The 121896-nt window shown below is 42.3% G+C and overlaps 2 protein-coding genes and 3 long non-coding RNA genes across 10 annotated transcripts; 2 read left to right on the forward strand and 3 right to left on the reverse strand.

The window, feature by feature from the left end:
- Positions 1–3163: 3163 nt before the first annotated feature.
- PPP1R3C (protein phosphatase 1 regulatory subunit 3C) lies at positions 3164–8046 on the reverse strand. 3 transcript variants are annotated; one of them, XM_061635475.1, is made up of 2 exons: positions 8022–8046; positions 3164–5826 (listed from the first exon to the last, which is right to left on the reverse strand). In XM_061635475.1, exon 2 carries the CDS (start codon positions 5823–5825, stop codon positions 4878–4880), a length of 948 nt encoding a protein of 315 aa, XP_061491459.1. In that variant the 5' UTR covers position 5826; positions 8022–8046; the 3' UTR covers positions 3164–4877. The 3 variants fall into 3 exon arrangements, with proteins under 3 accessions (XP_061491459.1, XP_061491458.1, XP_061491460.1); XM_061635474.1 differs by lacking the exon at positions 8022–8046 and adding an exon at positions 7799–8014; XM_061635476.1 differs by lacking the exon at positions 8022–8046 and adding an exon at positions 6145–6168.
- Positions 8047–8086: 40 nt separating this feature from the next.
- LOC133388918 (uncharacterized) lies at positions 8087–48267 on the forward strand. The gene is made up of 6 exons (XR_009763980.1): positions 8087–8257; positions 32389–32545; positions 38457–38640; positions 38784–39012; positions 44337–44439; positions 47890–48267. It is a non-coding gene; the product is annotated as an uncharacterized LOC133388918 (long non-coding RNA).
- LOC133388917 (uncharacterized) lies at positions 31898–43609 on the reverse strand. The gene is made up of 3 exons (XR_009763979.1): positions 43538–43609; positions 39207–39337; positions 31898–32419 (listed from the first exon to the last, which is right to left on the reverse strand). It is a non-coding gene; the product is annotated as an uncharacterized LOC133388917 (long non-coding RNA).
- A 7095-nt stretch (positions 48268–55362) lies between the features above and the next one.
- Positions 55363–69126, reverse strand: LOC133388920 (uncharacterized). Its single transcript, XR_009763981.1, has 3 exons — positions 68707–69126; positions 58219–58307; positions 55363–55820 (listed from the first exon to the last, which is right to left on the reverse strand). It is a non-coding gene; the product is annotated as an uncharacterized LOC133388920 (long non-coding RNA).
- Positions 68697–121552, forward strand: TNKS2 (tankyrase 2). Of its 4 annotated transcripts, none has more exons than XM_061635477.1 (28): positions 68697–69140; positions 71884–72108; positions 73842–73937; positions 75993–76029; positions 77650–77725; positions 81499–81593; positions 83053–83119; positions 84299–84485; positions 85243–85364; positions 88852–88986; positions 92829–92920; positions 93679–93757; positions 94133–94304; positions 95184–95263; positions 97007–97152; positions 98207–98372; positions 99930–100149; positions 101076–101185; positions 106040–106228; positions 107660–107909; positions 109988–110070; positions 111767–111887; positions 113120–113217; positions 113908–113982; positions 115643–115748; positions 118092–118278; positions 119256–119412; positions 119696–121552. In XM_061635477.1, the coding sequence occupies exons 1-28, from the start codon at positions 68900–68902 to the stop codon at positions 119756–119758; spliced, it is 3675 nt and encodes a 1224-aa protein (XP_061491461.1). In that variant the 5' UTR covers positions 68697–68899; the 3' UTR covers positions 119759–121552. The 4 variants fall into 4 exon arrangements, with proteins under 4 accessions (XP_061491461.1, XP_061491462.1, XP_061491464.1 ...); XM_061635478.1 differs by having other exon boundaries at positions 94253–94304; XM_061635480.1 differs by lacking the exon at positions 106040–106228 and having other exon boundaries at positions 68698–69140.
- Positions 121553–121896: the final 344 nt, after the last annotated feature.

Raw genomic sequence — 121896 nt, forward strand, 5'->3', positions numbered from 1 at the left:
CAGGCTTCGGACCACTTGGAACAGCCTCCTGGGACAGCACTCTGCGGACGCAATAGAGGCAGCAAAAAAGCCCTTATTGCCACATGGTAGGCTGCTGCAGCTGCTCTCACCCGTGTCCGATCATCCTCAGAGCGAGATTTCCACCATCGGCGTTCTAGCCGGCTCACCTCCCGCCTCAGAGTTCGCAACCGTGGAGTATACCACGGTGCCGTCTGAGTCCTATTTAGGGGGAGAGCCACCCGGTCCAATGCCCCGGTGATCCCCTCATTCAACTCCTTCACCAGGGATTCGGCCGAGTGCCCGTCTGCAGGCTCCATGAAATCCCCAAGCGCATTCAGGAATCCATCTGGATCCATCAAACGCCTGGGGCGGACCATCCTAATGGGTCCTTTGCCCCCACGGAGGGTGTGTGGCATCGAAAGGTCTACTCTCACCTGACAGTGATCTGACCATGACAAGGGGGTAAGAGATGTAGCCCCCATTTTCAGATCACTTCCCTCCTCTCCCAAGGCAAATACAAGGTCAAGTGCATGACCAGCTAGATGGGTGGGCCCTATGGAAACAAGGCGCAGCTCCCAGGAAGCCATGGTTTCCATGAAATCCCAAGGTGCCCCTGTGAGGGCGGTCCCAGCATGTACGTTGAAATCCCCCAGCACCAGCAAATTCGGGGATTGCGCCCGCACATCTGAGACCACCTCCAGCACCTCGGCCAGGGAGTCCGTCGTGCAGCGGGGTGGACGGTACACGAGCAGAATCCCTAAACTGCCCTTTGGGTCCAACCTCCAGTACATACAATCCACAACCTTGGTCTCATGGAGAGGTCTGGTGAGAACCAGGGACCCCCGATAGATGACCGCCACTCCCACTCCCCGTCTCCCGACCCTCAGTTGCTGTGCATATAGGAACCCAGCTGGACACATGGCCTCAAGGATGGGAGCTGCGGCCTCATCCAGCCAGGTTTCCGTAATACATGCCAGATCCGCGCCCTCATCCAATATCATATCATGGATGAGGGATGTTTTGTGGGCGACGGACCTGGCATTGCACAGCAACAACCGAAGGTCAGAGCATGGAGTCCCGCATCCCCCAGCTATCTTCCGGTATTGGGCAGCCCGGAACAAGGGACAGATATTACGTATTTCTCCCTAGTTCCTCTTATCTGACATGGCCTGCCGCTAGCACCCCACCAGCATCTGCCATCCAGCCTCATTATATCTTGGCCTCCCCCCCTCCCTCCATCACTCTCCCCTAATATACGCATGCCCCAACACTGGAGCCCACAAAAGAACTCAGGCAGGCCACCCACCCTTAAAACCACCCCAAATCTGCCCTTAAAACCACCCAAAATACTCTAAAAACGAATCAAGTATTGAGCTCTCTAGTTTTCAGTGTTTCTCTGCCCCTTGTACCTAGAGGCAGCAGCCAATCGCCTTCATCGGGGTCCAAAGGCCCTCCACCAGTTCTCCAGTTGTTACAGCCGAGGATGACAGCACTTGCTAATGGGAGCTAGGATTGGACAAAGGTAGAATTCTTAACAGAATTCTCATGAGAGTCTCATAAGAAGATAATGTAGTTGTTTAACGACGACTCTTCTGTAGCGATGTTCCCGGAGAAATCCTCTCCATGACTGATGTATTAGGATACCTTAATCCTTGCCCAACTCCTAATCCTTGCCCAACTCCTGGATCTTTCTGACCTAGCTCCCCACTAGGATTATCACTATTCTTGGAAATATATAACTGATATACCCCCATACAGCAGAACCTTTTTCCAGTTCTGCAATTAGAGGTTTAACATTTTAACTTAAATCACAACACTAGCTTTGTGTACTTTATAAAGTTGTTTGTGTGATTCATCGTTTGCTTGGCTCTTACAAACTTCTGGAGGGAATTTATAAGCAAAGTATCTGGTGAAAGGAAAAGTTTCTAATATCACTGGCTCTGTCCAAGAAAGTACTCTGCTTTTTCTGTTATGGTGCCCTTACTAATTTCCCTGTTGTATATTAGAGTATGCAGCTTTGCAGTACAATGTTTAGCCACCCCCAGAGTCCTGAACAATGGGGGCAGGATAGGACTATTTTAATAAAATGTTTAGGGCAGTATATTAGATCTGTGACTCAGGTCCTTTGGGGGAAGTTTCCGGTTTCTGAGACGCCCCAAAAGACCTAACCAGGTTCTTTGCAGCGATGCCCTATCAACAGACAATACTACATTATTACCTGGAAAACAGGCTTGGGAGCCAAACGTATCAAGGCAAACCTGTTTAAGATACATATTTTTTCAGATATCAATAGCTGCAAACTGACTGAAGAATGTTCTTATCAAATGACATGTATTAGTATTTAATGTTACATATGCTTGCTCATATAAGCAGAGAGGAAGAAAAAATGCCAATGTAGTATGGGCTAATCTGTATTTTAAAAAATGATCCAGTCTTTGCATTTGTGGATGGCAGGGTGCAGAGCCATCCACATGCACAACCATGACGGTTCATGTACAACCCACATTCAACTACCAAGGCCTACTCAGAAAACATGCCATTTCATTGATGCACCAATGTGCTATTGCACACCAGACTATGAAACACACACACTCTCACCCCAGGGCATCTAGCTGTGGAAGCATTGGCTATAAGAGCCCACAGCTTGCTTACATGAGAGAGCAAGGGTGTGGGGATAATGGAGGGTGAACGTGTCCTCATTATACCTCCTACTCACCCACCCTCTTCATTTACAGCATCACCCTCCTGTCTAAATATCTTCACCCGGGGATTTATTTTTCAATATAAGATGCTGGAGTGTGACAGGATCTTGGGACTTTTAAGAGCATGATGAAGATAGAATGATGGGAACTGGCTAAGAGATCATGCTGCAGGCACAGACAGGAATGGAAACAAATGGGAAGCTTTACTGCAGTATCAGGTAAAGAGTAGCTTTTAACTATTCCCTGCTGGTCAGCAGGACAGACAGACATTAGCAGACCACAGGAGTTCAGGAAGAGTTAGATTTGGCCAACAGCCGTGGTAAGATATCCCCTGGTGGGGGGTTTATTTTTGGCCGCCTGATCCTGCCAGTGACTGAACAATCCAGTGAATCCCTGCTCTTCTCCTTGCCCCAGCCAAAGCCATGTTATGCTGTTCAATTTGTTCCCGAAAAAAGACCAAATTTATCAAAACACAATTTATTTTGAAAGTGAATTGTTTACACAGCAGTGCCATACAGTAGGGACGGGGGAAAAGGTGGAAGAGGCTTTTCCCTTTTTTACAATGAAAATTCCATGTCCATACTGGTGGGATAAACATAATGATGTGATCGTATTTTCCATAGACAACACCACCACCGCTACAGAACAGGTTAAGTGAACACAGAGGTGGGCACGCACTTCTATTCCAATTGGCTTTGTCCTATATAAACTGTGCCAAAATTACAGTCACACACTGTTATTTACAAAATGTGATATATCTGAGGAAGAATACACGCTACAATTAGAAAGTAACAAAGCATGGCTTTCTGTATCTGCAAAAGCTACAGAAGAAAAATGAGGTATGAGAAAGTGAATAGAAAACTATGTCTATTTATGTGCACGATGCATACTGTTACTTTAGACCGCTCAGCTTGAGAAGTGCAGCTACGTATCACCCCTTCAATATGAAGGACTTTAAATTGCTTAGGTTTATTTCACTGCCGTGAAGAGCTATTTTGGGGAGGTTACTACTAAATTCTGCAATAATAAGCAAGATAATAATAAGGAGAGTATGTCTCTACATTTTAAGGCAAGTTCAGCAAACCAACAGCCAACTTCTACAGGATTAAGGCATTTCAAAAGACAAAAATCATGCAATCTTGGGAAAGCTTACTGGATTTTGTTTAAGGCATAGCCTTCGTGTACGAAGGATGGAGATCTACCTGTGAAGTGCGATTGCAAAATTAGCTAGTGTATATCAAGTTGAAAGACTAATTCCTGAAACAGCTATGTAGGCGCCTATTTATACATACAGTTCCCCAACCACTTATTCTTTTCACACTTCTTCTCACCCCTCCATACATATCCAGCCTGACAGTCAAGACATTTTAACAGTTGCAGCTTTCCCACTGCCATACAGCAGTTCACTGATGGCAAAAAACTGCATCTGTTAAGAAGTGTTGCCTGTTACACAGCTCTTTAAGGCACATTGTTTCCTGTGGAATATAAAAGGTGGCAATCCAGTTCTGCAGAAGTCAAGTATCTTTGTATATTATTGCTCTTTGCAAATCCCTGAAGAATCTGTTTTGAATTTTTAGATGTCAGATGCCCCCATACTTTACTTCCCCCCTATAATACAGCACATTCTACATCTTCCTTTTCTCTCCACTTCATTCCTGCCGAGACATTGTTGTACCACAATCCTAAATATTGAATTGTATTATGATCAAGACCTACTTAGCCTTGATTCCCACATAAAGTTTGGCAGTTCAGCATTTCTCACAGTCTCCACTAACATAAAGTAGGCACAAGCTTTTTTGTGGCTATCTATTCAACTTGTCGTCCCCCCCATCACAGCTTCTCAAAACACAATCACAGCTTCCCAAAATGCCACCACATACAATTACTTCTTAACGAGCCTCTCTCTTACCCCCTAGTTAAGGCAAGTAAACAGCAAATACACATATAATCACACATTTCTACTTTAGGCGACATTCTCATTGAAATTAATATTCTCTCCCAAGTCAAAGTTGTGGCTGATAGTTTTGTTTTTAAGTATAAATGTATGAAGTTAGTCATCTTTTTCTAAGTAGTTGGCAAACCCTTTTTAGGGGGTTTGCTTATACTGCTTATTGAGAAGCTGATGGTTAGTGATGTTCAGCTGCTAACAGCAGATGCCTCTGTGATTTCTTCCATTCACCAATATGGAGACGAGTTTTCAATCCTGCCCCAGCTCTGCCATTCAGGAAAGAGGCCATTGGATATCCGAGGGCTGCCGACTTGTTCACTGCTTGTTTCGTGCACTTTCCTTGAAGGTTTGCGAGTCATGCAGCCTTTCCTGGGAGATGCTGGTGCTTGGACTCCATCAGACTTCCATTCTGCATGAACTATCTTGTAGTTCTGCCCATCATTATTGTCCCAGAATGTGTGCTCATCAGTTTGGTAATACACACAAAACTCTATCTTCTGTTCAGTGGGAATGGCTGGAGGCAAGTCAACAGCAAAGGAAAAGGTATCATTGTCCGAGTCTCCATAGACATTGTTCATGTAGATGCAATCAATGTCGGAGTAGTTTTTCCATGAGTCATAGGTGATCCGAACCCGCACCTTCTTCTCAAAACTCACATTTTTTACTTTCACAGTCCCCGACACTGCCCTTTCTTGGAGGGTGCAGTTCTCAAGACAGACAAAGTTCTTCTGTAAGTGATTCCGGAAGTCCAAATAGTCAGCTGAAGGCTGAGTGAAACCGAGAATCAAGTTCTTTTCCTCATGGAGTTTTAAGCCAGCTGTTATGTCTTCAAGGTCTAACAAGTGAAACTGAAGATCGCATGCTGGATTCTCCTGAAATTCAGAGAAGACATGAACGGCAGTGAGAGAGAGACCTTTTGAGTCTGCAAAGACTACTCTCTTCTTGGCTTGGCTGGCAGAGCGTTTCCAGTCACTGTTTTGGGACTCAGTTTCACGTTTCACATTGAGACATGGTCTGAGAGGCTTAAATCGATGTACAAAGTTTCTTCTTTGATATTCATCAAGTGGGCTGAGAAAACTCTTCACAGGTGGCGAACGAGCCAAGCATATTCTCATGGCCACATCTACAGGCATGATAGAACTGGAGAGAGGCCTTGGGTCCAGGACTTGTATCATTCTGCAATGCAAACACAGACAAGTTAGGCTGTACTGGCAGAAAGCCTCTGCCAAGGCTCCCTGCTTGCACTCACCCTCTTTCATAATTCATGGAGTGCTGGTAGGAAGGCTTTAAATAATTCAGTCACAAGCAAGATTAGCCAGAGCTGTGACTGACAGCCAGAAACAGCACTGATAAAATAGTAACACACTATTCAAAACACTAGAATGAACTCCACATATCATTTTGAGTCAGCCATGTTTTTGACTCGTGTTTGCTTTACAACTTCTTCTGTTTGTTTTATCAATAAATAAAGAGGGGAGAAAGGATTTTAGATACCTATATTCCTATTCGTATCTGGAAGGTAATCACTGCTCCTAATACACAAGAACAAAAAAGCTTATCCTGTATTAGAAATAAAAGACATTTAAACAACATTCACGAGCAAGAACTCTTTGTATTCTATGAAATCTCTTATGGACCATACAGACAATATTTTATTATATTTTCTACAACCCAACTTTAAATATTATGGGTTATATCCATTTGATAATGCAACCCTATCCATGTCTACTCAGAATTAAGTTCTAATAAATTAAGTGGGGCTTATTCCCAGGTAAGTGGGGTTGTAATTGCAGCTTTAGTTATACTCAGAGTAGACCCAGTAAGAGGAGCTGTTTTAAATGGGTCTACTCTGAGTATGACTTAATCAGCTACAACCCTATTAATCCATGTCTGAAGCAAGTCTGACATATGCAATAGTTAAATTCATTAGTTATCCCGATAACTTATCTGTGTACTACATAGATACATATTACATAGAGGAAGCCAGCAGTAACTATTCCTGAAGCACACTTGCTTGTTGCCAACTATGGTTTCCTATGACAGTCTTAACAGTAATGCAGAGGTTATAATAGGAGCCACTTAAGACTACAATAGCTGGCATGTCTGGAGCAAGAGAGATGCTTTATTACTACAGCTTTCCCACAAGTTCAGAAGAGACAGTTTCAGCCAGAGTACAAATTGACTTTATGATGGGCCCAGTGATGCAGATAGAATTTTTGAGAATCCTGGGAAGGAGGTTTCCAAACAGCCATTTAAATGGATCTTTAAGAACACACTCCCTATTTGGTCCTGGAGGAAAACTACCAGGATGCTGGACACTTCAATTTTGACAAGGTTACAAAAAGCAACAGAGAAAACAAGGAGACAGAATAAGCAAGCAGCCAAATCCTTTCCTTCATCCTTCCTTCACACCCCTCGTTTTTTCACTGCCCTCTGAATTTCCAAGATTAAGAACTCAAGAACAGCCATGCCTATCTTACAGAAACAATTTGTTGTAAGAACTACCTCATAGTGAGAATAATTATGCTGAACAAGTCATTTTACAAGAAAATATTAAGCCAAATCTACAAAGCTGGTAAAAGCAAGTCGTTTTAGAATTACCAATAAAAAACACACCAACACCTTTTTAAGTAGGAGTTAGTTATATAATTTGAGACTCCTCCTCTAAAATTCAGGACCCTCCGTGGCGCAGAGAGGTAAGCAGCGGTAACGCAGCTGAAGGCCAGGGAAGAAACTGGCAATCCCACCCCATATAAAAAAAACGGTCTGCCTAGTAAATGTTGTAAGACATCACCCTAAGAGTCGGAAAAGACTCGCACTACAAGTGCGGGGACGCCTTTACCTTTACCTCTAAAATTCGGTCTTCCAAAAACTCTTAGTCAAAGAATAGGCTCGTGCAGATAGGCTACAGCCTCGAGTTAGGTGCGCTGATGTTTCAGCCACCACGCAACTTATGCCAGAGCGAAAGAAAGGCACCGATCCCATACACGCTTGCTCCGGAAAAGTCCTGCCGAGTGCAGCTCCGTAGCAAGTGGGTACAGGATTGCAACTTCGTTGCAATAATCCAGTTTATTACTAGGTATCGCCTTTTCACCCGCAAAGCGTTATCAACAACATTCCTCTTTTTTATTTCCCTCATTAAGCTTACCTGGTATAATTGCGTTAAACAGAGCAAACTAACCCCGAGAAGAAGACCATAAAGATACAGGGAAGATCATTAACACATGAAATGCAAATCAATGTTTCTGATTTGTTTAGCAGAGAAGTAACTCCGCATAAGACTTTTTGACTTCCCCCCTCCCCCGCTCAATTTCTCCCGCAAATCCACCCTCTTCCCTTCACTGCAACTCCTCGCACGCAGACTAACTAACCACGCCAGCTCGCTCCAGCTGCTTATCAAACCCTGCTCGTCCCTTTTCACGTGAAAGCGCCGGAACAGCCAATCCCGTCGCACGCGAGACGCCTGGCAAGCAATCACCGCCGGGCTGCCCGGCGCTTGGTGAACGTGATAGCTCGTTGGCAGGAGGTGGTCTGTCTGCGCTGTGGGACCGAGAGAAGCATGCCGCTGTGTTGACACAGTTTCAAGCGAGCAGACCCTCGGCTCAAGGTCAGCCCCTGCCGGAGAGCCAGGAGTTAATATAGCTTTTATAAATAGAGAGGCTCATAATGGAGATACTGTAAAAGTATCGTTAGCACTTATCGCTTTCCAAATCAGTCCAAATAACTTTGCGTGCTTTTCAACCTGCTTAAATTAGGTTGCGTAATCCTCGAGTCGCTTACTTCAGAGGAGACGTACTGAGTCACCCAAGACTGTTTCGGACAACTAAAGGGGAGGGATGGAGGATCTCTGCACATTCTTCCTGCTCTAGAACAGTGTAAGGCATGTTGCAGATGTTTCCTTTAGGTTCCTAGTCAGACATTTTAGATCCTCGAAAATTTAAGAGGTTGGAATTGTTTCATTGAACAATTTCTTTTTTGTTATTGAAGAAGAAGCAGTAAGCTTTCAGAACGGCCATGTTTTGTAGGAGGGCTGTGTGACATGGAAAATCAATAGAAAGAAGACCTTCTTGCACCTTTATGCAAGGAAATGCTCCTGCTTAGAATGGAGGCCTCACCTTTTGAGGCCCCTGCAAGAAGGCAATCTATGCAGGTTTGCCATGGTGCTCAGTGGGCCTTATCCCATAGAAGTGAGCATAGGATTGCAGCTTTAAGAAAGTAAATTGACCAATTGCGGGCATAGAGAGGAGCTTTCTTAAGACATTTAATCCATAAATAGAGAACCTGTGGCCTCCAGGTATTGCTGGACTCCAATTCCCATCATTCCTGACTACTGGCTATGCTGGCTGTGGTTAGTCGCAGCCTTTCCCAACAAGTGTGCCTCCAGATGTTGTTGGACCACAACTCCCATCAGCCTCAACCAGCATTGCCAATGGTCAGGAAAGATGGGAATTGTGGTCCGACAACATCTGGAGGCACACTGGTTGGGAAAGGCTGGGTTAGTGGGAATTGGAGTCCAGCAACATCTGGCTGGCCACAAGCTCCCCCCAGCATTTAAACTAAAACATCTACATGGGCAGTATGAAACTGACCTTTCAAGTGGGCCATCACAGCTGCTCCCACACTGCTGAGAACACCCCCACCCAGGCTGCTGGTGGGAGCAGAATTCTGAATGGGAGAAAGACACAAGGGGGAGGGGTTGAAGGTCTGTAGTAGAGCCTCTGTTTGGCGTACAGAAGGTCCCACATCTCCAGGCTGGACTGGGAATGTCCCCTGTCTGAAATCCCAGGGAGCTGCTGCCAGTCAAAGTAGGCATTGCTGAGCTAGGTGGATGAATGGTGTGACTCACATGTGCCTTCAAATCTCATTTCTTTCAGCCACCAAACAGCTGCTTGGTAGACTGAAGGGAGCGTGATTGCAACGGGGAAGGAAGATGTACAGGATGAGTTATGCCCATGCACCTTCTTTCCCCATCTAAATTACTCTCCCCCCAGCTGACAGCTGTTTGGCAGACTGGGAGAAACAGGATCTCTCTCTGCTGGGGTAGAAGGAGGTCTGCCCTTCTCTGTTCCAGCATTGATATCCTTTGAAAGCTGGTGTCGTGAGAGCTGAGACCAGTGCAACCCCCACTTTCAAAGTGTTGGAGTGGGGAAGGGTCTGCCTTTCTCCACCCTAGCAGGGAAGCAATGAGTGTCTGTGTGCAAGAGGGAAGAAGAATGAGTGAGTGTGCCCAGGCCACTGCTATGCAATCCCAAGCACCTGTCCACCCACCACTGCAAAAGGTCACCCACCTTGAGCTAAAAAAAAAGTCCAGATGATTTTGTATAGGCTTGCCCCTTTTTTCTGATGAATGTCCTGTGCATATTTTTATGGGCTACCTACCTACTTTATGGGCTATCCTACTTTGTAGGATAGGTCCCCCCACCCCGAAGTACTTGGCTTTATTTACAAATGTACAAGTAGAACATCAGTGAAGGGGAAAAAGCGCTCTTGAGAGGCGAACTGTTACCTGCACCAGATGTCCTGAAAAAGAGGCACTACACCCACAATGTGATTCACCATCAGCCGCTTAGAGCACCCTCTAACTCCAAATCCAGAACTGTTCAGCTCTTGTTTTCCATTAACTAATCTGCCAAGCACTTGACTCAGGCATCACCCCTGCAGGTGAATTGCCTATTCAGAGGACCATGAATAGTTATTAACATTCTGTTGTGAAATCCCCATCCTAATCAGGCAACATTTTCAGGCAAATGCAAACTAGAATGATAGACTCATTCATGGTAATTTGACAGCAGACGCACAACACTGTCAAAATTGCCTTGTACTAAATCCAGTTCTATTAGTCCATCTAGCCCAGTGCTGTCTGCTAGCAATAGCTCTCCAAGGTCTTTGGCAGAGGTCATTCGTTTTATTCCTACCAAATTGCGTTTTTGCCTGGAGATGCCTTCAACATTTGCATGAGGCAGAAATTCAACAAATGCAGTGACAGAGGCAAAGCAGCTCCTCTTGAATTTCTGTGTATCGTGCAATCAGTGGTGGCTGGTGGCTCCATGTCAGCGGGGCAGTAGAATCTGCTCCATGTATTAGTTTGAACATTAAAGGAGCTGCCCAAGGTGCTGAGCCTATTTTGGGAATATGTTTTAGCACCTTGGATGGCTACTTGAAAGTCTGGAATAAAACTTTCCACTGACCCACTGACATGAAGCCGCCAGCTGCCACTGTGTGCACCTGTTAAAGCAGAGATGGGGATCCTGAGGCCCTCCAGGTGGTGGACTACAGTTCCCATCCCTGTTCATGGAACTGATGGAAGATGGAGTCTAACAACAGGCCCCCATTCTGCCATGCTGCTGGGAGGAAGGGCGGGATATAAATCAAATAATAAATAAATATGCTAAAGGCATGGGACATGTTGCCAACCAAATCAAGGCACTCTTAGATAAACCTGATTTTCTATGCCCATTTCAATTTGATTTAGATCTTGTTTGGGTACTGAAACTTCCTTGTCAGTCTGGTGAATGACCTGCACTGACAGATGGACAAGGGGAGCACAGTCCTGTTGATTCTGCTGGATGTCAGTGACTTTTCATACCATTGATCTTGCTCTTCCTTTAGAGATGGTGTCCAAGTTGGATATTGGTGGCAACGCGCTTCATTGGTTTCACTCAATATCTGGATAGCTGTTTTCGGAAAGTAGGGTTGAGAAATTTCTGACAGACTGATGCATTAGAATGCAACTCTCAGGGAAGGGGGTACCAGGAACAGGCAGCTACCACACACACAAAAAGCCCTATCACATGTCCCCTCCAGTCTAATTATGTCCACTGGGTGATCCACAAACAAGACCTTTGAGGCTTATCATAAGACCCAAGCAGATTTCTACGGGTCCGAAACAGATAAAGGCTTTAAAGATCATAACAAGCACTTCAAATTGGGCCCAGAGGCAAACTGGCAGCCAGTGTGGCTGATGTAATATTGAAAGTGCTCTGAGCAAGCTTGTCCCAACTAACATCCAAGTAGCCACATTTTGCACTGACTGAAGATTCTGAACTGTATTCAATGGCAGTTTCACACAAAGTGCATTCCAGTCTGATTGTAACTGGGGCATGTGTAACTGAGGCAAGATCCATCACATCTAGATAGGGCTACAGCTGACATACCGTCCAGTAACTAGCTGGTATAAAGCACTCCTAGCCACTACTGCCACTTGTGCTTTCACAGAGAGTGTCAAGTCCAGAAGAACCCCCCCCCAAGCTGTGAACTTGGTCCTGTAGAGGGAGTGCAACCCCATCCAGAACTAGTTGTGCCCAATCACCTCCTGCCAGGTCAACTGGCTTTTCTACCCACTGCAACTCCATATTCACTGGATTAAGTTTCGATTTGTTTGTCCTCATCTACCCTGGAACTATGTCTAGACACCTGTTCAGAGGTTCCACGATCCCCCCTGGGATTACTAGATGGAAATAAGAGATAGAGCTGAATGTCATCAGCATATTGTTGTGTATGTTGTATGGGGTGGATATTTTATGGTTTAAATGACAACAAAAAAGATGAGCACGGTAGTATAGTCATATTGTATTGTTTTATTGAATATTTATTGCATTTTTTGTTCTGTTTTTGTTCTGTAAATTGCTTTGGGGGTTCCATTGGTTGTGGGAAGCAATTAACAAATTGAGTAAACTAAAATATTGATGATAGTGCAGCCCAGACCTCTGGATAACTTCCCCCTGTGGTTTCACATAACTATTAAAAAAGCTTGTGGGACAGATAGAACTTTAAAAAAGGTAAAGGTGTCCCCGCACTTATAGTGCGAGTCGTTCCGACTCTTAGGGTGACGTCTTGCGACGTTTACTAGGCAGACCGTATATATGGGGTGGGATTGCCAGTTCCTTCCCCGGCCTTTCTTTACCCCCCAGCGTATGCCGGGCACTCATTTTACCGACCACGGATGGATGGAAGGCTGAGTGGACCTCAACCCCTTTTACCGGAGAGTCGACTTCCTCCTTCCGTTGGAATCGAGCTCTGGCCGTGAGCAGAGCTTCAGCTGCATTACCGCCGCACACCACTCTGCGCCACGGAGGGTCATGATAGAACTTTATGGCACCCCAAAAGTCAAAGAGCATAACAGAAGTCCCCAAGGTCTACTGGTTTGGTTCCCCCTACCAGAAGGGACTAGAGACACTGTGAATTTATGTCACCAAGATCCAGTCCTGCAAGGCAACCCAGAAGGATACAGCAGTCAATGGTACTGAAATCCACTGAGAGGTCCACGAGAACCAACAGGGTTACAATCCTCCTGTCCATTCCTCAGCATAAATCATCCACCAGGGTGAACAAAACTTTTTCTGTCCTATAACTAGGCCAAAAGGCAGAATGAAATGTATCCAGATAATTGGTTTAATCCAAGACTGCTTTTACTAGTGATACTATCACCTGCTCCAGAACCTTGCTTAAGATTGAAACATTAGACACCAGGTGATAATTGTCGAGGATTGTTGGGTCCAGATTGGATTTCGTTAGCAAAGGATGCACCACCATCTTTTTCAGTGCAGCAGGCACAATCTCTTCCCTCAAAGAAGCATTAATCATTTCTGAGGTCCAAATAACATCCCTGGTCCTAGCAGAATATAATAGCCAAGAAGGGCAAGGGTTCAAGATACGTGTAGCAGGCCTCAAAGCTCCAAGCAGCTTGTCCACAACCTTCAGTTGCACAAGCTGAAACAATCTGACCAGACATTGTCCTGGCTGCATCTATGACTCAGCCAACAATATGACAGACAAGTAATTATGAATGCATGCTATTTTATCTGCAAAGTGCAATGCAAATCCATCACAGCAGGCTTTTGAAGATTCTATTAGCTGATTTCCTGAGCCTGTATTTAACAGTCACTTCACTTTGAAGTTACATAAATCTTCTGTTAATTCTTTAGTCTTTTTGACTTTCAGCTGTAGTCCTGCTTTTGTGCTTTCCTCTTTAACTTTAATCAACATTCGTTTCAAATCATTACTGGTTTCTGCTAGTAGTATGGTATTGTCTGCATATCTTAAATTATTGATATTTCTCCCACCAATTTTTACACCTCCTTCATCTTGGTCCAATCCTGCTTTCCGTATACTATGTTCTGCATATAGATTAAACAAATAGGGTGATAAAGTACACCCCTATCTCACACCCTTTCTGATTGGGAACCAGTCGGTTTCTCCATATTCTGTCCTTAGGAGAGAGGGTGAAAAACTGCTCTCTGTGCATTTTCTCTACTCCATGCATCATTTTTATACCTTTGTCATGTTATCCCCCTTAATTATCTTTTTTCAAAATTAAAAAGCCCTAAATGTTGTAACCTTTCCTCATAAAGAAGCCTTCATAACTTTTTGTCTTCTCCATAAGAAAAACCTGTTGGAGCAGGCCAATGGCCCACCTAGTCCAACATCCTGTTCTCACGGTGGCCAACCAGATGCCTAAGGGAAGCCCACAAGCAGGATCTGAGCGCAACAGCCCTTTCCCCTCCTGCGGTTTCCAGCAATTGGTATTCAGAGGCATGCTGCCTCCAGCCACGGAGGCAGAGCATAGCCATCATGGCTAATAGCCACTCATAGCCTTATCCTCCATATTTTTGTCTAATCCTCTTTTAAAGCCATTTCTCTGCCCGTTCCCCTGGACTGCAGCGGTGATTAGCTCCCATTAATGAAACACCAGTTGTCCATTGTGAATGACTAACCAGCAATCTGTCTCACACAGTAGCGGTCAACCCTGGTCAGCAGCTGTAATACCATTGTACACTTGGGGAAGTGTTTGTTTCTGCAATAACACTGGATTGCTGTGGGAGGAATGTTATGCATTCCTACTGGCTATTGTTTGTGGGGTTATCAGTAAGGTGACCAGATGCAAACAAAGTCCCTGTAACTTTATGACTTGTGTAAAAGGAAGGCATCCCTGTTCTTTCATGCACCTGCTAAAATTCCCTCTTCTATCCAAGTCAAATGTGCAGGACCCTCCTTAGCATCTGATCACTCTGGTGATTAGTCATGAGTGATACATTCCCCCCCTTCCCAGCTTTGTGAATGTGTGTGTGTGTTTTAACATTATACAGCTGTATACTATAGTCAGCATGGATTTTTCGCATTCCGCAATGTTAAATTGAAAATACCCCTCATGCCATTCTGACACTTCCCATACACTCATTACAAAACAAAACCTTACAAAACTTATAGTGCTGAACTCAGAAGTGCTTGCTTAACAACCCTCTAAATTTTCATGGCAATACACAAAACAGTCAGAGAGAATTGAGAGTTCAAAGTGTAAAAAGAGAGAAAAACCCCAGAGCCCTTTTGGACTTTTTTCTGTCAGAGTTCTCATAATCTGTTGAAATTCATTAAAAATCAGCCATGTTCACAGAGTACCTGTAATCCTGTTACTGACCTTGCCCCATATTCTGACCATCTTCTGCTGTTTAAAGTTTTAAAAAATGCCTGGCTGATTTTTAATTAATTTAAGAAATTTAGCATTAAACTCCATTATAAGGCCAGGCATACTCAGTAAGAACCAACTGTCAGTGTTCTAAAAGCCAGACTCACAGCTGCTGGGCTTGCCTAATCAGGGGGCCACACTAGACCTTTATTTCACTTGAGAAAGTCATGGCTTCCCCTAAAGAATCATGGGAAGTGTAGTTTGTGAAGGATGCTAGGAGGGGACTCCTATTCCCTTGACAGAGCTGGCCAAAGTGGTTTAACAGTCAGCCACTCTGATTGAAGTTCTGTAAGGGGAACAGGGCATCTCCTAGAACTCTCAACACCCTTCACTAACTACGCTTCCCAGGATTCTTTGGGAGAAGCCATGACTGTCTAAAGTGAAATAAAGATCTGGTGTGGATGTGGCCAGGGACAGCTTTGCTTTAAATTTGGGTGGGAGGCTACATGTGCCTGCTGTAAAATAAAAAGGTGGGGGAAACCCTGAAAAAGAATGATACTGTTCACAATGTTTTCCTTTTGGAAAGGAAAGGATCTTCCCTTCTGCCCAGTGCCCACCCACCCAATCCCTTCCCTCCCCTTCCCTCCCCCTCCCCAGGTCAGTTTCACATGTCCTAAGCATGATTGCATGGGAGTAAATCCCACTGAACTCAATGATCAAGCATGCAAATGATCAAACCTGCCCTCCCCTCTTCCTCCCATCACCTCCCTTTTGCCCCTTCCCTCCCCCTTCTTTTGCCCCTCTCCTTGCAATCCCCCCTTCTCCCTTTCCATCTTTCTGCTCCCCTCTTCCTCCTTCCCTCTACTCTCCCCTCCCCCATGGTCAATTTTATCTATCCTACCCATGACTGCACAGGAATAAATCCCACTGAACTCAATGGGCATGCAAATGATCAGACCTGCCTTTCCCCTCCTCCCCTCTTCCTTCTCCTCTGCCCAATCCAGGCCTCCCTCCCCATGGTCAGTTTTACCTATTCTAAGCATGATTGCATGGGAGTAAATCCCACTGAACTCAATAAGCATGCAAATGATCAAACCTGTCCCCCTCCCCCTGCCTGCTCCCCTCCCCCTTCTCCCCTCCCCATCCCATGTGATCAGTTTTACCTATCCTAAGCATGATTGCAGGGGTGTAAATCCTACTGAACTCAGTAAGCATGCAAATGATCAATCCATTCTCAGCAAACTCGCACAGGATCCCATTTCTTACCTCCCGGATTAAGAAGCAGAGGAATTCACAAATAGGCAAAAACCTTACAGTTTAAGAACGTACCTATATCCAACAGATATTTCTATCAAACTTTTAAAAGCAGGGAAATTGGGCAGCTATAGCGAATGCACCAGGGGAGCAGGAGACCTGACTTCATCTCTGAGATATTGGACTGCCCTACAAATTTGTCAAAATGCAAACACAATTTGAGTTGGTCTTTCACAGTGCAATCCACTTCCTATGTAGCTTGGAAGAATTTGGTTACATGTGCCTCTGAGCATATGGTGAATGGTGGCAACACCTGCCATCTCAAGATGGAGAATTACTTTTTTGTATGTTTGTTGGTGGTGCTCTTACTTTGCCTCTTTCCTGTGTTACTCCTGTTTCTATTTATTTATTTATTTATTTTGTATATTTGTACGCCGCTTTTCATCACCAGGTGACCTCAAAGCGGCTTCCATAGCAAGAACAAAATAATATGATAAAAACAATTCAGAAATAATAAAAATTACAACAGTATCAATAAATAATACCACAAAATATCATAAAACAGGCTGAAATATCAAATCAATCTAGTCTGCAAACTCTAGAGATATGGAGAGAGAGAGAGAGAACAAATATGCAATAGAGTCCCATCATTGCACAACAGTCCATCTCCTTCAAAGAAGGCTGTAACAGATTCCTTGGTAGCAGTGTCTTCTCCTGGTGTCTAGATAGGCTTGCTTCCATCTCCACGTCCTGTTCCTGTGCAACCAGAACATCACAGGGAAATACAGCTGGTGTGTGGCTACTGTAGGTGCAGGGAGGGTTAAGCTCACACACATTCCACTTCTTCTCTCAAAGCTGAGTGTATTGGCACCATGCTGACTTCCCTGTCACTCTGCTCCTCTCTCCTGATCAGCAGCAGAGACTCAGCTGCTGGGAGGTCAGGTAAGCACTGGGTTCAGCTGCTCTTGACAAAGACAAAGAGACTACACTTCTCCCAAGTTTCTGTTGAGTTGTTGTTTTGCCTCCTCTCGTTTGACTGCTTTGGTTTTTCCAGGTTTGGAGTGCGGCTGATTATAAAATAACCTGTAGAGATCTCTAATAACAAAAATACTTAAGTTTTTAACGGCAACTACTAAGTTGCCATTAAATACCAACTACCAAGTTGCCATTAAATACCAACTACAGAGAATCTAACCTAGAAAATTATATTTCTCTCATTATTCATCCTAGAAATCTGTGTCAAATTTATTTTTATTAATTTCAAAGCTTTTGTATTGGCCAATGTCATATGATGGTGAAGACAGCCTTCTGATACATTGTAAACCTCACAGTTTTCTTGCCTATTAGTGAATATTCTCTAGAGTTAATATATCTGTTGCATAGCTCACCTGTTGTACAGCTACATGAGAGGAGAACTAATCTACATAATAATAAGGCTAAGACTAAGAAGCATCAGCATTAGCATCAGTAGCCTGCCTTTACTTCTCCCCACCTGGGGTTACCAATTTTTCAGCTGTCCTCTGTAGCTGTGCCTTTAACAATGGTTTCATGTGCAGACATTAGCAGTTGCTCTTGTTTCTCTTCCTGCAGCTATAAAAACCTTAACCAGTTGATTTCCAATTCAAAACACAAGAACAGGCAACATAGCAATCCATCCAGCAATAGCCTGCCATTTTGTAACACTTTCACTTTATTATCAGTTTATTAATTATTTTTATTTGCAGATTGTACATACTCCCTACCTTGAGCCAGCTGTTTTAATGGGCAAATGATAGCAAGGCTATCCCTTCACCTCCACTCTGTGCCTGTATGTATTCTGCTCCGCTGCCTACATCTTGTGCTATTGTCACTGAAAGAGTATTGTGTAAAGGCTTCAGTGTCCTAGAGCAGCCTTTCCCAACCAGTGTGCCTCCAGTTGTTGTTGGACCACAACTCCCATCAGCCTCAGCCAGCATTGCTAATGGTCAGGAAAGATGGGGATTGTAGTCCAGCAACATCTGGAGGCACACTGGTTGGGAAAGGCTGTCCTAGAGGCACACTTTGTGTTTCCACAAAGGCCTCTACACTATGGGCAGAGATACACTCACTGCTGTGCCAGTTCCAGTGTGTCTCCACCTGTCTCTTCTGAAAACGGGCACGCAATGCTAGTCAAACCTCACCGCTTTTTATTCTAAAACCTGGTGGAATCAGCTTGTTTGGGGTTTTTTTAAATCAGCTTCAAACAGATTTCACAGCTGATCGTCAGATCCACCCGTTGTCCCCCCAGGTGTGGCCAAAGGAAACACTTTGCTGTAGGCGACTAGTATGCTCACAGCCTTTTTTGCTTGGGAAAAGTATGTGGCTACCTCTTCAAGCCTCCTGCAGACCATAAGACCATCTCAAACTGTATCCTTACTGTCCTGTTTCCTTCTTGCATTCACACCTCTCTTATTTCATCCATGTGCAATCCAGAACAGGGAATGTATAAAAAGTTCTGAACACTGGTTGTGACCCACCTATCTGCAGTAGTTTTCAGCCAACTCCAATGCAGTCTTTGAGCTGAGCATTGACCCACATCATTAATCCAGGGAAACATCTGCTGTCTCTCTGCTCCAGGGGAGCATAACTGTAAATGGCTTTTGATATGAAGGCAGCTTCAGAACGTGATCCAGCTTCTTCGTCAGTGCTTTACATCACAAGTTACTGGTTTAATTTTGTTATTTACTAGATGTATGTCCCATCTTTCCTCCAAGGGCTTCAAGGTGGCATATATAGTCTCCCCTCTCTATTTTATCTTCAAAACAGCCCTGTGAGGTAGTTTAGGCTGAGAGAAAGGGACTGGCCCAAGGTCACTCAGTGAAGTTCATTGATGGGTGGAGAGTTGAACCCTTCTCTGTCCAGTCTTTGTTCAGCACTGTACCATACTTAACTGAAACAATGGGGATTGAATTAGAAATACTAGAGGTCTACCTTTGGGCAGACTGGGCAATCGACAGATTACTTAAATTGTGCAACCCAATGGGGCTTGGCTCTTCTGTAATAAGTGGTTTTTGCCTCTTCAGAGTTCCAATTTAATATTCCGAGTTTCTTTGTAAAATAAGAACAGTTTCACTGGGTCAAAGTGGTGTAGTCTGTCAGGCCCAGTACTATGCCAGGAACAGTTGCCACATAACCACGTGACAAATTTTAGAAGAAGCACAGGGTCAAAGCTGCTCTAGTGTGGAGAAAGAGTGTTGGACTTTGGCCAATGAGATTTGGGTTCAGAACCACTGCCACCATGAAACTCACCGGTTGACCTTGACCTATTCACTCTCTTACTGCATTGTTGTGAGGATAAATGGGGAAAAACATTGCACACTGACTGCCCTTTGTTTCTTAGAGAAAGGAGACTGTGAGTAGAAGGAATGAAACAGCAGAAATAGAATGAGAAACTCAGACTGGTTGCTGCGTATGAAGGCAACTCTCCCCCATTTTCTGCTGAACAGAGCCAGCCCTGCCATTAGGCAGAGTGAGGCAGCCAGTTCAGGCAGTATGGGGGAGGGGAGGAGAGGAAGTTGTGGCAGGATTTTGGAAGACAGAGCTATGTGTGCCCAGTGGCCTGCCCTGTTCTTCCCTCAGCTACCCTGCAGTGCAGTGGAAGACATTGTCTCATCACCAGTGCTGAAGTTAGATTCAGCTGCTAGTCCAGTCAGCTTCCATGCATGGGATGTGGGGCATCTTGTCCTTCACCTTAGGCTGCAAAATGTCTTAGGCCAGCTCTGAGGATAGAAAATTGCTTTTCCCCCAACAGGAAGCCTGGATTCCCTCTTGTTTCTTTCCCCACTTGATTTGCAGGTGTGCAGCAATTCTTGTAGCTGAGCTAAGACCACAGAAGCTGGACCCAGGGAATCTATCCTGACTCATCACAGATTATTGAGTTAACCTGCCATCTAGTCTTAACGAACTGCAAATCTAAGCTCTCTTTTCTGTTCCACTCTCTCTTTTGAAAGCAAGTTTCTAGCTCTTTGATTGTCCTGAAGAAAAAAATATATAAATATTTTAGTGTCTGTGGAAACTGAAAGATGTCTTGGTCAGGTTTTTACCTGCCTAAACAGCTTCCTATCTTGTCATCCCTCCAAGATGGCAGTCTGTTCCTCTGCCCCTCTATTGCACTTTGCCACTATGACAAACGTATTAATACTAGGGTTGCCAGGCTCAGGGCCTGAGAATGATTCTGTATTTTTAAGAGAAGAGAAAATTCAGCCAAGTGCAGGTTTTCTTGCAACACTGTAATGGGAAAAATCACAAGGTGAAATTCTCCCTTCCTCCTGCACAACTTTTAAAGGTACAGAAAACCTCTTGGTTGCCAGGCCCAGCCTCCAAAGTGATTTAAGATCTCTGGCAGTTCTGTTCAGATGCTCATGCTGGTATAAATTCAATATTTAAATAGTTAAAAATCAAGCATTTTTTGATTCATTGATTCATTTGTTGTGGTTATTTATTAATACTTCATAATTACCACAGCATTTTTTTTTCATTTTGAGCAACATGGATTTGAAATCCCCACTCAGATATGAAGCTCATTTAAGAACATAAGAACATAAGAAGAGCCTGCTGGATCAGGCCAGTGGCCCATCTAGTCCAGCATCCTGTTCTCACAGTGGCCAACCAGGTGCCCGGGGGAAGCCCGCAAGCAGGACCCAAGTGCAAGAACACTCTCCCCTCCTGAGGCTTCTGGCAACTGGTTTTCAGAAGCATGCTGCCTCTGACTAGGGTGGCACAGCACAGCCATCACAGCTAGTAGCCATTGATAGCCCTGTCCTCCATGAATTTGTCTAATCTTCTTTTAAAGCCGTCCAAGCTGGTGGCCATTACTGCATCTTGTGGGAGCAAATTCCATAGTTTAACTATGCGCTGAGTAAAGAAGTACTTCCTTTTGTCTGTCCTGAATCTTCCAACATTCAGCTTCTTTGAATGTCCACGAGTTCTAGTATTATGAGAGAGGGAGAAGAACTTTTCGCTATCGACTTTCTCAATGCCATGCATAATTTTATACACTTCTATCATGTCTCCTCTGACCCGCCTTTTCTCTAAACTAAAAAGCCCCAAATGCTGCAACCTTTCCTCGTAAGGGAGTCGCTCCATCCCCTTGATCATTCTGGTTGCCCTCTTCTGAACGTTTTCCAACTCTGGAATATCCTTTTTGAGATGAGGCGACCAGAACTGTACACAGTATTCCAAATGCGGCCGCACCATAGATTTATACAACGGCATTATGATATCGGCTGTTTTATTTTCAATACCTTTCCTAATTATTGCTAGCATTGAATTTGCCTTTTTCACAGCTGCCGCACACTGGGTCGACATTTTCATCGTGCTGTCCACTACAACCCCGAGGTCTCTCTCCTGGTCGGTCACCGCCAGTTCAGACCCCATGAGCGTATATGTGAAATTAAGATTGTTTGCTCCAATATGCATAATTTTACACTTGTTTATATTGAATTGCATTTGCCATTTTTCCGCCCATTCACTCAGTTTGGAGAGGTCTTTTTGGAGCTCTTCGCAATCCCTTTTTGTTTTAACAACCCTGAACAATTTAGTGTCGTCAGCAAACTTGGCCACTTCACTGCTCACTCCTAATTCTAGGTCATTAATGAACAAGTTGAAAAGTACAGGTCCCAATACCGATCCTTGAGGGACTCCACTTTCTACAGCCCTCCATTGGGAGAACTGTCCGTTTATTCCTACTCTCTGCTTTCTGCTTCTTAACCAATTCCTTATCCACAAGAGGACCTCTCCTCTTATTCCATGACTGCTAAGCTTCCTCAGAAGCCTTTGGTGAGGTACCTTGTCAAACGCTTTTTGAAAGTCTAAGTACACTATGTCCACTGGATCACCTCTATCTATATGCTTGTTGACACTCTCAAAGAATTCTAATAGGTTACTGAGACAGGACTTTCCCTTGCAGAAGCCATGCTGGCTCTGCTTCAACAAGGCTTGTTCTTCTATGTGCTTAGTTAATCTAGCTTTAATAATACTTTCTACCAGTTTTCCAGGGACAGAAGTTAAGCTAACTGGCCTGTAATTTCCAGGATCCCCTCTGGATCCCTTTTTGAAGATTGGCATTACATTTGCCACTTTCCAGTCCTCAGGCACGGAGGAGGACCCGAGGGACAAGTTACATATTTTAGTTAGCAGATCAGCAATTTCACCTTTGAGTTCTTTGAGAACTCTCGGGTGGATGCCATCCGGGCCCGGTGATTTGTCAGTTTTTATATTGTCCATTAAGCTTAGAACTTCCTCTCTCGTTACCACTATTTGTCTTAGTTCCTCAGAATCCCTTCCTGCAAATGTTAGTTCAGGTTCAGGGATCTGCCCTATATCTTCCACTGTGAAGACAGATGCAAAGAATTTATTTAGCTTCTCTGCAATCTCCTTATCGTTCTTTAGTACACCTTTGACTCCCTTATCATCCAAGGGTCCAATTGTCTCCCTAGATGGACTCCTGCTTTGAATGTATTTATAGAATTTTTTGTTGTTGGTTTTTATGTTCTTAGCAATGTGCTCCTCAAATTCTTTTTTAGCATCCCTTATTGTCTTCTTGCATTTCTTTTGCCAGAGTTTGTGTTCTTTTTTATTTTCTTCATTCGGACAAGACTTCCATTTTCTGAAGGAAGACTTTTTGCCTCTAAGAGCTTCCTTGACTTTGCTCGTTAACCATGCTGGCATCTTCTTGGCCCTGGCGGTACCTTTTCTGATCTGCGGTATGCACTCCAGTTGAGCTTCTAATATAGTGTTTTTAAACAACTTCCAAGCATTTTCGAGTGATGTGACGCTCTGGACTTTGTTTTTCAGCTTTCTTTTTACCAATCCCCTCATTTTTGTGAAGTTTCCTCTTTTGAAGTCAAATGTGACCGTGTTGGATATTCTTGGCAATTGGCCAGTTACATGTATGTTTAATTTAATAGCACTGTGGTCACTGCTCCCAATCGGTTCAACAACACTTACATCTCGCACCAGGTCCCGGTCCTCACTGAGGATTAAGTCCAGGGTTGCCATCCCTCTGGTCGGTTCCATGACCAACTGGTCTAGGGAATAGTCATTTAGAATATCTAGAAACTTTGCTTCTTTGTCATGACTGGAACACATATGCAGCCAGTCTATGTCCGGGTAGTTGAAGTCACCCATTACTACCACATTTCCTAGTGTGGATGCTTCCTCAATTTCATATCTCATCTCAAGGTCTCCCTGAGCATTTTGATCAGGGGGACGATAGATCGTTCCCAGTATTAAGTCCCTCCTGGGGCACGGTATCACCACCCACAACGATTCTGTGGAGGAGTCTGCCTCTTTTGGGGTTTCGAGCTTGCTGGATTCAATGCCTTCTTTCACATATAGAGCGACTCCGCCACCAATACGTCCTTCCCTGTCCTTCCGATATAGTTTATATCCAGGGATAACCGTATCCCACTGGTTTTCTCCATTCCACCAGGTCTCGGTTATGCTCACTATATCAATGCTCTTCTCTAAGACCAAGCACTCCAGTTCTCCCATCTTGGTTCGGAGGCTCCTAGCATTAGCGTACAGGCACTTGTAAGCAGTGTCTCTCTTCAAGTGTCTTTGGCACTTGTGGTTAGGCCTGTGGTAATTTTGCTCTTCTGAATTTATATCCTGTGCCCCTGCTCTCACAATGCCTACTTCTAGGCCTACCCCTTTTAAAATTTCATCATTTCTTTGGTTTTTATCCCAGGGGGGAGGTTTATTCTGAACCGGACCTTTCTCAGCTCCTGTTGGGTTTCCCCCCTCAGTCAGTTTAAAAGCTGCTCTGCTACCTTTTTAATTTTAAGTGCCAGCAGTCTGGTTCCATTCTGGTTCAAGTGGAGCCCGTCCCTTTTGTACAGGCCCGGCTTGTCCCAGAATGTTCCCCACCATCGTCTCATCCACGCATTGAGACTGCGAAGCTGGTCCTGTCTGGCTGGTCCTGCGCGTGGAACTGGTAGCATTTCAGAGAAAGCCACCTTGGAGGTCCTGGCTTTCAGCATCCTACCTAGCAACCTAAATTTTGCTTCCAGGACCTCACGGCTGCATTTCCCCATGTCGTTGGTGCCAACGTGCACCACGACCACTGACTCCTTCCCAGCACTGTCTACCAAACTATCTAAACGACGGGCAATATCCGCAACCTTCGCACCAGGCAGGCAAAACACCTTGCGGTCTACACGCCCATCACACACCCCACTGTCTATGTTCCTAATGATCGAATCACCCACTACAAGGATCCCTCCACCCCCTGGAGATATATCCTCGGCACGAGAGGATAGCTGCTCATCCCCCAAGGAATGGGTCCCTTCTAAGGGATCGTTTCCCTCTTCCTCAGCTGGATGCTCTCCTTCCCCGAAACCATCGTTCTCCATGATAGCAGGAGAGCTATCATCGCTGGAGTGGGACACAGCTAAAACGTCCCTTGAGGCCTCCTCCACACACCTCTCTGCCTCTCTCAGCTTTTCCAGGTCTGCGACCTTGGCCTCAAGGAAATGAAGTCGTTCCCGGAGAGCCAGGAGCTCATTGCACCGAGAGCACACCCACGACTGCTGTCCAACAGGCAGATAGTCGTACATGCTGCAGGCGGTGCAAAACACTGGAAAGCCCCCACACCCCTGCTGGCTTCTTACCTGCATAGTTTTGTTTAAGGTTTATTACGTCAATGGGTTGGAGACTGCGGTTTAGTTGAGGTCAGGGAACAGACGGGCAGAGTGGGGGGCCCTGGCCTCCTCCCCCTGCTGCCGAACTCGCTCTGCTGCTTAACTCGCCTTGACGCTTTGTCAGCTGGGGCTCCCTCTAGCTCGTGGAGCAGGCTGATGCCCTTGGGCCCAACCTACCTCACCAACTTGTTGTAAAGATATATAAGGAGATGTAAAATGGCTGCAAAGTGGGACTTAGGCTGCAATCCAATGCATATTACCTGGGAGTAAGTACCATTGAACGCAATGGAGCTTACTTCTGAGTAGACATGCATTGGAGTGCAGCCTTAGTGCTTGCCTCATAGGCATCAAACTTTACTTCCTTTAACCAAAATGACAGAGGAAGGGACATTTTTTTTCTCTACCTCCTACTCCCCTTGGTACACCTCCAGGCTTCAACCAATCTGGCATGATTAGGGTTGTCAGGTTCAGGGCCTGAGACTGATCCTGTATCTTTAGGAGAAGAGAAAGTCAGCCAAGTGCAGGTGTTCTTGCAACCCTGTAATGGGAAAAACCACAAGGCAGAATTCTCCCTTCCTCCTGTACAACTTTTAAAGATACAGAAGATAAAGATACAGGATCGGACTCAGGCCCTGAACCTAGCAACCCTAGCCATGATTATTGTGTGTTTAGATGAATGCATAAGTTCCAGTTTTATTCAAGTGTGCTTCTGCACAGGTTGGTGTGTACAAGGGGCCCTTTCACCATGAACTCTCCTCTACTCCTTCCTCACAAGAAATCCTAGGTGTCCTGCCCAGAGTGCGAATCATGAGACGGAGGCGAGACTGGAATTAATTCCTGTTTTATTAGAGTAACATCAAAGGCAATGCGTTTCATAGACTTAGCTATGCTAACTCACTACAGTCCTTAACTAAGCTACCTAGGCATACTCTGCAGCATGTGAAGAAAGTTGACTCAGCAACCGAGTCAGGGAAGGTCTTTGCCCGCAATCTCTGACTCCTTCGAAGTCCCACCTTCTCACAGCATCTCGTGCAGGGCGAAGGGGGGGGCGAGCTTCTACCAGCTCAACTGACAGTACAGGCTTGATAGGTGCCTCAGGAGGTGGGAAGGCGTTTGAAGTGCCAGGAGGGGAATCCTGGGGGGGTGGAGCTGGTGCGCTAGCCCGGTCATCCCCCAACGGCTCTGTTGGGGCGTCTGTAGGTGGAGCATGGTCTGCTTCGACGGGAGAGCTGTCCGTGGGAACTGGCAGCCTGTCAACTACACCCCCTCCCTCATGGCCCTCAAAAGCCTCATCTATCTCTGATTCCTCCCCCTGCTCTATCTGGGGAAGCTGGGGCTCAACTGGCTCCCCTCCCTGATTCTCCTGGAAGAGCTGGGGCTCAACAGCATCCCCTCCTCCATGCACCATTCCCCTCCACCCCTGAGGTCTGGGCTTGCTCAGGTAGGCTTCATGGAATTCTCTCACCAAGTCCAGTGCATGGACGTCCTCAGCTGTTTCCCAAGAATGTTTTGACCGATCATACCCCTTCCAGTGTATTAAGTACTGGAGGCGGCTCCGGCACTTCCTCGAGTCTAGGATCTGCTCAACTTTGTACTCCTCCTGCCCATTCACAATGAGAGGGGGAGTCAGCTCCATGGGTGCTCTGTGAGGGTTGAGGGAATGTTCCAATGTCAGCAGGGAGCGATGAAACACAGGGTGTATTCTGAAAGTGGGGGGCAGCTTCAGACGGAAAGCCACTGGATTGATTTGCGCTTCTACTTCAAAGGGACCCACCCTCCGATCCTGCAGCTTGTGGCAGTGACTCTCCGTAGGCAAGTAGTGTGTATACAGCCACACTCTGTCCCCCACTTGGATGGTGGGACCCTCCTGGCGATGCTGGTCAGCTGCCCTTTTATAATCCTCCTTGGCCTGATCCAACTGCTCTTTCAACAACTGTTGCATTGCTTGAAGCTCTTGTACGAACTCCTCCTCCACTTGGACGGATGGGTTTACCCGAGGGGCGGCAAAAGCTTGAGGGTGATATCCGAGGTTGGCGAAGAATGAGTCTGTTGTGTGTGGGTGTGCACAGCATTGTTGTAAGCAAACTCCACCAATGGTAAAAAGGAGACCCAATTATCCTGCTGGTAGTTGACATAACAGTGCAAGTATTGCTCTAAGATAGTGTTCACCCTCTCCGTTTGTCCATCAGTCTGCGGGTGATGAGCCGACGACAGTCGCAGTTCACTCTGTAGTAGTTGCCACAACGTGCGGCGTAAATTGTGTCCCTCGGTCTGAGACCAGACTGTCCGGCAGACCATGCAACCGATACACATATGTTTCTTCTGCATTGGGGAATCCTGTACATGGAATGAGGTGAGCCATTTTCGTGCAAGCATCCACCACTACCAACACTGTTGTCTTCCCTTGTGAAGTAGGGAGATCAGTGACAAAGTCCATGGAGACCATCTGCCAGGGCCCTGCAGAGGGGGAAGTGGTTCCAGAGGCCCTGCTGGCTGCCCCGTGGCGTGTTTAGCCCTTGTGCAAGTGGGGCAAGACTGAACATAGTGCTCTACTTCCTTCTTCATCTGAGGCCACCAAAACTCTCTAGTTACTGCTTTTAAAGTCTTAAAGATCCCAAAATGCCCTGCGGTGGGAGAATCATGGCACTGACGCAACACCCTGGCTCACGTCTCTTCAGGAGGCACATAGATGGCATCCTTATAATACAATACCCCTTCATTCCACTTAAAGTCCTCCTGATCCTCATCAGGCTGCGTGGCTATTTCAGAGAGCTTTTCTTTGACAAATGGGTCCTGCTCTTGAGCCGCCCGCAGATCAGACACCCAGGAATCCTGACAGGCACTGGCCACTATCTCCTCAGAGGGAATAATGAACTGGGGCAACCTTGGGGTGGGATTTTTCAGATACTCCGGCTTGCAGGACAAGGCATCTGCCCTCTTGTTCTGGGCTTGAGGAATGTAATGGATTTTGAAGTGAAAGCAGGCGAAGAACTGAGCCCAGCACACCTGTCTCTGGTTGAGTTTGCGGGCAGTGTGGAGACTCTCTAAGTTCTGGTGGTCTGTGCACACCTCAATCTCATGCTGCGTCCCCTCTAGATGATGTCACCAAGTTTCGAAGGCATCTCAGATGGCCAGCAGTTCTTTTTCCCATACAGTGTAATTTTGCTCCGAATCAGTCAATTTCTGTGAGAAGTAGGCGCAGGGTCTCAAACCTCCCCCTCTCTGTACTGGTTGTAAAAGCACCCCACCGATGGCCACGTCCGATGCATCCGTCTTCACCACAAAAGGATGTGTGGAGTCAGCATGCTGTAGGATGGGCTCCGAAGTGAAACACTGTTTCAATTGTTCAAAGGTTCCAATGGAAGGAACCCGAGCCCTTCAGGCAATCCGTGAGAGGCGCTGTCAGGTTGGAGTAATTGGCTTTGAAGCGATGGTAGTAATTGGCAAATCCCAGGAAATGCTGTAGGTCCTTCTTGGTTTTGGGGGGCTGTCACATGAGGACACAGCGAACCTTCTCCGGATCCATCTCTACACCTGCTGATGAAATGTGATAACCCAAAAAGTCCAACATGGTCAAATCAAAACCACACTTTTCCAACTTGGCATAGAGACGGTGCTCCCACAGCCTTTGCAACACGGCTCGCACGTGAGCCTCGTTCCTCTGGGGAATCTGAATAAGCCAGAATATATTCTAAATACACGACCATAAAACGATCCACATAGTCTCTGAAGATGTCGTTCATGAAATTTTGGAAGACTCCTGGGGCTCCAGACAACCCGAAAGACATCACTAGATGCTCAAACTGTCCATAGCGTGTCTTAAACTTGGTTTCCCACTTACCTCCTTCCTTCATCCGCACCAAGTTATAAGCCCCCCTCAAATCCAGCTTGGTGTATATCTTGGCGGATCGCAGTCGCTCCAACATCTCCTTGATGAGCGGCAAGGGATAGCTGTTAGGGATAGTGATTTGATTCATTGCTCTGTAATCATTACATGGGCGTAACTCCTCATTTTTCTTTTTGACGAACAGCAAAGGCGCCCCGTCAGGGACTGGGAGGGGCTAATGAAGCCTCTCCTCAGGTTGGTATCCAAAAATTCCCTCAGCGCTGCTAACTCCAGTTCTGACAAGGAGTAGATCCATCCAGCGGGGATGCACGCACCGGGCATCAAATTAATGCCGCAGTTGTAAGGGTAGTGAGGCGGCAGTTGATCCGCTTCCCTCTTGTCAAACACATCTCGAAACTTTTCATACTTTACAGGTAAAGACATTTCCTCCTGAGGAAGTACTCCAGCCACCACCTCCGGTCCAAGCCTCTTTGAGGGCTGGCAGTTCTGATGACAATACTTTGAGGTGAACACCAACACCGCCTCATCCCAGAAAATGGTCAGGTTGTGTTGAACCAACCAAGGCATTCCCAACACCACAGGGAAACGGGACAACGACACCACATAGAATGACAGTTCTTCCCGGTGCCCGGGGATCTCCATCTCTAATTTCCCTGTTGCTCGGGTCACATTCCCCGACTTTAAAGGTCTCCCATCTATGGTTTCAACAGTCAGAGGCTGTGCCAGCTCTCAGATTGGGATGTCGTGCTCTCGAGCAAAGTCACTGTCCATGAAATTCGATGAGGCTCCACTGTCAATCATAGCATTGGCTTGAAATCTCTGCCCTGAGGACAGAGATAGTCGGACAGGCAGAAGCAGAGCGCCTTGGAGCAGAAGGGGTTGCTGTGGAGGCTGAATTGTCACATTGCCTCCCAACTCTTTGGCCTCTATGAGAGCTGGGATTTGGAGTTTTCTGGCACCTGGGGCTTTCCCGCCTTGGCGGGGCAGCCTCAGGCCAAATGCCCCCCCTTTCCGCAATATAGATAGAGTCCCTCCTTCCCGCGCTTCTCTCCTCCTCTGACAGATGTGGTCTGGCCCCACCAATTTGCATAGGCTCCTCCCCTGGCAGAGTCGAGGTTCCCACACTAGGCGGGTAGTGTACACAGGGGAGAGGTTACTGTGACTGGGATCAGGAGGTCTACGCTCCAACCAGCGACCTTCGAGCCGACTGTCTATTTGCAAACACAACTGAATCAGGTCCTTCAGGGTGGCCAGAGGGGTGGTGCACGCCATCTCATCCAGTACTTCCGAACTAAGTCCAGTCCTGTAAAAATACATCAGGGCCAAGTTGTAATCCGTTTCTTGGGACAAAACATGGAATGCGTTGGTGTATGCCCCCACGGAACTCTTTCGTTGCTTCAAGGTTCCCAGTTGACGGGCTACTGTCTCCTTTCGTTGAGAATCACGGAACATTTCTGACATGATATTCGTGAAAGCTGTGTACTGCTGCAAAACAGGGTCATATCTAATTGGATGCTGGGTGGCCCATTTGCTCGCCTCTCCTTCTAGGAGACTAATGATGAATGCCACCTTCGCATCATCAGTTGGAAACTCAGCTTGGCGTACACGAATGTACAATTCGCACTCGGCTAGGAATGTGGCAAACTGGTTGCTCTGGCCACCATAACGGGAAGATAGCTCCACAGGAGACTTGACTGGAACTGGCACTGCGACTGGCTGCACTGCCGTTCTTTGAGTGATCAAGGTTCAGAGATTCTGGTTCTCAAATTGCAGATTCTGGGTGATGACTCGGAGATTCTGGATTTCAGCATACAAGGTCTCAGTGGTGACTGGGATTCCCCCTGCTGCGCTGCCGTTCGCCTCCATGTCGTCAGCCATGGGAACAGAGGTGAAGTGGGATGGTGGCTGAGTCAAGCTGTCCTGCCCAGAGTGCGAATCACGAGACGGAGGTGAGACTGGAATTAATTCCTGTTTATTAGAGTAACATCAAAGGCAACGCGTTTCATAGACTTAGCTATGCTAACTCACTACAGTCCTTAACTAAGCTACCTAGGCATACTCTGCAGCGTGTGAAGAAAGTTGACTCAGCAACCAAGTCAAGGGGGCGTCGCTTTAAGTAGGGAAGGTCTTTGCCCGCTATCTCTGACTCCTTTGAAGACCTACCTTCTCACGGCATCTCGTGCAGGGCAAAGGGGGGCGAGCCTCCACCAGCTCATCTGACAGTACAGGCTCGATAGGTGCCTCAGGAGGCGGGAAGGGGTTTGAAGTGCCAGGAGGGGAATCCTGGGGGGGTGAAGCTGGTGCGCCCGCCTGGTCATCCCCCAACAGCTCTGTTGGGGCGTCTGCAGGTGAAGCGTGGTCTGCTTCGGCGGGAGAGCTGTCCGTGGGAACTGGCAGCCTGTCAACTACACCCCCTCCCTCATGGCCCTTGAAAGCCTCATCTGTCTCTGATTCCTCCCCCTGCTCTATCTGGGGAAGCTGGGGCTCAACTGGCTCCCCTCCCTGATTCTCCTGGAAGAGCTGGGGCTCAACACTAGGCTCCCTTGCTTGGGAGTAAATCCCATTAAACACAGAGAGACTTGCTTCTCTGTGTAGATATGTATACCATGGGATTTTTTTAATGTCCACCCACAGTTACAGTATAGTAGAATCTACAGAAAATAACTTATAAGGTGTACCTGATCTCAAATGGAAATTACAAAGAGAGAGAAGCCACTCACTAAGTGCAAGGGAGGGGAAATAGCAGCTCTGTTGGACCAGAGAGATTCTTGGTATCCCAACAACTCTCATCGATTGCAAGCTTATTTTTACTGAATAAAATACAATTTTATTGTATTGCTGGGCTTCTTCGGGAAGAAGGGCAGGATATAAATTCAATAAATAAAATAATCTTAGAAGGTTGCATAATCTTAGAAAGGGACAAGGGTGTGAGGGAGCGTGGTGTGACTATTATGAAGGGACCTGCACTTCTAAATTTGCCACTACACTACTGGCTTCAGGTAACTGTCAAAAGGTGAACATTATGCAAAATGTAACTATTTTTAAATATCCATAATATATTTTTTGTTTTTTTTTATTTCCACATCACATCTTTGATTCTCCATTAACTATTGAATAGCTTATCAGTACACATGCAGTTTTTGCATTTTGGAATCTGATCACTGAAAAACAGCATACAAATGTTCAAAACAAATGGAATTGTATATCTGGTACAGAATTCAACATTTTAAAAGACAGTTCAATTTTTATTTTTGAAACATATTATTATTATTAATATTATTATTATTATTACACTTACATGCCAAAATGGCTTCTAAGTGGTTTACAAGAATAAAATCAATTATAAAATTCATGATTAAAATACAGAATAAAACAATTCCATCAACCATTAAAACATCTTGTAAGTAAAATTTACAATAAAACAATGCTGTTAAAAAGCATAACAATTAAAGCAGTTAAAAGAGCAATGAAAATGAGTAGATCAGGAAGTTCAAGTTCAGGAGAATCCTTTCCTAAATAGATGTGTCTTCAAGAGCTGCAGAACGCCAATACAGATGTATCCTCTTGTATTTCAGCAGGGAGGGCCTTCCACAACACTGGTGCCACCTATGAAAAAGCCCACCTTCGTGTTACTACAAGCTGATAATCATCAGGCTGTGGCAAAACTAACTGGATTCTATTTACTGATCTTAATGCCCTTATCGGGCAGTAGAGAGGAAGATGGTTTTTCAGGTAACCTATAATACAATTTTCAGGTGATATAAATAGTAACAATCAGAATATTCATGTTTTGTGCATTAGAAAAAGATTTTTTTACAGGTCGAATCTTAAACCAATGTTACAGAATTCCACATTTTGTGAATCCAGTGTTTCTTTTCTATTTTTAAAGTGTACTTGTAGCCCTTATTGGCTTTACTAAGTGATGCCCTCATATGTTCCAAGTACCAATAGGGTGTGGGGGCAAAGCACAACTTCTGTGTGCAGAAGTGTCTGTGTGCAGTTTCTGTCCTCTGCATAGCTCCTTGCTTCTGGTTAGCAGATCAAAAATAACCTATGTTCAAACAGGAATAGCGTTATGATCTGTGATCCTCCTCTGACTTTTCTGATTGCAGGACTGATCTTACATGAAGTGTTACTTTAGGTAGAAAATTCCTACAGGGGGAGCACCATATTCCTGCTTCCAATCTCCATTTCTGTCTCTAAATATACTTTAAATTCAGACCAGCAAATAAGGCTTCAATCCAATACCCCACTTACCTGGGAGTAAGCCCAATTCAGTTTAATGGGATTTTACTTCTGATGAGGCATGCATAGAATTGTCCTGTAAAGATGTCATTGGGACCATTTGCTTCTGGGGCAAAAATATCTTATGTTTTCTTCAGTGCAGAATTTAATTCTCTCTCTCTTTTTTTTAATGGTGTAGACACACCCCATCAATCATTCAGCTTGAGTACTCTGTTTTCCAATTCCAAATGAGTTATGTAGGATGGCATTGCACTTATTCCATCAGGAGCAAGAAGCATGGAACACGCTTGGTTATCTAGAGGCAAGGGTAGCTTGACACTGGCAGACATCAGAAATGGCTTTTGGAATTTAGAGGTGCCATAGATCACACTGCACAGTAAAAGCATCACTCATAAAAGGTCCAAGGCAGAAATGCCAGAGGCCAAGGATGTTATAAGAATGACAATCTGGCCCAGGTTCATTTTTCACTCATGCCGGTGGGTTAAGTAAGGACGGAGACATTGAAACCTGGGTTCTTTTCAAAACGAGACAGGAGGACTGTAAAAAAAATGGTCCTCAAACTCTACAAAGTAGGAAAACATCAACTGGAGGAAAAACTTTCTTAATTGATCCAGGATCTTTTGCCTTTTTGCCTGATAAATATGCAACAGTCTGTACTTTTTTTCTTAAATAATTACTACAGGTAGCAGCAAAACTTATTTGGGCATCTTCTTTTTTAATGGTCTTTGGTGATTGAAGATAGCTGCCCCATGAAGGCTGATACCCTTTAAAACATGACTCAGTTGCAGACATGAGATTCCTCTGAATGGTAACTGTGTTTTTACCAGAGCTGTTCAAGGCCACCTTTCTCTGGACTGTTTCTTACCTGTTCCTTTCCAAAGTTTTTTAAGTTTCAGTGTTTTTATGTTTGTAATTTTGTTTCTTTTGTATAAATAAACTTCATTTAAACATTGCCACTCTATCGCTACTCTTTAAGTTCAAACCTAAAAATGCCCTTCTATCTCTAGTGTTTGAGATGAGATCATCAAAGAACCCTTTCCTGTCCAGGTGATGTATTTTTAATGTCATGATTACACAGCTGTTACTCAGTTCTTTCACAGTAACCTGGTGTTTTTCTCCAAGGCAGCATTTCTGTCATAGGTATGTTTTCCCAACATTAAAAATATAATAGCTTATTATGGCAAAAGTGATTTGTCAGTACCCAGCTAAGTGCATCTATTGTGTTATGAGTACTTTGTGAAATGTGGCACATGCAATAATCGCATATTGGCTCATGTCCATGACATCTCATAATGATAAACACGTATCTGTGCCATTTTGTGTACCCACTCTCCCTTCACAAATGTCACACTTCTTAGATTTCCATCCCATTTATATTATTTTTACCTGATTTGATCATGGATGAAGGTGCCGATTTGGTGTGCATTACCGAGACCTGGGTGGGTGAGCTGGGAGGTGTTGATCTGACCCAGCTTTACCCACCTAGATACTTGGTGAGACACCAGCACAGGCTGCAGGGATGAGGGGGAGGGATTGCTGTGGTCTACAGAACTTTCATCTCTGTCACCAAGAAACCACTCTGTCTTGGAGTTGACTGTGAGGGCCTGCACCTTGTGTTGGGCCAAGGAGACAGTAAACAGGAGAGGGGGGAAACGGGCTCACAGCAATACACTCCCCTCCCTGCTCAGCAAGACCTTCAACTTTTGTTATGTATATTCTGACCAATACTTTGCAAGATATGCAGAGGGATCATTCAAAGACAAAAAGTATAATAGAGGTGCACTTTAGGGACCTCATGGGTAACACTTTTGCCCTATTTAGACATTCTGAATCTATCCAGTTACGATCCTCTCTACAACCAGAGTCCCTGATCATGCAGGGTTCCCAATCATGTTGAGGACCATAAGTGTGTTCAGTTGAGTGTGCTTATAACATCCGTTCTGACCTTCCCACTCAGTGCAGGAAAGCTGGGGATGGAAAGGCCAAGGCTGCCATACATTTTCCTCCACTAATACAATTTTAAAAGGTCAGAATAGGGCTTTTTTGTTCAATTGATTTGTGAAAAGCATTTCTTGTTCCTATGTATTTTCTATGAATTTGAAATAGTCTTGTTAGTTTCAGTCGGATTGCTGTACATCAATAATTCCCATGCAATAAAATGCATAAATCTACCCAGTTGTCTGATATTAAAACTATAAACAAGACCCACACTGTGGAAAGTTCAGGGTTCCAAAGTTATCTGTGTAGTAAATATATTAAAAAGCTATCATGTTGTTGATCACAATCTAGTAACCTGACTGTACTACCATATAAAGAACCTTTCAAAGTGATTCATAGAGGGATTGGATGGTAATGAAAAGCTGTTGAGCCAACCATCAAAATTAAGCCCATGATGGAACCTTTATAGCTTGGCATCTGCTTGGAAAAATGCCTCAGGCACATGATTTGTTTCTGTTACCTTGCTAACAGGTGTCTGTCACATTCCTGTTGGCAGATTCCCAGCATAGGGAAAACTGCTCTCCCCTCAGAAGTTACCCTGGGTTGAGTTAAGGCAAACCAACAGGGTGATACAAGGTCATGAGCCTGTCAAGGCACTGTTGCTGCCAGTGATGTATTAGTTCTGTTTATAAATAGAGGACACCCGTTCCATTGCTGTGGTGTTGGCATCTTTTGATTTAAAGGCAAAATGGCAACTTCAAATTAAAGAAGCACTGCTATTTTGTTTTCTTTTAAGCTAAGTTTAAAAGAATTAGAAAAGTGAATAGTTGTATTTTTAGAAAAGATATATTTGATAGCACTTAAATCAGTATAGACGAACAACAGTCCCTTGCATTGATGATGTTGTTTTTGGTCAACTGTCTAAATACATTTTTAGTGAAGATATATGCCTCACTAAATGTTGAGCTTTGATGGTTGATCTCAGATTTCAGCTTCAAAATCTGAATGTCACATTTGAAAAATCACAATGTATAAACCAATCCTGGTAGTACAGCACAGATGAACATTGTTTCAAGTTTGGACTCTTTCCAGCGCAATATTTTCTTACATCAGGTTGCTTTCGGATTGATTCCCTTGGAGGCTATACACACACACAAGTAGCTGAAAGAATCCTGCATGTAGACCTTTCTTTCCTGAAATGGTGCCATTTCATTTACACAGGTAGACATCCATAATTACAAAAGCTGTCAAATGGAGGAAATTGTCTTCCATCTATTTATTATTCATAATAGTAGTAGAATAATTTATGAAGCACCCAACATCTTCTAAGTGCTGTATATAGATTGAAAGCAAGACGTTTGCTGCCCACACGTTTCAAATCTAAAAGACATAGCAGAAAAATTAAAATGGGCAGAGAAGGAAAACAGCAAACTCAGGTACCAGTTCCTGAGGCTACATAGTTGTTCATTGAATAGAAACAGTTCAGAGACGCAGGGGCAAAATGGCAACTGATCTCTCTATTAGGGACAGAAGGATCAGTCAGTATGGGTCCTCTTAGTACCTCATTCTTCAACTGTTAAATTCAGTTCCCCACATTTCTGCAGCAATTTGCAATTAAAAAAAAAATCCTCATGAAAATTCATCAGCGTATCAGTAAATTTCTTACACATTTTGTATGCAATTTTGAGTAGTGTACACATTTTTTGCAAGCAATTCCTCCTAATATAATGCATTTTGTATGTTTTCATGAATATGTTCATATTCATGAATATATTCATATTCATTTTCATGAATATATTAATGTTTATGCACATTTCCCCCTAATACATGCATTTTTGTAAATATTGTTTGGGTGGAGAACTGCATCACAAAATTTGGATAGGTGCAAAATTTCAAAGAATGACTGCGCTCTCATTCTCAGATTGTTTTGCAACGTGTAAATTTTACAGATTTTACTGCAAACTGAGTGTAGAAACTCACTCACTATTCTGCCAGTTCCAGAGCGTCTCTACCTCTCTCTTCTGAAAATGGGGACACACAAGGCTAGTCAAACCCCACTCCTTTTTACTGTAAAACCTGGTGGGAGCAGCAGTTTCAAAGAGATGTTGAAACTGATCAGCAGATCAACCCGTTCGCCTTCTAGTGTAGCAAATAGAAACACTTGGATCTGGCAACTGGTGTGTTTGCTGCTGAATCAAATTTCTCCCCCATCCCTGCTCTCAATGGACCTGATGGGGTAGGCCCCACTGTTCCATCTCTCCTGCTGCTTCAGTCTATGTCCCTACAGCAGCCTTTCCCAACCAGTGTGCCTCCAGATGTTGTTGGACCACAACTCCCATCAGCCTCAGGCAGCATTGCCAATGGTCAGGAAAGATGGGAATTGTGGTCCAAAAACATCTGGAGGCACACTGGTTGGGAAAAGCTGCCCTGCAGTAAAAGGAAGCATTTAGATATTGAAAATATTCTGCATTCTATGATAATTTCTGTTGGCCATGTCTACAATGGACATAGTCCATTCACTCTGTAAGTGCAATGCCCACTTGTGGAGGATCCCAATAAGGGGCCACTTTTCCTCACCTACTGCCTATACACATGCCCAGGCCTTTCTCTGTGTCTTCAGGCATAAGCTGAGAAATGAGGAAAACAACCTTATTTAAGAACCTGTGCACACCAGTGCTGTGTGTGCAATGAAAGAGAACTGTGCCCTGCATGTTTTTGAATTTAATTGTTTATATGTTAAATATTTTTAAAGGTTATCCTACAAAAAAGCATCATTCTTGAAGACTGGAGTGCAGTTTCCAGTCTTGAATCACTCTCGACATGAAGCACACAGAGTTGCAAAATATACTCTGTGGCATATACCCACATTAGCGATGAGTTTTTTTCTGGTCAAAGACAAAACGTTGTTGTTAAAACTCCACAAAGAATCATTTTATAGGCCTGTAACCCCAACCTCTTTCTGTCATCAACCCACATAACTTTACCACCACCTTTTTCTTTTATGCTGTTTTTTTGAAATGGATTAAAATGTTTGTATGTTCATGTCAGCTACCGGATACCTAATAGTGTGTTTATTTATTCATTTCCTGCAAGCCAAGTTTGCTCTACAGGGAAAATAAAAAGAGCTTCAGTCTGTAACCTGTATCCAAGCTTGTAAGTGAATTAGGCTTTAATGGTTCTTTAGTTGGCTTAGGACTCAATCCTATACTTCCACTGGCTGAGGGACCATAAGATCTGGTGGAAGCTCTCCCATGCCAACAAACCTGGGATATGCTGCTGGAACAAAAATAAAACACTGGTGGGACACGCCAGATAGGCCACCAGAGTGGCCAAAACAGAGCAGAAGCTGTATCGTATACTCCTCCCTCTTCTTTCTCATGACCTCCTAAATAACTATTGTGTCCAGAGAGTCAGGGACTGCATGCTCCAGGTGCTGACTACAGTTCATTCCTCTTTACAGGCTGCTTTCCCAAAGGTACAGGACACCCTCTGTACCATCTCACACCCTGTTCCATGCAGGCCAGAAGGAAGATCCATCCCATGGCTTGTAGGAGTGACCAGGATGCTCCCAGCTGTTCCTCTGTGAGGTTGTTAATCTACATTTTCCAGGCAGATGCCTTCAGGACAAGACAGTTGTGCAACAGGTGACTGCGTTCCTAAAATGCAGCCGATGCCACAAGGAATATTGCACCAGCTAGGCTACTGCCTGTCAAGCCACTTTCTAAAATACAGGAGCCTTTCTGGAGTGACCGGCTGACAACCCCACCTATGTGTCTTTTCTTTCCAGGATCTCATCAGCCCTCCATTCTGTTTAATAAAGGTGATGACATTTCAGAAGGGGTGGGGAACCTCAGGTACAGGACCAAATACGGCCCTCTGAACTCTCCCCACCAGGCCATATCCCTCACCGGCCCTGCTCTGCACTCCAAGAGTTTTTGCCAGGCTGGAATGTGTCCTTGTTTGTCTGGACGGAGGACAGAGAGCAGCATGTGTAGTAACTAGCTTACTGTATAAAGGTAAATTTTACATTTTTTTCTCCACCCACTGTTACCTCTGGCTCCACCCACCACTGGCATGTCATCCTCAGAAGGTTGCCTAGAAGGGAAAGTGACCTCCAGGTTGAAAAAGGTTCCCCAACCTTGCTTTATATACATTTGTTGTTTTTTACAGTGTGTGTTGTGAGTGATAGATCAGAATTAGTTTCCCTCACCCTACTAGTAGGATCTGGCTTCAGCTGTCCAGATTGGATTCAGATGGGAGAAGGGCAAGGAATCTGATGTGGTTGGGGGTTGGGGTCTCTCCTCACTGAAGTTTCCTGGACTGTCGGTGATGAGGCAGAACCTGGGGAGGGGGGTTAAGAAAATGAAGTAAACTACTGAGAAAACAGGAGCCCTGGACCATAAGATTTCAAGCTGAGTGAAGTCCTGAAGCCACAGCCCTGTACCCACTTTCTTCAGAGTAAGCCCTATTGAACAGAGTAAGCCCTATTGAACAGCCGGGCCTGTACAAAAGGGACGGGCTCCACTTGAACCAGAATGGAACCAGACTGCTGGCACTTAAAATTAAAAAGGTAGCAGAGCAGCTTTTAAACTGACTGAGGGGGGAAACCCAACAGGAGCTGAGAAAGGTCCGGTTCGGAATAAACCTCCCCCCTGGGATAAAAACCAAAGAAATGATGAAATTTTAAAAGGGGTAGGCCTAGAAGTAGGCATTGTGAGAGCAGGGGCACAGGATATAAATTCAGAAGAGCAAAATTACCACAGGCCTAACCACAAGTGCCAAAGACACTTGAAGAGAGACACTGCTTACAAGTGCCTGTACGCTAATGCTAGGAGCCTGCGAACCAAGATGGGAGAACTGGAGTGCTTGGTCTTAGAGGAGAGCATTGATATAGTGAGCATAACAGAGACCTGGTGGAATGGAGAAAACCAGTGGGATACGGTTATCCCTGGATATAAACTATATCGGAAGGACAGGGAAGGACGTATTGGTGGCGGAGTCGCTCTATACGTGAAAGAAGGCATTGAATCCAGCAAGCTCGAAACCCCAAAAGAGGCAGACTCCTCCACAGAATCGTTGTGAGTGGTGATACCGTGCCCCAGGAGGGACTTAATACTGGGAACGATCTATCGTCCCCCTGATCAAAATGCTCAGGGAGACCTTGAGATGAGATGTGAAATTGAGGAAGCATCCAAACTAGGAAATGTGGTAGTAATGGGTGACTTCAACTACCCGGACATAGACTGGCTGCATATGTGTTCCAGTCATGACAAAGAAGCAAAGTTTCTAGATATTCTAAATGACTATTCCCTAGATCAGTTGGTCATGGAACCGACCAGAGGGACGGCAACCCTGGACTTAATCCTCAGTGGGGACCGGGACCTGGTGCGAGATGTAAGTGTTGTTGAACCGATTGGGAGCAGTGACCATAGTGCTATTAAATTAAACATACATGTAACTGGCCAATTGCCAAGAAAATCCAACACGGTCACATTTGACTTCAAAAGAGGAAACTTCACAAAAATGAGGGGATTGGTAAAAAGAAAGCTGAAAAACAAAGTCCAGAGGGTCACATCACTCGAAAATGCTTGGAAGTTGTTTAAAAACACTATATTAGAAGCTCAACTGGAGTGCATACCGCAGATCAGAAAAGGTACCGCCAGGGCCAAGAAGATGCCAGCATGGTTAACGAGCAAAGTCAAGGAAGCTCTTAGAGGCAAAAAGTCTTCCTTCAGAAAATGGAAGTCTTGTCCGAATGAAGAAAATAAAAAAGAACACAAACTCTGGCAAAAGAAATGCAAGAAGACAATAAGGGATGCTAAAAAAGAATTTGAGGAGCACATTGCTAAGAACATAAAAACCAACAACAAAAAATTCTATAAATACATTCAAAGCAGGAGACCATCTAGGGAGACAATTGGACCCTTGGATGATAAGGGAGTCAAAGGTGTACTAAAGAACGATAAGGAGATTGCAGAGAAGCTAAATGAATTCTTTGCATCTGTCTTCACAGTGGAAGATATAGGGCAGATCCCTGAACCTGAACTAACATTTGCAGGAAGGGATTCTGAGGAACTAAGACAAATAGTGGTAACGAGAGAGGAAGTTCTAAGCTTAATGGATAATATAAAAACTGACGAATCACCGGGCCCGGATGGCATCCACCCGAGAGTTCTCAAAGAACTCAAAGGTGAAATTGCTGATCTGCTAACTAAAATATGTAACTTGTCCCTCGGGTCCTCCTCCGTGCCTGAGGACTGGAAAGTGGCAAATGTAACGCCAATCTTCAAAAAGGGATCCAGAGGGGATCCCGGAAATTACAGGCCAGTTAGCTTAACTTCTGTCCCTGGAAAACTGGTAGAAAGTATTATTAAAGCTAGATTAACTAAGCACATAGAAGAACAAGCCTTGCTGAAGCAGAGCCAGCATGGCTTCTGCAAGGGAAAGTCCTGTCTCAGTAACCTATTAGAATTCTTTGAGAGTGTCAACAAGCATATAGATAGAGGTGATCCAGTGGACATAGTGTACTTAGACTTTCAAAAAGCGTTTGACAAGGTACCTCACCAAAGGCTTCTGAGGAAGCTTAGCAGTCATGGAATAAGAGGAGAGGTCCTCTTGTGGATAAGGAATTGGTTAAGAAGCAGAAAGCAGAGAGTAGGAATAAACGGACAGTTCTCCCAATGGAGGGCTGTAGAAAGTGGAGTCCCTCAAGGATCGGTATTGGGACCTGTACTTTTCAACTTGTTCATTAATGACCTAGAATTAGGAGTGAGCAGTGAAGTGGCCAAGTTTGCTGACGACACTAAATTGTTCAGGGTTGTTAAAACAAAAAGGGATTGCGAAGAGCTCCAAAAAGACCTCTCCAAACTGAGTGAATGGGCGGAAAAATGGCAAATGCAATTCAATATAAACAAGTGTAAAATTATGCATATTGGAGCAAAAAATCTTAATTTCACATATACGCTCATGGGGTCTGAACTGGCGGTGACCGACCAGGAGAGAGACCTCGGGGTTGTGGTGGACAGCACGATGAAAATGTCGACCCAGTGTGTGGCAGCTGTGAAAAAGGCAAATTCCATGCTAGCAATAATTAGGAGAGGTATTGAAAATAAAACAGCCGATATCATAATGCCGTTGTATAAATCTATGGTGCGACCGCATTTGGAATACTGTGTACAGTTCTGGTCGCCTCATCTCAGAAAGGATATTATAGAGTTGGAAAAGGTTCAGAAGAGGGCAACCAGAATGATCAAGGGGATGGAGCGACTCCCTTACGAGGAAAGGTTGCAGCATTTGGGGCTTTTTAGTTTAGAGAAAAGGCGGGTCAGAGGAGACATGATAGAAGTATATAAAATTATGCATGGCATTGAGAAAGTGGATAGAGGAAAGTTCTTCTCCCTCTCTCATAATACTAGAACTCATGGACATTCAAAGAAGCTGAATGTTGGAAGATTCAGGACAGACAAAAGGAAGTACTTCTTTACTCAGCGCATAGTTAAACTATGGAATTTGCTCCCACAAGATGCAGTAATGGCCACCAGCTTGGATGGCTTTAAAAGAAGATTAGACAAATTCATGGAGGACAGGGCTATCAATGGCTACTAGCCGTGATGGCTGTGCTCTGCCACCCTAGTCAGAGGCAGCATGCTTCTGAAAACCAGTCGCCGGAAGCCTCAGGAGGGGAGAGTGTTCTTGCACTCGGGTCCTGCTTGCGGGCTTCCCCCAGGCACCTGGTTGGCCACTGTGAGAACAGGATGCTGGACTAGATGGGCCACTGGCCTGATCCAGCAGGCTCTTCTTATGTTCTTATGTTGTTAACTCAGTGGGACTTTTGAGTAGGCATATATTGCACCATAAATTATTTTGTCTTTCAAATAGTTTTTTTTTAAAGAACTGCAATATACAAATGATTATAAACTGTGTTTTAATAATTTATTACATGTTCTTGCTCACCTTGATCAGAGTTTGATTTACTAAGGACTTGGGTATATATGTTTATTTTAAATCATGTTTTAAAATGTTATCTGTGATTTAGGGAAGAAAAAACTTTGGTACAAGTACTTTTCCATGCAGTGGTACTCTACATCCAAGTCTCTGAAATGCTGTCAGACTATACAAATCAACATAAAATATACAGACATAAACAAATAAATGTAGACCTATCAAATAAAACACAGAACATGCAGAACACAATGGCAGACACATTTGCTCCAAATAATAATTTATGAAAGGAAACAATAATTGAACACTCATGAGACAGAGCAAAATGGTTTTTTTTAAACAAGGTGTTCCATGTTCATTCAGATACTTGCAGTAAAAAAACTTGTCTGACTGGTGGTTACACATCCTGCACCCCTCATCAGATATAGCCTAGTTTTAATAGTAGCTGGCAAATGTGTCCACATAGACTCAGTAACTTTGGGATCCTTTTCTCGCAATAGGAAATAGATTATCAGAGTTAAAGAGTGAAAAAGAAGTTTTAACAACTTAGAACACAACATAGCCAAGGGCAAGCACTTCTAAGGGTAGAAACACACTCACTATTCTGCTGGTTCCAGTGCATCTCCACCTCACTCTTCAGAAAACTGGGGCACACAACACTAGTCAAACCTGCTCCTTTTTACTGTAAAACCTAATTGGAACAGCTGGAGTTTTTTTTTTTTTTTTAAAATCAGCTTCAAAGAGATTTTGCAATTGATTTGCAGATCAACCGTTCCCCCTTCAGGTGTGGCTAATGGAAATGCTTTGTTCTGGAGACTACAGTGTTCATAGCCTAAATCCTGCGTATTTCAATTAAAGAGTTACACTCTAATGAGCAACTGAAATATAATAGGTTGTTCCTTTCCTGTCTTCTGTGTTTTGTCTGAACCTTGATTACCGATTCAGGTCTCCACAGGGATTGGGACTGTAATGAAGAAGGGCTGTGGCTCTGTGGCTGGTTTGTATGTAGAAGGTCCCTGTCATCTTCAAGCTGGGTTGGAAGAGGCAATACTGAGCTAGATGAACCAGTGGTCTGACTCTGTGTTAGCCAGATTCCTGGGTTATATAGTTCCCAGGCAGGGCTCTAAAACACAGTCCTCCAGCAGATTTCTTCTTATCTAAGCGTGAGGGCTGAGCTGAACTGAACTTAATGAGAAAAATAATAATTTTACCATGAAAGAAAGGCAGAGTCTAAATGTTATAAATAATTCAATACAACACAGTCTGATAAGCGTATCTTTAGCTAACTGGAACTTGGCGAATGGCTAACCCATGTGTGGACAGGGACTTTTTATCAAGGGAATCTTTACTGTACTTAAATACCTGGAATGTTTTCCTAATAGCTGTTTTTCCTCTCTAGCCTTTGGAATGCAAGATCCATCAGAGTTTGAGAAGGTGACCCCCTTAAAAGGCGGCCAGTGTTGCAAAGAGCAGTTTCTGACAGAAGGAGAGAATCTGGAGTTGTAAGTGGACTAAAAATTAGGTGCCTTGGGTCTCTCTATGACTTTATTGTAGGGTTAGTAGATTTGCTGCCACCTGTAAAAGCATATATTGGCTTCCATTACATTGCTTGCATATTTATAAACAAAATAAATATTACAAAGGCACCATAACTCTCCAGTGCTGTCTCTCATCCAGAGGAAACTAGATCCTTTCACGTTGTCCCCTTCAGTGCATTGTGTGCATTTAGTGCACAATGATATGCTATGTTTTTTTCTTGTCACTATGCACTAAACATTTGCATGACCCAAATATGTTGGCATGTACCAAAAATTTTGTAATCCATCACCACAGAATATTGTAATCAAGTACTGAATATCACGCGACCTTAATGGTGGAACAATGCTGCTCAATACCCAGCACAAAAGTTTTTCAGCTGTTCCTCTGCCTGGTCGGTTGCCATATTTACACAGTCCATTCAAATGCAGATAATGCTGCAACCATATTTTCGCTGCTTAGCTACTGAGTTTTTTTTATCTACTGAAGTTTCCTATCGTATCTAAGGGATTTGTACACAATGTGTGTTATCTTCTTCACACAATGCATAATTATGGACTTGATTGCCACAAGATTTGCTGGTAGCCACCAGCACAGCCGGCTTTCAAAGGGGATTAGACAAATGCATGGAGAAGAAGGCTATCAATGGCTATTAGTCACGATGGTTATAGGCTACCTCCAGGATCAGAGGCAGCATGCCTCTGCATACCAGTTGCTGAGGAACATCAGTGGGAAAAGGGTATTGTGCTTATGTCCTTTTTTTGAGCTTTTCCTGGGCGTCTGATTGGCAGTGTGGGAACAGGATTCTGGATTAGCGGAACCTTTGCTATGATCCAGCAGGGCTCTTGTTCCTTTCTTATTTCTAAGACACTGTACTTCTGCTTCTGTTTTTATCACCCAGTAGCTAAAAGGCTACGCTAGGCACTGATCAGAATATATCAGAGGTAAGTAATGTTGGTGAAATGCCATCATTCTGGAGATGGTATGATGAAGGCACCTTTTCCCATAGAGTAGCTGCCTATGATTTATTTATTTATTTGTCCCATTGTTCAACTGAAGCATGTTTTGCAGGTTCTTTAAACAGTGCCAAAAATACCTGCAGAATCTCTATTTTTTGTGACCCATCCTCTTTTTTTGTGATGTGGTTTTAGGCTGTTTGTGTTTTTAAATGATGTATTTTTAAATTGTTGTGACCTTTGGGTGAAGGGCAGGTAATACATTTAAATATCACAACAGATTATAGTGGCCTAGGATGTGTGAGTCCACCATAGGCAATAATGCCTTTATCATACCACCTTCAAACACCTAAGAAACTTCAAACAAATCTGCCTACTTCCACTCCTAACTGCTAACTGGAGAGTAATTGCAATCCATCTCTGGCAAAATGTGGAGTCATGTTACATCTACTCCGTGGCAAATATTGCTGCATGATGTGTGCAGAAGCAGTCAAGTTTCCTGCATTTGGGGAAATCCCAGGGGTCAGTGTACCTGGAATGCAATGGATGAGCCTCATCCTGGGAAGCCACCTTCATTATCATGGTATCTCTCATGCCAGGTAAGTATCCAATGAAGTCATCCTGTTTGCACAAGAGCCTCTGCTTGCACAGTGGAACTTTCCCCTCCTCCTCTTCCTATGTTCCCTCAGATCTGCTCCAGAGGACTGGGAAAAATGCCAGGACAGATTTGGACAGGAGAGGGAGGGGAAATTCTGTTGCACAAGTTGAAGTCCTTTTGCAGATGGGACAACTTCACTGGAGACAGCCCCAACTGTGGGGATTCCTTTTATTATTGCTTAATAAAGGCATTTTTAAAGCTATCACTTGCAGTGCTAAACCAGCTGCACAGAAAATGTACTAAACTACTTCCTCAGTCAACAAAGTACTTTTTGCAGACTGTAGTGTAATACTATGACATCCACGCATTTGCTGCAGATTTGTTTCAGGCATGTATCAAATACACTTTACTTTTCAGAGCATTCATATGTGGATTTGCCTTAAGTATAAATATGTGTTTTTCCCAGATAAGAAATACTGATTGAATAGTTGTTCTGTGAAGCAGTTGCCAACTTATTTGTAAAGGTATCATTTTTGATAGGATGTTGGCCAGTTCTCAAATGCCCAGATGCATGGCTTCTCCATGAATGCATTTTTTTTTAAAAAAACAGGATGTCTTAATTATATAACCAGAAGGGAAACAAGAGTGAGCCTCCTAGCAAAAAATAACAATAGAGTATATACTAAAGGATCTTGTACATTTATACAATAACAATAGCAGATTACTATTAAACAGAGAAAGTCCAAAAATATGCTCCATAGTTAATAAATCCTCAGAGAAAACTATATCAGGCTGTTAATTAAATCTATTTTGTATGCTGTGTCTCTTTCCAGAATTCATTAATTGAAACCAAGTCAAGCTATCCATGAGTTGGTCTTCAGATATGCTTTCCCTGTGCTGCACTTCTACTACCTGTGGTTCTACTGTTATGAGATACTGGTCTTTAGTCCATTTTGGCATAACTCTTAATTGAGAAATCTGAGTAGTGGTCCTTAGCAGTCCAAAAACATGAATCCTCTGAGCACAATCATCTCCTTTTTCCTAGAGTTTCAGTCACCTGCTGACACTGCCGTAACTCCATATTTGTAAGACAGAAATCCTGTTAGGATTTTTGTCTGCTCCCAAATGCACCCACGGTTCCTCCAGGAACACAATAGGAGCCTAGGAAGAGGCCTTACACTGAGTCAGATAATTGGTCCATCTAGTTCAGTATTGTCTACACAGACCGACAGAGGCTCTCCAGGATTTCAGACTGGGGTCTCTTCCAGCTGTACCTGCAGATACCAAGGATTGAAGCTGGGACCTGCTGCATGCAAAGCAGATGCTCTATGACTGAGCTATGGCCTTTCCCCTATAGAAGTCAGTGGATAAAGCATCATTTGATTAATCTATGTCTTAGCACATGTCAATGCTTGGTTCTGAGATCTGTGCAATATGGCAGCCCATGCTATACCTTGGTGGCCCTTGCTGAGAAAGATTTGGGTCCTTTCTATATTGCAAGTGATAGCCTTTTTCTTATACCAACTTTTCCCCTTTTTCTTAAACAGGCCCAGTTAATTCCTATATTTGGGGTGAGGTAGGGGTGTCTCTCACAAGGTTCTACTTGTTTTGTGTATCACAGAGGAGAAGTCTTTGCTCAGATATTAGCAGAGTTAGAATTCTTTTTCCAAGTTTTTCTTGGATGTGCTACACAAGGAAGGTCCTCTGTAAAATAGACCCAAGATGAATGGAGCCTTTCTCCTCCAGATTTAGTCTGGATTCTGACTTGCGTGAACCTTAAAATAGGGGTTTATTAGGGGCCTGATCTATTTACTTCAATTTACTTTTGTATGTTTTCTTTTTCCCCTCTTCAATTTCTCTAGGGTCATGGCTGGTATGGCATACAACTTAGCTCTGAGCTTTGCTGGTAAGAATGACACTTCTCTTGAGTCTAGGATTGACAAAAAGGCCATTCTTGTTGGACAAACTGACAAGGAGCTTGGAATGCTTATTGGGGCTGCAAAGGAGCTGCTACTCAGATCGTGTTTTGCACAACATGTTTGCAGTGTTTTGGCTTCTTGGTTACTTGGGGGGTATAATTAGTCTTAATGTGAATTTCTCAATTTTAAAACCCCTGCCAGGAACCATTTGATTCCCTGCTAAGCATTACACTGCCTTTTGTTTTCTCTGTGTTAATTCTTTGGGTGGCTATATTGCAACAAATGTACTATCAACTAAAAAAAAAATAGACGTGTATGTTAAGTGGCATTTTAAAATAAACTGTTTTTGATTTAAAATTTCCCAATGAAAGATCAGAGTATCTGGCCAGCGTATCTCAGTGAAATCCCTCCCTCCCATTCCTGGTTTATTTTTTATTTTTCAAAATCACTTCGGTTCCCCCACCCTAATCTTCATTATTGATTTTCCAATTAACAACATATTTATTTATTTAATTAATTAATTTGTATCCCACCCTTCCTCCCAGCAGGAGCCCAGGGTGGCAAACAAAGCACTAAAACACTTTGAAACATCATAAAAACAGATCTTAAAATACATTAAAACAAAACAGCATTAAAAACATTTTAAAAACTTTAAAAAGGGTTAAAAACTATTAAAAAACATATTAAACAATTTTGACACAGATGCAGACAGGGATAGGTCTCAATTTAAAAGGCTTGTTGAAAGAGGAAAGTCTTCAAAAGGCGCTGAAAAGATAGAAGAGATGGCGCCTGCCTAATATTCAAAGGGAGGGAATTCCACAGGGCAGGTGCCGTCACACTAAAGGTCTGTTTCCTATGTTGTGCAGAACGAACCTCCTGATAAGATGGTATCTGCAGGAGGCCCTCACCTGCAGAGCGCAGTGATCGACTGGGCATATAAGGGGTAAGAGGGTCTTTCAGGTATCCTGTTCCCGAGCTGTATAGGGCTTTGTACGCCAAAACTAGAACCTTGAACTTGGCCCGGTAGCAAATGGGCAGCCAGTGCAATTCTTTCAGCAGCAGGGTGACATGTTGGCGATACCCTGCCCAAGTGAGCAGTCTCGCCACCGCATTTTGCACTAGCATACAATGTAACTTCATCAATAGCAAAATATTTTCACATTAAAATAAACAACTTACACAACAAAACCATAAGAACAATCTGGATTTTCAGTTATAAAATTTCATTTACTTTTGTCATTTATTTATTTATTAAATTTATATACCGCCCGACTAGCAATAGCTCTCTGCAGAAATATTGGTTGCATACATTTCGAGCTGTGATTTATGGGTGCAGCCTATGAGGCCTTCAGTTTTAAAATGTCAGCAGTTTATAGGGACTGCTCAAATTGGTTTATTTATTAGATATATATCCTGTCTTTACTCTAAGGAGGTTAAGGTGATATACATGATTCTCCTTCCCCAATTTTTATCCTCACAACAATCTTTGAGGCTGTACACTGAGTGATTGTGACGGATCCAGGTTACCCAATGAGCTTCATGCCAGAGTGGGGATGTAAACTTGAGTTTCCCAAGTCCTATTCCAACTCTTTATCCATCATGCACAGAACATGATTTTGTGATGAAAATTTCATTGATTGTAATCCTTCCATTTACACTGTTATTTGTATTTTCCAGGATTTTGTCAAAACAAAAAATAAAGTACTCCCACAAGCACAACAAACTATATTTCTCATGGATCTAGCTAGAAAATATGAGTTTTTTCATCTAAGTATTTTTTTTACCACTTTTCAGGGCAAAACGCTCCCTCAAAGGGGGAAGAACAAATCTATTCTGGGGCTTCCCCCAACCCTCTGGAGCAGTTTTTTGTTCATGGAGAGAAGTTCTGTTGCACAAGCAGAATTCCTTGTACTGACAGGACAATTTCATTGGATACAACCCCAGATCTTTAAGACCCATTTGCAAACAGTCAGTGGGGGTGCCAAATGCACTTCCTGGGGGAGGGAATCCCACCGTGATGAGTCCACTACTGAAAAGGCCCCGTCTCTAGAGCTTACTGGGAGGTCCATGAGAAGGGTCTCTGTGGCTGATCTTAAGGGCCAGGCAAACTCAAAGAACTGCCAGCATTCTTTCAAATACCCTGGCCCTGAGACATTCAGGGGTTTAAATGTAACAAGCATTTTACATTAAAACCAGAAGTGCTCCTTCCTTCCTTCCTTCCTTCCTTTTCTTTCTTTTATATATATATAAAGTATATATGTTTATATATATATATATATATATATATATATATATATATAAGACAGTTTTGAAAGCAACAAACAGAACTTCACTCAAGCTTGCTCTGGATCCCTATAAGAATTCCGTTAATCACCTAAAATATATATATGAAAGTAATTGTGATTGACCAAACAGAGGTTTTTATTATATTAACAAAACGTTTCAGCTTCTGCCTTCATCAGCTGCCAACATACAAATGCTGTTACCAAGGTGGCAGTTATAGAGCTTTGAGGATGGAATGCTCAGAGGGGACTTTTCCATTACAGCGATAGAGATGCCAGCAGATCCAGCAGCATTGACTAAAAGGGAGAACTTTTAGATGTACTCTCTGGACACATTGGCACCACATGGCCTGAACCTGGAGGACAGTACCACCACTACTTAGCTTCTGCAAATGAAGCCCCTCTGAGCATTCCATCCTCAAAGCTCTATAACTGCCACCTTGGTAACAGCATTTGTATGTTGGCAGCTGATGAAGGCGGAAGCGGAAACGTTTTGTTAATACAATAAAAACCTCTGTTTGGTTAATCACAATTACGTTCATATATATATATATATATATATATAAACATAACAACAGACTATAAAATGTACTAAAACAAAACATCTTTAAAAACATTTTTTAAAGCATTAAAAACATTTTTAAAAAAGGGTTTAAAAACATAAAAAGCAATTCCCACAAAGACACAGACTGGAATAAAACCTCTACTTAAAAGGCTTGTTGAAAGAGGAAGGTCTTCAGTAGGTGCCAAAAAGATAACAGAGATGGCGCCTGTCTAATATTTAAGGGGAGGGAATTCCACAGGGTAGGTGCCACTACACTAAAGGTCTGCTTCCTATGTTATGCAGAACGGACCTCCTGATAAGATGGTATCTCCAGGAGGCCCTCATCTGCAGAAGGCAGTGATCGACTGGGTATATGGATGCAGGAAATGGAGTTTTAGACCCTTTGGAGGTCCACTGTGAATTGTTTGCAAGGCACTTTGAGGGTAAAGTTGCTCGCCTCCATAGCAATCTTGATGCCTCATCCACATCGACTGTAGCTCCCAGTGAAGTGTCCAGTGCAACATCTGCTGCAACTTCTTGGGATCGGTTGTAGTTGATGCGGCCTGATGATATGGACAAGGTGCTTGAGACAATGCAGCCAGCAATGTCCATGCTGAGGCTGCCTCTAGTGTTCCAGCTTGGGACTTCATGGCCTCCATGACGACCATGAAGCTGTCTCAAGTTGTCATCAGCCTGACGCATTCCTGAAAAATAATGATGCTCTGTTCAGAGCTCCCCTCTGTTCTTCCTCCCCTCCCTATTCCTCCCCTACCCCTGCCCTTCTTCCTCCTCCTTTCCCCATCCCCTGTGGTCAGTTTCACAGGATCCCATTTCATACCTCCTGGATTAAAAAGCAGAGGAATTCACTAAAAGGCAAAAAAACCCCTTGCAGTTTAAGAACATACCTACAACCAACAGATATTTCTATCATACTTTAAAAACAGAGAAATTGGGCAGCTATAGTGAATGCACCAGGGGAGCAGGAGACCTGACCTCCTCTCTGAGATATTGGACTGCCCTACAAATTTGTAAGAATGCAAACAATTTGGGTTGGTCTTTCACAGTGCAATCCACTTCCTGTGTAGCTTGGAAGAATTTGGTAACGTGCCTCCCCCCGCTTACGGGGTTTGGTACACAGTGGGCACATTGGCTTTCTGTTGCCTTTCTCTTTTAATTATCCTTCACCACCACCACCACCAATATGTGGGCAGAAGGAACTGGTAGAGATTATGTTCTAAGATGTAAACAGAGTTCCTGGCACTAATAAAGGAAGGAACAGTTTGTCAGGACTTATGGACCCCACATTCTTTGATACTGGACACAATTATCTTTCCTTGAAAATGCAGATCTAGCTGAATTGCTGTCAAGCTTCATATTTGCTCTGGAGAAAATTACATTATCCAAATCTTGTATTAGAATGTCAATTAACATCAAACCATGGGTTGTTATGAAAATATACCAAAAGTCCCAGCACAGGTCAGATCCTTTAGGTGACCAAGGCTATGATCCTATATATTGGAGACAGGGGATCTGTGACCCTCCAGAGGTTGTTGGACTACAACTGCTGTCATCCCTGAGCAGTGGCCATGCTGTCCTTCAAAAAACGTGCTACCGCTCTCTTCCCAGCAGCATCTGCCACCTGAGGCAGCCGTCTCACTCTGCCTAATGGTAGCAGTGGCCATATCGGTATTGGCCTAGAATTCTTCAGGGGGAGAATTCAGGGAATGCATGTGAAACATACAGCACTTAGCCCTACCATACAGTCATTGCCATGGGGGCGTAGCATAGCACACAACAGCTGTTGCATGTAAAAGAGCAGAAAAAGACACGGCCACAAGACAGAATGGGTATCCTGCCATCCCCATCAGTTGGAAAGAGACACCTACATCAGCCACCACTGCACTCACTCACAGAGAATAACTCTTTGCACCTCCTCTGTTCAGAATGGATGGGAGGATGGGTGTCCAGTCTTGGCATCCAATGAAATGTGGATATGCTTAAGACTGTGTATTCAATGTAGGAGAGGTTGAGTCAGTGCAAACAGGAACCAAGCATGCATTGTGGCTCTTTAAGGGAATAATTACTGAGACTTTTCATGGGCACCATAGGAGGTACTGGCAGGCACACTGGTGCCTTTGGTTTTTCATGCTGACAACCCTTGAGTTACATCCTTGGATGTTTAGAGGAGTCACTCAAGTTTAGCAATGTTTAGAAAGGGAGACGGGTCACTGAAGCGGAAGGAGGGGCCACTACAACATCCTACTATGTGAAGATGTTTTTTCTCTTCAGGACAGTGCTGCATTGACTTCCTCAGTCCAGCCCATCTGCAAATTGCTTGTTTCATTATGGATCAATTTGCCCTGCAGCTGATATACACTAACTTTTAATATCTTAAGCATCACTTTTAAAATTTTATTCCAACTTTCTGTTGCTTGGAGCAGTTTCTGCAAATTCATAAATAGCTAGGAAGTTCTAGAAGCTTTTGATCTTCAGATATTTTCCTGTGATGACTTCATCCCAGCTCAAATTCTCATTGAGAGAATACCATCTCTGCTAGATATAGCTCTGAGAGTTGCATGTATCTTTACTGGGAGAAAAAAGGCTAACAGTGCAACCATATATATGCCTACTTAGAAATAAAACCCGTTGAATTTGTTTGGGATTACTCCCAGTCCCAGGTGAGTGAGTGCCGCTTCTGGCATGATTTTACAAACTTTTTTTGGAATAATATCCGAAGCTTTTGATATCTATTGAAGGTCACGCTGAAAACTGCACCATTATAAAATGTTCAAAAGGTGCCAACTCTGTAAATGAGTAGAATGCAAAGGAGTCCTTTAGGGAAAACTGGCATGATTTTACTGGGATAGAAAAAAGCACACACACACACTACTATTTGCTTTGAAATACTTGTAACACTGTATCTGTGTAAAGTTTACCCACCATCCTGCCAATTGTATGGCCTGAGATGGTTAATACTGGGAAAGTTGCTCCTTTAGGTATGTGGGTCCCAAGCCATTTAGATCTTTGTATGCTTGTACTAACACCTTGAATCGGGCTTGGTAGCTCACTGGCAGCCAGTGCAACATTTTCAGGACTGCTGACATACGGCCCCATTACACTGCCCCACTTACCAATGTAGCAGCCACATTTTGTACTAGCTGCAGGCTCCAGACTGTCTTGCAAGGGCAGCCCCATATAGTGTGTGTTACAGTAGTTTAAGCCGGACGTTACCAGAGCACGGACAACATATTAAAAATGTAGTTTACCTCCCTTCCCTTTGGTTGCTAATTAAAGTCCTTGATTTAAAAAAATCAACAAAATTTGTTAAAAGCACAGGAATGTACACTTACTCCAGTTTTGTCAGGTTTCCTTTTATTGTCAGTTTTAATATGCATCACTTTTTGTAGGACATTATAATTTATGGAAAGTTTTATTACTGCTTTCTTTCAAAATATCTAAAGGTGCATTGAACTCCATGGAACAGACCAGATTTTTACAATGTCCCTTATTTTTGAATATTGACTTTTCATACAGTTTTGAATTTTTGAATGTTCATACAGCTTCACATTGTGGGAGCTATATTAAGAGGTGCTATAGGTCCCATATTAATGTGTTGGGAGGTGGGGATAGAAAAGAAAAAGATTATGGGGCAGATTCATTTAACTTCTTTATTGGCTGGAATGATGTTTGGGGTGGGAGCGAAACCATTTGAGTACAATATTATTTTCTTTGTGCATAAAACGATGGCTATCGATGAATCATTACTACTGTTATTTCAGATGTGTATGTTCTGAGTTCTTGCCTTTTGTGCAGTGATTATTACAACACAGTTTCCTACTAAAATATGTTATTTCTAGCCATAAAATGAAATATGTAGTGAATCTGTATAAACAAATGATATATAACAGCAGGATAATTGGTATTGACATAGAGCTAAAACTGCTGTTAAAAGCAATCATCCATTTTTATTACATGTTACATAGAGAAATCTGTTAAACAGAATTAAAACTGAGACACTAATAGCAATGTCATGTATAGAAATCCCATGTATGTTAGTTGTAGGTCGGTGCATCTCAACCAGCCAGTTATGTTTAACTCTCAGCAGGATAGGGAAGGAAAAACAGAAGAATATAAGAAGAGCCCTGCTAGATCAGGGCAAAGGATCGACTAGTCCGGCATCCTGTTCTCACAATGGCCAACCAGATATGTATGGAAGCCCGCAGGCAGGACCAGAGTGCAACGGTGCTCTCCCCACTTGTGATTCCCAGCAACTGGTATTCAGAAGAATATTGCTTCTGACAGTAGAACGTTGTTTTCATAGCTGGAATTATCTGAGTCATATATTCAGCTACTCTGACCTCAGGAGTAGAGGACATATTTTGTATATTCAATGGCCTGGGTTCAGACCCTGGTGTAGATCTTAAGAAACAACCATTACATTTGTGGGCAGAAAATACTCCCAGGAACAAGCAAGAGATTAATAAGGAATCAAAACTCCACACAATAACTCCAGCTCATGTTAAGTTTATTTTCTGTGTTCTGGACAACATGGGTGTCCTGACTAGGACAGAGGAAATGTTCAGCCCTTGAAGTACAGAAAGTACGAGCTAAGGATAATAGTTATTTACACCTTAGTAATAGTTACTTAAATCTGCATATGAAATACAAAGCCTTGTTTACAGTTACATCTTGAAATGAGGATCATTTGAGCCGATTTGATTCTCAAATAGGGATGGAAAGATCTATCCGTTTCAATTCTCTCAGTTTCTCATTTTTCCAATCTTAAATGTAGTTCTCCATGTTTCTGCAGCAATTTGTGATTTTTAAAAAATATTCACATGAAAATTCTACAGCATCTTAGGGTGCAATCCTAATAAACACATTTTTGTAGGCAGTTTTGACTTGCACTAAAGTCAGGATCATTCAGACCATGGTATTCCCAATCTCTGAGTATGGATGTGAAAGTTGGACAGTGAAAAAAGTGGGTAAGAGAATAATCAACTCATTTGAAATGTGGTGTTGGAGGAGAGCTTTGCGCACACCATGGACTGTGAAAAAGACAAATAATTGGGTGTTAGAACAAATTAAACCAGAACTGTCACTAGAAGCTAAAATGATGAAACTGAGGTTATCATACTTTGGACACATCATGAGAAGACATGATTCACTACAAACGACAATAATGTTGGGAAAAACAGAAGGAAAAAGAGGAAGGCCAAACAAGAGATGGAGTGCCATGGAAGCAAGCCACAGACCTGAACTTGCAAGATCTGAACAGGGTGGTTCATGACAGATGCTCTTGGAGGTCATTGATTCATAGGGTCGCCTTAAGCGACTCAAAGGTATATAACAACAAAAACACATTTTTGCAAGCCATTTCTCATCACAGAATGCATTTTTGCATATTATTTTCACTTGTATTCATTTTTATGCACACTTTCTCCTAATATACGCATTTTTGTAAAAATTGGTTGGAGAACTGCATTGCAACATTCAAATAAGTACAAATTTCAAAGGATGACTGTGTTTCAGTTCTCATTTTGGAAAGTGTGGATTTGATAGATTTGGCGTGAAATGTGAACTGAATCAAAATTCTTGCCCATTCCTATTCTCAAGGAGAGCATGGAAAACTAGTTTAAAGCCCTCACAAACACCGGGGGGGGGGGGCAGTATACATTAGCTTTCCCTCTCTGTCGCAGTTTCACACATTTTAGAACTCCAGCTATGCAGCATGCTAAAATGTATGGGGAGCTTCCATTGTACAAAAGATTCTGCTGCAAAACAGTAATGGAGGGAGGCAAAGCTAGCGGACCCATCCTTGCTGCCTCCGTTCCTACTAACATGTTTAATGCCTGAAGAGTTTAAGAAAGCATTGAATCTCAAAGGGATAGATGATAAGGAGACTGCATGAGCTGAGAGATGAAGTAAAATCTCAAAGCTATGCTTTCAACTCTTTCTACAGCATTCTGTTCATTTCATTCAATGGCTTTCAAATTGGGTTCTGGAGGACCGCAGTGTTCCTCAGTGAGAAGACAAACAATAGTTAGCAGGCTTCTATGAAAAAGTTTGTTCCCCATTGTTGGTCATCCCCATACAGTTGCATACTACATGGGGAGTTTTAGGTGCATTCGAGTTCATGGCCTAGCTTGTGCAAACTAATGTACACCCTAGAACATGCCCCAGAAATTCAGAATGCTCTTCAGCAGACAAGGGCTCCGTGCAAATGCATAGGGATTCCTGAACAATAATGAGGAAAGGATTCCTGGAAGGTAGAAGGTTTGAAAACTGCTGATCTACTTCAAAGCATTTGATCAGTGAGGCTTTTGAATTGGCACCTTTTATTCTCACCCTCCTGCCACTTCAATTTCATTCTTTCTATGCCCCAGAAGCACACTAATCATTGAGGTGTTAAACACAATTATGTTAGGTCATTATTGCTTTGTGGTTCTGCTATTACCCATAATTAGAATGGTGCATTGCGTAGGTCAAATTGATCACAGGGATGAAGCTGAGAACAGGTTCACCTTTTGTATGCTTTAAAACTAGCTGTTCCATGAAGAGGTTGTCTAAATTGCAGACAAATTGCCTGTCTAAGCCTTGTCCTGAACTGACATTTAGCCATTTTACGTGTGGGCAGCTGAAGTCACATTATTACAGCTTTTAAAACTCAGTTGCTTCCTTGTTCTCCTTCCATGTCCTTTTCCCGATTAGGAATCTGGCAATGAAAATACCACTAATTTTATGACTAAATGTGCATATTCACACAAACTCTGCTCTGTAGAAGTCTTTGGTGCAAAAATTACCTTCCTTTGGGGATTTTCCTCCCTCCTTAGGTAGAAAAATCTGATCTCTAATTTAAGGAATGTTTTTCTTCTCTTGGAATGCTTGAACTTTCCTAGATTTCTTATCTGATAACTGGGAGTTAAAAGTGGCAGTTTACTGAAACTTGAGAAAATTTTGAACAATCTATAGATTAAATAAATATCAAAACAATTTCAGACCCGGCTGAACCAAAAATTTGGGGTTCTTAACTTAATAGTCAAGCTTTTGTGATTACAGAACCCTATTTTTTCCCTTTTCTTTTTTTCAAATGTCTAGTTTCCTATCACAAAAGCTTGTTCTTACAACTCTCCCTTCATCAGCTAGACTGAGCATCTTGGTAAGTAAGAAAAGTATGTGTGGGTGGCTGGCTGGGTGTGGGGAATCTTCCACTATGAGGAGGCTGGTTTTGTGTACGGGAATATGATTGGTTAGCACTGTGTCATCATGTGACCCGAGTTCTCAAATAGAGAACAGGAACAGCTTGTGCTGAAGGTTCTGTGTCTTCTCTTTAGCACCTGCTCAGCAAATCTGTCCTCAGTGAGTTATATTTGTGATTTGACAGTTTGCCTGTGAACTTTGTGATCTGACAACTAGCTTTAAATTTGTATTTAAAGTTGTACTTACTGGCTGTGAACCACATGGGTGCAGAAACAATCAATGTGTGCTCCAGCCATCATTCCATACTCCTCTTCCCATTACATCTGAGGCAGGAGCTGGCCAAGGAGAAGGTTGGAGCATTAGATGTGTGAAGGGAGTGCTAAAGAAGAACAGGGAGATTTACAGAGACTCTCCTGTGCCTTGAATTAATGCTTTGCATTTGTCTTGGCTGAGGAAAGTTTAGAACGTATACCCATACCTTGACCAATGTTTTCAAAAAGCAAAGTTGCAGAACTGTGTTAAATGGAAATGTCAAAGAGATGAGGTCCTAGGGTTTATTTACATATTAAAAATTAAGTTACTGGGTCTGCTGAGCATTCACACATGATATCTTACTCATATATGAAATTGTTGATCTTTTAACACAAATATGCAACTTGCCCCTGAAGTTCGTCTCCATATCAGAGTACTGGAAAAGTAGTTAACATAACACCAAGCTTTAAAAAATGATTCAGGAGGAATCCAAGAAGCTACAGGTTAGTTTAATGTCTGCTCCAGGAAAACTGGTGAAAAGCATTACAAAAGAAAAAAAATATTGAGTGTATAGGAAGTACAAGACTTGATAAGGAAGGATCAGCATGGCTTCTGGGAAGAAAGTTCAACCTTTTTGAGTTTTTTTGAGAGGGTCAACAAGCATCTGGATAAAGGTGATGTGATACATTATATACTTGAACTTCCAAACAGTGTTTGGCAAAGTTCCTCATAAAAACTTCTGGAATAGATTTGGTAATCCTTTTAGGGATTAGTAACTGGTTAAACAACAGGAAACAGAGAGTAGGAGTAAATAAGCAGTTCTCACATTGGAGAGAAGTAAGAATTAGGATCCTCCAAAGAAGTCTGATGTTATTTAAGTTGTTTATAAATTATTGGGAGCCCGAAGTTAATAGTGAAGTGAGCTAAATCTGCAGATGACACCAAATTATTTGGGGTGGTGAAATCCTAAATGGATTGTGAAGAGCTTCAAAAGGATATCTCCAAAGTGGATGAATAGGCAATAAAATGATCAATGAGGTTTAATGTAAGTGTAAAAAAATGCACTTTAGGCAAAAAAAATCCTTAGTTTATACACTGATGTGGTCTGAACTGGCAGTGGTTAATCAAGAAAGGTATCTTGAGGTCATGGCAGATATCACATTGAAAATGGCAACTCATTATGCATCAGCTGTGGAAAAGGCAAATGTTATGCTAGGAATTATTAGGAAATGAACTGAATATAAATATTATTCTGGCCACTCGCTTAAAAAATGATATTGTAGAGCTGGAAAAGGTGCAGAAATGAGCAAACTGAACTATCAGGGCTGGAGCAATATCCATATAAGAAAAGTCTAAATTGGGGTAGCTAACCTATGGCCTCCAGATGTTGGGCTTCAACTCTCATCAGCCCCAGCCAGCATGGCCAGAACTGTGAAAGAATGGGAGCTGTATTCCAACAACATCTAGAAAGCCATGGGTTTGCCATCCATGCTGTAGACTAGAGGTAGCCACTATGGTGTCTTCTAGATGTTTTTGGAATTAAACTCTCATCAGCCCCAGCAAGCATCGCCAATGGTCTGGGATGGTGGGAAACGTACTCCACCAACACCTAGAGGGCTACAGATTAGCCACCCCTGGGCTAAAGCATTTAGTTTTGTTTACTGGAGGACATGATATCATAATTATAGAAGTATATATGGTATGAAGAAAGTGGACTGTTGTTTTTTCTCCCATAATCCTACAATTTACACTGTTCTAATGAAAGGGATTAACAGCAGTTTCAGGACAGTTGAAAGTAATTCACATAAAGCATAACTAATGTATTAAATTAATTGCCACAAAATGTAGTGATGCGTTGCACCCTAGTTTAGATGTCTTTAAAAAGGGTTTAGACTAATTCATGGAGGGTGGATCATGGGCTATTATTATGGTGATATGGAATAATCAGATAAAAGCTGTAATCTCACTGGATTCATTAGGATTTACTTCTCAGTAGACATTGTTAGGATGGAGAGGGGAGGAATGTGTATGCCACCTTGAGCTCCTTGGAGGCAACATGGGATATAAATGCAATAATAGTAATTAAATAAATAAAAATTGTGCTGTTAGTGGCAATATGATTCTCAATGAGTCCTGATGGGGAGCAGGAAAGCCATCATGCCCTGGTTGTGGGCTTCCTGAAAATATCTGGTTGGCCACTCTGTGTGATGTTGAACACTATGGATCTTTGGTCTGATCCAGCAGGACTCTTTGTATGTTCTTATGAGGTTATATGGCAAAGATGGGGAACCTGTGGCCTTCCATATGTTGCTGGACTCCCTGACCATTGGCCATGTTGGCTGGGGCTGAGTTGGAGTCCAACAACATCTGGAACTAAGCAGGTTCCCCACCTCCTGTTGTATGGCAACAGAATGGGGCAGAGAACCAGATTATGAGTCCAGAGGCTTCCCCTTATCTTTATTCATTTATGAGACCACAGGGTCTTAGGAGCACGGGGCAGCATACAGATAAACAAAATTAATAATAAAATCAAAATCTTTAAAACATTGCAAAATAATATAAGAAAAGGCATTTAAAATCCACAGTGCAGCAGACAAGGAATAACAGATTGTTCACATTTCCCCAAAGGCCCAGATGAAACTAAACAGCTGGCATCCGATTTAAATGACATACAGATTTTACTACAGTTCCATCAACCTTGAAAGTTATCTATTACCTTTTCTCATTAGTTGGTTTGTCCTAGAAACAGTCTAAAAACCAATTTATTGTGATGGCCCATGCTAAGCCTAGCCTTGATAATGATTTTGATCCACTGAAATCATCCTAGCCCCAGCTTTTCCTAACACTGGCCTGTCTTGAATCTGAAACCTAAGCTAAGAGCCAAAGACTACAATCCTAACCCTACTTACCTTGGAAGTAAGCCCCACTGAATTCAACGGACCTTACTTCTAAGCAGATATGTTTAGGATTACAGCCTCAGATATGACAACTGAGGAAAGAAAAAAATCATGACCAAATCTAAGCCTAGGTTTGTTGACATCTGTAGACATAGAAAAATCTGCAATGCATGTTTCTGTTTGAGATATCTCTTTAAAGGAGTTCCACACCCATTCAAGAAAAGTGCACATTACTTCCATCCCCCACTCCCTCAAGCAATGCACCATAGCATGTTAGACAAGTCATTTTGTTCTTCTTTATGTTTTTCTGCCCCCTGGTGGCAAAAATATTTTCAAGTCTTTCAGGAGTGATAATAAACAGTCACAGGCTTGATGATTTACTACTGATTGCCATATTGCCTCATGCTTTATAAAACTCCATGGAATAACACTGCATATTGAGCATGCAGTTGCCACATATATGGAAAGGCTTACCCACAATGTCCAAGAGGTTTTCATCATTAACAATTGTCATCCAATACCTACTCAGTTGTCACTAATTTGAACCAGTCCAGACTTCTTTCCTTGTGGTCTTGCTACTATTGTGGGAATACTGCATTTCCCCCAGCACTGCATTAATAATGATAATAATAATAATAACAATAATAATAATAATAATTTAAACAATCTATTTATATGTTGCCCTTCTGCTATTGTACTCAGAGCAGCTTACAAAGGCTTAAAACAGTATGATATAATCATAAAAATTCAAATAGCAGATTATTAAAACTGATAATATAACCAGAACTAAGAGAGAAAGCGGTGAGGATAAGCAATGGTAGAACTAAAAGATATTGTATATTAAAAGCCCATTAAAATGAGTGTGTTCAGTTTCTAACGTGAAAGATGCAAAGGCAGAGCCTGATGGATTTTGATGCAGTGAGATTCTGGAACCACAACACCCCCATAGAAAAGGCTCTGTCTGTCTTGCTTACCTGACACACACCTTGAGATGGTAGAAAGAGCAAGATCCAACCATGTGGAACGTGCCTGCCCAAATGTTAATCACAGCTTATTATTCCATGTGACATCATTAGGACTGAGTAACGCAACCCATGCCATTTGTGAGTGTTTATTTGATCTGTTTTATTTTAAGTGCTGTGGAGTACTCATCCAGAACTAGAGTTGATATTTTCAACTTTAATGAGCATCAAAGCTATCTTCCCCCCTGCACCACCACTCTGACATTTCAGGATGCTGTGCTATTTATTATTGTGTGGCTGGCTATGCACTACCCTGTTGTGCAGAGCCAACACTGATGCTTATCCTGCTCCATTTTTAAAAGAATGATGAAGACACCAATATGACTATCAAGGCATCCACTGCAAGGGGACACGTTTTTGCACCACCAGCAATGAATTTAGGTTTGTATGAAAAGTTGGTGAGGCTTCCCCCTGCCACCATCCAGAAGAGCCCAAAATTTAACATTCTTTGCCAATTTTAAACTTATTTTAAAAGTAGTTAATTTTAAAGAACTTAGTAGTCCCAAGCATTCTTGAAATGATTTCTCATGATTGTGTATCTTCATTAATAAATAACCCCGTGGCATCCATGACAGGCCTTAGTATATATACCCTCAAAAATCCACAAATGAGAGATTGTTTGCACTTCCTGCTCAGTTTTTGTTTGCACTGGCTTGGCTTCTCCTACATTGAAAATGCCCCTTTAAACATGCCCACATTTCATAGATACCACGATTAGACACCCACCCTCCATCCTGTTCTGAACAGAGGATATGTGCAAACAGCTTCTCTCTGTGAACAAGTGCAGCAGTAGCTGATACTCATTTATGGCTAATGGGAAAGGGATAAGCCTGCACAATTTTGTATCCTATCTATTTTTCTGATCTCTGATATGCAGCAGCCACTCTGTATTGTACCCCGCCCCCGCCAGTTGCAGGCATTTTGTGTTATGCCACACTCCCACAACAGCAATTTCGTGACTGGCCCTTTCTTAAAATTTCAAATGTGCCTACTCTCCTAAAAAGGCTGCTGATCCCTGTGTGAAGGTGAAGCTACCCAGAATATTTATTTAAATGGAAAGCCTGGATAAAAATACTTTAAATAAATAAGATGCAGCACTGCTTCTGATTATGGGTGTGTGATTACTCTATGATCTTTTGATAGAAATGGGCAGACATTACCTTTTAATTTCATAGCTTTGGGCTTAACCATATAAATGAGATTGTACATGTATATAACCACTGTGGGATTTTCAGAAGGCAGACTTATATCACCTGCATTTAGGCTGGATTATTTACTGCATGTTGGACACAGTACTTAAGGAAAGATAGTCCATGGATTTCAAACCAAATAGAGGCATTTATAGAAAAAGGTGCTGACTGAGAACATAATACAGTATGTGTCTTGCCCTGCTCCTGTCCCTAGTGATGAAATGGATGTTTTCCTACTAATTTCAATGGAGTCAGGGATATTGCTTCAAGAGAATTAGATGAGCCTAAGTGTGCCTAAGACTGTACTCTCTCTCTCTCTCTCTCTCTCTCTCTCTCTCTCTCTCGTGTGTGTGTGTGTGTGTGCGTGTAGAAATGTAATACATAGTGGCATTATTTTGTTTGCCAAACTAACTCTGGAAACTGGAGTAGCTATGTAGGGTGGGTGGGGAAATAAGTGGACATAATGATCATTTGGTATTGTGAGTTTAGGCATCTGATTATTGTAAATGGGTCTAGCAACATGCTTTTATCTAAATGGTCACCTAGTGGCCATCAGGGATTTGTCCAAAGAAAGCTAATGACTGTAGATGGTTGCCTGAATTGGCAAATCAGCTGGAGAAGTGGCATCTCTGACCTCTGTGCATGATTCCAGATAAGCATGCATTTAATTACGCTCATATGCAGTATAATGCTCCAAGGGCTGGCTCTATTGATATCTTCAATCGAGAATGAAACTACGAATATACTATTAATATAACTTTGTTTCCCTCAAAATAATGAAGACTAGGGTGGTATCCATTATGGGATAGTGGTTACAACATTGGACTAACACCTGGGAGGCCAGAGTTCAAATCCCTACTCAGCCATTAAGGCCACTAGGTGACCTTGAGCCAGTCACTATCTCTCAGCCTAACCTACCTCACAGGGTTGTTGTGAGGGTAAAATGGAGAGGGCGAGGAAGCATGTATGCTACCCTGAGCTCCTTCAAAGAAAGGTGAGATATAAATGTCAATCATCATCATCATCAAGTGGTGACTGACTGTCCACCATCAGGGAATCTGTTAGCAGAATGGGAAAGGTGGGGATTTGTTGGTAATTCTCCCCTCCAGCGCCCTTCACTCTCAGTCTGTTTTGGAGGGTCCCCCAACCCTGTAGAGCTGATTTATAGGGGGTATTTAGTGCTGTAGGGGGAGGGAAATCATTAAAAATTGCCTTGCCCCCATTCTACTGGTGGATTTATTTCTGTCAACAGACATTCACCATTAGATACCACCCAAAGAAAGTGTCATGCATAATTGTAGCATAAGGAAAGGGTGTAAGACAGGGGTGCATTTTATCACCATATTTATTTAATCTATACGCAGAACATATCATACGGAAAGCAGGATTGGACCAAGATGAAGGAGGTGTGAAAACTGGTGGGAGAAATATCAATAATTTAAGATATGCAGATGACACCATGCTACTAGCAGAAACTAGTAATGATTTGAAACGAATGCTGATGAAAGTTAAAGAGGAAAGCACAAAAGCAGGACTACAGCTAAACGTCAAAAAGACTAAAGTAATGACAACAGAAGATTTATGCAACTTTACAGTTGACAATGAGCACATTGAACTGTCAAGGATTATCAATACCTCGGCACAGTCATTAACCAAAATGGAGACAATAGTCAAGAAATCAGAAGAAGGCGAGGACTGGGGGAGCAGCTATGAAAGAACTAGAAAATGCAAAGATGTATCACTGAACACTAAAGTCAGGATCATTCAGACCATGGTATTTCCGATCTCTATGTATGGATGTGAAAGTTGGACAGTGAAAAAAGCGGGTAAGAGAAAAATCAACTCATTTGAAATGTGGTGTTGGAGAAGAGTTTTGCGGATACCATGGACTACAAAAAAGACAAATAACTGGGTGTTAGAACAAATTAAACCAGAACTATCACTAGAAGCTAAAATGATGAAACTGAGGTTATCATACTTTGGACACATAATGAGAAGACATGATTCACTATAAAAGACCATAATTCTGGGAAAAACAGAAGGGAGTAGAAAAAGACGAAGGCCAAACAAGAGATGGATTGATTCCATAGAGGAAGCCACAGACCTGAACTTACAAGATCTGAACAGAGTGGTTCATGACAGATGCTCTTGGAGGTCACTGATTCATAGGATTGCCATAAGTCGTAGTCGACTTGGAGGCATATAACAATTGGTTTGAGAATAAAGGACTTCTGCGGGCAAAGTGTAACAGCATTTTTATGCATGCTTACCTGGAAGAAAGCTCCTCTGAGTACTTATGCTTGAATAAGCATGTATAGGATTGTGCTGAGAGCAATCCAAAGCCCTGGTCAGAAACACCAGAACAGAATGGCAGATCCAGCACTACATCCTAAGCCCTACTGTTTGTCTGGACCAGGGCAGAAGGTGGTGATGAGATTATTTTTGTTTCTTTTTTGCTGCACCAGCTGTAGGACCCCTCCCCACCAAAATTGGGCACCTTTCCAGGAAAAGGACCAGCTTTGGATCCATTGCCAGCCTTGTCCCTACTCCATCTCGCCTCTACACTAGCCCTTTTTAGGGCATTACAATGGTGAACACTGCTGACAGTAGCATGCATTCCAACACAGTGGGGTCTCTGCAGTAGCAGAGTGGCGCCTCTGCTTCATCTTAACCCCCTTCAGCAATTGCCTGCCTTTCCAAGGTAAGGGAAAGGAGGTGGGGGAAGAAAGCCAGATCCTATGAGTGTTAGGCATGCCTAAGGCACTGAAGAGTTAGTTGAGCCTAATTGTGCATAAGACTGGGAAGAATGGAGTAGGGAGGGAGGGTGTGTGTCGAAATGGAATGCATAGTGTCACTATTTTATCTGCCAAGCTAACTCTGAAAACTAGAATCTGTCATTATGCTTTTATCTAACTTGTTGCCTGACAGGCATCAAGAATTTGACAAAAGAAATTTAAGTACTTGGATAGTTGTCTGAGTCAGCAATTGACTGGAGAGGTGGGTCTCAGACCTCTGTATGGGTATATGTCTGAAAAAGCATAGCAGTTTGGAGTGAGTGTGTGTCTGTGTGTTTTGTTGTTGTTATGTGCCTTCCAGTTGATTATGACTTATGGCGACCCTATGAATCAGGGACTTCCAGTAGCATCTGCTGTAAACCACCCTGTTCAGATCTTGTAAGTTCAGGTCTGTGGCTTCCTTTACGGAATCAAGCCATCTCTTTTGGCCTTCCTCTTTTTCTACTTTCTGTTTTTCTCAGCATTATGGTCTTTTCTGGTGAACCATGTCTTCTCATTATGTGTCCAGAGTATGATAACCTCAGTTTCATAGTTTTAGCTTCTAGTGATAGTTCTGGTTTAATTTGTTCAAACACCCAATTATTTGTCTTTCCGCGGTCCACGGTATCTGCAAAGCTCTCCAACACCACATTTCAAATGAGTTGATTTGTGAGTCTGTGCGTTACTAATAAAATTAGCTGGAACTGAGGTATAATCTGGGGAGGATACACAGGTTACTCTCTAGGGCTTTGTTGCCTGTTTTTAGGAGTCTGCTTGCTGCATATAGGCTCAAATTGTATATTCATACATAAAATGATTACAGTCTTCAGAAGTCTATAATCCAAAGAAAACTAAACTCTGAAGTTTATATAAAAACTATAATATTTCTCTTATGTTCCTCACAAAGCTCTTGTGTGTTTTGCTGAAGGTAAATCTGGATAACTACTGGATTTTATGTTTTCAGAGTTGTGTTGTTATGTTATGTTGTTACGTTTTATTTCTAGGCCGCCTTTCAGCCAAATAGGCCCCCAAGGCGGCTTACACACAAATAAAAATACAAATACAAAATACAAATAAAAACAATTAAAAAAAAATCAAACTAACAAAATCCTAACATTTCTAAAAAACAAGAACAGCAAACAAAGCATTCATTTCTTGATAAAGGGCAGTCCCCTTAAAAATGTCACTAAGAGCAGGGGTGAGGGAGAAAAGCAGGGGTCAGCTGTTACATGTTTGTTTGTTCCAGCAACCGCCAGTTCAGCCTCAAACCTGCATAGCATCTAATAGAGCTCAAGGCAAATATCAGCATAATCCTACTCAGAAGTAAGCCCCACCGAGTTCAGTGGAGTTTACTTCCAGGAAAGGATGCACAGATTAAGCCCCCTTGAATTCAGCAGGCCTTCTGAGTAAGCAGTTAGGATACTGAAAGTCTGCAATCTCCTCTTACACTCCATTTTAAGACTAAGCGTAGACTCTGCAGCTTTAACATCAAGCCAGAAACTTAAAAGCTTGCTCACTTTTTTGGTAACGTTTTCCTGGGTCCTAATAAAGGTATTGGCCAATTTTGGGTCTTGGATTTTTTTCTTATGGACCAACACAACTATCTTTGATTTTTGTAAGCCTTGTGATACCCATGTTTCAGTATTTTCCCAACACAGGTATCTATGGTATAGTGCAAATCCCACTGAGCACAAGCCTGCTTACTCTGACTTAAGTCCACTCATTTCAATTGGACTTTCAGGGAAGTGTCTAGGATTCCAGCCTCACTGACATGGTGAATGTACTTTATTTGCCCAGATCAGTGCAGGGCCTCTTAACCTGCTACTTGATACCCCAAATGTACATTTATAGTTGAAGAAATGGATTCTGGATATAGGTGAGGCTCATTCTCAGTACATTTTACTTGTTCCAGCAAGTTCTGCCACAAGGGTCTATGAACCGCATTTCTGGCTGAAGCATAACTTTACACTGCTCTGTTCAGGTGAAAATGAAATGGACTGCCTTCAAGTCAATTCCGACTTATGGCGACTCTATGAAGAGGGTTTTCATAGTAAGTGGTATTCAGAGGTGGAACCATTGCCTTCCTCTGAGGCTAAGAGGCTGTGGCTGGCCCAAGGTCACCCAGTGAGCTTCATGGCTGTTTGGGGATTCGAACCCTGGTCTCCCAGGTCATAGTACAACACTCTAACCACTACACCACACCAAAACCCACCGATTTCTATGCTTTTACCTAGATGCACCTTGAAGCCGAACAACAACCTTCCGCGTTTACTGAAAAGTCAGCCTCACTGAGTTCAAGGGGACTTGTTCCTACACTCACTTCAGGATTACACTCCTGCAGGACATTCCTAAGCATGTCAACTCAGTACTAAACCCCATTGAGTTCTAAGTGGTAAGTGGGGTTAGGATTGGCGGCAGCCTTAGCTACTACTGAGAAATCGCGGCTCTGAGTGGCCGTCATGCGGACATTCATGCAAAACCCGAAGTAACTTTGCGCGCTATCCAATCTACTCCACTAGCCCCTTGCGCGCGCTCTCACACATGGCGCCTGCGCACTGCATGCCTACACCTCCCCCTTCCCGCCTTTGTGCGCGCGCACCTTAGCTGTTCCGCCTTTTTTTTCTCACTGGTCGCTCGGGCCGGAGGTGACTGTGGCGTCGCATCCCTCCCCGCAGTGGCCGCCTTTTCCCCGACATCCCCCTCCCCCGCTCCGCGAAGATAACTCGAGCCGTCTATGGCGGGCATCGGGCCGTGAGGGCGAACGGGGGAGGAAGTTTATTCTTCCCCCTGGCATGGCTGGTCGGCGGAGCGGAGGAGGAGGAGCTGCGGCAGCGGCGGGGGGTCCCTTGGGGGAGGTGCTGCAGCCGTTGTCGTCGTGCTGCGGTGGGGGCGTCTCGACCGAGCCGGCCCGCGAGGTCTTCGAAGCCTGCAGGAACGGCGACGTAGAGCGCGTGAAGCGGCTGGTGAGGCCCGAGAACGTCAACAGCAGGGACACGGCCGGCAGGAAGTCCAGCCCCCTCCATTTCGCCGCAGGTACTTTGAGCGGCGAGGCTGGGTCGACCCTCCCTATCCCCGCCCCTCCATCCATCCTTCCTTCCCCCTGTTCGCGCGGGGAGGGGTGTGTTAGAAGTCCAAGGAGACCGAGGGCTGAGCCTCTTACTTCAAGGAGGGTGTTGTTTGTTTATATTAAGGCTTAAGTGGAAGGAGAGGGGGGGAATCGCTCTCCCGGCAGTGTCTTCAGTCCCGCTCCGGGGCTGTCTGTGTGTGATGGCTGGATCGCATGGAGCGTGGCTTCACAACCTCACATTTGCTTTCTGGAAATTGTACAGGGGTAGGGAGCCTGTGGCTCGCCAGGTGTTACTGGACGACAATTCACGTCGTCCAGGACCATTGACCGTGATAGAAGACCTCAAATCCCGCATTTCTGAAATAGGCTACTTGTGTTATGTTTAAATGATGACATTTGCTATTTGCAGTCATCCATCCAGTGAGGAGGCCTACAAGTGGTGCCAAATGAAGGTTATCTGGTGTGGGCTGATCCTCTGCCCAGGGGGCAGGCTGGATTGTTTCCAGAATCATGTAAATCGCCTTGGAAGGTTGTATACCTGAACAGTGATGTTGGAATTAAATAAATATTTTGAAAGCTCTGGTATTCAAAATGTGTGTGTTCTCTGTTGCCTAGCAAATGCATTGATGATGAACTTGTTAAAAAGTTTACAATCTTCTTCAGAGGTATTTTAAAAAAAAAGAGGATCTGCATCTTTTTAACTATTCACATTGTATTTTACAACTCTTTCAGGAAGATGTTGCTCAAAGCTTATTAACAAAAACATTAAGTTTATAAACACAGCTCTTGTATATAGGGTAAATGCATAAACAGTTATTTATTGTGATTAGACAAGTTATGTATTTAGATGGTTGTCCTCGCCCTGGAAATCTTTGGCCACAATTTCCCATCATGCATACCCCCCAATCGTGTGTGTGTGTGTGTGTGTGTGTGTGTGTGTGTGATCTGTGCAGTTGTCATGAGAGTTGAACATTATTTTCTACAAAAAAGTACTTTCTTCATAGGAAAACTGTAACATACATATTAGCTCTGTCTGCAAATGGAAAAGCAAACTGTTTTTTAACATTCAAGAGCTGATATAGGGGTTTAGAAATTGAGCTGGTAGGTCTAAAGTTCAAATTTCATTTGGTGAATACTGTATAGGTAAACTAGAATCCTGTCTGCAGGCTTCCATTTTTGGTTGCTCTGATAGGTATGCCACCAACATCTCACAAGCGTGATTCCAGTCTTTTTCTCAACCCTGGAGATGCAGAGGAAAGTTAGGATTGGCCTTGTAATTACAGTTATACCCTCCTTAGCTGCAAGGTTGAGAGGAAGGCCTGGTTTTGTTTTGCTGTTGTATTCATTGCTGAGGTTCCTAGAAAAGGCCCAAATGGGCAAATCCAGTAGAAAAAGAAGGCTGGAGCTTCCTTGAATGCTGGTTTGCCATGGCCTACTGATTTCAATTGGACTTGCTTCTAGATAAGTTTGTCTTGCATTGCAGCTTTAATGTCCATGCTGTTCTGCCCCGCTGACATGTTGAACTACTGAATTGTCAATAATTTGCCCCAATTGGAGCTGAAAACCTTGCCTTAACAAAAACCCCAAATAGCAGCCATACTAGCAACAGGACACATTTGCACATTATGCTAAGCCAAACTATGCCTTACTGTGAACTCACAAACATAGTGGCTCCCTTGCTTATATCATGGTCTTCCTCATATAGAGCCCAGGGTGACTAACAACATTCAAACCATAATCTAAAATACAATAATCATGGCATAAAACAATGTGCTATGTATTTATATCAAGAGGGTCACTCTTGGGCTGTGATCCAGTACATGTCTACTCAGAAGTAAGCTCCATTGGGCTCAGTGGGACTTAATTCCAGGTACACGCGCATTGGATTGTATGTAGCCTTATTGTATCCAGAATGCCTTCATTGAAAAATAAATAAGCCTTGAGAAAATGCCTGAAATTAAAATATCTGGGATGTCTGACATTTTGCTAATCACATTTCTCAGCCTTTCACTTGTCAAATCGGAGTATTAATGAGCTGCCTTTGACTTGGTTGTTGTGTGTCTCTGCTGCATGATTTTAGAATTTTATCTTATAATCCCTGATCTGTAGTAACTCAGATACAGATTTGTTCTTGTGTACATGAGTTATCAGGAGATAATTGTCTGTACCCTAAGCTACCATTTTTATGTGGTTCCCCCTCTACAGACACTATATTGCACCAGGCTCTGGTTGATGAACTTCAGGTTTCTAGTAACATGTTTGGTCCTAATAAATGTAATGGTTGGTCATAAATAGGGTATTGCCCAATTGTGGATTTCTGATTTATTTCTTGTGGACCAATGCAATAAAATTAGGGAATGTATGCTTCAAATTCTTTTGTGTGCTATATTAAGTTTTAATATGTTATATAAAAATCATTTATGTTCTTAAAGAAGTAAGTTTAGAACTGATCAGAAAATATGTAATGCATATTTTAATTTTCTCCAAAATTTCTGTTTATTTTTGGAAAATATGGAGGTTTCAAAATTTCTGGAAATTCTACATCTCCAAAATAGGAAGTGTCTCTTTTTCTATTAATCAGTTTTTAATTTATTTGGCCTAAGGCATCTTGTCTAATTATAGCTTTCTTGGAAGTATATCAGGAAGATTGACAAATGGGTTTTGATTTCTTCTTGCTCCTTTCTTTTAAAGACTCCTTTTTTGTTTCAGGTTTTGGTCGGAGGGATGTAGTAGAATATTTGCTTCAGAGTGGTGGTAACGTTCATGCACGAGATGATGGGGGACTCATTCCACTTCATAATGCCTGCTCTTTTGGTCATGCTGAAGTTGTCAATCTTCTCTTGCACCATGGTGCAGATCCTAATTCCCGGGATAATTGGAACTACACTCCTCTTCATGAAGCTGCCATTAAGGGCAAAATTGATGTCTGCATAGGTAACTGTCTAAAAGAATTTCTCAAACTGTGGTCTCTGGATAACTGGTGGTACACAAGCTCCATTTGGGTGTTCTATGTAAATGTTGCAAAACAATTGAGAATAGTATGTGGTCCTGCACGTGGTTTATTTTTTCTGACAACAGAGATCAAGGCCGTATTTATTGAACAGGCCAACAAGGCTCTCGCTTAGGGCCTGTGATTTTCATAATAAGGTGCTGGTTTTTACCATGGTGCCAATGCTGAAAGAAAAAAAAGCGTATTAAGTGGTCTGCTGAGTCTCCCACCCTTGCAATTTTCAAGTGGCTTTTAGGGGGGGAAAGTTTGGGGGGCACTGGTTTAAAACTTTTTCCAGTGATTTTTATATAAAGTGATACAGATATATCTTTTAAACTGGAAACCAAGCTTTCAAGCTATCTAAACCTTTCTTGTAGAAATGAGAAGACATTCTTGATTAAAATACGTTAAACCAGGGTTCCCAAACTGTGGTCCATGGGCTTCATTCAGGTGATCCATGGCATCTCTGTAAAAATACAATAAAAATCACACAGCATCTAGCACAGCTAATTGCTACAACAGGCAGAAAGATCTTTAAGTTGCCTGCCAAGACCCTTGGCAATTTTCAAGTTGTCCATGGAGGGAAAACATTTGGGAACTATTGCCTTAAACTATAGTCAACTATGCTTGAAAGACCAAGTTGTTCAAAATACTGGTTGTCGTATAAATTGTAAATCTTATTCTTTTCATTGGAAGCCCGTTAGGTAGCTGCTAATATGGGCAGCATCCAGATTGGTTGGTTGTGGTTTATTTGCATGCATGTGGAAACATTGACCATGTTTGTACATAACGATAAGCATAAATAAGCAGTGCCCTAGTGCATGGAACTTAGTTTCTGCTTTGCTCCTCCCATTTGCATCGGCAGGAGAAACAAACCAAAAAATCTTGATGTTCATGATATGTCTGAATCAAGGACTGATTTGTTGCTTCTTAACAAGCTGTGGTAGATAATCAGCCTTAATCCATGGTTTGTTCTTGTGTTGATCGTAGCTTGTTCTGGAATAACAAGTCATAATTACATGTGAAAGTGGCCATGTTATAAAACCCAGTGGAGCCTGCCTTCTCCTTGAGCCACAAGAATGTGTGTTGCAGGACACCCACTACTACTTGAAATAGGATTGTGTCCCCATACAGTTCTCCTTTCCCAGCCTAGCACTCCAGCAAGAAGTTTCCTTAGAGCTCTCATAAATGTCTTTCTAGGGCCCTGTGTTGGAGAGGAGGAACTGATGGGGACTCAGGAAATGCACTTTCCTTCTGTTCTAACTAATGGCTTGCTTCTGCTGTACATGTATGCACCAAAGAAGGAAAGGGAGTGTGGGTATAGACTGTACGTGTGGTTGGGAGAGAGCATGAAAATTGTGGGGTAAACTGCTTTCTCAAAGAAGTAGTTTCTGACTCTGTTCTGTTACATTCTTAACTACCAGTTCTGTGACCACCTTCACCTATAGTTCTTGCCCAATTCTGCTGTACATAGAACTGCTTTGAAAATATGTGTACAGTTCCCAAGCAAAATTAGCCTCTTGCACTGAAGCCTTAATATAGTTATGTTGAGTTATCAGTTTCTGAGGATGATGCCCAACTCTTACAGTTTTGGATTAGGCAAGCTAATCACTTAGCATCTTCTGCTGAGCTACTTTCTTTTCAAGTTCTGATGAAAACTCCCCCCCCCTCCTTTTAGTACTGTTGCAGCATGGTGCTGATCCAGCTATCCGGAATACAGATGGAAGAACAGCACTGGACTTGGCAGATCCATCAGCAAAAGCAGTACTTACAGGTAAGAGGTGGGTTTTTTTTATCTGTAAGGTTAAATTGTTTGGCTACCATCTGCTGCAGTTTCCCCTAACTCTTTCTTTACACATATCCTCTTAGCTTGTGGCCACATGATTGAATTCATAGTTGCCATTCTGCAAACAGAAAGATTTCTTCTGTTTGTACAAGGGACTGTGATCCAGTTAGAAGAAGGGGACCATTTTTCACTTATTCCCCCTACAGCCCTTGTGCTGCCTCCCACACTGTTCCAGAGGGTCCCAAACCCACCACAGCAGATTTTTGGGAGCTGCAGGGGATGGAGGAATTGATAAAAATTGCCTCTCCCCTCTTCTAGGAGGGAGTGTCACATGAATGAAGTTTCACTCACAGGAACTGTGGTTCCTACCCACAATCTACAGAAAACTAGAAATACCACTTTGTAAATCTATAGTGAATATTTCAGTCAGTATCCAATAATAGCAAAACCCTGGTTCCCTGTGTGATTCTACTTTGCTGGGGCAAATCTTAACTGAGCTGGTAAACAGATTATTTCCATGTTCTGCTTCTTAATAATATTAGCATTACTATATCCGTACACAAAAAAACAGTGTGGCATAGTGGTTAGAGTGGGACTACGACCTGGGAGACCAGGGTTCAAATCCCCACACAGCCATGAAGCTCACTGGGTGACCTTGGGCCAGTCACTGCCTCTCAGGCTCAGAGGGAGGCATTGGTAAACCCCCTCTGAATACCGCTTACCATGAGAACCCTATTCATAGGGTCGCCATAAGTCGGGATCGACTTGAAGGCAGTCCATTTCCATTTCTATATCTGTACACATTTGTGATGACCTGTGAAAGGTAGTTTGAGTATTAATCTGTCTTTGATAACATCAAAGGTCAAAGTGGCATTGCTCCCATGATGCTTGGGGAGACTTGCTATGAAAAACTTCAGCAGTGCTTCATAAGATTGTAAAGGGATCTACCTTTGTCTTCTACCATTCCTAGGGGAAAACAACAACAAAGGCCTGTTTATCCTGCCATCATGCAGAATAAGTAATACTTGGAAAGAGTGTTATTTGTGCAAGTTCCATAACTAGTTTCAGTGTTTGTTTTTATTTTGAGTGCTATGCCTTTAATTCTAACAGTGCTATTTATGTAAATGGATATTGTTATATTTTTGCATATATCAGATGTTTTATTGCTTTCCCTGAATGCTGAACAGTTTCTGACTCAATAAAAGCAGTATTTGAAAATGATTAAGCTGGGCCTACTTCAAGATGTTGGTACTAGCACAGAAGCCTTAAGTGGCTACTAGCCGTGATGGCTGTGCTCTGCCACCCTAGTCAGAGGCAGCATGCTTCTGAAAACCAGTTGCCAGAAGCCTCAGGAGGGGAGAGTGTTCTTGCACTCGGGTCCTGCTTGCAGGCTTCCCCCAGGCACCTGGTTGGCCACTGTGAGAACAGGATGCTGGACTAGATGGGCCACTGGCCTGATCCAGCAGGCTCTTCTTATGTTCTTATGATCCGGTCCCAGGAGTGCCTTTCCCCATATGTCCCGATGCACAGTTTATAATCACAGTGCCACCAGTGTGGATGGCAGAAGGGTGAGAACACAAGAACACTTCTTCTGTGGCGACACCCCTGGAGCTCCCTCTCTGGATCTTCCACGGGGTTGGGGAGGAAGAGGTTGCTTGGTCCTGTTCCCTAGCTAGTGAATTCGAAGACCTTTTTATTCCTCAGGCCTTTGGAAATGGGATAGGTACGCTTAGGCACTGCAAATTTTTTAACTGTCATTTTAGTTATTGTATATTATATATAGTTATTGCATATTGTATATTGTATATTGAATGGTAAGCCACCTCTGAATACTGCTTACCTTGAAAACCCTATTCATAGGGTCGCCGTAAGTCGGCATCGACTTGAAGGCAGTCCATTTCCATTTTCATACTGAATATGGTTTTGTCAGATTTTATGTTGTTAGGTGCCCTGCATACCATTTGTGAAAGAAGAGCATGATACAAACTAAATAAATAAATTATACACAGACAAAAACTTTATCTTCTTTTTGTCAATTTTCAGGTGAATACAAGAAAGACGAACTGTTGGAAAGTGCCAGGTAGGTAATAATAGAAGATGTAGGCTTATATTATTGTGTGTACTCCCCTTTCTCTTTCAAAAATTCAGTGTCTAAAAATGAGAGAGGCAAGTTACACTTTAAGACTTTCATATTGTGCATAACAAAGGTTCTTACTTAAATTTATGGATTAGAAATTACTTATCGGGATTTTAACTTCTGACCTATATGCTATAAACCCTGTTCAGACATTCTCACTGTAGAGCTCATACATGTGGGATAGAGGGTGGCAACACGTTCTCAATGCAGACATCCGCATCAGTGTGACACCCACTTCAGGGTGTGGACATGGGGGGGGGCAGAGACAGTGCATGCGCGACATTGGGGTAGGGCCCACTGCTCCGTTTCCACATGTGCCGAGCACCGGAATAAGGTTGTAGTGTCTTTGGAATGCTGCTTCAGTATCAGTTCACATTTGAAGGCAGGTTTCCAAGCAGTGTCTCTTGTGATGGAGACTAAAGTCCTGGATCTGAACTTTGTAATGTCAGAGTGTTGTTCATTTGTTTGCAATATGTGAGTATTAGATGCTGTTTGTAGCCTCAACCTGAAAAACTACGTTGGGAAGTTTTCTTAAACAACTACTTTTCAAATTAGTTTAACACAAGCAAAAGAGATCTGAAGATGTATGGTTAAAAGTAAGAAGCCCTGGGTTGTATCTGGCACTGCTGTTCTGCTTGGAACTCCCTTCTCTCTCTGCAGCCCCCTGTGCATTCTCAAAATGTACTCCAGAGGTGTGATGGATCTTCCAGAGCAGATTTTGAGTGTGCAGAGAGGGAGAGGGAAGGAGAAGTCCCGTTATGCGAGTAGAACTCTGCACATGCAGCATTGGATACAACTCCTAGTACCTATTAGTAGGTAAACATTTGTTAGGAGCGTCCTTGCTCCTGCTGAAGTACATTTACAGTGCAGTCCTATGCATGTCATTCAGAAATAAACTCAGTTGGTTTTACTTGAATTTATTAGAAATGTGAAGGCCTGGGAAAACAACAGGGGGGGAAAGAAGTAAGCATGGGGGGGGAAGTCTGTTCCCCCATTTGTTTTCCAGGACTTCATGTCTCAATATAGGATTGCAGCCAAAGTTTGTATCTAACGCTGCCATTCCACTCACACGTCTTCTACTTGCGCAACAGAACTTCCCCCTTCTCTCCTCTCTGCTGCAGCCCCCTGCTCACCCTCAACATAGGCTCCAGAGGTTTGGAGGACTCTCTGGAGCAGATTTTGGAGGCATGTGGGGGAGATGAAGGAGAAGTTCCAAGCAGAACAACAGCACTGGATACAACCCAGGGCTTCTTGTTTTTAATCATACATCTTCAGATATCTTTTGCTTGCATTTAACGAATTTGAAAAGTAGTTGTGTTGGAAACAATTCTTCATTTTCTTATCATAAAGTACCATGTAGTATGTTGCCTGCAACAGATGATTAAGCGGAATGAAATACATTGTGAAGTATAAGAGGTAGCAGGCGACAATAGATAGTGGTCTAGTCCAAATTTTTATTTTTAATAAGTAAGCCTTCATGTAGCAGTTTATAGTGGCTTTGCAACATAACCTGAATTAAAAAATATGCGTGTAAAATGTTCAGGCATGATAATTACCTTTTAGGAGTGGGAATGAAGAAAAATTGATGGCTCTTCTCACACCGCTAAATGTCAACTGTCATGCAAGTGATGGCCGAAAGGTATTTTTGTTTTAAAATTCCCATTTTAAAATGTTAGATTAAACATTTAACTGTACATTAAAATGTTTTGGGTAGCATATTTAATTTTACAGCTCTTTGTTTAAAATTGCAGTAGAACACTTGCACCCTTGGCAATATTGACTATCCTCTAGTTTGTAAGAAAATTGCACTTTTGAAAGTCAGCAGGAAAAATGTCACTAAGGAATCTAAGGAGGCATAAAAGCCCAGCTGCCCTTGGGGAGCCCCTTAGGGAGTCCCGAGGGTGAGGGCACTACCCCCTTCTTTTACTTTTTCTATTACTTTTTCTTCTTGTTTTTTAATTTGTTTTCTGTTAAACCAGTCTAGAGGAGACTGGTGGTGGGGAGGGCGTGTGGGGCATGTGTAGTTCCTGCACAGGGAGGGAGCCTGTGCAGTGAACTGAATGAGAGGAGAAAGTCGCCAGATGCCTTCAGAGTGAGAGTCTGTAACTGGCAGAAGGCTGGCCCTCCCTGGGTGTGAGACAGGAGGGGGAGTAGATGGGCCCTGTGTGAAAAAGTCTGAATGGGTGTGACTGTTCCCAATCCTTGCAGAGGCCTACTGGGATAATTTGCTCCAGCAGGCTTTGTTGGTGGGCTCATATTGGGCCCATATTAGGTGTTTAGGAGGAATCTTAGTACGGATGAACATGGGTGATGCCACCCCAATTTCAGTGATTACGGGCAGAGGGAAATATAGCCATGGGGATGTGGTGAATTACCTGAGAAAGCGAAGGCAAGGCTATCTGCGCCTTGTTCCTTGCTGCCACTCCCCTCATGGATTGGTTCCTCATTGCTCATCTGCTGTGCCCACTGGCCTGTGTGTTGTAGTTTAACGCCAGATCGGTACACAATAAGACCACTCTCATCCATGGCTTGATTGTGGATGAAGGTGCCGATATTGTGTGTATTACCGAGACCTGGGTGGGTGAGCTTGGAGGGGTTGATCTGGCCCAGCTTTGCCCACCTGGATACTCAATGCAACACCAGCACAGGCTGCAGGGACAGGGGGGAGGAGTTGCTGCGGTCTACAGAACTTCCATCTCTGTCACCAGGAAATCACTCTGTCTTGGAGCTGGCTGTGAGGGCCTGCACCTGGTGTCAGGGCGAGGAGACAGTAAACTAGGGTTGCTGCTGGTGTACTGTCCACCCTGCTGCCCGGCAGCTTCTCTGACTGAATTGGCAGAGGCTGTCTCAGCTGTGGTGTTGGAGGAGCCCAGAACAATAGTGCTGGGTGATTTCAATGTCCATGCTGAGGCTGCCTCCAGTGTTCCGGCTCGGGACTTCATGGCCACCATGATGACCATGGGGCTGTCTCAAGTTGTTACTGGCCCAACACAAAGGGCAGGGCACACCCTCAACTTGGTCTTTGCTCCAGATGGAGGAAGTGGTGGTCTGGAGATAGTGGGGGTGGATGTCACCTACCCTGTGGAATTCCTTCCCTTTGAATAATAGGCAGGTGCCATCTCTGCTATCTTTTCGGCGCCTTTTGAAGACTTTCCTCTTTCAACAAGCCTTTTAAGTTGAGACCTATCCCAGTCTGCATCTGTGTCAGAATTGTTTAATATGTGTTTAATAATGTTTTTAACCCTTTTCTAAATTTGTTTTTTTTAAATGTTTTTAATGCTGTTTTGTTTTAATGTGTTTTAGGATCTGTTTTTATGATGTTTTAACGTGTTGTATTGCTTTGTTTGCCGCCCTGGGCTCCTGCTGGGAGGAGGGGCGGGATACAAATTAAATAAATAAATATAGAGATGCATTGGTTTGTATTGCCAAAATGCCTGCTGTATCAGTAGTATCACTAGTGTGTGAGGTAATCATTAATAACTTTCTATAAATTATGGGGTCTGAACAGTAATCAAAATATGCTGCCCCTTGTACCAGTTTACACAGTCCTCTATATGTTTTTATAGCTATACAAGAGGCGGAATATCAATTTTAATTCTTTCTGTGCCTCACTGTGCTATCATCAAATGTAATTTATTTGTTGGAAGAACCTCCTAATAAAATGGATTGGATTCAGACTTAGCATTCCATGGATAGAAAGGCTCTGTCTGTCTATGGAAGGCTTTTGATCCAGCAGAAGAATCCTGCTGCCAGAGAGTGGGGGAGGTGATTTTTTGCTGATTTCCCCTCACCCTGCCACCCCCACTACCATCTCCCGCACTGTTCTGGGGGGTCCACCAACCCTCTGGAGCAGTATGGGGAGGTGGCGCTGGAGATGGCAGAGGGAAGAGAAATCAGCAAAAGTTGCATTCTCTTCCCACCAGTGGGAGAAAAGTCTAGATTCAACACTATGCTCTTAACTAGTAATTCTTAGTGAAATCCTGAAGAAAAACACATCTATTAAACCACCAAAGACCAGGGAAGAGAAGCACAAGTTATATTAGCAAGCCTCCATTTCACATACTGTACACGTGGTCTAGAAATCTCATGAGTTAGGATCATTTGGACAGTGCAGTGGTGCGTCTTGGCAGATTTACCCAGTAAATTACACTCACACAGGTCTTAAAAATGGGGATATTGTGTATTGCAGACACACAGAATCAAAATATACACATTTAACATTTCAATGGGGAATGCTCATGAACAATGTATATCTGTTATGGCAGTGGATATAGCTCTTTAGATCCTCCGTGGCGCAGAGTGGTATGCAGCGGTAACGCAGCTGAAGCTCTGCTCACGGCCGGAGTTCGATTCCAACGGAAGGAGGAAGTTGAATCTCCGGTAAAGTGTCGAGGTCCACTCAGCCTTCCATCCATCCGTGGTCGGTAAAATGAGTACCCGGCATATGCTGGGGGGTAAAGAAAGGCCAGGGAAGGAACTGGCAATCCCACCCCATGTATACGGTCTGCCTAGTAAACGTCGCAAGACGTCACCCTAAGAGTGGGAAACAACTCGCACTACAAGTGCGGGGATACCTTTATCTTTATAGCTCTTTAGTTGAGAGAATTCGCTAATGAATTCTAACCATGACTGTACTAACACACAAACATACTCTACCCACATGGAGAAGCAGGCATGCAAGGCTTTTGAAGCAGCTTTGGAAAGCTGGGACCCAGAGGTAGTGCAGGAAAAGCAAAGCAGGGTAAAGGTCAGACCCCGGTACTGTCTGGGACCAAGTGATTCAGCAAGAGTGATTTCAGGCAGCAAGTGGAACCACACAAATGGAATTAAGAGGGATCAGAAGCTCAATTTCTATACCCTTTTGGACAAAAGTTTCAAAACAAAACCCAAAATCAAGGAGGTGTCATTCCTCTTTTCCTCTTTCTAGTATGGCATGGCAAGATGGCTGGGTCCCCACCCTGATAAGATTTTCTTTTTTTTAGTTGGTGTAGTCTCCTTGGTTATCATAATTGGATTTCAGGTTCAAATAACGGACCCAGAAGGGGCAACCTATTGTACCGATGGCTGATTGGATTTGCATTGTAAAATGTTGTGTCCTATGCAACACCTTTTCAACTCCTGGAGCTACTTTTTCCATCCGGCCTCAAGCAGCCTCCTTGCAAAGTTAACCAAACTGAAGCCATTTTTAAAACAATGTAGGCAAATACTGGTGTGGAGTGTTTCCCAGGCTCATATAGCTGGCGGCCTGCCAACAGTTAAGAACTCATCTGCTAAAAGCTTTGAGGGAAACTTTGTGTGATATGCCAGAGATGGTGTAGAATGTTTGAACTGATTTTTTAGGATTTTTTTAAAAAGAGAAGTTGCCTTCTAACTTTGTATTTAATTGTTTGATTTATTTATTTTTATTTGTAGTCAACTCCATTGCACTTAGCAGCTGGCTATAACCGTGTTAAGATTGTGCAGCTCCTCTTACAGCACGGAGCAGATGTGCATGCTAAGGATAAGGGGTAAGTGTGTTTTGTAAGATGATGATGTGGTTTTGCAGATTCTGTTGAAACAAGCGGATTTTATGTCTGAAATGGGCATGCCGCAGCTTATAGCTCTTTATTCCAAGAAAAGGCCTACGTAACTGGGCCTTTCAAAACTGAATCCAGAAGCTCTCTTTGGGCAGTCACTTTACTTGAGAGAGTGGAGGTGCAATAGCAGACAATAGCACCCCCTCTGGCATGTCATCTTTGCCATTCTTTACATTCCTCCATGAGTTGAAGGGCAGTCCTCTGATGCATGTAGGGGTATAAAGACTGGCAAAGGTGTCATGCTGGAGGCAGCAGGACTTGCTAGCCGCCTCCACTCTCACATGTATGATTTACAGTCATGTGAGGAAAATGAATGGCTGAATAGGGCTTTAATTAGGTAGATGAACAAAAAAGGGTAGGTTTTAACATTAAGTTGCATGAGTACTGCTTGGATTCTTTCCTCCAGTATGTTGTGCTTTGTTCAGTCATGGGATTGTATAACTACAGCATTATGGAAATGTTTTCCCTCAAACTTCCTGAGTGGCATAACCTTACAGTGGATTATCTTCAATCAGCTGCTGATACTTATTTTTTACAATATTAGTCTCCAGTGCCAACCGTTTGTTTGAAATCAGACTAACTTGATTAAGGCTGCAATCCAATATATGTCTACTCAGAAGTAAGCTCCACTGGGTCCAGTGGGACTTACAGGTAAGTGTGTATTGAAAGCCCCCCATTTGAAGAACAGGAATAGAATTATTCATTACATAAAAATAAACAGGTATCTTCGTTATACTTTGAGTAGCATTGAGCCTAATAATGTTGTAGTTTTGTCCCAAGTTTCTGGTTTTCCATTTTGTTAGATCAATGTTTGGACTTTCTACTTGATAGTAATAATGAATGTTTTTTTAAAAATGGTTTTATTTTGATACACAAACAAAAATTTTTTTTAAAAAAAAGCTAGTTGTCAAAGTATCAGATTTATAAATACTACCAGCAATCACTTAATTCTTGGTTCATGGACATAATGCAATTATATTGAAAAAGCTGATTTACAAAGTTTATAGTTAAATTATATCTGTATTCCTTAATTTATAATGTAACTTGTTGATGGGAGGAGGACCATGTACGCAACAAAAATCATCAATTAAATTATAGGAATAGATCAGAGAAATCAGCTATTTGCAGAATCTTATTTTTGTGGTTGTAATTTTTCTTACGATTTCCATATTTTCAAGGCTGCCGAAGATGGGGGATAATGCATATCATTCTGATCTATATGTAAAATAAAGGCTTACGCCCTGGGCACCTTCTGGAAGGATTAAATTTAATTAATCATCATCATAATTCCTTGGTTTAATTATGTCACTAATAATGAATTGTGATTGATAATAAATTTCTTGAAGGGGATTTTGCAGTGTTATTTATTGAATTTTTTTGTTGTTTTCAGAGATCTTGTGCCTCTGCATAATGCCTGTTCCTATGGTCATTATGAAGTAACAGAACTTCTAGTAAAGGTTAGTTTCTTAATTGTGTACCACTTTTATAGGAAAGCTACTGTAGTTTTGTTTCATTTTCTGTGTACAGTGTTTTTAAAAAGGTATTTTGAAAATTACTTACTACCTAGATCAGTATGCATACTGTTCAATACATAACTCATCTTATACTAAAAAATTATTGAAGAAATTGTTGAACTGATTTTGGTTAGGGCCTGAACTTCTGAAACTGCTAAACTTACATTTGTCAACTTCCAATATTGGATCAAGTAAAACTACTTTGCTTCTGATAAAAACGTCTCATGAGATGTTAAAAGTAAACATCACAGTTGAGACTGCAGGAAACCCAAAAAGGAAGAACGTGGGATTAGGAGAGTGATCACACAATGAAGATACTGGTCTTCTGAAATTAATGTCACTAAATGACACTAAAGTCAGGATAATTCAGACCATGGTATTCCCGATTTCTATGTATGGATGTGAAAGTTGGACAGTGAAAAAAGCAGATAAGAGAAATATCAACGGATTTGAAATGTGGTGTTGGAGAAGAGCTTTGCCGATACCATGGACTGCAAAAAAGACAAATAATTTGGTGTTAGAACAAATCAAACCGGAACTATCACTAGAAGCTAAAATGATGAAACTGAGGTTATCATACTTTGGACACATAATGAGAAGACATGATTCATTAGAAAAGATAATAATGCTTGGAAAAACAGAAGGGAGTAGAAAAAGAGGAAGGCCAAACGAGATGGATTGATTCCATAAAGGAAGCCACCGACCTGAACTTACAAGATCTGAACAGGGTGGTTCATGACAGATGCAACTGGAGAGCACTGATTCATAGGGTCACCATAAGTCATAATCGACTTGAAGGCACATAACAACAACAAACATTGGCCTTAAAGACTCCTTGCCTAGTATGTTATAAGATTGCTCCCAGAGTATTGGTCTTGGTTTTGGAAACCCAAGTTCACATCCCCATATTGGTAAACACGTGTCTTGTCTTGAAGCCAAACTGTCAGTCTGGGCTCTTTGAAGGAAAGATGGAGTACTAATATAACATTAAGAGCTATAGTCCATGTTTAGATTTTTGTTTATGGAGTAATGTTAAATGAATCATGCCTTCCCTATGATGTTGGAGTTATATTTTTAGTATTATCTTGGAGGAAATCAAAATTTGTTATCTTTGTCTCCTAGCATGGAGCATGTGTAAATGCAATGGATCTGTGGCAGTTCACTCCTCTGCATGAAGCAGCTTCTAAGAACCGAGTGGAAGTATGTTCTCTATTGCTGAGCTATGGTGCTGATCCTACACTGTTAAACTGCCATAACAAAAGTACAATTAACTTGGCCCCAACACCTCAATTAAAAGAACGATTAGCATGTGAGTACAGAAAATAAGAGATTGCATGGGAAGAACTGATGAATATTTTTTCCAGTTTTCACTAGGGAGCCATGCTTTGTAGCCAGCCATTATTTGTGTTACCCATTACCCCTGCTCCTCCCCTGAGTCCTCTGGTACACACAAAATAAGAGGCAAGACCCTGCCTCTCTCCCAAACATAGAATCCACGCAAGGTATGGGGTTCATCTACAATTTCATGTTGCAATAAAATCCAGAGCAAAGCCAGGCATAAGACTGTCTCTGAGTTTGGAAATAGTTCTAGCATCACTTTGAGAGTGGTAGATGGGTTCTGAGTTTTATGGGTATCTATCCCTTAAAAGCATAAATTGCTTCTCACTAGTTGTGAATGATAATGAAGGATCTTTGGTGTCTTATTAGAATGCAGCCATGACATTTTTTTTAGAGGCCTCACTTATTTATGACCACACATGGCACCAAGCAATGATTTCACTAGTCTGTACAGGGTGTAGTATTAAGACATTTTAAGGCATAATTCTCAAGACTAGGTATAGTAACTGACTAGCAAGAAGACAAATTTACTGTACTTCTGAAATTAGAAGAATCATTCTGCATGATTTCTGAAAAATAAGTCTTAATAGAAAACGGTGTGGATGCTTGTTTGAAAGTTTTATATAGTATATATAGTAGTTAGGTAGGAATTCTGTTCTAGCAGAAGCAAAATATACTTGTGATAATTCTTAAGACCTATGTACCATGAAACTTGTTTTCCCTTCTAGATGAATTCAAAGGTCACTCACTGCTCCAGGCTGCAAGGGAATCTGATGTAGGTCGTGTAAAAAAGCACCTCTCTCTTGAGATTGTAAACTTCAAGCATCCTCAGACTCTTGAAACTGCCTTGGTAATATGTTGAAGATACTTTCCAGTTAACGTTGTGTTGTGGCTAGGGGATGGAATCTGCCCACAGCCAATTCACCACCAATCCATTCTGTGCCCGCCCATCCTTGCCACCATGGAAACGGAAGAGGCAGGAGAGGAGCGCCCCCCCTCCCCGAGCAGAGGCCTCAGCAACAGCCTCCTAGAGCAGGGACAGATCACAGAAGAGGAAGAGGAGGTGCCACACTGCAGGGCGAGCAGCAGGCTGGGATGGGGGGGGGAATCTGCTTCATTCTGATTGTGGGGGCTTGGAATTAAGCAGATTATTTGCCCAGCCTGTTGCATGCCCCACGTTGTGGTGCCGCCTCTTTTGTTTCCTTCTCCATGGTTTGGCCCTGCTGCGAAGGCTGTTGCTTCAGCCCCCTCTGTTGTTCAGCTGGGGCAGAGTCCTCTCCTGCCTCCTTTGTGGCAGCGGGTGGACAGGCACGGATTGGACAGATGGCAAATTGGTGGCAGCAGCTGCAGGTTCTATCCCTTGCTGTGGCTAAGCTAAGCAGGTGGAATAATATCTGCATTAGCTGCACGTTGCTTTGGTGAAAATGGTATTGCTTCTCCTTTTAACCAGTGTTAGTAGCCATTTTAACATGCATTGTTATTTTTTAGATTTCCCCCATCTATTTGTTGATAGTTTCTTAATCCTTTTGGGTCTTTCCTAGAATACTAATTAAGGAGAAGAGAATAAATAAGATCTGAGGAATGTTGTAGGTCAGAGTGGGGAATTAGTGCCCTGTGTGGCTTCCTTATCTGGTCCTCAACCTCCCATCCTTGCCCTCTTCTCCATGCAGCAGTTGTTCTTAAAATCAGCCTCCCATTTGAGCCAGTTGCCACACTGGGGTGGGGCGCATTCTCCTACGCATGTAAGGTAACCTAGTGGTTGAAGGCAAAAAGATGCTGATCAATGTTTTCTAAAACCTCTGGACTTCCCTTGGCTTTATCAATCAGTTCTTCTTTCTGCCTTCACCAGAGTAGTTGCTTTGTGTGTTCTCTGCTGTCAATTTGACTGGTTTATGCCTGTATTACTGCTTTATTTTGATTCTTTCCTGTCACAGTTTCCTTACATGTTTTGTCTTCTTCGTTTTCCTGTGTTGAAAAAGGCTGGTTTTTTCCCTCCCTTCCTTCGCAGTGTTCAAATTTCCCAGCTGTCTTCCTTTTTTGTGGCACTGTATTTTTCATGTTTTCATTTATAAGAGTGGTTTCTGAATTCACACTGTGTTTGAACTCTGTTGCTTAAGCAGCTCCTGCTTGTCAGCAGCTTGCCTGCCCACCATTTTAAGTCTCCTGTTTTGATGCAGCTTGTCAGCAATATCTCTGCTATTTTGCACCACCATTTTCTGCTGATCAACATTTCAAGCAATTCCCTGTCTTTAAAAGCCCCACAAGTGATAAGCCCATCAGCACATACTTCTGCCACGGTCTTGGGCTATGCTTCTCCCCTCCCTGGTCCTGATTAATCCCGCTGCGAGAGGGGGTGGTCCCTGGCTGCCTGAAAGAGGCAGTAGTGAGACCACTCCTGAAGAGACCCTCCCTGGACCCAGAAAATCTTAATAATTATAGGCCGGTGGCAAATGTTCCATTCCTGGGCAAGGTCCTTGAATGAGTGGTGGCAGGCCAGATCTAGACACCCTTGGATGAGACTGATTACCTGGATCCGTTTCAGTCAGGTTTCAGGCCTGGTTTTGGCACAGAAACACCCCTGTATGGTGACCTCTGTCGGGAGAGAGACAGGGGGAGTGTGACTCTTGATTCTGCTTGATCTCTCAGCAGCTTTCGATACCATCAACCATGGTATCCTTCTGGGAAGACTGGCTGAGTTGAGAGTGGGATGTACCGCATGGCAGTGGTTCTGCTCCTACTTGGCGGGTTGGCTTCAGAAGGTGGTGCTTGGGGAGCATTGCTCGGCACCCTGGACTCTCCAGTATGGGGTTCCGCAGGGGTCAGTTCTGTCCCCCATGCTGTTCAACATCTACATGAAACCGTTGGGTGTGGTCATCCGGAGCTTTGGAGTGTGTTGCCATCAGTATGCTGATGACACACAGCTCTATTTCTCCTTTTCATCTTCTTCAGGTGAGGCTGTCAATGTGCGGTGTCTGACTGCGACAATGGACTGGATGAGGGCTAACAAACTGAGCCTCAATCCAGACAAGACTGAGATGATGCTAGTTGGTGGTTCTTCTAACCGGATGGTGTATGTTCAACCTGTCCTGGGTGGGGTTGCACTCCCCCTAAAGGAGCAGGTTTGTTGCTTAGGGGTTCTCCTAGGACAGCCTTTCCCAACTAGTGGGCCACCAGATGTTGTTGGACTACAATTCCCATCTTTCCTGACCATTGGCAATGCTGGCTGAGGCTGATGGGAGTTGTGGTCCAACAACATCTGGTGGCCCACTTGTTGGGAAAGGCTGTCCTAGAACCATCTCTGTCACTTGAGGCTCAGGTAGCCTCGGTGGCACGGAGTGCCTTCTACTAACTTCAGTTGGTGGCCCAACTACGTCCCTATCTGAACAGGGATAACCTGGCTTCAGTTGTCCATGCTCTGGTAACCTCAAATTTAGATTACTGCAATGCACTCTACGTGGGGCTGCCTTTGAAGATGGTTCAGAAATTGCAGCTTGTGCAAAATGCAGCAGCCAAATTGGTAACAGGGACCAGACGGTTCAAACATATAAAACTGATTCTGGCCCGCTTGCATTGGCTGCCTGTATTTTTCCGAGCTCGATTAAAAGTGCTGGTTTTAACCTATAAAGCCTTACATGGCTTGGGACCACAATACCTGAAGGAACGCCTCTCCCGACACGAACCCACCCATACACTACGCTCAACATTCAAGGCCCTCCTCCGGGTGCCTACTCCAAAGTAAGCTCGGAGGATGGCAAGAAGGGAGAGGGCTTTCTCAGTGGTGCCCCCCAAATTATGGAATGATTTCCCTGACAAGGTATGCCTGGCGCCAACACTGTTATCTTTTCAGCGCCAGGTCAAGACTTTCCTCTTCTCCCAGGCATTTTAGTATGTGTTTTGAAATTTTTTTTAAAGTGTTTTGAAATTTGTATATTTGTTTTTAATGTTTTTAATTGTTCTAAACCGCCAAGAGAGCTTCACCTATGGGGTGGTATACAAATGTAATAAATAATAATAATAATAATAAGCCCTGCAAGTGATAAGCCCATCAGCAAGCACGTCTGCCATTCTCTTGGATTATGGGGAAGGATAAAATGAAATCTGCTGAGCCTGTTGGAAAATCCAAGCTGCTGCTGCTGCTCCCACCGCCACCTCCCACCCATGTTAATTTTCCCATTGCAGCACATCAGATCTCTGGTTATTATCCCCAAATTATTTTTGTGGCGATGGCTATTGATGTGGGCAGGGTGACGTTACAGCCAGCATTACAGCAAATTTCACTGCTAGTTTGCAAGAAAGGGGGGCAGCTTTCAATGAGGCTCTCTTTTTTTCCTCCCCAGTGCATGAACACTGCGGGAGAGGCGGAGGAGGAGCTGAGACAGTGTCAGTGCTTGTGCATGTTAGTAATGAAGACACTCAGAGGGCTATGCACAGAATCTTCAGGGCTGAGGAACAATTGTCTGACAGTGAGAGAGGTCAGACTCTGCATTCAATTTTTTCCATTCAGTCCTCACCTGAGGACTTTGTGGGGTTTTTGGATTCTCTGATGACCCAAACCTAATATCATACCAACACAGCTCAGGCCCAATGCCTCTACCTAGGGATGCAGGCTGGGGGGGGGGTAGTTACTGGAGTGCAGAATCAAGGTCTCCATTCAGCCATGTATGTCTCTATCTGCATTTTCTGCTACAGTGGGTCTCCCACAGGTCATCCAGGCAGACTGCTGCATTGCCATCACTACAGTTGTACCTCAAGATGCTTCAGCACCTGAGGGAAGTCTTGTGGACAGTCTTTCCAAAGACATAGTCACAAGATTTGAAATTGCACAGCTGCCCAGGTCCCAGCACAACATACTGGAGGAAAGAATCCAAGCAGTACTCATGCAACTTAATGTTAAAACCTACCCTTTTTTGTTCATCTACCTAATTAAAGCCCTATTCAGCCATTCATTTTCCTCACATGACTGTAAATCATACATGTGAGAGTGGAGGCGGCTAGCAAGTCCTGCTGCCTCCAGCATGACACCTTTGCCAGTCTTTATACCCCTACATGCATCAGAGGACTGCCCTTCAACTCATGGAGGAATGTAAAGAATGGCAAAGATGACATGCCAGAGGGGGTGCTATTGTCTGCTATTGCACCTCCACTCTCTCAAGTAAAGTGACTGCCCAAAGAGAGCTTCTGGATTCAGTTTTGAAAGGCCCAGTTACGTAGGCCTTTTCTTGGAATAAAGAGCTATAAGCTGCGGCATGCCCATTTCAGACATAAAATCCAACGCTTGTTTCAACAGAATCTGCAAAACCACATCATCATCTTACAAAACACACTTACCCCTTATCCTTAGCATGCACATCTGCTCCGTGCTGTAAGAGGAGCTGCACAGTCTTAACACGGTTATAGCCAGCTGCTAAGTGCAATGGAGTTGACTACAAATAAAAATAAATAAATCAAACAATTAAATACAAAGTTAGAAGGCAACTTCTCTTTTTAAAAAAATCCTAAAAAATCAGTTCAAACATTCTACACCATCTCTGGCATATCACACAAAGTTTCCCTCAAAGCTTTTAGCAGATGAGTTCTTAACTGTTGGCAGGCCGCCAGCTATATGAGCCTGGGAAACACTCCACACCAGTATTTGCCTACATTGTTTTAAAAATGGCTTCAGTTTGGTTAACTTTGCAAGGAGGCTGCTTGAGGCCGGATGGAAAAAGTAGCTCCAGGAGTTGAAAAGGTGTTGCATAGGACACAACATTTTACAATGCAAATCCAATCAGGGGCCGTCTTCAGAGCTTTGTGGGAAAGTGGAACAACATGAGCCTTGCAGAAAAATACCCTCACCTTGGTCTTCAGACCCATTCAAAGCAACCAGGCTTCAGGAGGCCATCCAGCATCTGTTACATATATCTGCAATAGAGCCAGTTCCACTCAGGAGAGGTTCCAGGGGGTGTATTTCCTTCTCTTTGTGATGCTGAAGAAACATGGTTTGTTCAGAGTGGTATTGGCTTTAAGTTGCTGAACAGCTACATCAGGTATCGCAAGTTTCGGATAGAGATACTGTTGCCCATCAAGGAAGCTCTGCAGCAAGGAAAATTTCTTTCCTCCATTGACCTTGAAGAGGCTTATTGACATCTTCCCATTTTCCAGCCACGCAGGCAGTATGTCAGGTTTGCAGTCAACTTTCAGTACAAGGTTATGACCTTTGATCTGTCATTGGCCCCCAGGGTATTCACCAAAGTCATGGTTGCCCTGGTGGCCCATCTCAGGCTGCAGGGGGTACAAGTATATCCTTACTTGGATGACCTGATAATTCAATCGCCATCCTTATTGAAGGCATGGGAGGACATCCGGGTGATGTTAGTGTGTCTTAAGGATCAGGGGTCTCTTGTCAACCAACAGAAGAGTTACCTGCACCCTACTTGGAGAATAAACATCTGAGAGCTCTCTTCTGGCAGCCCATTTCCCATTCTGTTCTGATGAGGTCCTCCATGGATCTCCTAGAGCTAGCAATGCCGCTTGGCCTCATGGTCTTAGTGATGCAGACAACTCCATGGGCAAGACACCACTCTCGACCCATGCAGTGGGCACTTCTCCCCTTCCAAAGCAATATAGCTTCTTGTAATTACTGATGGGTGTACCTGTCTCAGCAGGTGTGTGGATCTCTGCTTTGGCGGATACACCGGGTGTGTGTGTTCTGCTTCGATACCCTGCAATGACGATAGTAGCCACAGCCAGTCTTATCAGGATGGGAGGCCTTATGTGCAAGCCATATGGTTCATGGAGTGTGGCGGAAGCTTTTCTCCACCAATGCTCATTGTACCGTCAAGGAGGCGCAAGATCTAGGGATCCATAGGCAGAGGCAACAATCCTTCTTGATTGGGCAGAAAACCATTTGGACTTTGGCTGCATTTACACTTAATGTTGCTCTGAATGAAGTATGCAGAGCACCTAATGGGCCACTCCTAATACCTTTATTAAGCGCTACAGGATTCATTTGTTTGCCTCTGTGGAGACGGCCTTTGGGAGGAGGATGCTTCAGCACATTCTTCCAGGTCATTAGGCACCCCAGCTATACTTTTCCCGCCCTGCATGGGTCAGCTTGGGTATGTCCCACCTGAGATCATCTTACATGCATGGGAGAAGGGACCTTTGGTCTTACTGTTAAACATGTAAAGATGACCTCAGGGCCACTCCCTTTTGCAGGCTGGGCTGCTGGGGTTTTCTGTTGTCTGTTTTTTCATTATATTTACTGCAGAGAGTGCATCTGGCAGAGTTTGTGGACATGGTCATTGATCATTTGTATGAGTGTTTTTTGGCTCATCATTAGAGAACTGATTGATAGAGCCAAGGAAAGTCCAAAGGATTCAGAAAACATTGCCATCAGCATCTTTCTGCCTTCAACCACTGGGTGGAGCTCATTACCACCTGAGGTCATCTTTACATGCACATAGAAGGCCATTCCATGGTAAGATCAAAAGTCCTGTTTAGGAGGGAGTGTTAACCCACCCGTTTTCCTGCACTGTGACCCCTCCATATGGCAGTAAAGCTTTTTTTAAGCCTAGCTGCTATATGAGAGGCAACCTAAAGGGAGTTTACTGGAGAGAGAAGGGCAAACTCTTCACCACCCCAAAAATTACCCCCAGTGTGGCAGTTCAACATGGAAAAAGCCTCCCATGTGACTGTAATGTAAACCTATGGAGATTGTGGCTGTAGAGGCTTAACCATTCCCAGAGGCATTCTCCATAAAGATCATACCTCCCTGGAAATTAGACCTGAAAAAAGTAAGTATTTTTTCAAGCCTAGTGGTGGGGTGGGTGGTTGGATATTCATGTGAAGAGGAAACAAGCAAAATACTTCTTGTGGTGTTTTAACCAATCATATTAGTTTCACTATTAAGGCAGACAGCTACATCTTGCAGGAAAGGGATGCAGGATATAAGGAACAGACTGCTGAAAATGAAAAGCTTTCTAATGTTGGACTTAAAATTACAAGGTTTATGAAGTATGATGGGGGAAAACAGGTGAAAATTAGATGCCTAACTACTGTTATTTTTTTTAAAAAGGAGTAAAAGCTATAGGACTTGCACCAATAAATTAATATCAAAACTCCTGGTCTGTGCTTACAATGGAGAAAATAATTCTCAAGATAAGTTGACTCATTACATATTACAAATAGGCGAGTTACTTGCACGTGTTGGTGTTTCACTGAGATTATATCTCTGTCAGTCTCAAAAGTCTTGAAGGTCTTCCATATTTTCATGTGGTTTGGTTTTATTGTAAACTGATGAGCAAATAATAAAATCATTTCATTATTTTAATAGCACTGTGCTGCTGCATCTTCATATTCCAAAAGAAAACAAGTCTGTGAACTGCTATTAAGGAAAGGAGCCAATATCAATGAAAAGACAAAAGAGTGAGTTAGATTTCACTTTACTTTTTTTATTTCATCCTTTTTCCAAGCAACTCAGGACAGCATTTGTGGCTCTTCCTCCACTTCCCCACCATTAGTTTAAAAAGCCAGCTTCATAATTCATAGTTTTGAAAGTGGCTTTTTAAAAAACTAAGCAGTTTGTGATAAACCATGATCTCTGGTACAATCAGTGCATCTTTCTTACGGTCAATGACCTGAAAGATCTGACAACAGAAGATAGTAAAATTAGAAGAAAGTGAACCTAAATGTGGAGGAAGTCCTTCTGGCCATGTGAAATGAGGATAGGGAAGAGAGAGGTGAAGCTTCTGGTTTATTCTAGCTTGCATGCATGGTATTAACCCTTAACATTAGAATGCGTCCACTGTGTGTAACAAGCCAACTTCAGTCTGTGGTTTATGAAGCTGGCTTGTTGAAACGAGCTGTAGTTAATGTCAACCATAATTCCAGGTGCATGGCAAAAGGTAGTTAACTCATAGTGAAAGCTTCTGAAGTACTACCACTTAGATGTGCAGGAGGAAGGAAGAGGCCAAGGCTTTGCTGCAGCTGTTTCTGGCTTATGTACATTATGTTACACTTTAGCATGATGCGCACATGTGGTCACCGACTTGTCCAAGGCCACCCAAAGAGCTTCATCTCTAACTGGGGATCTCCTCAGTCATAAACTGATACTCTAGCCATTACAATGTGCTCTGCATATCAATAATCAGTCTAAGGAAACTCAAAACTATTTTCTTTTAAAGCTTCCTCACACCTCTCCATGTGGCATCAGAAAAAGGTCATAATGATGTTGTTGAAGTAGTCATGAAACATGAAGCAAAGGTATGAATTGCTTTTAATCAGGTGTATTTTCATTCATAATAAAAAATTAAGAGAATTGCAAATGTACACGTTTTATAACTTCCTCCTAATAATAATAACCTTCAAGCATATACTTTTTGTTATTTTCCTGTCATATTCTTGCCACTATATAGAGATTGAGATGAAGATTCTTGGCAGTGTTTCAACTATTCTACGGCTTTTGATAACTAGCCCATCTTTCCTGTAGGAATTATAAGAGTTTTGTGAGCAGAAATTTTGGAAACTAACATTCTACATTGTAGTTTTAAAAAAAGTGGATTCTTTACAGATTATTCTTGAAAAAGGCATCGTGCTCAATTTTTTATGATATATTTAACGTTTTGTGATAATCTCTAGGTCAACGCTTTGGATAATCTTGGGCAGACATCTCTGCATAGAGCAGCACATTGTGGCCATCTGCAGACATGCCGCCTGTTATTAAGCTCTGGGTGTGATCCATCAATTGTGTCACTGCAGGGTTTCACAGCTTCACAGATGGGAAATGAGAGTGTTCAGCAACTATTGCAAGGTAATACTTTTTATTTCAAGATCTCTGCTTTTTCCCTTGTACTGGCTACATTGCCATCATTTAGAAATTTCACTGTTGGAACTGAAGGAGAATTGATTTGTATGATTTGCAGCTGTACCAGCAAAATTTATTGCACTACAAGCTGAAACTAACAGTGAAACCTTCATCACTTGCACCCACAGATTCTTCATCTGAAGAAAGTGCAGAAGGAATTCCCAAACAGAAATAAACATTGTGGTCAATTAATAATGGCCTTTTTTCTTAGAATAGGTACAAATGGGTTCGCCTAGCTTTTTCAGGGTAGGGTATATCAAAATGTTAAGGGGGAGAGATTTGTCACTCTCCTTTATATGCCCCCCCCTTTCCAGGTTTGAGAGAAAGAACATAATGACCCGTTCTTTTCTTTCATTCACCTCACCTGCGAAAGTTCTGTCTATAGTATAAAATTGTGTGTTGCAATAGCTACTATAATTGGCTCTTTCATAATCCTCGGTCATTCAGCTGGTGGTAATTATCTGGCAGTTTCTATATATTCACACTGTATACTGTAATTAATTCAGGGAAGTATTTAAACTTTCAGTCAAAATACCAGGTTCAGTTCTAACAGAGTGTATCTCATTTTGCATTAGTAATAGTTCTACACCTACCTGTTGTGCTAAAGATGAGCCTGTCTAGTATTGAGATTGCTAGTAGAGTTGGTACATTCAGACAAATTGCAAATTCAGCCTTCTGTCTAAGATACAGTGGCTACATTTTTATAGATTATGAGAACCTAAACAGTTACTTCTCTATCTAAGGGTTAGTATTAATTACTATTTTTAATTGTCTACTTTGTTATTTAAACTTAGTAAGTAGTTTATATTTTCATTTATTTTACAGAGGGTGTCCCTTTAGGCAATTCAGAAGCAGATCGACAATTGTTAGAAGCTGCAAAGGCAGGTGATATGGACACAGTAAAAGTAAGTTCAAAAGTGATTATACTTTTTTTGCCCTGAAAAAGATAATGTCTATAAACTATGCAGCTAATTAGTGAAGTTTGTTCTCATGTCTTTGGAGATGAGAAAATGTTGAAAATTAGATGACTATAGAGAATGATAAAAATGTAAAGAAACAATCCTGTGCTGCCTGAGAAGCCATGGGATGCAGATGCCCCACCGGTGAAGAGGGAGGCCCACCACTGAAAGTCACCCCAGTGCAGCAGGCAAAAGTGTTGCCACCATCTCTGTATGGGCAGTATTCTGTGGGTGGGGACCAAAAACACTGTGCTGGGGGGAGGCCATAGGTCCATAGGATTCTGAGCCCCCTTGTTCTCCTGGCACCCCCCCCCAAAAAAGGGGGCAAAACAGTGCCAGTGCTGGGGCTGGCATCATAATTTCCCTCCATTTGAAATCAATGAGAGGTAAAATTCTTCTAGATACCAGAAAAAAAGAGAGCCTCCCACCTCCCATCCTGTCCCTTGCTCACCAGCAGGGCTTTGGATGTGGTAGTTACTCTACCACGGATATGCATGAGCAAATACAATACAGATTGTTGTGCTCAACATGTGAATGTGGGTTAATATGCCTCTAAAATGAGCTTTCTCCTGTGATGTCATACTGGACCCAGGTGGGTTTAGCTCCCTCTAGTGCTCAAAGGCAGGAATGTAGTTGCCTCTCAGGAAACCTTTAACCAGCTCTGTCCAACCCAGTTATGTTCCTGCCTTTCACTTGAGGCAGTAGCATAGAAATTTGCTCTGTATTTCTGCTTGCTTCCTGAGATTGCAGGCTTGGACTTCAGTGTCTGTTTTCTGTCTGTCTCGTGTGTGTTCAGAACCGTATTCAGGATCCTACTTGTTTTGCCAAACTTGTTACTTTCTCTCTACAGCATCACTTCCACTTCTAGATTTCAAGATGGGTACTGACCTCCTGAATGCTATTTCATAGTAAAACAAAAGCGTAGTAGTATCTAGATATACATGTGCATATTGCCTGTTAGTCTCAAGAAGGATGGGTATCATGTCTTGAAGTGCAGAACATAGTGTTAAAGTGTAAAAACTTGTGTGCTTCGTTGTCAATATTTTCCCCAGAAATTCTTTATCGTTCCCTTTTAAAGAGATGTTGCACTCTACAGATATTAGAACAATTTCTATTTGGTGTTGGCACTTTGAAAAAAATGAGGTCAGTTACACGCATTAGCAGTTCCTCATATTTGCCTTGTTCACTCAGAATTTATATAAGCTACACTATTTATGAATGAGTCATTTCTGCTCATGACTGGTCTCCTAATAATAATAACCCTTAGATGGTAGAACAAGTTGCCAACTCTTCACTGCATAATCTTCTGAATAATACTGAGAAATTCATGTACTCTTCACGTATTAGGAGATTTGAAGAGAGTCATGTTGATAAAGATGTAGTTGCAATCAGCATTGTGCTTTCATTGTTACACTTGAGCTGTTAAAAAGAAGAGCACAGGAACTCATGGATAAACCAAGACAGTTTTGCACATGAAGTGGAAAACCCAAATAGTAACACCTCTCAAATAACAACTTGCTGCCTCTTAATGGATATGTGAGGAAGCTGGCCATGTTGAAATTTCACTTGCAAATTACACTGTGTCATGAAGAAACTAATAATCAGTATGTGCAGAAGGTAATTGTTTAGCCCTTGTGTTTTGTTTTCTTATGCCAAAAATATGCATCTCAACTGTTTTGTGCTCCACAGAAGTTGTGTACAGTACATAGTGTGAATTGCCGGGATATTGAAGGGCGCCAGTCCACACCGCTTCACTTTGCAGCAGGATACAACAGAGTGTCTGTAGTTGAATATCTTCTGCAGCACGGTGCTGATGTTCATGCAAAAGACAAAGGGTAAATATTCCATTACAGAATGCATAGTGAGTGGAGAGGATAGAGGAGAGGGAGGAAGACAATTATCTATTTCTCGTGTCTGTGCTTGACACATGGGACAGATCCACAGTGCATTTAAAGGACATCCAACACATACTTAAAGCATATGACTTCCCCCAAAAAATCCTGGGAATTGTGGTTTTCCCCTCACGGAACTACAAATTCCCAAGACCTTTACATTGTAGTTTCCATTATTCTTTGGGGAAGCTCATTTGCTTTAAATGTATGGTGCTGACCTGCTCATGCATGTTAGCTAAAGAGTGCTTTTTTTGGGTGGGGGGGTGCCTCGAATGTTTCTACCAAAATTAAGCACCGCAGGGTATCATTGCTGACTTTACCCCCAGCCCTGTAGCCTTTTGTTTGTCATCTGAGGTCAATGCAAGTATATAAATAAGGCTTTAGCTGCCACACAGAGTTATATGGTCCCTCAAACATGTATCAAATGTCTAGGAATACCAAAATTCAAGTCCCTCTCTATACCTTTTACAGTTTAATATTTGCAAAACCTGAAACCACCAAATGCTACTTTTGTCGTGTTATGATGTCACTATGTAGTCACAATAACCTTAGTTGGTACTTCTGACTGATACCGGTTTCAGAAATTACATAATAAAATGTATGATGGCTGTATCCTTAAGCAATATATGACTAAATTAGCCTTCCCCAAACTGGGGCCTACGCTGCTGACAATTTGTAGCTCAGAACATACGAAAGGCACCAGGTTGGGGAAGGTTGCTCTTATCTAATGTAGCTAGAGGCAATGTTAATTAAAAGTATCTGGATGAATAAAGTATTAAATCAATCCCCATACTAACATTTAATTACATGTGCTTAGTTTTTCCTTAGGAGTTCTGAAATATTTTGTTTCTTATAGTAGTTATACTTACTGTATGATTAGGTCAATCACTAAAAAATTGCGGTAGTTTTTAAAGATATTGAAAATGTTAGACGGAATTTAGATTTCCTGCTGCCAGAATGATGCAAGCATTGATGGATGTTCCCTTAATATTTTCAGAGGTCTTGTCCCTTTGCACAATGCTTGTTCTTATGGACACTATGAAGTGGCTGAACTTCTTGTTAAACATGGTGCAGTTGTCAATGTAGCCGATTTGTGGAAGTTCACTCCTTTGCATGAAGCTGCTGCAAAAGGAAAATACGAGATTTGTAAGCTTCTGCTGCAGGTGTGTTGCATGGAAAGCTGAAGCATGTTTCAGCTTCATTGGTTTTCATTTGGTGATATTAAAATTGTATTTAAAGAAACTATTTGAATTAATCCGTGGCATTTATTAGGGATGTGTAACTACCACAAGATTCACCTTGTATCTGTAGCATTTAGAAGCAAACTGATCTGTTTCAGATCTGCTCTGTGTCATTGCAATTCAATTGTTCGAGTCCAAATCTGATTGTTTAAACTTGTAGTTCTCTTTCATCTGCATTGATTAGGATGGGGAATCTAAAAGTCTCTATAACCTTTTCCCCTTTTCACACAAGTGGATGAAATTTGCAAACATCAGAGCCTCTCCAGCGTGTATTAAGCCTAACAAATGTAAGGAAGATCCATCCAGAGGGTTTCATGCAGGGAACAAGAACATATTATGTATATTTATAGACCACACTTCCATCTACAATATCACAAGGTGCTTTTAAATCTAAAAACACATTACTACAGTAAAAACAATAAAACATTCAATACATTAGCAAAAGCTGACTGGCAAAGAAAATCTGTTTTCGTTGCTAACTTTTTTTATTTTCTGCCAGAATTAGATTCAAATTCCAGGCACGGTCACCCCTTCTGAGGGGGATGAAGCCTGTCAGATTTCAGAAAGGTGAAGTACATCAGCTCTCCCGCAAGGCCAGTCTTTATCTTTTTGGGGTAGGGAAACAGAAATTGCATTCCCTCTCCTAGGTTTTTTTTTGGGGGGGGGATCAGTCTGAAAACGGGGGACAAGAGAGAACTGCCCTGGGTAAGAAACTTACCAAAGTCCAGACAAATAGGTCCAGGGGCTACATGAATCATTATTTAAAAATACTGGAAAAGTCATGTTTGGGTTTGTGGGGATTTTTGTCACTCTTTCTGGAAATATCTTCTGTAAAGAGAGAGCACCGTGCTTTTCAATAGTTTGTTAGGAAGCAGAACAATCAGGAAAGTAGCAGGCTATCCCAGTAGTCTTAACTCTGCCACTTACGCCCTGTTGCTATCACAGCCAAAACCTGGAGAAGGATGACGCACATGAAAAACAGCTCTGCTTATTTACTTCATCCTCCAACCCCAAATCACTGTGATTGAAGTGGCCTCAGAAAATAATTCACTGCAACTAAGAGCTAGACCTGTCTGTCAAAATAAAAGATCCCTTCACCTCTCAAGTACTGGGTACTTCCCTAATCAGCTTGGTTTCATTTCTCAGAAAAGAAAAGCAGGAAGGGGAAGGTCATGTATTTAACATTTTGGAAAACCAATGAGGTCATAGAGCAACTTGGAAGCTTAGGGGGGTCCCCTATCTTTTTCATCCTTGTTAACAGTGTGATCCAAGTCAGGAACATGGGATCATGACCCAAATCACCTGTTTTGCCTCATTATTCAGGGTGCACAGAGAGCTGATGCATACCCTAGTATATAGTAAATATTTGTTAATAGAAAAAAATAGGTCGGCAATGATACAAATGCTAGATGTATTTCTATTTTGCGTGCTGTGTTATTTAAAGCTAATGGATATGTGTGGGTTTTTTTGTGAACTTAGCATGGGGCCGACCCCACAAAGAAAAACAGGGATGGAAATACCCCATTAGACCTTGTTAAAGATGGTGACACAGATATTCAAGATCTCCTTAGAGGGGATGCTGCTTTGCTGGATGCTGCAAAAAAGGGCTGTTTGGCTCGAGTGAAGAAATTGTGTTCCCCTGATAACGTGAATTGTCGTGATACACAAGGCCGACATTCCACTCCACTCCACTTAGCAGGTTGGTGTTATATTGATGCATTTGTAACTTACCTTGAATACTTTCCAATTACTTCTTAATAATTTTAAAAGTGTTCTTAAAGTAATTTGGTTGTAGTGATTACAGCAGCCGAAGGGAGATCCTGAAACCAATCTATCTCTTCTGCCTCTCCCCCCACAGTCCCCTGTACCCTCCAAAATGGCTATTTAGTACTATTTAGATAAATAACAATGGGTTGTATCCAGTCTTTCTTTTCCTTCGCACCCCCCTTCAAAGCCTCTCCAGTGGATGGGGCCCCCTGAAAAACATAGGCTGTGTAACCCAGAATTGCAATGCAAGGGGGTTGAATTTGGGTTCAGGGATCTTGCAAAAATCCCTCCACCTGATTTTGAGGGACTCTTCCCTCACACTCAAGTTCAGTGCAGTGCATCCCACGCTGTTCAAAGGGGCCTCCCTGAATCTCTGGAGGGTGTGCAGGGGGTGGGGAGCAAGAGATTAGATATAACCCATTGAAATTGTCTAAATAGTGGAAAATTGCAAGAGTGACTGGTGACTATGCAAGTCCTGTTTCTGTTTCTCAGCTTTGTAAACTTGCTTTAAAAATGCCTCATTTAGGTAGGTGGATGGGTGGATGTGCAGCTGCCTCATACTCAAATCACATCATTGGTCCATCTAGTGCTAGTAGTACTAATGGGCTATACATTCTCAGGATCTTGGTCTTTCCCATCCCTGCTTACTTGAAGTTCTTTCTTTTGAGAGGTAAAAGGTTGAATATGAAAAGTTCTGTATGCGAAGCTATGAGCTATGGCTATGGCTATGGCTTTTCAGTTCAGAGTAAACCGATAGTCTTATATCAGTATAAATCTATCCGTGGGTGATAGATTAATAATTCTTTTTCAGATGACTTTATAATCCATTAAAAATGTTCTTGTCTTGCTATCTGTTAGCTGGCTACAACAATTTGGAGGTTGCAGAATATCTGTTACAACATGGAGCTGATGTAAATGCACAGGACAAAGGGGGTCTAATTCCTCTACACAATGCAGCATCCTATGGGGTAAATATGTTAATCATTTTAAGCTATAGCAATTCTAGAGCTATATATTAGCTTATAATAGGATCTGTTTTATGATCTGTTTACCTTTTCTGTCTTACAACTCCATCCAACCTTCGACTGCTGCTGTGTAATGCCAGGTCTGTGTAATGCCAGGTCTGTGGTACAGAAAACAACACTCATCCATGATATGATCGTGGATGAGAACGCAGACCTGATGTGCATTACGGAAACTTGGCTGGATGAGGCCTCAGCCCCGGTGCTTGAGGCCATGTGTCCAGCCGGGTTCCAGTATGCGCAGCAGCCGAGGGTTGGTAGGCGGGGAGGGGGAGTGGCAGTTATCTATCGGGAGTCTTTGATTTTTGCCAGACCCCCTCTCCACGAGACCAAGTTTGTTGACTGCATGTACTGGAGGTTGGGCCCAAACGGCAGTTTAGGGATTCTGCTTGTGTACCGCCCACCCTGCTGCACAGCAGACTCCCTGACTGAGGTGCTCGAGGTTGTCGCTGGTGTGCGGGTCCTTTCCCCCAACCTATTGGTTTTGGGGGACTTTAACCTGCACGCCGAGGCAGCTCTCATAGGAGCTCCTCGGGATTTCATGAAAACCATGACTTCCTGGGAACTGCACCTTAGTAATACGGGGCCCACCCATGTAGCCGGTCATGCTCTTGACCTTGTGTTTGTCTCGGGAGGGGAAGGAAGTGCTCTGAAAATGGGGGCTGTTGTTGTTAACCCCGTGTCATGGTCAGATCACTATCTGGTAAACATAGATCTCAATGCCGCACACCCTCCGCAGGGGACAGGGACCTATTAGAATGGTCCGTCCCAGGCGCCTGATGGAGCCTAAGGGATTCCTGAATGCACTGGGAGACTTGGAGTTGTCTGAAGGTCGCCCGGTCGAAACCCTGGTGATGGAGTGGAATAGGGAGATCATCGGGGCAACAGACTGGGTGGCTCCGAAACGTCCTCTCCCCCTGAATAGAACTCAGATTGCACCCTGGTATACACCACGGTTGCGGGGTCTGAGACCGGAGGTGAGACGACTAGAGCGCCGGTGGCGGAAATCTCGCTCCGAAGACGATCGGACACTGGTTAGAGCAGCAATTGCAGCCTACCAAGTGGCAACAAAGAAGGATTTCTTTGCTGCCTCTATTGCGTCCGCAGAGTGTTGTCTCAGGAGGTTGTTCCAAGTGGTCCGAAGCCTGGTTGGTCCAGCTGTGCAGGAACCCATGGAACATTCTAAAGCCTCCTGTGACATATTTGCCAAACACTTTGCTGATAAAATTGAGCGCCTGAAGAGCACGATTCCGTATACTGTGGATACAGGAAGTGTGCCAGAGTCGGCCAGCTGCACTCCAATCTGGTGGGATCGGTTTCAGCCTCTTTCCTCTGAGGAAGTGGACAAGGTGCTCTCTACTATGAGGCCGACCACTTGTTTGCTTGATCCTTGCCCCACATGGGTTGTAAAGAGAAACTGAGCGAAGGGATCAAGGCAGTGGTGAGTGCTTCCTTAGAAGAAGGTGCAGTGCCATTAGCCCTCAAGGAGGCGGTAATAAAGCCCATTCTGAAAAAGTCCTCCTTGGATCCCCAAGAGTTGAACAACTTTCGCCCAGTTTCTAATTTACCATTCTTGGGCAAGGTGATCGAGCGAGTGGTGGCCGAACAGTTACAGACACACTTGGATGAAGCAGATTATTTGGATCCATTCCAGTCGGGCTTCAGGACTGGTCATGGAACTGAAACAGCCTTGGTTGCTCTGGTAGATGATTTAAGGAGGGCGTTGGATAAGGGAGAACATGCATTCCTCGTCCTCCTGGATCTCTCAGCGGCTTTCGATACCGTCGACCACAGTATCCTTTTAGATCGCCTGAAGGGAATGGGAATAGGGGGCACTGTTTTACGGTGGTTCCGTTCCTATCTCTCAGACAGACATCAACGGGTGGCATTGGGGGATGAGGTTTCAGACCCTTGGCCTCTCAATTGTGGTGTGCCACAGGGTTCTATCCTCTCCCCCATGCTATTCAACATCTATGTAAAGCCGCTGGGAGCCATCATCAGGAGATTTGGGGTGCGGTGCCACCAATATGCGGATGACACTCAGCTCTATCTCTCGTTTAAGTCCTCACCAGAGTTGGCTGTGGAGACCATTTCCAAGTGCCTGAAGTCAGTAAGTGAATGGATGGGAGGAAATAGGCTGAAACTAAACCCTGACAAGACCGAGGTGCTGCTCGTGGGAGACAGGAGAAGGTTGGGAGATATAGACCTGGTGCTCAATGGGGTAAAACTGCCCCTGAAGGACCAGGTCCGCAGCCTCGGGGTCATCCTTGACTCCCAGCTGTCCATGGAGGCTCAGGTTTTGGCAGTGAGCCGGGCAGCTTGGTATCAATTACGGCTAATACAGAGGCTGCGACCCTACCTTCCTGTCCATCTTCTGCCACGGGTGGTGCATGCCCTGGTCTCCTCTCGCTTAGACTACTGTAATGCGCTCTACGTTGGGCTACCCTTGAAAACGGTCCAGAAGTTACAGCTGGTACAGAACGCGGCAGCACGTCTGATTAAGAACAGCCGTCGCCGTGATCACATCACTCCGGTGTTAGAAGATCTACACTGGTTACCAGTTGTTTACCGGGCCCAATTCAAGGTGTTGGTATTAACCTTTAAAGCCCTAAACGGTCTCGGCCCAGCTTATCTGAAGGAGCGCCTCCAGCATCAACAAATATGCCGCCTGACGAGATCAGCCACTCAAGACCTTATCTCGGTCCCACCAGTGAAAACAGCCAGGCTGGTGCGGACCAGAGAGAGGGCATTTTCAATTGTGGCCCCCACCCTCTGGAACTCTCTCCCTTATGATCTTCGCCATGCCCCCTCCCTGCCAAGTTTTCGCCAAGCCTTGAAAACCTGGCTATTCAGGCAGGCCTACAAGATCCCTGGGGTAGCCTAATTTCATCGGCTATAGCTGTAGGTGGTTTTAGTTTAATTTTATATTAAAGTTCTTGGGTTATATGTGTGTTTTATATGTTGTATTTTACTTGATTTTGTACGCTGCCTAGAGTGGCCGCTGACACGGCCAGATAGGCGGCCTAGAAATAAAATTTATTTATTTATTTATTTATTTTTAAGTTGGACATAGATTGGCATAGATTGCCAGATTTGGGATATTAAACATTAAATACATGAGACTGTTTTGCTGTGGTTATTTTAAAAGAAAACCACGTTTTGCATTTCTACTTCCTTTTCTGACAGAAAATGTACGGTACTTGAGACCCACATTCAGACAACATTCTCTCCCTTCCCTAACTTGGGGTAGGAGTGGGAATGGGCCTCCGGTATTGAATTAAAAAAAATAGGGAAGCCCCTTATGCCCTTCCAATTCATGTGATAGTTTAGATGTGAGAGACAAAGATTAGGGACAAGATTAAACCATCTCTTACTTTACTTTCCCAATCTGATCTTTGATTCTAGAGCAGTTTGCAGCAATAGTAGGCCCATAAATTTGAGATATCATACGGGGGACTGTTCCTTGAAATCCATATTGTGGCTCTGTGCATCAGATTTATATGATGAGTTATATGATTTTGCTAATGCTGTGAATGAAAGAAGTGTGTGGATACACTTGAATGTTCACTTGTGAACACAGATCTATACAATTCTGTTATTGTAACAGCTTCACTCAGCTGATAACAGCGAAACGTTTTTCAAAAAATGTACACTGTGCGTTGGTTGGGTATGTACACTGTGAAGAGCCTCCTAGGCTTGAAAGTTACATAGCACAACAAAACTTCCCCTGTTTCCTGTCCTGTACACCCCCTAAATCTGTTCTAGGGGTTCCCACAACCCCCTGGAACAGCTTTGGAGAGGGTGCAGGGCACACACGGAAGGGGGGACTCCTGTTACGCAAGTGGAAACCCTTCCACTGACAGGACATGTTAGTTGAATACCACCCATTGCCTATTTTGGTGACCATTATAATAGGTAACCTTCACAGTGTTGTGAAACAGCCATGGTGTTAAACATACTGGTTGTTTACATCTAATTATAATATACATACAGGTAAAGGATTATATATAGAGGGATCTAGGGTTTAAGACCATGGAGTATGAATTGGAAGCTGTTGGCTCAAATTTCAGCAGAGGCTATTGGGTGCCCTTAGGGAAGAAGCTATTTCTTTCAATCAGGCCTCCTCTTCTTTCTCCCTTTTCCCCCTGGTCAGTCTGTATAGAAATCATACTAACCTACGTTCAAAAAGAAAGACATATCTCATATAACATCTTCCAGAACTTGTGCTTAGATGCGATAGTCAGGTTTCTTCCAATAGAAGGAAGGTTAATTTTTTTAAGGGCACAAGTCTCATGTAACGATAAAAGTGTTTAGTGTTTTATTGTAGTCTGGGAAACCTGAATCCCACTGTAGTTATTCTTGATCCCACTTGATCTCTTAACACTGGATGAAAACAATGTTGCATTTCAATCTGAGAATACCTCAAGAGCTTGCTGGTGTCTGGCAGATAAGCTAGTCTTTCCTCTTGTCCTGCTAGAGAAGCAGCCTAGAAGTCTGCAGCCATAAACCTTTGAGGAATCATTTGCATCAGTTACTCCCGTTACACAGTGACTAATTTGGATACAAGACGTTTGAAGTGTCCTCTTCCCACAGCCTAAGCTGCTAGCCAGAATAATTTCTAGTGAAAGAAATAAGATCTAGCTAAAGAATGTATGCTAGACGTTTTATTGTCCTGAACCGACCCCTTTGCTTTGATGGAATGTATTTTGCAACATTCACTTTTTAGGAAATCCAAAGGAAAAGTACATCAAGGTATTTTTTCCTGAGGGGTGCACTACATAAATGTATTTTATTTTCCAGCATGTAGATGTAGCAGCTTTACTTATAAAGTATAATGCGTGTGTAAATGCTACGGACAAATGGGCTTTCACACCTTTGCATGAAGCAGCCCAGAAAGGAAGGACACAGCTTTGTGCCTTATTGTTGGCACATGGAGCTGATCCTACTCTGAAAAACCAAGAAGGACAAACGCCTTTAGACCTAGTCACCGTAAGTGATGGGATTTTTTGAGAAGTTTGTATAAAGCTTCAGTTCCTGGACCAGAACATGAAATTTGAGAGTTTTAAAAACGTGGTTATTGTGGCAGGCTACAAGCTAAAATGTGGTTCTTCAAAGATGGAACTGAAGATGGACAGAAGGAACTGAGCTTAGGTGTAGTTTTTGGTAGTACGTTATTCAGAGAGGAAATAAACTATTACTGAATTGTGTTCATTTATAAATGCATAATGCTTGGGTGTTTTTTCCTAGTATTTTCTGGGCTATTTTATGGTTTCTATAATTCAAGTAAATTAGATTTGAACCTGCCCTGCATAGTTTGTGACCCCAAAAGTCACGTGCCAGCTGTATTAGTCTACCTTGTGTGTGGCCTGCCAGAGACTACAAAAACAGGTTGTCAAGTCATAATGCATGCCTGATGAGCTGCATTTGACTTGGTGGTTCACAAATTACGCAGGCATCACAAAAAAGTCAAAAGTAAACAAATTTAGCTAGGTCCGAAATTCCCAACACAGATTGTCTTATTCATGTAGGGTTGTTGTACACTCCTAGGTACCCTAGAACACTGTCCTTCGACTTTGAGTCCTCAGATGTTGATAGACTACAACTCCCATCATCCCTGACCATTGACCATGTTGTCGGGGGGTGATGGGAGTTGTAGTCCAACAACATCTGAGGACCCAAGGTTGAAGAACAGTGCCTTTGAAGTCTGCAGATGATACTTAGACTAGAATCCTAAGTATGCTTTCATGGGAGTAAGTCTTACTGAACTAAGTAGACACGTATAGGTGTGCACCGTTGAACATTCTACACTGGTGCTTGCAGCATACAAAATAAATGTGTCATTTTACCTTACTAATAACTGTGAGGTGGCTTAGGTGGGTTTATAATAACAAATTTAACAAATAATAATAATTTTATTTATTTGTTACATTTATACTCCGCCTTTCTTTTTTCATGTCACCCAAGGCGGCATACATATGGTTCCTAGGTGGTCTCCCATCCAGACCTGACCCTGCTTAGCTTCAGCAGGAAGCTGGCCTTATGTGCCTTCATACCATAGCCTTGGGTTAGGCTGCTAGTGAGTGATTCTGTGCAGGATTTGCTTAAAGGGTCATGGCAGACCTGAGGATTTTAACCTGGATATCTGACGCTAAATGTCAAGCCACTGTGCAGCTGCCATTACATTGGAATTATGCACAAGCAGTTTCTGGACTAGGGTGATAATATATCTGATGTTATTTTGTAAATAGCAGAATGTTAGAAACTTGGATTTTTACATTCTAGGGTTTTTTTTAGGGTTGGTCAAAGTAAAAGGCCACTGTAAACATTATCTTGCATTCATATATGGAAAACTTGCAACTTGCTTAAATGAATTTGTGAATGTCTTAATGATGATCTTCTTTCTTTTCTTTAAATTTTCAGGCAGATGATGTTAGTGCATTATTGGCAGCTGCCATGCCACCTTCCGCCTTGCCATCTTGTTACAAACCTCAGGTTATAAATGTATCTCAAAATGCAGCATCTTCAGCAGATTCACTTTCTTCCGTTCCATCCAGCCCATCTAATCTGTCAGCTGCCAGTAGTCTCGACAATTTGTCTGGTAGCTTTCCTGAACTCTCTGTTGTTAGTACAAACGGTGCCGAGGGGGCCACTGGTTTGGAGAAGAAGGAAGGTGAGACCTAACCTTACTGTTGAATTGACTTTCTCAGATAGGTGGATGCTTTATTAAGAATTAGGGACAGTTCATACATGCATTGACAGTGAAAGACTACAACATCAAGCAGTGGTGCCATAAGTGGTGTGCTTATCCACCATAGATTCTTTATCACAGACAATACAATATGATACAACTTCAGGCACAATGGTAATCATATTTCAGTGTGAGTCATTAAGTGAAATACATATATGTGTGATTTGGATTCTAGATAAATAGGTGTGTCCAAAAATTGTATTTTTACTTTCTCCAGAAGTGGTGAACACATGACATGGTGGGTTGCACCACCCTCTCATGGCTGGAGAAAGGAAATGCAGAACTGGTCTTTTTCCATTATTCATCTCCCCCCCCCCCGGGTCCATTTCCTGCCTCTGTTCGGAGCAGACCTGTTCTTTCAACCTCCACATCTGTCTTACTGAAAGTCTTGTGTATTTATTATTTTTTACATTTAGGTGTGGATGATTGGGTGTCATCTTTCTCTGTCGCTGTTGAATGTTCTGACTCTTGTTAATTTTTTCCTGTTTCTGTTACTGTGTGCTTGTTTACCCAATGTGATTATCCCTTTCTGTGTGGTAAAATATAAACAGTTTGTCTTTTCCCTCTGTCTATGCGTGAGAGTTCTCCCCTTGGTTTGCTCTGTGAGATTGTTTCCTTCTGAGTGCTGTGTGAGAGTTCTGCATGAGGATTTCCCTCAGAGGGCTCAGTGAACTTTTGTTTTTCTTCCAAACTAGCCAAGTTCCTTCCCTTTCCCTTCTGCCACCTACGCTGCTTTGGGCTGAGGAACGGGGAGAGAGTTGAATATTTTCATGGAATTCCTTTCAGGACAGTTTGATTAGGAGTACGGTAGAAGGGTTACTTGAATGTGAGGCTTAGGGTACAATCCAACTGGCATTTATACCAGGCCAAGGGGATATAGGATGTGGCATATCCCCGGCAGAGGAGGGAGGGTGTTGGCGCAGCCAGGCTGCGCCAGCAAAATGCACCGCCTGAGCTCAGCTGCGGCACAGCCGGTTCATCCGAGACCTGCACAAGTGGAGCCAACAGAAGCCCGATAAAGGGGCATCCTGGGCGAATGTCGGGTGGAACCAAGGAGAGGAGGACTTAAGCTGCATCCTGAGCACATTCAGCTTGGTCCTGTGACCCAGTCCCAGCAGACGATACACTGGGGAAAAGGGTAGTGGAAGGAAAAGGTATTCTTTCCCTTCCCCCAAGCTCTGCTGGCAGAGCCAGTGTGATCTCCTTCCAGGGGCTTCTGATCAGAGGTGGGATCTTCCCTTCTACCAGCTCCACTTGTCAGCCTTCTCCAAAAAGCATGGCTCTGCCCGTGTATTAAATGTATAAAATGTGTCTTCCACGGTGCCTTCATCCTCCCAAAAGCATACCTGGAATTATTTCTGAAATAATTTTTCATACTTATGATTTATGAACAATAAATCTAAATAGAGATTTAAAATTGTATTTTTTTTAGGACAAACTGAATATGTTTAAATTTGGTTGTATAGAATATAATAAGGTCAGCATGCACTTTAATTTTATTCTTAAAACAAACATTGGCCTCATTCACATGTTATAGTTTCTTTAATTTTACTCTTAAAACAAACATTGGCCTCATTCACATGTTAATGGTTAAACCAAAGTTAAAACTCTTAGTGTTGCATCCAAACCAGGAATTGTGTTTGTTTCACTCCAAACAAACTGCTATCTGTAGCCAAGGTTGGTTCTTGGTTTATTGATTGTGGTTTGTTTTAGTAAAACAAGCTACAATCCCCAGTTTGAACATAATGCAAAGCCAGGGGTGTGATTTGTTTCTCTTGGGCACTAGTAGGGAAGAGCACATCAAGCAAAATCAGCATGTTCACTGTAAACCACTGACTGCGGTTTACCATGACTTGCGAACTGGGCCGTAGTATGTTCCAGGTGTTAGTGGACACCCATAGGATTGTTTCTAATTTATCACCACATGAATTTGAGACTGCACTAAGGTAAAATATACTTTGCCCATTATTATGGAACTAATATTTGTTTTTCCTATACAGTTTCAGGTGTAGATTTTAGCATAAATCAATTTGTGAGAAATCTTGGACTTGACCATCTAACTGACATATTTGAGAGAGAGCAGGTATGTAGCTTTATTGACTTGTAAACCAAGAAAACAAGTTATATTTTCAGGGAAACAAATGCAAAATAAGAAATTTAAACTTGTTTGGGGGAGAAAACTCATGAGTTGTAACCAGTGAAGCACAAGGACTTCTGCTTGCACAACAGAACTTGCCCTCCCTCTCCTCTCCCCTCCCTGCCATGTCTCCCAAATCTGATCCAGAGGGCTGGAGAATCCCAGAACAATTTTTTTTGGGGGGGGTCACAGGGGGAGGAAAGGGAGGGGAAGTTCTGTTGCACAACCGGAAGTCCTTGTGTGAACAGAACAATTTTGTTGGGTACAACCCTATGATTTGGGGGAGAGGGTTACGATTAAACATCTAAATACTTATTTCAAAATATAAGTGAGTACATACCAACATTTTTCTTTTTGTCATTTGCTAGAGAACTATCAACTAAGTGTTAATGTAAGAAATCATTGTGCCCATGGAATGACTTTTGTTTGTGAACAGAACTGTCCCTCCCTCTCCTCCCCACGCATGCCTCCCAGATCTGAGTTTTTCCCCAGCCCTCTGGAGCAGATTTGGGGGTGGGAGGAGTGAGAGGTGAAGTTCTGTTGTGCTTCCAGAAATTGTTCTGCACTCACAATAATTTAGTTGGAAACAACCCATTTTCTGTTTGAAATTTTCTGATGAATTGTTTCTGTCTGTATTGACAAATTTGAATTTCCAGAAGTCTCACATTTAAACTAATACTGTAGCGATAATAGTATGGATTTTAGGGGAGCAATTATTGTGAACAAAGTGTATTTTCATATAGTACCACTTTTTCATTGCTTGGAATAAACAGGGCTCTAGACCTAGGCCCAGATCCAAAAGACCATGCAGGGAGTTTCCACATACATGGCAGCTTCTGAGAACCCCCTTGTCTCATAACATCACTTCCTCCATCATCTTAGATTGCTCTTCGAGCTTTGGGAGCTTTGGGAATAGGCTCTGGTACGATGTAGGAAGCTACTTTCCCCCTCTCCAAACTCTGTTACAGTCTATTTCCCTCTTCCTGGCTTACTGTAGTTTAGCATTAATATTTGAATGAGCAAACTGTGGTTTGAACTTGCCCTGCAAATAAGGATTGCAAGTCAGGGCTTAGTCCAGATTTGGAGGGGAAACACAAACCATAGTTTGGATACAGTGCAAACTGTGACTTGTCATACACAAGGGAGGAAGGGAATCACAGAGTTTAAGAGGAGGAAGTGTGCAACAAACCATGATCTGTTGCATCTGAACCAAGCCTTGGTGTACACTTTATAGCTGTTTAACAAGCTGGTTTGCAGAATTGGGATGCAATCATTTCTTAAATAATCGATCTTATTAAAAATGGTAATTTATTTAGAGCTACATTTTCTGAAAAAGAGTTAAGTACCACCAGTATTGTTTTGAACCATGTGTATTGATCTCTTATTCAAATACATCATTAAAAAAAATTCAGTAAACGTGTATCTATTTTGAGAAAAACTTTTTCAGACATAAAACTATGCTGAGTTGCAGATGTAAATATATGAATCATTGATTTATTCCATTAAGGAAGTCATTACCTAAGGGTTGTATTAAACTGAGACCTACTCAGAGTACTCCATTGAAATGCAAGAGTGAAATTTTCCATGCTAAATATCTGAATGGCAATCTGACTTTTATTGCATTTATTACTTTTCTTTGTAGATAACATTAGATATACTTGTTGAAATGGGGCACAAAGAATTAAAGGAAATTGGAATTAATGCTTATGGGCATAGACACAAAATAATCAAGGGAGTTGAAAGACTAATCTCAGGAAAGCAAGGTATGTTGTAATGAAAATATTTAGTTAAAACATTTTTGGGGCATGCACATATATCAAAATAGCAGTGAATTTATTTATATTTTTGCAATTTTCTGGAAAAGGTTTGCAAGCAGTACACTAAAAATGTTATTCTGTGCATGTGTGCTCAGAAGAAGTGGGGCTTACTCCCAGAAAAGTATGTGTAGAATTGCAGCCTTAGTTCAATTCTGTATTCTCAAGCTTATTCAAGAACAGACAGTGTGCGTTAATTGAGTCATATAGCACTATTTATAAAAACAGTCTCTTGTTTATTATTAAAAACGTGGGTCCCATCTTTTGGTCCCAAAATGGAGTCCCCAAGATGACTGACAAATACAAACTTATAATAAAACTACAGATTTTTATTTTGCACAGCAATATTGCAGCATCAAAAATTATCTTCAGCATTGTTTTTTTTCAAAAAGGATTCTTGGATCTTTTACTTCCTAAGGGCTATATCTAATGTTGGACAAGTGCATGCAGTGGGCCTTTCCCTCCTTCTGCCCTCTGCAGCTTCCCAATCTACTCCAGAAGGTCCCCCAACCTCTGGAGCAGATTGTTGGGACACATGGTAAGTTGCAAAGGGAGAGAAGAGGAAGGGGATGTATTGTTGTGCAAGTATGAGGTGATACTGCTGGATGTCGTCCTAAATTTTTTAGAGTGTATGTGATATGCCAGCTCATTTTTTCTAGACTTGAAAGCAGGAAACATTGCAAGCAGAAATTCTTGAGTATCATTAGAAACATTTATAAGGAAATCTAAGGATTTCTGCTTCTCTCATGGATGACAGAGGTCTCCAAGTGGGTAATGTAGCTTCCCCTACAGCTCAGAGACAGGAAACGCTTCAGCGAATATTTGCTCCTCCCCTCTCGCTGAGGCTCAGTTTTGTTTCCTGTCTCAGCTCAGAGCACACCCTTCTTGGATTCTCTCCTTCCTTTAGGATAGCAGTTTTCCTTTTTTCTTGTTTGCTTTCCTTTTATAGCAAAACTTCTATATGCACCAAAAATATGCTTCAAAGGGTTGGGAAAGCCCCCAGAACAGATTTGGGGTGTGGAGAGAGAGGGGAAAGTTAAATTGCACTAGTGGGCTAACGGAACAGCTTTGTTGGAAAAAACCTTTTACTTCTAAAACTGGACCATCATCTGTTATAATTTTAAAATGGGCTACATGTATCTAAATTTTACTTAAAGTTCTCATGTTGCATTTTCTCATAGGTCTTAACCCCTACATAACTTTGAATACTTCAGGTAGTGGAACAATCCTCATAGATCTCTCTGCTGACGATAAAGAGTTTCAGTCAGTGGAAGAAGAGGTATATCGTTTCATTTATTATTTAAATAGAAAAACTAGTTCTAATATATTATTTTTTGTTATCAAATGTGACCAACTTATCTCATTTTTCTGCTTTGGCTTACTTCAGTGTTAAACCCATGGTGCTCTTCCTCATTTTAGTATGTTTATTTTGGTCTTAATCATAATCCCCAATTGAGGAGACAATATCTTTGAGATAGGACAAACTAAGCAGTTCTTGTGAGTTTTCTAAATAATCCACTGAAATAAGAACTAATATATTTGCTGACATGTATTTGCTGTGGATGGACTCAAACAAAAAGCCACATAATACTTGCTTCAAATTGGACCATCTGAAGGTGGGATTAGAGCTTCTGTGTGGTGAGCCAGTTCACAGTACTGGTTTCTATACATTGTATTGTGTACTGCCTTCAAGTCAATTCTGACTTACGGCGACCCTGTGAATAGGGTTTTCCCAGGTCGTAGTCCAACCACTGCACCACACTGGCTCTAGCCGAGGAGAAAACAGCAACTTTAAATCAGCCTGCCATTTGAATTCTTCTTATAATGTTAGGAGGAAGAATCATTCAATCCATTGCGGGAGCATAGCTCAGTTACAGCTGAATAGCATTCAAAGATACAAGGCAATTTTTTATTCAGAAGAATGGTATCTAATGTTTTGGCTGGAGATTCTTTGTTTTTTCCACTTCAGATGCAGAGTACTGTCCGAGAGCACAGAGATGGTGGACATGCTGGTGGAGTTTTCAACAGATACAACATCTTAAAGGTATAAGTATCTATGTTGCTAAGAGTATATTCTGTGCCAAGGAAACAAGAATTCTTGATCTATAATAAATTAGGCATGCATAAACAAACTTGGAATTCATTGAAAATGCTGTTATGTGGACTGTTAAAGAATTAGAAACACTTGGGTGGGAAGAAATTCAATAACGTGACCTGTGGCATTAAGAGATTGTGTAAGCACAGCAACATTTTACTACAACATTGTGATGATGGCTTCCTTTCCCACTGCAGATGTGGATGAATCATTCCTGTTGTGTTTTGCTGATTTTCATCATGGGAATCTGTACATCTGAAATAACTGCTGTGCATTATTGGCCTTGCCAGCTGTGTTCTTTCTGGGCTTTGATGTGGCCCACGCTTTTCAGTTGTTAAGACATCATCAAAGACATTCTCTTCTGTCCTCCACCCCACTCCCACAATATACATATGCATCTTTTTCCCTAAGTAGTTTAATGGAAACTGCTTATCCTTCTTCTCCATCTTTTAGGAGCTTAATATACGTATTTAACCTGATTTCTAGAAATCAAGAATGCTGTTGTGTGCAATTGGAATCTTCATTATTTTGGTTACTCTTTATGTCCGTTGTACGTTGCAAAAGACGACAAATGTAGAGAAAACTTGTCTTGCGGTGTTCCTTGAAATGCCAGTATAGACAGGTCTGTCAGGAAAAAAAGAGGGGGGGAAATCCATTTAATTCAAGAATCTGAGGAGATTTGACAGGCACTGGTATTAAGGCTTGTAGTAGTAATGGTTTCTGCAGTAACAGTTAGATAGTAGTTAATTCTTGAATTACATGACAAGTCACAAAGGCAGCTGGAAGGATTATTATAAATAATGGAATTTATTGTTTTTTAAAAGTTGTTTGGGCCTGGGCTAGAATAAATTCTAGTTGATCGGGAGGGAGGGACTAAAGCAGTTTGGAATGAATTACACACTTGATTACAGGGGTACCATTCACTGGAATGAGTGGTAGCCTATTGAAATAAACTATTGATTGAGGGGAGAATTTGAGTGGTCTACATTCTATTCTGGATGAACGATAAATGAATTGATGTAAGTATGATTTTTTAAATTCTGTTCACTCCTTTTTTCTTTGAAGTAATATAGGAAGTCATATTTAAATTCAAATGCAAAGGAATTAAATCATCCTAATAAGATGAATACAGATTTTATGGGATATTATGAAGAAAGCTGAGAGCCAGTGTGGTGTAGTGGTTAAAGTGTTGGACTATGACCTGGGAGATCAGGGTTCGAATCCTCACATAGCCATGAAGCTCACTGGGTGACTTTGGGCCAGTCACTGCCTCTCAGCCTCAGAGGAAGGCAATGGTAAACCCCCTCTGAATACCGCTTACCATGAAAACCCTATTCATAGGGTTGCCATAAGTTGGGATCGACTTGAAGGCAGTCAGTTTCCATTTTATGAAGAAAACTAGAAAAGTATTTTTCCCTTCAGTATCAGTAACAATTATAAGCATTGTTCTTTGCATTTCATATATGTTTAAGTGAATAAAAGCTTGATGGTGTTCATATTACAACAGTCATTTGTTTGGCATTCTGAGCAGAACATCTGTGTAATGCTGTGGCTGTCCAACAATTGAAGAAAACTGATCGTGAATTGTGGATTTTTTCCCCCTTTCTAGATACAAAAAGTATGTAACAAAAAGCTCTGGGAAAGGTACACTCACAGGAGGAAAGAAGTTTCTGAAGAGAATCATAATCATGCTAATGAAAGGATGTTGTTCCATGGTATTCCAAATTATTCTTTCTTGTCTCCAGGCATTGCTAATTTTAATGTTCTCTAAACTTTTTAAATCTCAAATTTGATATAACCTACAGTTCAATTCCAAATAATAGTTAGAATAACAGCCTTTTACAGTTGCATAATTTTCTTTACCAGTTACTGCTATATAATTTCATTTTGGTAGATTTCCATACCACACTGTTAGCATTAAGATTTCTTTGAAAATATGAGTCTTGCAAGAACTAGACGTAGAAAATATCTTTCTAAAAGTGCCATTGCGTGCTAACTCTCTTCTTACGTGAATTGGCTATTCTATAGATAATTGGGAATTGTATTAAACAGCACAATCTGTATTCATTGTTTTTCATTTAGATCTTAGCTTCCTGTCCAGTTCCATATGAGTTACATCACTGAACCTTCCAGAATGTTCTAGTAAAATGTTTGCTGGTCATCAGGTTATAGACATAATTTTAAAAACCCACAAATATATGTATTCAGCCATAACTCCTTGACTAGGAATTATGAAACAAGGAAGAGAGCTGACCCAAAGAAGTGGACAGGGAACAGATTATGGCTACTTATTTTTATTTAAAAGATTTATAGCCCGAATTTCATTGGTACAAATATCAGGGTGGGGTATAATTTATAACAATAAATTATTTATAAAACACCAATAAAACAAAATACAGTTCTTAAATACTGGCAAACAAATACAACTAAAAACAGCTAAATGGAGAAGGCTAAATAGTTGATCATTGAAAATCTAAAAAGCTGAGTAAACATGTACGTCTTGACTTGGTACCAAAATTACAACAGTGTAGGCACTTAACATACCTGCAAACAGAGGGCATTCCATAAATAGGGTTCCACGAGTGAGAATGCTGTATTATACACCAACAACAACGCTGGAACATGAAGAAGAGCCCCTTTCACTTAATTTAAAACAAGGGCAGATTGATAATAGGGAGAGGCACTCCTTCAGGTATTTGGGTCCCAAGCCGTTTAGGGCTTTAAAGATAAGCACCTTCAGTTGGGCTCAGAATTCAAGACAGTTGATGCAGTTGTTTGAGGATCATTGTACTATGATTCCTCCTGGCTGTAACTGTGAAAACCTATGACAGGCACATTCTGGACTAATTGAAACTTCCAAGTCAATCTTTAAGGGCAGACCCACCAATAACGTAGTTAGAAATAGTTTTGTGACTTCAGTGGTATGTTGGGTATGGAATGAAAAGAGAATGATGAGCAAAGGTTGGTGTAGGTCGATTCACTGCTTGTCATATCCCCTGTAATCGCTTAGTTAACATCAACTTTTGAATATATAAAGAAATCAGATGTTGAATCCACAGTTGAAAAAAAGTTGAAAAAAGGGGATTATCCCAGACAAAATACAGGCTTTTGCCTTGCCTTTCTTTCTATCTATGTTGGGATAAATGATGATGCAGAATTGTTGTTTCTGATATTTCGTTCATTCGTTTTCCAAGGCCCTTTCCAGAAGTCAAGACAGCTTACAAATCAAAACAAATAAATATGGTACAACCAATAAATTGCCCATAGTCAGAAACAGCCAGGAAGCATTTTCACGAAATACCCTAACTGCAGCCTTCTGCACTTCTTTGCCTACTCAGAAGGCAACATGCCACACAGCATCAGGGACGCTGCTATAAAGGCCCTATTAGAAACTGCCTTATACCAAGTCAGACCATGACGTCTATCTAAGTCAGTGTTATCTATGCCAACAGGATGAAGTATATAATTTTCCAGTGAGCATAATTGTGAAAGGCCCAATATAGTGAGCAAAGAGACTTGGCAAAAGTATGCCAGGTCATGACCACAGGCATATGCCAATCCTGCTAGTTTATAGTCTGTGGAGTCACAGCCTGTTACACATCAATTAGCTTACACAAGTGGTATGTTTGGAGCTGGAATTTGACTTTGTGTCAAATGAGTGTCATGGGCCAATCCCTACACAAAACTGTGGACCCTTGGTTGTTGGTTATGCCCATTTTAATGCTAACCCTTCCCCACATAGCACAATGGTGATGTGTTTGGAGACCTAAAGCAAACCATTCCCATATTGTGGCATCACTATTTATGAATATATGGACTGGGGTTGGTGCCAAAAAAGGGTACAGTAACAAGGTAATTCTGATTCTGTACCACACTTTCTTAGCTTTCCCCCCTCCCCCGTGAATATTTTCCGTTAGGCAACATTTCTGATTTTATTGTAATGGAATTGTCACTACATTATTATTTTTTTATATAGGTGATAGAGCTTTATTTAGAATATGATAAACATTCAGTGCTAAGGATGTCAACTAATACCTTATATTTTAATGTTCTTGCAGGCTCCCCTTTTGTGAATGCAATTATTCATAAAGGTTTTGATGAGAGACATGCTTACATAGGTGGTATGTTTGGAGCTGGAATTTATTTTGCTGAAAATTCATCCAAAAGCAACCAATATGTTTATGGTATTGGTGGTGGCACTGGTTGCCCAATTCACAAAGATAGATCTTGTTATGTCTGCCATAGGTAAGCTGTAGTAACTACTGTTTTAATTGTTTTTATAACTGTATGATTGTGTTGTAACCTGCCCTGGAAACTTATGGTGAAGGACAGACAATAAATAAATAATTATACAAGTTGTACTAAAATTGGTAGAAGCCATTTCATCATTTATTTAAAGTGTATGGTGCTTTTCAGACACATGTCTCAGGAGAAGCTTTTCAGTGGACTTGGGGTTGAGTGGGGGGGGAATAAGTCTTTTACGAGTGGCTTCTGCCTGCGCAGACTCTGCATGCATCCATTGTCTGTATCAACAAAATTAAGTTAGAAGTTCCTAATGACTATATCAGCACAGCTATCAACCCAAAAGATGGGTATGTATCATGTTACTTGCAACTGAACAATGTATGGTGAAGGAGAAAAAGTAGTATTGAATATAAAATCCTTGAACATATGCTGCTCCGTAGGAACACTCATTTCTTGGTTTTGGATAAATGATCTTTTAATTTTGTTTTTGTTTTTTTAAAATAATCTCACAGTTAGATCAGCTAAAGCTAACTGAAATAAATAAGCATAAGCATGCCTGGTTTGGTGTTAAATTGTGGCCCTTTTAACTTCACAATAAAAATGTAATGAAGAAGGTGGTCTGCTGCCTTTTGTGAAGGGATTGACTTTTGTCAAATCTGTCCAAATTATAATTGGAACATCATGTCTGCATTCTGAGCCTAGTAAGAGCAACTCTTGGTTTGAAAGCAAATAATTGGTTTTGTTTGTTTTGTTCGTTTCTGTGTGATAAGAATTTCTGAATGTTTGAGAGAAAAAGCATTTGTGGGGAACAAAAATAGGACTATTTTTGTTCTTGGATCAAACTTAACTTTAAGAGAATATGGAAAATACTTAAGTAAATGTAATGCTTTTCCCAAAACTTATTTGCATATTAAGAAATGGATTTCTTTATTGCCTTTTCACATTTATTAGTAAAGAGCTTATTTTCTTTAATATAGGCAGTTGCTATTTTGCCGTGTTACATTGGGCAAGTCTTTTCTACAGTTCAGTGCAATGAAAATGGCTCATTCTCCTCCAGGACACCATTCAGTTACTGGGCGGCCTAGTGTAAATGGACTAGCTTTAGCCGAATATGTCATTTACAGAGGAGAGCAGGTAGTGTATTTTTGGTTTTACTTTCCAAACACAATTTTTCTTCAATCTGAAAAGTTGGATTCTTGTGGATTTTTATATCTCACACATGTCTACTCAAAAGTCAGTTCCATTGATTTTAATAGAGTTTACTCCCAGGTTGCAGCTTAAAGCTTTAAGCATTTTTTACTTACTCAGAACTGGTATATGGTACCTATAGCTAGTTTATCTTTACTATAAACAGTTGTTTCATCACATCCATTTACTCCATATTTGTTTAGAATAATAAACCTAATCTATCTTTCAGGCCTATCCAGCATATTTGATTACATACCAGATTATGAAACCTGAAATTGCCACAGAAGCTTAAAACCCAAGATATTTTGCAGAGATCAAAGTGAAGAGTACGCTGAATTGATGAAAAATAATATCCTACCCCCCACAGCATTGTGGAAGAAAATGTGAATAAAATCTAACATTTTGACTTGGTAAAGCTTTAATAAATGTATAGTAAGTTTTCTAAAATTTCAGAAACTTCCTTTTTTCAGCACTTTAACAGATCTCATTCCAGGTGATACTGGGTTTGTCTGTATTAAATTATAAAACAGATATTAACTTGAACTATGTTTTCTATACGCTGTTACAGTGAAATCTTAACAAACTGTATTACTATACAGGAGCTCATTTTACTAATACTGTGTTCTTTAAAACACTACATTTACACAGAATACAATTTCATTTGTAAAACTGTAAATAAGAGCTTTTTCTACTAGCCTAGTATTTATTTACATTGTTTTTATAATATAAGTGTTTCACAACCGCAACACCTGCAAATCTTTTTTCAAATGTTACATAACTCACCTGCATTTCACTACCCATGAGATTTGAGGACCTCATGTAATTTGTCAGTCAGGAAGAAGCATACACTTTAAGTAAGCGGAGGAATGTGTCCCAGTAGTCATAAGTCATATGCATTCCTAAGAAATTAGGCAGAACATTCCAGTTCCTCCACAGGTTAACACATCTATTGGAGGAGGTGAGTAGACTATTTCTGCACACAATGCAGCCAAACCTTTAGGCACACATTTCATACAAAAGCAATATATTTCGTAGTGAGCAAACATTTATATCCCTGTTTTCTCTCTAGCAGTGAAAAGCTTAAGCATAGAGATGCTATGAGATCAAAGTTGTATTTCTTTTTTGCATGCAGGGCTCCATGAGTGAAGTCCATTAGGACTGCACTTTTCCACTCTTTGTTGTCTATACTTATAGTTATACAGCTTTCTGTGAGCTCTGTTCTGCTTATTGTAGACAATGGTTGGGACTTCCCCATAAAAGTCACTGGAGGCAGAAAAGGAAGTCACTGAACCCCTTAAAGGAGTGACAACTTCTTCAAGCCTTCCTTTTTCTTTATTCTTTCAGTTCCATCAAGGATTACCCAATTGCTTCAAAGACTCTTATGTACTTTATGTAAATATAAGTAATCCAAAATTTCATTTGTCCAATTTTTAAATTAAACATTTCAATTGGAGCTCTTCAACATAGGATTATGGCCCAGACCATAATTTAATTGTGGATCGTTATCACATTACAGTTTTAGAGAGATTCCCGAGACTGCTTGAACTATCTGGCTCATATGGTGACTTAAGGCTCAAGTCTTAAAACAATTGTGTTGCACGTTAAGTCAGTGCATGGATAGTTATGAAATCATGTGGAAAATATCACTTCATGTGATTGCTGCTGCAAGCAATACAGAGAATAAAAAGGGGTCTTAATTTGTATGTACTTTTTCATTTCATGTTTCCAATTCAGTATCTTAGCTAAATGCTGGAATGAGTATTCATGTAAAATCCTCTTATCATTTTAAGCATCGAGATACTGGTTTCATTGCTGAAAATATTTCATTCTTTGTGAATGATTATTTAATGTGATGTAAATTATTGTGGTAGTGGTAACATTCTAAACGGTACCACAAGATTGGTTAAATGTTTTTTTAATTTTGCATGACATATCTTGCTTTTTCTGAAATAATGGTTTTGATTGTGTTGTCATGAAGTGAAATTCCAGCCTTCTACGCAATTAGTGCTTTACTCATCTTGAAGTGTCTTACCTGTATTGTTTGACATTCCATTCCATTCAACCCTAAATAAACTTCATTCACAAGCGTTTTGGTAGCATGGTTGTATCATTACAAATTAATCAGAAGTGGCAAAAAGGGTAGTGACACACTGACAACTGACATCCCTCCTGCCCCCCCAAACTGTGGGGTTAAGTTCACTGTCCCTCCCACATTATAATCACTGTCTCTGCCTGTCTTCCTGCTTGGAGTCTGCATTGAGGTAGCTTGGCTGCACTAACATAATTCTCCAGAAGAAGAGGAAGGAAACAGCCCTCCCAACCAGGCAAGTAATTTCCATTGATCGCATAGTCTTCTTTCCTTAGGTGTTTCCATTCTCAGTCAGGACACACTTATTTGCTGCAATTTACAAAAAGGGTTCATACCAGATA

The sequence above is a fragment of the Rhineura floridana genome, chromosome 7 (genome assembly GCF_030035675.1).
Source record: "Rhineura floridana isolate rRhiFlo1 chromosome 7, rRhiFlo1.hap2, whole genome shotgun sequence".
NCBI classification, from domain to species: domain Eukaryota; kingdom Metazoa; phylum Chordata; class Lepidosauria; order Squamata; family Rhineuridae; genus Rhineura; species Rhineura floridana.

What these genes read in the sequence shown, in the direction of transcription:
- PPP1R3C (XM_061635475.1), bottom strand. Translation starts at nt 5,825, where the DNA reads ATGATACAAGTCCTGGACCCAAGGCCTCTCTCCAGTTCTATCATGCCT.
- TNKS2 (XM_061635477.1), top strand. Translation starts at nt 68,900, where the DNA reads ATGGCTGGTCGGCGGAGCGGAGGAGGAGGAGCTGCGGCAGCGGCGGGG. An exon ending in TTTGTAAGCTTCTGCTGCAG is followed by an intron (nt 98,373 to 99,929) that starts GTGTGTTGCATG and finishes TTGTGAACTTAG; the next exon opens with CATGGGGCCGACCCCACAAA. An exon ending in CACTCCACTCCACTTAGCAG is followed by an intron (nt 100,150 to 101,075) that starts GTTGGTGTTATA and finishes GCTATCTGTTAG; the next exon opens with CTGGCTACAACAATTTGGAG.